This window comes from Triticum aestivum, chromosome 3B (genome assembly GCF_018294505.1).
Source record: "Triticum aestivum cultivar Chinese Spring chromosome 3B, IWGSC CS RefSeq v2.1, whole genome shotgun sequence".
In the NCBI taxonomy this organism is placed as follows: domain Eukaryota; kingdom Viridiplantae; phylum Streptophyta; class Magnoliopsida; order Poales; family Poaceae; genus Triticum; species Triticum aestivum.
In genome coordinates this window covers 579,743,838-579,888,016 of record NC_057801.1, presented here as the reverse complement: position 1 = coordinate 579,888,016, position 144,179 = coordinate 579,743,838, and the positions used below count along the sequence as shown (strand labels likewise).

Below are 144,179 nucleotides of genomic sequence, written 5' to 3'. Positions count from 1 at the left end.
TGCTGGGTACTTGGTATGGCTTGACTTGACGTAGATCTCCCCAGCAACAGCGCCAGAAATCCTTCTTGCTACCTCTTGAGCTTGCGTTGGTTTTCCCTTGAAGAGGAAAGGGTGATGCAACAAAGTAGCGAAAGTATTTCCCTCAGTTTTGAGAACCAAGGTATCAATCCAGTAGGAGATGACGCACAAGTCACCAAATACCTGCACAAACAATCAAGAACTTGCAACCAACACGATAAAGGGGTTGTCAATCACTTCACAGTTACTCGCAAAAGTGAGATCTGATAGAGATAATAAAGTAAATATTTTTGGTATTTTTGGTTTGTAGATTGGAAAGTAAATATTGCAAAATAGTAGATCGGAAACTAGCAAGATGTAAACAAGATTCAATGTAATGGAAAAGATACATGGGGGCCATAGGTTTCACTAGTGGCTTCTCTCGAGGTAACATATATTATGGTGGGTGAACAAATTATTGCCGAGCAATTGATAGACAAGCGCATAATTATGATGACATCTAAGGCAATGATCATGAACATAGGCATCACGTCCGTCTCAAGTAGACCGACTCCTGCCTGCATCTACTACTATTACTCCACACATTGACCGCTATCCAGCATGCATCTAGAGTATTAAGTTCATAAAGAACGGAGTAACGCATTAAGCAAGATGACATGATGTAGAGGAATTAACTCAAGCAATATGATGAAAACCCCATCTTTTTATCCTTGATGGCAACAATACAATACGTATCTTGTTGGCCCTACTGTCACTGGGAAAGGACACTGCAAGATTGAACCCAAAGATAAGCACTTCTCCCATGGCAAGAAAGATCAATCTAGTAGGCCAAACTAAACCGATAATTCGAAGAGACTTGCAAAGATATCAAATCATGCATTTAATAATTCAGATAAGAACCAAATAATATTCATAGATAATCTTGATCATAAATCCACAATTCACCAAATCTCGGCAAACACACCGCAAAAGAGTATTACGTCGAATAGATCTCCAAGAACATTGAGGAGAACTTTGTATTGAGACTCAAAGAGAGAGAAGAAGCCATCTAGCTAATAACTATGGACCCAAAGGTTTGTGGTAAACTACTCACGCTTCATCGGAGAGGTAATGGTGTTGATGTAGAAGCCCTCTATGATTGAATCCCGCTCCTGCAGATCGCCGGAAAAGGCCCCAAGATGGGATCTGACGGGTACAGAAGGTTGCGGCAGCGGAAAAGTGGTTTCGTGGCTCCCCTTGATGTTTTTAGGGTGTAAGAGTATATATAGGCAAAAGAACTAGGTTGGTGGAGCTACAAGGGGCCCACAAGGGTGGGGGCGCGCTTATCCCCCTGGGCGCACCCTCTTGCCTCGTGGCCTCCTCGTTACGTCTCCGACTTCATCTCCAAGTCTTCTGGTTTGCTTTTGGTCCAAGAAAGATCATCACGAAGGTTTCATTCCGTTTGGACTCCGTTTGGTATTCCTTATCTACAAAACTCTAAAATAGGCAAAAAAAACAAAAACTGGCACTCGGCCTTCGGTTAATAGGTTAGTCCCAAAAATAATATAAAAGAGCATATTAAAGCCCATTAAACATCCAAAACAGATAATATAATAGCATGGAACAATCAAAAATTATAGATACCTTGGAGAAGTATAAGACGACACTGGCCCCCTCCCTGGCCGGATCCGCGGCGGCGGTGCCCCGGTGTCTCCCCCACGCGCACGGCCCAGCCCCGCACAGATCTGATCTGGAGGAGCTGCTCCCTGATAACCCACAAGTATAGGGGATCGCAACAGTTTTCGAGGGTAGAGTATTCAACCCAAATTTATTGATTCGACACAAGGGGAGCCAAGGAATATTCTCAAGTATTAGCAGTTGAGTTGTCAATTCAACTACACCTGGAGAACTTAATATCTGCACCAAAGTATTTAGTAGCAAAGTAGTATGGAAGTAACGGTAATGGTAGCAAAAGTAACAGTAGCAGTTTTGTAGTAATTGTAACAGTGGCAACGGTAAAGTAACTAAGCAAAGAGCAATATGCGAAAAGCTCGTAGGCATTGGATCAGTGATGGATAATTATGTCGGATGCGATTCCTCATGCAACAGTTATAACATAGGGTGACACAGAACTAGCTCCAATTCATCAATGTAATGTAGGCATGTATTCCGAATATAGTCATACATGCTTATGGAAAAGAACTTGCATGACATCTTTTGTCCTACCCTTCCGTGGCAGCGGGGTCCTATTGGAAACTAAGGGATATTAAGGCCTCCTTTTAATAGAATATCGGACCAAAGCATTAACATGATACGTCTCCGTCGTATCTACTTTTCCAAATACTTTTGCCCTTGTTTTGGACTCTAACTTGCATGATTTGAATGGAACTAACCCGGAGTGACGCTATTTTCAGCAGAACTGCCATGGTGTTATTTTTGTGCAGAAATAAAAGTTCTCGGAATGACATGAAAATCCACGGAGCAATTTTTCAGAGTTAATAAAAAATACTGGCGAAAAATTAGCATCAGGGGGCCCACACCCTGTCCACGAGGGTGGGGGCGCGCCCCTCCCCTAGGGTGCTCCCCTGCCTCGTGGGCCCCCCTGGACGTCCACCGACCTCAACTCCAACTCCATATATTTTCTTTCATGGAGAAAAAAACCGGAGAGAAAGTTTCATCGTGTTTTATGATACAGAGCCGCCACCAAGCCCTAATCTCTCTTGGGAGGGCTGATCTGGAGTCCGTTCGGGGCTCCGGAGAGGGGGATTCGTCGCCGTCATCATCATCAACCATCCTCCATCACCAATTTCATGATGCTCGCCGCCATGCGTGAGTAATTCCATCATAGGCTTGCTGGACGGTGATGGGTTGGATGAGATTTACCATGTAATCAAGTTAGTTTTGTTAGGGTTTGATCCCTAGTATCCACTATGTTCTGAGATTGATGTTGCTATGACTTTGATATGCTTAATGCTTGTCACTAGGGCCCGAGTGCCATGATTTTAGATCTGAACCTATTATGTTTTCATGAATATTTGTGAGTTCTTGATCCTATCTCGCAAGTCTATAGTCACCTATTATGTGTTATGATCCAACAACCCCGAAGTGACAATAATCGGGATACTTCTCGGTGACGATCGTAGTTTGAGGAGTTCATGTATTCACTATGTGTTAATGCTTTGGTCTGGTACTCTATTAAAAGGAGGCCTTACTATCCCTTAGTTTCCACTAGGGCCCTGCTGCCACGGGAGGGTAGGATAAAAGATGTCATGCAAGTTATTTTCCATAAGCACGTATGACTATATTCGGAATAGATGCCTACATTACATTGATGAACTGGAGCTAGTTCTGTGTTACCCTATGTTATAACTATTACATGAGGAATCACACCCGACATAATTATCCATCACTGATCCAATGCCTACGAGCTTTTCACATATTGTGCTTTGCTTATTTACTTTACCGTTGATGCTGTTACAATTACTACAAAACTGCTACTATTACTTTTGCCACTGTTACCACTACTTCCATACTACTTTGCTACTAAATACTTTGCTGCAGATACTAAGTTATCCAGATGTGGTTGAATTGACAACTCAACTATTAATACTTGAGAATATTCTTTGGCTCCCCTTGTGTCGAATCAATAAATTTGGGTTGAATACTCTACCCTCGAAAACTGTTGCGATCCCCTATACTTGTGGGTTATCAAGACTATTTTCTGGCGCCGTTGTCGGGGAGCATAGCTCTATTATTTGAGTCACTTCGGATTTATATCTGCTTGTCACTATGAGGAACTTGAAAGACGAAAGAACTAAGATTTATCCCTCAACTACGAGGGGAGGTAAGGAACTGCCATCTAGCTCTACACTAGATTCTCCTTCTGTTATGAGTAAGCTTGCGACACCTAAACCTGCTTCTGCTATTAATTCTGATATGTCGCATGTTACTGATGATGCCACTTCCACTATGCATGATACTTATGACGAAACTACTTCTGTACTTGATGCTACTGTGCCATAGGTGAATATCTTGATGAACAACTTGCTAGGGTTAGAGACAATGCAATTATTGAAAATGAAATTATTGAAGATAGTGATGATGAAGGTTCTCCCCCTAAATATGAATTACCTGTTGTTCCTAAGGGTTATGTTATGGATGAAGAAACTACTAGAGATATTCTTGCTTGCAATGATAGATCTGATCTTAAGAAGTTATTAGCTAAACTGAAATAGAAATCTCTAAATGCTAGAATGAAATATGACCCTGCTTTTGCTACTTCACCTATCTTTGTTACTGATAAGGATTATGAATTCTCTGTCGATCCTGAGATAATTACTTTGGTTTAATCTGATCCTTTTTATGGCAATGAATCTAAAACTATTGTGGCACATCTTACTAAATTGAATGATATAGCGACCCTGTTCACTAATGATGAGAAATCTCGCTACTATTATATCCTTAAGATATTTCCATTCTCATTAAAGGGTGATGCTAAAACTTGGTTTGATTCTCTTGATCCTGGTTGTGTGTGTATTCCCCAGGATATGATTTATTACTTCTCTGCTAAATATTTCCCTGCTCATAAGAAACAAGCTGCCTTGAGGGAAATATATAATTTTGTGCAAATTGAAGAAGAGAGTCTCCCACAAGCTTGTGGGAGGCTTCTCCGTTACTTAATGCTTTGCCTGATCATCCTCTTAAGAAAAATGAAATACTTGATATCTTTTATAATGGACTACCTGATGCTTCCAAGGACCATTTGGATAGTTGTGCTGGTTGTGTTTTCAGGGAAAGAACAGTCGACCAAGCTGAATTGTTATTGAATAATATGTTGACTAATGAAAATAATTGGATTCTTCCTGAGCCAATTCCTGAACCAACTCCTAAACCAACTCCGAAGAAGAGGGGTGTTCTATTTCTCAGTCCTGAAGATATGCAAGTGGCAAAGAAATCTATGAAAGAAAAAGGTATTAAAGCTGAAGATGTTAAGAATTTACCTCCTGTTGAAGAAATACATGGTCTTAGTATACCAACTATTGAAGAAACACATGGTCTTGATAACCCGACACAGGTAGTGAAGGTAAATTCTCTTTATAGATATGATAAAGTTGAAATCCCGTCTACTAAGTTTCGTAGCCAATGTTTGGATGAATTTGATGACTTTATGGCTAGACATGAAAATTTCAATGCTTAAGTTGGTAGAGAATTAAAGAGTAATGCTTACTTGATTGGACGCTTGAGTGATTATATGGCTAGAGTTAAAGGTGAACTTAAACTCATTAGTAAATATGCTTCTATGGTTAGCACTCAAGCAGAACAAATACTTAAGGCTCAAAGTGATTTGCTCAACGAATTAAATAATAACCATGATTCTGTTGTTAGAGTGGCTACTAGAACTGGTAAAATGACTCAGGAACCTTTGTATCCTGAAGGCCACCCTAAGAGAATTGAGCAAGATTCTCAGAGAAATAATTTAGATGCGCCCAGTCCTTCTAAAAAGAAGAAAAAGAAAAATTATAGGACTTTGCATGCTTCTAGTGAACCTGTTGTAGACACACCTGAGAATCCCAATGATATTTCTATTTCTGATGCTGAAACACAATATGGTGATGAACATGAACCTAGTGATAATGTTAATGATAATTTTCATGTTGATGCTCAACCTAGCAATAATAATGATGTAGAGGTTGAACCTGATGTTGATCTTGATAACCCATAATCAAAGAATCAACATTATGATAAGAGAGATTTTGTTGCTAGGAAGCACGGTAAAGAAAGAGAACCATTGGTTCAGAAACCCATGCCTTTTCCTCCTAAGCCATCCAAGAAAAAGGATGATGAGGATTTTGAGCGCTTTGCTGAAATGATTAGACCTATCTTCTTACGTATGCGCTTAACTGATATGCTTAAAGTAAATCCTTATGCTAAGTACATGAAAGATATTATTAAAAATAAAAGAAAGATACAGGAAGCTGAAATTTCCACCATGCTTGCTAATTATACTTTTAAAGATGGAATACCAAAGAAACTTGGAGATCCAGGAGTACCAACTATACCATGCTCCATTAAAAGAAATTATGTTAAAACTGCTTTATGTGATCTTGGAGCCGGTGTTAGTGTTATGCCTCTCTCTTTATATCGTAGACTTGAATTGAATAAGTTGACACCTACTAAAATATCTTTGCAAATGGCTGATAAATCAACTCCTATACCTATCGGTATTTGTGAGGATGTGCCTTTGTGGTTGCAAACGTTACTATTTTAACGGACTTTGTTATTCTTGATATTCCCGAGGACGATAATATGTCGATTATCCTTGGTAGACCCTTTTTGAATACTGCAGGGGCTGTTATTGATTGCAACAAAGGCAATGTCACTTTTCATGTTAATCGTAATGAGCATACGGTACACTTTTCGAGCAAACAACCTCAAGTTCATAGCATCAATTCTATTGGAAAAATTCCAACTATCATTATTGGAGGTTTTGAATTTCCTCTCCCTACTGTCAAGAAGAAATATGATATTCTTATTATTGGGATGTTCATATCCCCGTCGAGGTAACCTAGTGTTATTCAAAATTTCTCTGGTTCCATGTTATTCGGAATGAGTTTGTTAACAAGACTTGATCAGCCTTGTTAGTGGATTCCTTTTGATGATCATGAGAAGGATGAAATTAGAAGGCACAACCTTCTGTACCCTCCTTTTACTTTCTGTTATTTAGATTAAATAAAGTAAACATAGTATTTTCTGTCTATTTTCTGAATTATCCATGCAATAAAAAATACCCCGAAAATAAAAGTTCTCCAAATGCCCTGCAAATTTAATATGATTTTTTCTGGAATATTTGAGAATATCTAGCACTGAGAACGCACCAGGGGGAGCAAGCACCTGGCCACGAGGGTCCAGGGCGCGCCCCCTGCCTCGTGGGCCCACGGTGGACCCCCTCCACTTATTCCTGCACCCACACACTTCATCTTCCTCCCAAAAAATCACCATCCAGCTCAAGCACGAGTTCTAGCTCATTTGCTGCCATTTTTGATCTCCTTGCTCAAAGCTCCATTCACAAAACTGCTTTGGGAGATTGTTCTTTGGTATGTAACTCCTCCAATGGTCCAATTAGCTTTTGTTCTAGTGCTTTATTCATTGCAAATTTTTGCTTCCTAGGTGACCCTGTTCTTGAGCTTGCATGTCAAATTTATATGGTCCCAAGTAATTTTAATGCATGATATAGGCTCTAGGCACTTGTGGGAGTAGTTGCTATCAGTTTTGTTGAGTTTGATTCACTTTTATTTTGAGTTACTAAAAATTTCAGAAATTTTCAAGAAATGATTAAGAGATTTTTGAGGGGCTCTTCTAGCCAAGGCTCTAAGGATAAACAAGCCAAGGACAATGAAAAGGCCAAGTATAAAAATCTCCCCCGTGTGGCGGAAGTACGGCCATGTGAATGGCCTTGTGATGATTTCTTGAGAGCAGTCGAGATTTATGATGACTTCTATTCTTTGGCTGATAATGCGGGCCTCACCGACTTCCTCCATGACCAGGCTGAACAGTATCTCTTAGTCACCAATAATTTCGTGCAAAACTTCTACTTTTATCCTAAGAAATCACCTCCTTCAGTAACGTTTCATTTATATGATGTGGCTAGGGAGATGTCACTATCTGAATTTTGCATAGTTTGCAAGATACCTTTCTGGGACAGCTTAGAGGAACCACATCGTAAAGATGTGGATGGATTCATTGATACTATTACTGTAGGGGAAACGAGGAAGGTTTCCGATGCAAGAATTAGTAGCATACATTTTCCTGTTTTACGCTACTTTGCGATATTTGCTAGTCGATGCTTAATTGGTCACGGAAACTGTGGAAACCTTAGTGTTCCTGATATTATTATTTTGTTCCATGCTTTATTTCGTGATAACTCTATTAGTATGGGTGCTATTATTGCTAAACGTTTAATCCTAAACCGTACAAAGGGCCCCATCTTTGGAGGTATCTATGTTGCATGCCTTGCTAGACATTTCAGGATACCTACTAGGCATTTTGAGAAAGAGGAAAAATTGCTGCCCCCTACCTTTCTAGATTATAAGAGCATGGTGGCACATGAGTTTATTGTTAATAATGATGATAAGATGCTTTTTGTATAGTTTGAGATTTAATAAGAAACACAATGATACTATTATCTTGCTTGCGCCCTCTTTGTTTGATTTAACTGCAGGTCATTACCTCGTCTTGTTGATAGCAGTTTACGCGTACCGGGCCCAGACTTCAGCCCCAGAGCCCGAGCTGGAACCACCACTTGACCCTTATCGTCCATCATCTTATCAGTGGGATCCGAAAGAGATCGCCAGCCAGTGGCGGTATGATGATACTCCTCAGTACACCGGGGAGAGTAGCCGCGATCCATGGGCATAGACCAACTTAGGCCAAAAGCCTAAGCTTGGGGGAGTACGTATTTCTCACCGACATTACATTCATGTTCACACACTCTTTCTAGTTGTTGGTGCTCATACTTTTTCATTGTACTATCCATGCTAGTTTAATTTCTTTTTCTAGCTTTCTTCTTGTGTGTTTGATAAACCTTAAGAAAAACCAAAAAAATAGTTAGTTTAATTTCCATGCTTGTAGTAATAATTAAAATAAAACCCAAAAAGATTTCTCATTGTTCTTTTGCTTGTTGGGAGTTTTCCCATGTAAATAGTTTTATTTCTTTTCTTTCCTTTGGGGGTCGAGAGGAGAAGAGCATAATGAAAATGTTTAGTGGCTCTCATATGCATGATTATTGATTTAGCCAAGATCCCATATTACTTTATCTTCTCCCTTGAATTGAATGCTTGCATATTCCAGCTTAGTCCAATGCACATACACTATTATTATTATCCACACCATTCGGTCATGCAAGTGAAAGGCAATAATGACGATATATGATGGACTGATTGAGATGAGAGAAACTGGTATGAACTCGACCTCTCTTGTTTTTGTAAATATGATTAGTTCATCATTCCTGATTCAGCCTATTATGAATAAACATGTTTGCAATGACAATTAGAGATTATAGTTGCTTATGCCATGCTTAATTAGCTAGGAGCTTATAATGGTTTACCTTGCGTGCCAACATGCTATTAAAATGGTTGTGATGTGGTATGATAGGGTGGTATCCTCCTTTGAATGATTCGAGTGACTTGACTTGGCACATGTTCACGCATGTAGTTGAAACAAAATCAACATAGGCTTCACGATATTTATGTTCATAGTGGATTATATCCTACTCATGCTTGCACTTAGTGTTGATTAATTTTAATGCATGTTCATGACTGTTGTCGCTCTCTCAGTTGGTCGCTTCCCAGTCTCTTGCTAGCCTTCACCTGTACTAAGAGGGAATACTGCTTGTGCATCCAAACTCCATAAACCCCAAAGTTATTCCATATGAGTTCAACATAGCTTCCTATATACGGTATCTACCTGCCGTTCCAAGTAAATTTGTATGTGCCAAACTCCAAACCTTCAAATGAAATTCTATTTTGTGTGCTCGAACAGCTCATGTATCAACTAGGGTTGTCTGTATCTTCCATGTTAGGTGGGTTATTCTCAAGAGGAGTGGACTCCGCTCCTCATTCACGAGAAAATGGCTGGTCACCGGGATGCCCAGTCCCATGCTCAAATCAAATTAAAATAATTAAACAAAACTCCCCTAGGATTGTTGCTAGTTGGAGGCACCCGTGGTTTCAGGCAAGCCATGGATTGATGCTTGTTGGTGGTGGGGGAGTATAAACTTTACCATTCTGTTTGGGAACCGCCTATAATGTATGTAGCATGGAAGATATCGAGATCTCATAGTTGTTATGTTGATAGTCAAAGTATACCGCTCAAAATGTTATTCATCTCTATTTTAAAATTGAGCTCTAGCACCTCTACAAATCCCTGATTCCTTCTGCGAAGGGCCTATTTGTGACACCCTTGATTCAATCATACACTAATCATACACGCAAATGTGTACGATCAAGATCAAGGACTCACGGGAAGATATCACAACACAACTCTAGACACAAATTAAAAAAAATACAAGCTTTATATTACAAGCCAAGGGCCTCGAGGGCTCGAATACATAAGCTTGAATACACAAGAGTCAGCGGAAGCAACAATATCTGAGTACAGACATAAGTTAGACAAGTTTGCCTTAAGAAGGCTAGCACAAAAGCATCTACGGTCGAAAAGGCAAGGCCTCCTGCCTGGGAGCCTCCTAACTACTCCTGGTCGTTAGCTGTCTCCACGTAGTAGTAGGCACCAGCGATGGCATCTGGCTCCTGGGCTCCGACATCTGGTTGCATCAACCGGAAAGAAAAAGAAAGGAGGAAAAGGGGGAGCAAAGCAACTGTGAGTACTCATCCAAAGTACTCGCAAGCAAGGATCTACAATATATATGCAACATTATCAAAGGAAGGCTGAATATGTGGACTGGGCTGCAGAAATGCCAGAATAGAGAGAAGGCCTGGTCCTATCAAAGACTAGCATCTTATGGAAACCACCATCTTGCAGCAAACAGGAGGGAGTAGAGTAGCATAAAGGAAAGTAGTAGTAGTGTTATCAACCTCGACCAGAGATCCTTTCTCGACTCCCTGCGAGAAAGCAATCCCAGAGGCATACTATCCAATTATCATCACAATCCAATTCTCATCACCATCCAATTCTCATCACAAGTGTCCAGTTCTAGTTGTATCGGTCGGGATACAACTCCAAGCGTCCGTTACCGTAGGACAAGCTATCGATAGATGTTTTCTTCCCTGCAGGGGTGCACCAATTTACCCACCACGCTTGATTAACTCTGGCCGGACACACTTTCCTGGGTCTTGCCCGACCTCGGCCAAACAATACACCGTAACCTGACCTAGGCTTAATAGAGAGGTCAACACGCTAGACTAAACCTATGCCCCCAGGGGTCATGGGCCATCTCCTCGGGAACTCCTGCACGTTGCATACGCAGCCGGTGAGCAGACCTAGCTACCTCCTTAAAAAATGGCAGGTGCTTACCCATCCAACCCGGCGCGCGCCGCTCAGTCGTTGATGTATATTAAGCTTCGGCTGATGCATACGACGCAGAACGCCCATACTATGCCCACTGATGGTTAGTGCTATCAGGCCAGAGGCCCCTCAGATCAAATATCCAAATCGTAGTGGATTAGGAACACGCGGTAACAAGCAGAGACTCACGAAAGATGTGACCCCGTTGCCCCGTCTCGAGGACTTGTGGCAAGGACTAGGAATGCCCGGCCATGCCTCGTAATTATCTATCGGGCACCTTCCAGGTCAACCTGTCTCCACATCACTCGCAATTATGCTCGCGCGGGTACCCCTCAGGGTCGACCCGTCTTTAGTAACATGGTTCAGTGTAACATAGTAACCATAGTAACCGTGTGTCCAAACATCAAGGGGAAAACCCGAGGAATCACCACCAGTGAATTCCACTCGATGTAATCATCAAGGTGAACGTAAGAGGAATCACCCCGAGGTTCACACTTGAGGGGTTGCACGACAGAGTCGTATCGGAAGTGGTTAAGGCGGAATCACCCTCGATGACCACGACCGAATAGCTACACTACAGGTTTAACATCAGAAGTGTTGTAGAGGTCTCACCCTCGTCACTCGATAGTAACCCAGCAGTGTCGAGCAACTAAGGGGAAAGTGATGTGCGGTGCCAGGGCCTGGTCTTCGATCCCGTTGATTGGGTCTTCAATGATGAAGCAGGGGCAACAAGGACAAGGTGGGGGTCACTGATGGATCACTAACCAACCTATACTAAGTAGTTTAGGATAAGCCGGTAAGGTAACAATAAGCAGGTTACAAAAGCAGGCTATGCATCACAATAGGAGCAAACAACAATAATAGCAAATTCTAATGCAAGCATGAGAGAATGGAATGGGCGATATCGGGATGATCAAAAGGGGGGGGGTGGCTTGCCTGGTTTCTCTGGCAAGGAGGGGTCGTCATCGATGTAGTCGATCACAGTGGCGTCGGTAGTGGTCTCGGGGTCTATTGAAGAGAAGAGGGGGAAGATAAATATGAAGCAAACAAAGCATCATCAGGCATAACATGGCAATATGTTGTGCCAGGTGTGACTTAACGTATGGCTAGACGATATAGGTGAAGGGGGGAAACCAACCGGGAATATTTTCCCGGTTCCGGACCTGTGTCAGACAGATGACCGGAGGGGGAAAGTTCCATGTTCAGATAGTTAGAGGCATCTGACAGGTAAACGGATCACGCATCCGGATTTGTTGGATTTTTCTGAGCAACTCTCATATATAAAACATTTTCATCCGAGTTATGGTTTATTTTCTATTACTTTCTAAAGTTTTAGTAATTTCTAGAATTTCTGGAATTATTTAATTTGAATTATCCAAAACAGTGCAAACCCCCTTTTATACACAGCAGTAGCTAGCCTTAGAGTATGTCAGGTGGGGCCAGGTCAACCATTGACTCAAGAGTCAATAGTTGACTAGTCAAAGGTGAACAGTTTTATGGGCCCTACATGTCATAGAGCCAGCTTTTAACTAGAGTTGAATTAAACCTTTTATATTACCTAGGGGGCCACATGTCTTGACACCGTTTTAGTAAACTTATTTCGCCACGTTTTATTAGCAGGAGGACCCACATGTAAGTGAAGGGTTAGTAAAAGGTTAAGTTAATTGAGTTAATTAGGCCCCCCTAATCTAGTTGGGTTGGCCCACTAGCAGAGGCACAACCGGCCTCCCAGGCAGGGCATGCACGAACGCACAAGGCATCGACGGCCAGAGGCCTGCTCGGGACCATGGCAGGGCGGAGCCCGGCTCGGCGCAGCCGGCCAGCAGGGTCGCGGTGGTCGATGGCGGCATGCCGGAGGCGTGGGGCGGTGGGCGCGTGCCAGAAACAGCGGCGAGCAGCGGCGACAACGTAGTCGAGCGGCCGCGGGCGATTTTGGCCACGATGCGCATGGCGCGGGTGCAGGCATGGGTAGAGGGCGGTCGGGGAGCGAAATAGGAGCGGCGATCTATGACGTATAAATGGGAGGGGGACAGGGGGAAGGACAACAAGCTCACATCGATGTGGCAGGGGAGGTCAGTGAGGTTGGGGAAGCACGAAGGCGGCGAATCGTCGCGACAGAGCTCCGGTGGCTGAAGACGGAAGAAGAGGCCAGGGCAGCGTTTGGGGGCGCCCGGCATCCTACGGCCCGTCGGGGAGGCGTGGTCAAGTGAGGCGGGTCCGATGGATGTAGCGGGGCGACGGGAGGAGCTCGCTGGACGCGCTGGACGATGCGGTGACGGTGCCGGATGCGCTCGGTTGGGAGCGGAGCAGGAGAAGGAGAGACGCGTGGGGAGGAATGGATCTGGGAGGGGGTGAGTGGGGCGTAGGGAGCCCGAGGAGTTGCGGGGTTCGGCCTTATCCTCTCGTCGGCGTGGCCGGCGATGTGGTCGGGCGGGAGCCCTGCTCTTGTAGCGACGGGGTCGGGGGCACAGAGAACCGACCGGGGAGGGGGAGTTGGGTTGGCCAGCTGGAGTAGGCCGAGGTCCAATGGGAGGCCAGGGGCTCTTTTCTCTCTCTCCCCTCTGCTTTTCCCGTTTTCCAGCAGCTTTTGCATCTTCTTTTTAGACACTAATAACTTTGTAAAATTATGCCACTGGTCAAAACAATTTCAAAGAATAATTGGGTACTGCCACAAAAAGTTTGGGGCCTTCAGGAGTTGTCCAAGCATTTTTAGAAAACGAAAAGGACATCTTAAATACTGCTAGACCAGATAATAAATTCTCAAGGGTAATTTTGGAATTCCAAAAATGTTGGATTTAACATGAAAATATCTAGGGATTATTTGCCATAGGATGAACTATTTTATTTGCATGAAAGAAGAAGCAAATATTTGACATGCAATTTGAATTTGAATTTGAAGCAGATTTTGGACAAGTGGTATTTTGGCATGATGATCATGATGACACGACCTTCATTAGAGGGAGATTACTGTAGTGTGATGCTGGGGATGTTACAAATCTCCTCCACTAAAAGAAATCTCGTCCCAAGATTTAAGTGGGGAAGTAAAGAGTAAATTCGGGTGAACTGGCCCTTATAGGGTTAATAAGCCGGTGAACAATTCAGGGAATGTGGCAGAAGTATCTCTGGAGTTGAAACTTAAGAAAACATCGAGAGCAAAATATGAAGGTACAATAGGAAGTTTCAAACGAATGGACAAACGATCGATACCTGAACAGAGTGTGAGAAAGGGGTTCAGAGCATCGGGAATAGATCATCTCCCGAAAGGTGGCTCGTGACATGATACGAAGCCAAATGCAAGAATATTTCAGAATCAAAGATATACATGAGAGTCAGGTTCCGATCCTATGGAACTGTGGGTTATGGACCCACCATTTGGGTTAAAAGTAGAAAGGGGGCTGATAGCAAGGCATGTCAGATGATAGACTGTCAGTTATGTTGCCAACAACATTGGTACCAAGGGCGAGGGACGAAGAGAACTATTTTCCTGCTCGTTGAACGAGGCGGACCAATAGGCAAAGTTCTTGTCCATCGGTGGTTACCGGAATGTTAACAACAATAATAAGAAGGTATTTCTGACAAATTTTACACCGAGGAGTTTACATAAGCAGGGAATTATTACTTCTTAGATCTCATAAACCACAAGATAGGTTAAACAAAACAATGGAAAAGAAAAGGTCATCTTTAGATTAATCAGAATATCAGAAAGGAAAATGTGTTTAAACACAAGTATTAGGAGCATATCCTCCACAAGAACAAGCAGAGCAGGATATACAAGATAGGACAGCATGCAGTTAACCACTATAGTAAAGGGGCGAGGAAATTCATGATGTTACCCATATAATGGTGTTTGGATAATCGATCATGAAACATTTAGCATTGTGCTTTGAATGCTCTTGTTGATGTTCGGAGTACCACAATCATGCTTCGGGGTAGCATTGACATGGTCATCAGGTAAAGGTCGGACCTGGGAACACAAAGGATCCATCATTAATTTTAAGAACAACTCATGCAATTTTATCAGGATAAAGATGAGGATGAGGCCGATGGGCAGCAACAATCCATTGACATGTCAAAATTGATGATTTCCAAATTTGTATGAACTAGTTTGTGTTGGGGGAAGGCAAGAATGTTTTCGATGATAACACAAATCATTGAGGGCAAGGATGGTATTTCTCATCAGGAATTCGATTGGTATCCTGAAATAGCTCAGAATGTCGATGATGATCACGACACATTTGTCGAGAGGTTTCATGAAGATGTAACCGATTGGCGATGACATGAAGTCAAAGGAATGATGAAGTGAAAGGTTATTGGAACCACGAGCACGACACAAACATGAAATCAAGCTTGTTGTTCAAGGAAAAAATGATATGACGAGGAAGATCGACGTAAGCTTAGCTCATCATTGGAAATTGTGCTCCGGGAAGAAGGACTAGGTAGCAGAATTTAAATTTAGTACGATAATGATATAGCTGATCAGACTAGGAATGACTTGAAGGATTATTAAGCTCGTAAGCAACGAAAATTACTTAGAGTTATTGAATCGGAGTGCAGAATTGATTCACTTACCGGTGTTCTCGAGTGACCAACCACTCAGAACCCGGGGATATTGGAATTGGTGATCAATAGTAGTTCGATGAAGAACTCATAAGAAGTTATGTAGTTCCTGCGATATTCCCGAGATACCAAGGGGTAACACCCGAGGGTAAATCAGAATAGAGGTTGGGCAGGCTATTGGTTTGCAGAAGACAAGTGCTTTAGCTTGTCCGCGAAATGGGATCAAAGAAGAACAACCATGGACGGGACCACGATTGCAAAGACTCAAAGAAAAATACCAGATGGATTATACAAGAGTTTATTATTATTATTTTTACGAGCAGCTTTCCATGATAAGTTTTATATCGGGTCCATGGGCATGAACGCAAAGGTTCAAGGTCGACTCCCACTTCTTCAATGAGTAACCTTTCTTTCACTTCTCGCTTTCCATGGAGTTGTAGTGTTGGAATTTATCTGGCTAAACACCAGAGGAGTATGACCCGTGAGAATTCTCGGGTTCACATGGATTATGGAAGGCATAGGTTCAACCCATCGGGGCATTTTTACGAATCTATACAACCATCAACCAAGCAAGAGATACGAGTTCGAATGCAGAGTATCAAAGTCAAACCAGGTGATACAATTTACCGAAGGTATTATGTATCGGGGAAAAACTCACAAGATTTTTGGATGTGAAGGACATTGTCGAATAACAACCCAATAATGGATCTGGCTATTCACGACAGAGTTGAGGTGAGTATCGTAATCAATCAGATGAAGAAGGGGATGCAAAGGCACCGGCTTATAGGAACGTCTGAATAATTCGATGCTTGAGTACAAAGGAGTCATGGTTTCAAGACGAAGGATCAGAAGCAGAGGCTCTGATCAAAAGATGAGTAAGTTGAATAGACTTAGAGGTGCGCTCGATCAAATCTTGATTGGGTAAGAACCAGCTCATATCTGAAACAATGTCTGAGCCAGAAAGAAAATTTCCAAGGATTAATTGATGAATGTGTGCATTCACACACATGCTGAATCATCAGGATCAGAATGTTAATCCCAAAGGATTTTAAAGAATATCGCTAGACAAAAGGAATTAACCAGAAAGCAAATATGCAAGAATTCCAAGAGCAATAGGTTGTAGAGGATTTTTGGAAGGTCAAATAGTAAGTCGAAAAAAATTGTGAATCACACGAACAACTGGGGATGAACGGATCCCCGGAATTGTGAGGAATTATTCATAAGTATGTTCAGGCGGAAAGGAACTGCAAGGCAGTAGGTTCAGAGAATTCTCAAAAGTCAGAGAATACTTTCGGGTATCTTGTAATAACAAGAAGGGATGGAAGTATGAACGACGAGGGTAGGCAGTTATCCATAAGGATTCAACGTGTTAAGGGATTACAAAAAAAAGAACACAAGTTCTCGAGAGTAGATCGGAGAGTATCTTCGAAGTCTTCTGGTGAAGCAGGCAACCATCTGGAATGAAGGGGCTCTCCGGAGAAAGTCGTTACGAGAACCTAATGTAGTTAGTAATTTCATTTAACCCGAATAGAAGAGAGAATAGAGTCCCAGAGTATAGACGAGGAATAAAAGATCCTAATACCACCCAATGGTGACGTGGGCCCGTAAGCCACACAACCAAGTTAGTAAAACTGTTTTGGACGACTAGACTGAACTTCGGCCAAGGAGTTGGAAAGGGAGCTACCTACAGGCAGTCGGCTCTGATACCAACTTGTGACACCCTCGATTCAATCGTACACTAATCATACATGCAAATGTGTACGATCAAGATTAAGAACTCACGGGAAGATATCACAACACAACTCTAGACACAAATTAAAATAATGCAAGCTTTATATTACAAGCCAGGGGCCTCAAGGGCTCGAATACATAAGCTCGAATACACAAGAGTCAGCGGAAGCAACAATATCTGAGTACAGACATAAGTTAGACAAGTTTGCCTTAAGAAGGCTAGCATAAAAGCATCTACGATTGAAAAGGCAAGGCCTCCTGCCTGGGAGCCTCCTAACTACTCCTGGTCGTCAGCGGTCTCCACGTAGTAGTAGGCACCAGTGGTAGCATCTGGCTCCTGGGCTCCGACATCTGGTTGCATCAACTGGAAAGAAAAAGAAAGGAGGAAAAGGGGGAGCAAAGCAACCGTGAGTACTCATCCAAAGTACTCGCAAGCAAGGATCTACACTATATATGCAACATTATCAAAGGAAGGCTGAATATGTGGACTGTGCTGCAGAAATGCCAGAATAGAGAGAAGGCCTGGTCCTATCGAAGACTAGCATCTTCTGGAAACCACCATCTTGCAGCAAACAGGAGGGAGTAGAGTAGCATAAAGGAAAGTAGTAGTAGTGTTATCAACCTCGGCCAGAGATCCTTTCTCTACTCCCTGCGAGAAAGCAATCCCAGAGCCATATTATCCAATTATCATCACAATCCAATTCTCATCACCATCCAATTCTCATCACAAGTATCCAGTTCTAGTTGTATCGATCGGGATACAACTCCGAGCGTCCGTTACCATAGGACAGGCTATCGATAGAAGTTTTCTACCCTGCAGGGGTGCACCAACTTACCCACCATGCTCGATTAACTCCGGCCGGACACACTTTCCTGGGCCATGCCCGGCCTCGGCCAAACAATACGCTGCAACCCGACCTAGGCTTAATAGAGAGGTCAACACGCCGGACTAAACCTATGCCCCCAGGGGTCATGGGCCATCTCCCCGGGAAGTCCTGCACGTTGCGTACGCGGCCGGTGAGCAGACATATCTACCTCCTTAAAAAAAGGCAGGTGCTTAGCAGTCCAACCCGGCGCGCGCCGCTCAGTCGCTGACGTCTATTAAGCTTCGGCTGATGCATACGACGCAGAACGCCCATATTATGCCCACGTGATGGTTAGTGCTATCAGGCCAAAGGCCCCTCGAATCAAATATCCAAATCATAGTGGATTAGGAATGCGCGGTAACAAGCAGAGACTCACGAAAGATATGACCCCGTTGCCCCGTCTCAAGGACTTGCGGCAAGGGCTAGGAATGCCCGGCCACGCCTCGTAATTATCTCTCGGGCACCTTCCAGGTCAATCCGTCTCCACATCACTCGCAATTATGCTCGCGCGGGTACCCCTCAGGGTCGACCCGTCTTTAGTAACATGGTTCAGTGTAACATAGTAACCATAGTAACCGTGTGTCCAAACATCAAGGGGAAAACCTGAGGAATCACCCCCGGTGAATTCCACTCGATGTAATCATCAAGTTGAACGTAAGAGGAATCACCCCCGAGGTTCACACTTGAGGGGTTGCATGACAGAGTCGTATCGGAAGTGGTTAAGGCGGAATCACCCTCGATGACCACGACCGAATAGCTACACTACAGGGTTAACATCAGAAGTGTTGTAGAGGTCTCACCCTCATCACTCGATAGTAACCCAGCAGTGTCGAGCAACTAAGGGGAAAGTGATGTGCGGTGCCGGGGCCTGGTCTTCAATCCCGTTGATCGGGTCTTCAATGATGAAGCAGGGGCAACAAGGACAAGGTGGGGGTCACTGATGGATCACTAACCAACCTATACTAAGCATTTTAGGATAAGCAGGTAAGGTAACAATAAGCAGGTTACAAAAGCAGGCTATGCATCAGAATAGGAGCAAACAACAATAATAGCAAAATCTAATGCAAGCATGAGAGAATGGAATGCGCGATATCGGGATGATCAAAAGGGGGGGCTTGCCTGGTTGCTCTGGCAAGGAGGGGTCGTCATTGATGTAGTCGATCATAGTGGCGTCGGCAGTGGTCTCGGGGTCTATCGGAGAGAAGAGGGGGAAGATAAATATAAAGCAAACAAAGCATCATAAGGCATAACATGGCAATATGTTGTGCCAGGTGTGACCTAACGTATGGCTACACGATATAGGTGAAGGGAGGAAACCAACCGGGAATGTTTTCCCGGTTCCGGACCTGTGTCAGACAGATGACCGGAGGGGGAAAGTTCCATGTTCAGATAGTTAGAGGCATCTGACAGGTAAACGGATCACGCATCCGGATTTGTTGGATTTTTCTGAGCAACTTTCATATATAAAACATTTTCATCCGAGTTACGGTTTATTTTCTATTACTTTCTAAAGTTTTAGTAATTTCTAGAATTTCTGGAATTATTTAATTTGAATTATCCAAAATAGTGCAAAACCCCTTTTATACGGAGAAGCAGCTAGCCTTAGAGTATGTCAGGTGGGGCCAGGTCAACCATTGACTCAAGAGTCAATAGTTGACTGGTCAAAGGTGAACAGTTTTATGGGCCCTACATGTCATAGAGCCAGCTTTTAACTAGAGTTGAATTAAACCTTTTATATTACCTAGGGGGCCACATGTCTTGACACCGTTTTAGTAAACTTATTTAGCCACATTTTATTAGCAGGAGGACCCACATGTAAGTGAAGGGTTAGTAAAAGGTTAAGTTAATTGAGTTAATTAGGCCCCCCTAATCTAGTTGGGTTGGCCCACTAGCAGAGGCACAACCGGCCTCACAGGCAGGGCACGCACAAACGCACAAGGCATCGGCGGCCAGAGGCCTGCTCGGGGCCATGGCAGGGCGGAGCCCGGCTCGGCGCAGCCTGCCAGCAGGGTTGCGGTGGTCGATGGCGGCATGCCGGAGGTGTGGGGCGGCATGCGCGTGCCAGAAACAGCGGCGAGCAGCGGTGACAATGTAGTCGAGCGGCCGTGGGCGATTTCGGCCACGGCGCGCACGACGCGGGTGCAGGCGTAGGTAGAGGGCGGTCGGGGAGCGAAACAGGAGCGGCCATTTACGACGTATAAATGGGAGGGTGATAGGGGGAAGGACAGCAAGCTCACATCGATGCGGCAGGGGAGGTCGATGAGGTTGGGTAAACACGAAGGCAGCGAATCGTCACGATAGAGCTCCGGTGGCTGAAGACGGAGGAAGAGGCAGGGGCAGCGTTCGGGGGCGCCCGGCGTCCTGCGGCCCGTTGGGGAGGCGTGGTCAAGGGAGGCGGGTCCGATGGATGTAGCAGGGTGACGGGAGGAGCTCGCCGGCCGCGCTGGACAACACGGCAACGGCGCCGGATGCGCTCGGTTGGGAGCGGAGCAGGAGAAGGAGAGACGCGTGGGGAGGAATGGATCTGGGAGGGGGGTGAGTGGGGTGTGGGAAGCCCGAGGGGTTGCGGGGTTCGGCCTTATCCTCTCGTCGGCGTGACCAGCGATGTGGTCGGGTGGGAGCCCTGCTCCTGTAGCGACGGGGTCGGGGGCACAGAGAACCGACCGGGGAGGGGGAGTTGGGCTGGCCAGCTGGAGTAGGCCGAGGCCCAATGGGAGGCCATGGGCTCTTTTCTCTCTCCCCCTCTGCTTTTCCCTTTTAATTTCTTTTCTGTTTTTCTAGCAGCTTTTGCATCTTCTTTTTAGACACTAATAACTTTGCAAAATTATGCCACTGGTCAAAACAATTTCAAAGAATAATTGGGCACTGCCACAAAAAGTTTGGGGCCTTCAGGAGCTGTCCAAGCATTTTTAGAAAATGAAAAGGACATCTTAAATACTGCTAGACCAGATAATAAATTCTCAGGGGTAATTTTGGAATTCCAAAAATGTTGGATTCAACATGAAAATATCTAGGGATTATTTGCCATAGGATGAACTATTTTTTTTGCATGAAAGAAGAAGCAAATATTTGACATGCAATTTGAATTTGAATTTGAATTTGAAGCATATTTTGGACAAGTGGTATTTTGGCATGATGACCATGATGAGACGACCTTCATTAGAGGGAGATTACTGTAGTGTGATGCTGGGGATGTTACACTATCTATTTACTTTTATATTGAGTCATCATCCTCTTATTAAAAAGCACCCGCTAGAGAGCACCGCTGTCATTTGCATGCATTACTATTTGTTTATATTGGGTATCACTTGACTGGATCTCTTTTACCATGAATTACAATGTTTAGTCAGTTCTTGATCTTTAAAGGTGCTCTGCATTTATGTTTTGCGGTCTCGAAAAGGGCTAGCGAGATACCATCTTGTTATATCATCTTATGATTGTTTTGAGAAAGTGTTGTCATCCGAGATTTATTATTATTGCTCGCTAGTCTATTATGCCATTGATATGAGTAAACCTGAGACCTAAGTAATATGGTTAGTTCATAATCTTTGTTGAAAACTTGAATGCCCGCTTTACATATTTACAACAACAAGAGCAAACCGAGTTTGTAAAAGTTTTTCTTTATCACTTTCAGTTTGTCAACTGAATTGCTTGAGGACAAGCAAAGGTTTAAGCTTGGGGGAGTTGATACGTCTCCGTCGTATCTACTTTTCCAAACACTTTTGCCCTTGTTTTGGACTCTAACTTGCATGATTTGAATGGAACTAACCCGGACTGACGCTGTTTTCAGCAGAACCGCCATGGTGTTATTTTTGTGCAGAAATAAAAGTTCTCGGAATGACCTGAAAATCCACGGAGAAAGTTTTCAGAATTAATAAAAAATACTGGCAAAAGAATTAGCATCAAGGGGCCCACACCTTGTCCACGAGGGTGGGGGGCGCCCCCCTCCCCTAGGGCGTTCCCCCTGCCTCGTGGGCCCCCTCGACGTCCACCGACCTCAACTCCAACTCCATATATTTGCTTTCGCGGAGAAAAAAATGGGAGAGAAGCTCCGGAGAGGGGGATTCGTCGCTGTCGTCATCATCAACCATCCTCCATCACCAATTTCATGATGCTCACCGCCGTGCGTGAGTAATTCCATCGTAGGCTTGCTGGACGGTGATGGCTTGGATGAGATTTACCATGTAATCAAGTTAGTTTGGTTAGGGTTTGATCCCTAGTATCCACTATGTTCTGAGATTGATATTGCTATGACTTTACTATGCTTAATGCTTGTCACCAGGGCCCGAGTGCCATGATTTCAGCTCTGAACCTATTATGTTTTCATGAATATATGTGAGTTCTTGATCCTATCTTGCAAGTCTATAGTCACCTATTATGTGTTATGATCCGACAACCCCGAAGTGACAATAATCGGGATACTTCTCGGTGATGACCGTAGTTTGAGGAGTTCATGTATTCACTATGTGTTAATGCTTTGGTCCGGTACTCTATTAAAAGGAGGCCTTAATATCCCTTAGTTTCCACTAGGACCCCGATGCCACGGGAGGGTAGGTTAATCCGATGAGATCATCGTGGAACATGTGGGAACCAACATGGGTATCCAGATCCCGTTGTTGGTTATTGGCCAGAGAGCTGTCTCGGTCATGTCTGCATGATTCCCGAACCCGTAGGGTCTACACACTTAAGGTTCGATGACTCTAGGGTTATAAAGGAAGTTTGTATGTGGTTACCGAATGTTGTTTGGAGTCCCGGATGAGATCCCGGACATCACTAGGAGTTCCGGAATGGTCCAGAGGTAAAGAATAATAAACATGAAGTGAGGTTTTGGCCACCGGAAGTATTTCGGGGGTCACTAGTAATGTACCGGGACCACCGGGAGGGTTCCGGGGGTCCACTGGGAGGGGCCACCAGCCCCGGAGGCTTGCAAGGGCCTAGAGTGGGAAGGGACCAGCCCTAGAGTGGGTGGTGCGCCTCCCACCAAGGCCCAAGGCGCAGCTATGAGGGGAGAGGGGAAACCCTAGGCGCTGATGGGCCTAAAGGCCCACCCTAGGGCGCACCCCCCTCTCTCCCCCTCTTGGCCGCCCCCTCCATCCCATCTAGGGCTGCCGCCCCCCTAGAGGTGGGAACCCTAGAGGGGGTGCTCCCTCCTCCCCTTCCCCTATATATAGTGGGGTTTTTGGGGCTGCCAACAACATGAGTTTCCATCTCTCCTGGCGCAGCCCTACCCCTTTCCCTCCTCGTCTCTCATAGTGCTTGGCGAAGCCCTGCTGGAGTGCCACGCTCCTCCATCACCAACACGCTATTGTGCTGCTGCTGGACGGAGTCTTCCCCAACCTCTCCCTCTCTTCTTGCTGGATCAAGGCACGGGAGACGTCACCGGGCTGCACGTGTGTTGAACGCGGAGGCACCGTTCTTCGGTGCTTAGATCGGATTCTGCCGTGATCTGAATCGCTTCGTGAACGACTCCACCGACCGTGTTCTTGTAACGCTTCCGCATTGCGATCTTCAAGGGTATGAAGATACACTCCCCTCTCTCTTGTTGCTACAATCTCCATAGATTGATCTTGGCAATCCAAGAGACTTGGAGTGGACGTAAAGAAAGAAACGAGGAGGCCACAAGGCAGGAGGGCGCGCCTAGGGGGTAGGCATGCCCCCCACCCTCGTTGGCCCCTCGTGGCTCCCCTGACCGACTTCTTTCGCCTATATATACTCATATACCCTGTAAACATGTGAGAGCACCACGAAACCCTATTTCCACCGCCGCAACCTTCTGTACCCGTGAGATCCCATCTTGGGGCCTTTTCTGACTCTCCGCCGGAGGGGGAATCGATCATGGAGAGCTTCTACATCAACACCATAGCCTCTCCGATGAGTTGTGAGTAGTTTACCTCAGACCTTCGGGTCCATAGTTATTAGCTAGATGGCTTCTTCTCTCTCTTTGGATCTCAATACAAAGTTCTCCTCGATCTTCTTGGAGATCTATTCGATGTAATTCTTTTTGCGGTGTGTTTGTCGAGATCCGATGAATTGTGGGTTTATGATCAAGATTATCTATGAACAATATTTGAATCTCCTCTGAATTCTTTTATGTATGATTTGTTATCTTTGCAAGTCTCTTCGAATTATCAGTTCGGTTTGTCCTACTAGATTGATCTTTCTTGCAATGGGAGAAGTGCTTAGCTTTGGGTTCAATCTTGCGGTGTCCTTTCCCAGTGATAGCAGGGGCAGCAAGGCACATATTGTATTGTTGCCATCGAGGATAAAAAGATGGGGTTTATATCATATTGCTTGAGTTTATCCCTCTACATCATGTCATCTTGCCTAATGCGTTACTCTGTTCTTATGAACTTAATACTCTAGATGCATGCTGGATAGCGGTCGATGTGTGGAGTAATAGTAGTAGATGCAGAATCGTTTCGATCTACTTGTCGCGGACGTGATGCCTATATACATGATCATGCCTAGATATTCTCATAACTATGCACTTTTCTATCAATTGCTCGACAATAATTTGTTCACCCACCGTAATACTTATGCTATCTTGAGAGAAGCCACTAGTGAAACCTATGGGCCCCGGGTCTATTTTCCATTATATAAGTTTACGATATATTTTATTTTGCAATCTTTACTTTCCAATCTATATCATAAAAGTACCAAAAATATTTATCTTATTATCTCTATCAGATCTCACTTTTCCAAGTGGCTGTGAAGGGATTGACAACCCCTTTATCGCGTTGGTTGCAAGGTTCTTATTTGTTTGTGCTGGTACGAGGGATTTGAGTGTAGCCTCCTACTGGATTGATACCTTGGTTCTCAAAAACTGAGGGAAATACTTACGCTACTTTGCTGCATCACCCTTTCCTCTTTAAGGGAAAACCAACGCATGCTCAAGCGGTAGCAAGAAGGATTTCTGGCGCCGTTGCCGGGGAGTCTACGTACAAGTCAAGACATACCAAGTACCCATCACAAACTCTTATCCCTCGCATTACACTATTTGCCATTTTCCTCTCGTTTTCCTCTCCCTCACTTCACCCTTGCCGTTTTATTCGCCCTCTTTTTCCCGTTCGCCTCTTTACCGTTTGCCTTTCCTTCGCCATGGCCAAATCGAAAAGGTCTAAGGGTTCTCTCCTAGGTTTTAGTACTTTGGATAGTCCCTCTGTCCTCTCTAAGCTCATAAATAATGATGCTATGGAAAGACCTACCGGGGTTATCAATGAGAGTTTGAATAAATTTGATGAAGATGATCCTGGATTTTTTCATTATTTACTTGATGAGTCTTTAAAAGATGCTTGGGATAGTCTATTAAGGATCCGAGCTAGCTATGTGCCACAATATCAATTTGAGATTTACCTAAAAAGCTTTTATGTTGGCTTACCCTCTTCGTTCAAGCAAGTTTTAGATTCTATTTTTGAGGAAGATTTTCTTGAGGGGGTGCTATAGATACCTATGAAAAGTTGAAAACTATATTTGGGCACCCCATGAGTGAGAAGGTTGAATCCACCTCTCTTTTATGCTTTTATCAAAACAAAATTATCAAAGAAATGAAAGCTAGCTTAGATGCAAATTTACGTAACGTGCTTAATCTTTCTTCCACCATTAATGGACATGTACTTTCTCAAAATATAAAGATAAATGCTATATATAAGAAATTTACTCTTTTCTTTCCCAATACCAAAGATGGCAATACCTAGATCTATTCTCGCTTTTATGCCTAGCTAGGGGCATGAAACGATAGCGCTTGTTGGGAGGCAACCAATTTTATTTTTGTTCTTTGCTTTTTGTTCCAATTTAGTAATAAATAATTCATCTACCCTCTGGTTAGATTTGGTTTTATGTTTTAATTAGTGTTTGTGCCAAGTAAAACCTATAGGATCATCTTGGGTGATAGTTAATTTGATCTTGCTGAAAAACAGAAACTTTTGCGCGCACGAGAATATTTTTCATAAATCACAAAAACGTGCTTTTCAGTTGATTATTTTTGAAGAAGATTAACAAACAAATTGTCTAGGACTTCCTAGTTTGGTAGAATTTTTGGGGTTCCGGAAGTATTCGAAAGTTACAGATTTCTATAGACTGTTCTGTTTTTGACAGATTCTGTTTTTCATGTGTTGTTTGCTTATTTTGATGAATCTATGGCTAGTATCGGGAGGTATGAACCATAGAGAAATTGGAATACAGTAGTTTTAACACCAATATAAATAAAGAATGAGTTCATTACAGTACCTTAAAGTGGTGGTTTGTTTTATTATGCTAACGGAGGTCATGAGATTTTCTATTGAGTTTTGTGTTGTGAAGTTTTCAAGTTTTTGGGTAAAGATTTGATGGATTATTTTTTTGACTGTACACAGTAGGGCAAAACCCCACTGCAATTTTTTATATTAATAAAGAAAGAAAAAACAAAGGTCCAACAGTACTAAGGCTTGAGGTAAGCCCTAGAAAAAAGAAAGAAAAACCAAAACAAACTTAAAAAAAATAAATAAATTACAATTTACAGAACAAGATGGTCAAGCCAATCACAGAAAGCCCTAGCATAACTCTTTTTAATCCTGAATCTGAGCAAGTTAATATCTTCAAGGAAGATTGCTTTCCACCTCTGAACTGAAGGTTGAATTGCTTGAAAGATGAGATTATTTCTTGAAATCCAGATGGCCCAAGAAGCTAGGATGATGATTTCCATGAAGAAAGGTACATGTAATTTTTGTCTGAGGTCATCAAAAGCTTCAAGCACAGAAACATGAGCTTGTCTTGTAGGGCATAATAGATCCCAGCACTGGGAGGCAAAAGGACAGGTCCAAAAGAGATGCTGCAATGTTTCCTCCTGAGGACAGTTATGGACAGCACAATTGTAGCTTTCCAAATGAAATGTTTTCCTGCGCAGAAGGTTCCTGGTATTAAGCCTATCATGAAGTAACCTCCAGAAGAACACCTTGTGTTTGGGCTGGCACGAACTATTCCAAATCCAGTTAAACTGCTGGGGCACTATTTTAACTCCCATCATTACTTTATAAGCCTGAGCAACCGAGAATTGGTCATTGCCCCAAATGTAGCTCCAGGTGTCAGTGCAATCCAGGGTGGCAGAGGTTCTTAAAGCAATACAAATGTCTTCCATATTTTCAAATTCCTGGAAGGCTTGCACAGTGAGTGGAAGGTGGAATAAATCTTCCAGGAATTCAGTATGAATAATGGTGTGCACAGTAGTGTTGTTGTTCTTCACAAAGGAGAAGAGGTGTGGGAACAAGTCTTGTAAACAAGCTGAGTGCCATAGATCAGACCAAAATAAAGCACTTTTACCATCCCCTATGTGACATCTGGCCAATGATTTAAAGTTGTCAATGAGCTTGAGGTTTGCCTTCCACCAAAAAGATCCAACCCAAGAATTGCCAGGCAACACACCATTACTATAGTAGGTTTCCCAAATCAAATTGACCCATGGGATGTTGTGCCTATTATAAAATTTGTGCAAGTTCTTGAGCAGAAGGGCTTTGTTCTGAACAAAAATATCCTTGACCCCCAAGCCTCCTTGATCCTTAGGTCTACAAACAGTACTCCAAGCAACCATAGCAGCCTGTGGTCCTCTAGATCAGGACCTCTCCATAAACAATGCCTCAAGTACTTGATAGCTTGGGTTTTAATAGTCACAGGGACATCAAGGCATCCCATAAGGTAGATCAAAAGAGAGTTTAAGACAGATTTCACTAGTAACAGTCTGCCAGCCAGTGTCATGAAGGAAGATAAGCCCACAAGCTTCTTCTGCAGTCGTGTGACAAGTGGAAAGCATTGCTCCACAGTTGGTTTATGAAGACCCAAGGGTGCTCCCAAGTACTGGATGGGAAATGATTCTCTTTTGCAGTGGAAGGTATTTGTCAAAATTTCCACCTTGTCTTCTGAAACATTAATTGGGATGAGGCTTGACTTGTTGTAGTTCACTTTCAGACCAGTAGCATCTGCAAACATATTGAGGAGTGCTTTTAGGCAATGGAGCTGCTTTGCATCAGCTTGTAGAAGAACCAGAGTGTCATCAGCATACTGGATAATAGGAAAATCAGGGCATGACTCCACTTGCAGAGGTGATGTGAGTAAACTCAAGTGCATGGCTTTATTGAGAATTGACTGGAGCAAATCAGCAGCCAACACAAATAAGAGAGGGGATAGAGGGTCTCCTTGCCTTACCCCTCTGAGACGGTAAAACTTTTTGCCTGGTACACCATTAAGCAAGATGGCAGATGATGCAAAAGTAAACAACATTTTAATCCAGTTTATCCATTTGTCTCCAAACCCTTTGGCCTTTAAGATATCCAAAATTGCCTGGTGCTCAATGGTGTCAAAAGCCTTCTCAAAATCTAGTTTGAGGACAATAACTTCTTCTCTGGATTTATGGCATTGATGAAGATACTCAAATGCCCAGCCCAAGCAGTCATGGATGGATCTTTCCTTTAAGAATCCATATTGATTGATATGCACCAGTTTGAGAATCACTTTCTGCAACCTATTGGCCAACAATTTGGTGACAAGTTTAAGACAGCAATTAAGTAGAGAGATTGGCCTGAAGTCATTTGCTGTCAGAGGAGTACTTCCTTTAGGGATCAGGGTGATGTAGGAGGTGTTTAAGCTCTCAATTGAGATTTGCCCAGCATGAAAATCCTGAATAAATCTAAACACATCCACTTTAATAATATCCCAACAGGATTTGAAAAATTCATTGTTGAAGCCATCAGGGCCTGGTGATTTGTCAAGTGGGAGATCCTTGACAACAGCATTGATTTCTTCCTCAGTGAAAGGTAGCTCCAAGTTGTCAAAAATGGCTTGGTCCTGCCTGGGGCCAAATAAGGATTCCAAATCAAAGTGCATTGTTGTTTTGTGAGATGTGCCCATTCTTTTCTTATAAGATTCCCAGAGTATTGCAGCTTTCCCAGCATGATCTGAAATTTCCACTTGGTCATCATTTTGAAGAACAGCAATATGATTGTGCCTGTGATTGATAGATGCTTTAGTATGGAAAAATTTTGTGTTCTCATCTCCAAATTTGACCCCTTTAATTTTACCCCTTTGCTTCCAGTAAATCTTTTGATTCCTCAGAAGAAGTAGCAGCTGATCTTTGAGAATGGCCCTGCAGTTCCATTCATGAATTTCCAATTCTCTAAATTCCTCAAAGAAATCCCATAGAAAGATGAGCTCATTGAGTTTAGCAATTTGAGCTCTCAAACAAGATAAAGACTTGGCCCACAACTTTAAAGCTCTCCTCAAGTTTTTAAATTTAGCATTCAAACTTTTAACTGCATCAAGATTTCCCACTGGTATGCTCCAAGCAGCAGCAACCACCTCCTTGAAGTCTGAGTGTTGCAACCAATAGTTTTCAAATCTAAAGACTCTTGCTTTTGGGATTGCAGTGCCAATTTTAATAACACAAGGCAAGTGATCAGAAATAGGTTTTGCAAGAGGGAACACAATAGTGTTAGGGAAAGAGGTCATCCAAGAGGCAGAAGTGAAAAACCAATCCAGTTTGACCAATAGAGGGTCCTGTTGCATGTTACTCCAACTGAACTTTCTTCCCTGCAAAGGTAACTCAATTAAGCCTTGATTGTTGATTGCCTCATTAAACAAAAGCATGTCATTCACATCTCCACCAGGTCTGTTTCTGTCTGAAGGTGCCCTCATAAGATTAAAGTCGCCCATAAGAATCCAGTCTACGTCTGCAGGCATATGAATGTTCAAGAACCAATTAATGAAATCCACTTTATCATGTGGGTCACAAGGACCATATATGTTAGTTAGGATCCATGACTGATTGGACTGCAAACTGGTGAACTGAACCGAGAGAGAGAATCTGTTATGTGCAATAACTTCTCCAGTAAATTGTGTACCATTCCAAGCAACAAGCAATCCCCCAGAAGCACCAACAGATGGGAGGAAAGCAAATTTATTAATTCTGTTAGGACAGAAGTTTTTAATGTAAGCTGTATCAAAAGAATCTCTTTTAGTTTCTTGAAGGCACAAAATGTTACAATTACTCTCATCAATTTTTTGCCTTAGAGCCAACCATTTGTCTTCAGAATTCATCCCTCTAATATTCCAGTTTAGGATACTCCAGTTTCTGTTTGTGTTGTTCATTAAAACAATAGCAGTTTTTGCACCAGAAATCAAGTACCAACACTTGATCAGCCAAGAGGAAGCACAAAAAGCACAGAGCCAGGAAGCAGAACACACCACAATTGCAGCACAACAGCCACAAACCACACAGCTCATAGGTCTTAATAGTAGAGTACACCATCAGATCAACAAGTTCCATATAGAGCCAAACTTCCCTCAATACATCAGAAATTAAGAAAGCCCAGTAAGAGCAACAAGGTCCAAAAGCACTGCTCCTAAAAACCCTAAGCCAGCAGATGACCACTATCATCAGGAAGTGTTGGATGGATTGTCCTCTCCCTTGGTCAGGGATACCTTGACCAGGTCTTCATCTAGCCTTCTCCTGGGCTTTTTAGCCAGCTTGTCCTCCAGTTCCCTCTCAGCAACCTTACAGAAAGAAGCAGTAAGGTTTTTAACAACTGACTTTTGAATGATTGGAGGAGCAGCATTGCAAGGCAAACAGTTATTATTTGAGCAGGAATTCCTTCTGAAACCAGCATTATCCTTTTTGATTCTATCACTTCTTCTTACCTCAGTTTCAACTAGGGGAGTCTTCCCATTCCTTCTCTTCCTCAAATTGTCAGAGCCAAAAGGATGCAGTAGGTCCTGGGATTCCACATCCTGCATATTTGGGGCCTGTCCAATATTTTCCTTGCCCTGATCATAATTAACTTGCTCATCAGTGTTAATTGCCTGACAAATAGGTGCATGAGTAGCAGGACACTTATGAGGAATGTAAAATAGAAAAGCATGATCCATGTTTTCCACTGCAGAGACAAGTTCCCACATTCCAGATTTTAACATCTTGACAGTCCAATCAAACTTATCAGGGGACAGGAGAAGGTGGACAATAAAGTTAAACCAACTTACAGGAATGTTGGCAGTGAAAGAACTCTTATTTTCCACATGCTCCTCCTGGAAGTGCTTTTTCCACAACAAAAGACCTTCTTCAGAAACAGCAAGAGCATTATTAGCAGATTCAGCCATTTGAATACATTTCAGACCAAGAAGAGAAGGTGCCATGCTGAAGTGCTCATCAATTCTGTTAACCCAGTTACCTTGGAGCCCAGGTTGAAGATCCTCCAGGTTTGCAACTGGCTCCAGGCTTCCTCTTGAAGTATTGACAGGTCCAGTGTTGCCCAACATGGCTTCAGTTGAAGAGCTTGCAGCCAAAGAGGGAATAATTCCAGAGGTCCCTGGAGCACCCTGGGGCAGAACAGGAACCAGGCCAGAATCCACTGCAGGTCCAAATTGCTGGATAATGGCAGATGATTCCAAAGCTTGAGCAACAGGTGAGAAGCTAACTGCAGCAATCTCCAAAAGGTTTGCAGCAACTTGATCATGGGGAGGTTTAGCTGGCAAAGTAGCATGCAGGTGCTATTCTTGCATCAGAGGAGGCTCTTCATCATCAGATTGGTAAGTCTAGATGATGTTCTGCAGTCCATCTGCAACCATAATGACAGGAGGTGCAACAGCTGGCTCAGCATAAATAGGTTGGGGAATCACAGCAAGTGTAGGTGGCAACAGGAAATTGGAATTGTCTCCTTCAGAAAAAGACATATCTGAAGATAAGCTACTGTTACTGACTGCAGGTAGCAGGTCTTCTCCATCAGCCCAAGCCAATTCTTCCTGCTCCACAGCATCTAAGAGGTCCTCTAGGGTAGCATTGTGGTTATCCTGCTGTGGTAAATTCCATTGTCCCCAGTCATCCTCATTCTGGTCATCCATAGGTACATTGTTAACAGCATCATTATGGAAACCATTACCTTGCTCAACATCTTCAGGAAGTGGGTGTGGGTCCACATTGTCAGGAGGAATTGGGTCCTCATCTGCTGGTCCCCCACCAAGCAACTCACTAGCCAGAATTTCAATGGAAGAAGACCAACCGTCTTCCTCAAACTCATCCCCTTCAGACCATCTCATACTCTTAGGAATAATATCCAAGTTCATGACTCTCTCTTTCACTACAATGCGGCCCATGTGGTCATCCTCCTTATCCCAAGAGATCATACGGCCAAACTTACTGACAGCACATGCAAGATCTTCAGTGTTTCAAAAATCAAAAGGCACTCCTGTGAGTAATAACCAGACAGTTCTATTGAAATGAACCCTTCTATGGTTTCTGCCTTCATCATGCTTCACAAAAGAGATGAACACATCACCAAATTCATGTGGACTGTCAAGCACCAACTTATCTCTATCTCTAACCCTCGTCAGACGCACATAAGCCTCACCAAAGGGACAGTGTTGAATGTCTCTCAACCCCAACTGCCTATGCTCAACAATAAACTCTTCAAGAACATCTCTTACATTGGGGAAAGGAGCATCAGCGGGCAGAGGATGGATTGTAGGGATTGCCCAGTCTTCGTGACGACGAGGCCGCTGAGGGAGCACCACCCGCGCCACCGCATTGTGACCAGGAACTTGCTGAATGTCAAAGCCGTGAGGCACAAAAGGCCGTGGATTAATTGGGATATTGGCCATCGGCACCGCCACACTAACTCTCAATGACGACGGTGAGCTCGAGGTACCCGGAGCAGGGTTGGTGAGCTGGAGAGGACCAGGCGAGCAGAGTGTAGAAGTTGAGGAGGCAAGGGCAATTCGGGGCTGAAAATTAGGAAAAGATCCCTTACATAGCTGACTAAAAGAGGAAACCACCGAGGGATCACGGGCCGGGCCGGAAGACTTAAACCAATCGTGGACCGCGTCCATGTCCCACGCCTCGACTGGTGGGCTGGGGAAAGTAGCGAATCGAAGGAAAGGAAAAGCCCAGGTAGATGTTGCTCACCACACTCCCTGGCAAAGTGGCCCAATTTGCCACAAGCATAGCACTATAATCTGTCATTTGAAAAGCCCTGATTCCTGCTCTGAGAAAGTGGCGCGTTAACCTCGCCTGAGGTATTAAGATCGCGCATTATGGGCTCATTATTGACAGAGACCTCATTATTGCTGGAGCACGGAATACCCGCGAGACGAGAAAAAACTGACGGCCGGAGTAGCTCGCCGGAGACATTGCCGGCAGCAGCCCGCGGGCGATAACCATTAGTAACCAAGGTCCAAGAAGCTTCCTCTTCACAATAAAAAAGCTGCTCTTCACGTAGCCAGTTTGGGCCACCAAAACCCCAAAGATTGAACACTAGCTCAAAATCCTTTTCGATCACTCGACCATGATTATAAATTTCAAAACCCACAACTTTGGAAGCAACAGAGAACTTGAAAGATATGTCCTTAAGGTGATGCACACGGAAACCCTGAGGATACCCCCCAAAACAAGATTGTAGAGTGATACTAACCGTGTGGCAATCCAAGCGAAACCTAGCCCGACAGAAGGACACCACCAAACTGAACTCACGTTGACCAAAACCCGGGGAAAACACCACTGGATGGCCAAACTTTTGTCGCATCAAATGCTGAAACTCTTTACCTCGAGCAAAGTTGAGTGAAGGAGGATCCATAGTCAGCTCCCGTGATCCGTCACATCCAGAGGATGGACAAAAAGATGAAGTGAACTAGCCACAAGGGGCCAAGGACAGAGAGGTTGTGGCCGCCGGCGCCGGAGTGGCAACCAGCATGCAGAGAAGGTGGCCGCCGGAGCCGAAGAGACCACCGGTGAGGGGAGGAGGTGGCCGCCGGGGCCGGAGTGGCCACCGGCGGGAGGCGCCGAGGAGGAGCCTAGTGGAGGAGCCTAGCGGAGGAGCCTAGCGGAGGAGCCTCATTGTGACGGATCACGGGAGCTGACTATGGATCCTCCTTCACTCAACTTTGCTCGAGGTAAAGAGTTTCAGCATTTGATGCGACAAAAGTTTGGCCATCCAGTGGTGTTTTCCCCGGGTTTTCGTCAACGTGAGTTCACTTTGGTGGTGTCCTTCTGTCGGGCTAGGTTTCGCTTGGATTGCCACACGGTTAGTATCACTCTACAATCTTGTTTTGGGGGGTATCCTCAGGGTTTCCGTGTGCATCACCTTAAGGACAGATCTTTCAAGTTCTCTGTTGCTTCCAAAGCTGTGGGTTTTGAAATTTATAATCATGGTCGAGTGACCGAAAAGGATTTTGAGCTAGTGTTCAATCTTTGGGGTTTTGGTGGCCCAAACTGGCTACGTGAAGAGCAGCTTTTTTATCGTGAAGAGGAAGCTTCTTGGACCTTGGTTACTAATGGTTATCGCCCGCGGGCTGCTGCCGGCAATGTCTCCGGCGAGCAACTCCGGCCGTCAGTTTTTTCTCGTCTCACGGGTATTCCGTGCTCCAGCAATAATGAGGTCTCTGTCAATAATGAGCCCATAATGCGCGATCTTAATACCTCAGGCGAGGTTAACGCGCCGGTTTCTCAGAGCGGGAATCAGGGCTTTTCAAATGACAGATTACAGTGCTATGCTTGCGGCAAATTGGGCCACTTTGCTAGGGAGTGTGGTGAGCAACATCTACCTGGGCTTTTTCCTTTCCTTCGATTCGCTATGGAATAAGGAGTGGCAAGAGCCTAAGCTTGGGGATGCCCAAGGCACCCCAGGGTAAAATTCAAGGAGAACAAAAAGCCTAAGTTTGGGGATGCCCCGGAAGGCATCGCCTCTTTCTTCTTCATCCATCGGTAACTTTACTAGATGCTATATTTTTATTCACCACATGATATGTGTTTTGCTTGGAGCGTCATGTATGATTTGAGTCTTTGCTATTTAGTTTACCACAATCATCCTTGTTGTACACACCTTTTGGGAGAGACACACATGAATCGGAATTTATTAGAATACTCTATGTGCTTCACTTATATCTTTTGAGCTAGATAATTTTGCTCTAGTGCTTCACTTATACCTTTTTAGAGCACGGTGGTGGTTTATTTTATAGAAATTATTGATCTCTCATGCCCCACTTATATTATTCTGAGAGTCTTTTAGAACAGCATGGTAATTTGCTTTGGTTATAAAATTAGTCCTAATATGATGGGCATCCAAGTTGGGTATAATAAAAACTTTCATATAGGGAGCATTAAATACTATGATAAATTTGATACTTGATAATTGTTTTGAGATATAAAGGTGGTAATATTAGAGTCATGCTAGTTGGGTAATTATGAAATTGATAAATACTTGTGTTAAAGTTGGCAAGTCCCATAGCATGCACATATGGTGAACGTTGTGTGACAAATTCGAAGCATGGGGTGTTCTTTGATTGCCTTCCTTATGATTGGAGGTCGAGATCGCGCGATGGTTAAATCCTACCAACCCTTCCCCTAGGAGCATGCATAGTAGTACTTTGCTTCGAGGGCTAATAAACTTTTGCAATAAGTATATGAGTTCTTTATGACTAATGTGAGTCCATGGATTATACACACTCTTACCCTTCCGCAATTTGCTAGCCTCTACGGTACCGTGCATTGCCCTTTATCACCTTGAGAGTTGGTGCAAACCTCGCCAGTGCATCCAAGCCCCGTGATACTACATGCTCTATCACACATAAACCTCCTTATATCTTCCTCAAAACAGCCACCATACCTACCTATTATGGCATTTCCATAGCCATGTCAAGATATATTGCCATGCAACTTTCCACTGTTCCGTATATTATGACACGCTCCATCATTGTCATATTGCTTTGCAAGTTGACATCGTATTTGTGGCAAAGCCACCTTTATATTTCTTTCATACATGTCGCTCTTGATTCATTGCATATCCTGGTACACCGCTGGAGGCATTCACATAGAGTCATATTTTGTCCTAAGTATTGAGTTGTAATTCTTGAGTTGTAAATAAATAGAAGTGTGATGATTTCCATTATTAGAGCCTTGTCCCATGTGAGGAAAGGATGATGGAAGTAATGATTCCCTCACAAGTTGGGATGAGTCTCCGGACTTTATGAAAAATAGAAGAGGCCAAAGAAGCCCGAATAAAAAAAGAAAAAAAGAGGCCAAAGAAGCCCAAATAAAAAAGAAAAAAATGAGAGAAAAAGAGAGAATGGACAATGTTACTATCTTTTTTCCACACTTGTGCTTCAAAATAGCACCATGATCTTCATGATATAGAGTTTCTTATTTTGTCACTTTCATATACTAGTGGGAATTTTTCATTATAGAACTTGGCTTGTATATTCCAATGATGGGCTTCCTCAAAATGCCCTAGTTCTTCATGAGCAGGCAAGTTGGATGCACACCCACTTAGTTTCTTTTTGATGAGCTTTCATACATTTATAGCTCTAGTGCATCCGTTGCATTGCAATCCCTACTCCTCGTATTGACATCAATTAATGGGCATCTCCATAGCCCGTTGATTAGCCACGTCAATGTGAGACTTTCTCCTTTTTTGTTTTCTCACATAACCCCTATCATCATACTCTACTCCACCCATAGTGCTATGTCCATGGCTTACGCTCATGTATTGCATGAGGGTTGAAAAGGCTGAAGCGCGTTAAAAAGTATGAACCAATTGCTTGGCTAAAACCGGGGTTGTGCATGATGGGAGCATTTTGTGTGACGAAAATGAAGCATGGACAAACTATATGATTTTGTAGGGATAAGCTTTCTTTGGCTATGTTATTTTCATAAGACATAAACTGCTTGGTTAGCATGCTTGAAGTATTATTATTTTTATGTCAATATTAAACCTTTATCTTGAATATTTTGGATCAGAACATTCATGTCACAATAAAGAGAATTACATTGAGAATTATGTGAGGTAGCATTCCACATCAAAAATTCTATGTTTATCATTTACCCACTCGAGGACGAGCAGGAATTAAGCTTGGGGATGCTTGATACGTCTCCAACGTATCTATAATTTTTTATTGTTCCACGCCATTATATTATCTGTTTTGGATGTTTAATGGCTTTACTATGCACTTTTATATTATTTTTGGGACTAACCTATTAACCGGAGGCCCAGACTAAATTGCTGTTTTTTTTGCCTATTTTAGTGTTTCGCAGAAAAGGAATATCAAACGGATTCCGAACGGAATGAAACCTTCGGGAGAGTCGTTTTTGGAACAAACGCAATCCAGGAGACTTGGAGTGGACGTCAAGAATGAAACGAGGAGGCCACAAGGCAGGAGGGCGCGCCCAAGGGGTAGGCGCGCCCCCCACCCTCGTGGGCCCCTCGTGGCTCCCCTGACCCACTTCTTTCGCCTATATATACTCATATACCCTGAAAACATGTGAGAGCACCACGAAACCCTATTTCCACCGCCGCAACCTTCTGTACCCGTGAGATCCCATCTTGGGGCCTTTTCCGACTCTCCGCCGGAGGGAGAATCGATCATGGAGAGCTTCTACATCAACACCATAGCCTCTCCGATGAGTTGTGAGTAGTTTACCTCAGACCTTCGGGTCCATAGTTATTAGCTAGATGACTTCTTCTCTCTCTTTGGATCTCAATACAAAGTTCTCCTCGATCTTCTTGGAGATCTATTCGATGTAATTCTTTTTGCGGTGTGTTTGTCGAGATCCGATGAATTGTGGGTTTATGATCAAGATTATCTATGAACAATATTTGAATCTCCTCTGAATTCTTTTATGTATGATTTGTTATCTTTGCAAGTCTCTTCGAATTATCAGTTCGGTTTGTCCTACTAGATTGATCTTTCTTGCAATAGGAGAAGTGCTTAGCTTTGGGTTCAATCTTGCGGTGTCCTTTCCCAGTGACCACAGGGGCAGCAAGGCACATATTGTATTGTTGCCATCGAGGATAAAAAGATGGGGTTTATATCATATTGCTTGAGTTTATCCCTCTACATCATGTCATCTTGCCTAATGCGTTACTCTGTTCTTATGAACTTAATACTCTAGATGCATGCTGGATAGCGGTCGATGTGTGGAGTAATAGTAGTAGATGCAGAATCGTTTCGATCTACTTGTCGCGGACGTGATGCCTATATACATGATCATGCCTAGGTATTCTCATAACTATGCACTTTTCTATCAATTGCTCGACAGTAATTTGTTCACCCATCGTAATACTTATGCTATCTTGAGAGAATCCACTAGTGAAACATATGGCCCCCGGGTCTATTTTCCATCATATAAGTTCCGATCTATTTTATTTTGCAATCTTTACTTTCCAATCTATATCACAAAAATACCAAAAATATTTATCTTATTATCTCTATCCGATCTCACTTTTGCAAGTGGTCGTGAAGGGATTGATAACCCCTTTATCGCGTTGGTTGCAAGGTTCTTATTTGTTTGTGCAGGTACGAGGGATTTGAGTGTAGCCTCCTACTGGATTGATATCTTGGTTCTCAAAAACTGAGGGAAATACTTACGCTACTCTGCTGCATCACCCTTTCCTCTTCAAGGGAAAACCAACGCATGCTCAAGAGGTAGCAGCAGCATCCCGGTGTTGGATCTAGAGATGTTTGATGTTTGGTCGGTTTGGCTTGCCCCTCTACTTGGGTCTGGCTTGGTGGTTTAGCTGTGGTCTTTTCTTTTGTTCGGGCTAAGCATCCTGTGTCTCTCTGCTCCGGGTCCCATGTCCACGCCTTCTCTTCGATGTGTTCGTGTTATGTGTTGTACCCTCATATGTACTTTTCTGCTTTCCTTCTATCAATGAAATGATATGCAAGCTTTGCATATTCACAAAAAAAAGTCTGTACCAAAATACATGACATGGCATTAGAATTGCTGATGTGGAAGGGCTACTGATGTGGATAGTTTGCATGTAAAGAGAAATAACACAATGAGGATGAACTATTTAGGTGTTATAGATGCGTCTGTATCCCGAGGAGTTGAGTCGAGAATTTTTCCACCATCCCTCCGCACTAAGCATGTGCACCATGAGCAACAACTGATGCAAGTAGAACTCGCCAGCTTCATGGAGACAATTGTCATGGCGTGTTGTGGGGCCATCTTCTCACATCCGAACTACAATTATCAGAATGCACTCACGAAGCACAAGTCATTGTAATATCTTACTAGAAACAAAAGCCATAAAACTATTAAGACCATCTATCTATGTTTTATTATAATCATTACCACAATTTGTTCATATACATATACATAATTAGCTAGTGTATTATTGTAAGACATAAACTTGATAAATAGCTCAATAGTTGCAAAACAATAATAATTTTTTAACCTAAATCCATTTTGTGACAAACAATTATACCATAAATTCATGATCCCAGAGGCATATAGTCAACGACATGATTTAACTTGAATTCCGACCTAATAACTGTTTAAAACAAGGAGGCAAAAGGGAAATACATATGTAGATATACATATGGTTACATGAGGTATCTTGTCCATTCAATGGCAAACGTTTGATTTGAGATCTTTAAAGAGATGTGTTAGAAAATATGGTTCTTTACCCTTTACATTTCTTAAAATCTGCAATAGTGGCATTAAGACATCACAAACTAAACATAAAACTGACAAGATGGCCACATGTACAGCGGAAATGCCATGCCGGCGGGAGAAACTTATGTGTAGCAGGAGTCCGCATACATATCCCTAAAAAAGGAGTCCGTATACATACCATAGCCTTTTTTAAATGTGGGAAATGTATTCCCGATTGCTTGTTATTGCAACTACATTAATTGGGCGTTCTGGGCGCACACCTTCCTCGCTTCTTTGTCACACTTGTTGTAAGAAAAAATTGGGCATTTAGTGCATATAGTTGAGAAGGGACTACAAGGTGACGTGAATGAGACAAAACTATGAAGCATCACCATGGAGAATATCTTGTGCACCGGTGCTTGTGGTGCTATCGGTGCACTGAACTCACGTTGCACATTTTAGAACTTTTAAAAAATTATGAAAAAACATTTACACATTCATGCAACATCAATGTTGGTTGTCATAAAATTTCAAGTCAAAATTCAAAACATAGCTCGGAAAACGAAAATGGCAAGCTCAACACGGAATAATACATAACATAAGTTGGGCTTTAGATTTGGCCCGTTATCACATCGATGTCAAAAAATTTCATTTTCGTATCTAAAGAAATGTTTCAAATTTGATATGAAGTTTTGTGACAACATAATACATTGATGTTGTGTCAATGTGCTACACTTTTTTTCCAGTTTTTTTGAAATGTTCTACGGCATTCAGTGCACCGATAGCACCACAATTGTGGGTGCATCAGATACATTCCCTATCACACCAATATTATCATAACACACATTTATTTTTGTCTTAATTTTCTAAAGCTATAAATTTTGAACCATGCGTCGAAATTATGTTTTCACCACAGGGCTCTCATGACGGACACTTCAAGACTAGATCTCATTTGCCTATGTTTCGAGGAACTTGTATTTAAAAAGCAACTTTTACTACTACAAGAAGTAACTACTTATTTTTAGGTTGCCTACCATGACTCGATTGGCCTAATGCTTTCCTAAACTAGTTACAACTACTGACGAGTTACCTACCTTGATCGGCGAGTATCGTAACTTTTCCTAAGTTATATCTAATATATATCTTAAATAATGTGATCAACTTTAGTTTCAATAGTAGGCAACTTGACAACACTAGTTGACAAAATTCACAGTACTTTAGGCAACTAAATAGCAACCACGGGCAACCGAGCATCATCAGTAGACAACTTCATAGTATTATAGGCGACTTTATTCATGTATAGGATAATTAGAAAACTTAACATTATAGGCAATTAATGACCAGTGCGAGCAATCATACATCGATGATAGGCAACTTCATAGTATTTGTAGGCAACTTAGTTTTCGTAGTAGGCAACTTACAAACAATAATAAGTGACTTTATAGTACTATTGGTAGTTAAACATCAATGGTAGGCAACTTTGAACTATTATAGGAAATTTACTTTTTCAGGTAGGACGTTGCTTCCTTTGACATTATAGCTGCTTTGGAAAACAAGTTTGTCAAAACACACCCATATGGTATCTTGTTTCAAATTGCTTGCTGTAAGACACGTTATGGCGGTAATTGCCTTCACGTTATGGTGAATACTTTTGAAACTTAGTTCAAAAGTTATAGCTTTTTGAAAAAATCCTAAAGAAATTAATTGCACGCTCACTGCATGGGAGACCACGTGGGGACTAGGGGACCAACTTTCCTTTTTTGACATGTACGTAGATATCAGACAAAATTTTACCTATTTTGGATGTGTGCTCATGAAAGCTAATCACCCAATATGCACTCACTAACTGGGTCCAAGAATATTACTTCTTCAATGTCATATTTGAGCAGCGACCAAATCTTAGCCCCTCCCTCGGATGCCAACATCTTCCCAAACATGTGCCCAAGCTCTTTGACGATTGTGTCCACTACGGTCTTACTGGCAGTAGTGACATGCTATCTTTAAAAATCATTTATAAGTAGATTATGGTCCAACAAAGGAATACCAAATATGTTAGATTTTAGTTGATGGTTGTGTTCGTATTATTTACGAATGCCATCATATCAATCTTTCACACAATGTCAATTTTGTATAGCATCCAACTTCTTAGTTTCTGCATTTTTATGTACTGATACATGCAAAGTGCATGAGTCTTTTTTCCCACACGTAATAACAATGTGTGAACAATGGTCATAGATATTCCAACATGAGCACAACATACCGAATTCGACCTCTTATGGGTCGGCCAGTACCTTTTTTTCTTTTGTGTCACTGTTACTTTTTGATCTTGCATTGGTTTTTCCATTGATGAGGAAAGGATGATGTAGCAAAGTACAGATAAGTATTTCCCTCAGTTGAGAACCAAGGTATCAATCTAGTAGGATATACAAGCAAGTCTCCAATCTATGCACATGCACAAACAACCAAACACTTGCACCCAACGCGATAAAGGGGTTGCCAATCCCTTCACGGTCACTTGCAAATGTGAGATCTGATAGAGATAGATATAAAAGACTACTGAAACGTAAAAAAGAATAAAAGTAAATAAATTGTAGCAATGTATTTTTGTTTTTTTACTTTATAGGTCTGAAAATATATGATTTAAAATAGACCCGGAGGCCATAAGTTTCACTAGAGCCTTCTCTCTTGAAGGAAAATAATACGGTGGTGAACAAATTACTGTCAAGCAATTGACAAAGAAGTGCAAAGTTATGACGATATCCAAGGCAATGATTATGAATATAGGCATCACATCCGTGTCAAGTAGACCGACTCCTGTCTGCATCTACTGCTATTACTTCACACATAGACCGCTATCCAGCATGCATCTAGAGTATTAAGTTCATAAAGAACGGACTAACGCTTAAAGTAAGATGACATGATGTAGAGGGATAAAGTCAAGCAATAGGATGAAAATCCCATCTTTTTACCCTTGATGACAACAAATACGTGTCCCGCTACCCCCTACTTTATCACTGGGTGAGATCACGCAAGATTAAACCCAAAACTAAGCACCTCTCCCATTGCAAGAAAAACCAATCTAGTTAGCCAAACCAAACAGATAATTCGAAGAGAAATACAAAGATATAAAATCATGCATATAAGAATTCAGAGAAGATTCAAATAATATTCGTAGATAATTTGATCATAAATCCACAATTCATCGGATCTTGGCAAACACACCGCAAAAGAAGATTACATCGGATAGATCTCCAAGAACATCAAGGAGAAAATTATATTGAAGATCAAAGAGAGTGAAGAAACCATCTAGCTACTAGCTATGGACTCGTAGGTTTGTGGTAAACTACTCACGCTTCATCGGAAGGGCAATATTGTTGATCTAAATGCCCTCCGTGATTGAATCCCCCTACGGCAAGATGCCAGAAAAGGCCCCAAGATGGGATCTCACAGGAACAGAAAGTTATGGTGGCGGAAAAGTATATTGGTGGATGCTTCTGTTGGTTTGGGAATATTTCTGAATTTATAGGCCAAAGATTAGGGTTGGAGGACTCCCGGGAGGCCCACAAGCCAGGGAGCGCGCCCCCTCCCTAGGGAGCTCCGTGAGGGCTTGTGGAGTCCTCGGAACTCTTCTGACTTCCTCTCCAAGTCCTGACACCAAATCTTGCCATTGCGCATGCACGATGAGAAATCCTAACCTCGTCATCCCAAGGAGATGACAAGAATTTACGTTGGAGCTCCGTCGACTATGTTAAGACAGACAAACTCGAGGAGGAACGGAGTCTGGAAGACAAACTAAAAAAAAGGAGTCGCCATCCACTCGAGCGTTATACGTGCAAGGATTAAAAAACCTAACCTAGAGTACTAGTCGGAGCTGAGGAACCGGGGTTTCCCTCCCCACGAGGACCCCCGAAGCAGCATGCAGAGTAAAAGTGAATCCACGAGCTCATCGGCGAAGTCTTTAGAGGATGGGTTTGTCCTAGTTGTCGAGGGGAAGGTGATGAAACTCTTCACGTGATACGGATCTCAGGCTATGATAACTCATGTAACTGCATGTGCATTAACAAAATCCATGTGTGTGTCAACATTTTTTCTATAAACTTCTTTTAAATGGTGCGGACACTTCTTAATGCATGAATTTAATTCTTTGAATATAGGGAAAAAGTACGTGATGAATGATTCAAATATATAGTCAAAGTTCACTAGAAGTATAAAGCACCCCAAACATAATAAAGTAATACATTGAGATACTAAGACCGCCGAACGATCACCGCTGCTAAAATGAGTCGCTGTCGCCGCTCCCCTTTCGAAGCCGGCTTGACCTTGTCGATGACAGCCGGAAAGTCTTTGTGCACGTGCCGCTAAGGAGCAATGCCCTGGAGCCACATATATCAACATACATATGTACGTACTCCACCTAGGCGAGTATGTTATTTTTTTTTCAAACTCTATGTACTTCTATAAAAAAAGATACATTTACTTTTAATAAATAAATTTGATAGTTTGAATATAGGAATATTTTTTAATGCACATTGAACATTTCATTACACATCTATGAACATATATATGTACGTACATGATCATACATCTTATATTTTGTGACAGCGATAGTACCTACCTTTTACGGATCTAGGTATAATTTTTATTATTTCTGGTGTTCATTGTACTGCCATGATCGAAGATGAATTGATTGGAAGTTTTCTCAAAAAATACATTTTATATTGACAGAGACAGTACCTACTTTTTAAAACTGGTGGTTTATAATACTCTTCAAACCTATTAAAAAGATATAATTATAAAATATGAGGAAGGATTGGGCCGTGATCTGGCGCGCCGATATAAAGGCCCAATATCCCTCCACCTAGGCGATTACTACTACTACTACTACTGAAGCTCATCAGCAACCACAAGCAACTTCGGCCCAGTCATGTAGCCAGCAACCTATTTCAAATAAGCAGGTCAAATGCCCCGGGAAATATATCTCGCTATTGCTTATAGCGAGATGGGTGCTCCTATTTGGCGCGTATGCGCCGAATAGCTGGGTATCACACGCACCCAGGCCTAGTAAATATAGCGAAGAGACTAGGCGGCGTTCAATTCTGTGATTACTTTATGGGTTTTTCCTAAGCTCTTCTTATCTCAGTTGGTTTCTTATTAAAATACTTCCGTTCAAATGTTGAACAATTCAAAATATTCTTAAGAATATACACAATTTCAAAAAATGTTCATGAATTAAAAAAATTGTGCTTTCAAAAAAATATCATTAATTCAAACAGTATTCACGAATTCATAATGTGTTTGTGATTTCAAAAATAAAGGATCCAAAAAATGTTCAAAAAACTAAAACAAGTTTCTGAATTTGGATAACATTTACGATTTTGGAAAATGTTCACAATTTCCATAGATGTTTGTGAATTCCAAAAATGTTCATGGATTCAAAAAGTAATCTTGAAAACGTATTCATGAATACGAATAATGTTCACGAATTCAAAAAGTTCTCGTGATCTAATTTTTTCCCAAAGTTTTCAAAAAAATAAAATAATGAATTCAAAAAATATTTGCCATTTCACAAAATGTCCTTGGTTTTCAAAAATGTTCATAAATTCAAAAAATGTTCACCAATTTAGAAAAACGTTTATGAATTTGAAACATACAATGAATACAAAATTTTCAGAAATTTAAATATTGTTTGTTAATTTGGATAATATGTTCACGGTCTCGAGGATGTTTGTGAATTAAAAAAATCACAAATTAAAAAAATGTTCATGGTTTCAAAAATATTCCTGAATACTAAAAATGTTCATGAATTCAAAAAGTTTTCATCATTTTAAAAAATGTCCGTGGTTCCCAAACTGTTCACGAATTCAAAAATTGTTCAATATTTCAAAAAACTGCCTTGAGTGTCTAATAATGTTCGTAAATGCAAAATATGTTCACAAATTCAAAAACTGTCAGTGATTACAAAATGAGTTTCACAAATTTAAAAAATGCTCATTAATTCAAAAACTGTTCATGGTTGCTAAAAATGTCTACGGTTTCCATAGGTCTTCATGAATTCAAAACATGTTCCTAAATTCAAAATATGTTTGTGATTTCAAAAAAAGAGTTCATGAACTGAAAAATGTTCGCGATTTCAAAAAATGCATGTGGTTTCCACCAAAGTTTGATGAATTTAGAAAATGTTTACGATTTGCAAATTTCTCCATGATTTTCAAAGATGTCGGTCCATTTAAAAGTTGTTCATGAATTCAAAACTGATCACAAATTAAAAAAAATGTACGCAATATACCTAAGTTTTCAAGAATTCAAAACATGTCAATGGATTCAAAAAATGCCATGATTTTAGAAAAATGTTCATGAGTTCAAAGTGTTCACAATTTCAAGCAATGTCTATGGTTTCCAATAACGTTTCATGATTTGAAAAACCTTTCATGAATTCAAACAAGTTCGTGATTTCAAAAAATGTCTGTGGTTTTAAAAAACTGTTCACGAACTAAAAAAATGTTGTTCATGATTTCAAAAGTGTTCATGAATTCAAAATATGCGTTTGAATTTAAAAAAATGCTCGTGGTTTCAGAAAATGTTCGTGATTTCCATAAATATTCATGAATTAAAAAAAATTCACGACAAAAAATCACGGTTTCAGCAAAAACTAATGAATTAAAAAATGTTCACAAATTCAAAAGGTGTTCACGATTTTTAAAAAAAGTTCACAAAAATGTGAATAATTATTCGCAATTCGAAAAATTCCAGAATTTGAAACTATGTTCTTGGATCCAAAAGAAATGAAAAAAGACAGATAAGAAAATAGATAGAAAAAGGCAAAAGAAAAAAAGAAAACCCAAAAAATGAAATAACCAGATAAAATCAAACAAAAAACATAGAGAAAGAAATAAAAACCTGTCCAGGAAGGTCCTAGTACCTAATAGGTATCCGTAACCCACAAACTCGGCGGATAAAAACCCTATTAGGGTAGGGGTTTGAAAAAAAATACTCATGGATTTATAAATGAAAATAAACATTTATAAATGAAAATAATTAGGGAGGCAATACCCATACCTGTGTACCCGCACACCCATGTACTAATTCCTTGTAACAGTTAGTCCCATGTATCATTGACTAAAGGATAAAAAACTAGACACTTTGCCCTAGTCTAATGCAGTCGCTAGCCTCGACCAAAAATCCCCTCCTCTTCCCCTCCCTGTGCATGATCTTATTTTAATGTGTTGATCTTGTGTTGTCAACTCATGATTTTATCTCTCATTTCTTTTTATCTTATTATGTAGTTTCCTTCACTTGATCATTTAAAAGTAGGGGCTGCAAAAGTACCTTTAATAAAAGAAAAATAGAGAAAATTGTGTCCCTCTTGCTTGTCTTGTAACTGGAAAAAACAACATGTGTGAATATTTTTTAAAAAGTTCACTTACATGCTACTCAACCATGATTGTTATTGGACAGTGTTTAGTGCCATCGAGTTCATGCTTATTACTATCCACTATTGAAAGTTAATACCATGCTTTTATTCCACTGCACATCATGTCGTGATATATATGTGCCGAATGCTAAGATATGTATATATATATATGCTGAAATGTTAAAGTATACATGCTGAAATATTGTGTATATGTATACAAAAATGTTAAAAAATACATGATGAAGTGTGAATTGGGTAAGGTGACCGAGACAGGTATTTTCACCCGCACATATTACCCGCACCCGATCAGGGTACGGGTATGAAAACAGTTTAAAAACCCGAGGTGTGGGTACGGGTTTATGCCAAGAAATGTTGAGGCAGATACGGCTTTGGGCGACCATTACCCGCACCCGAACACGGCGGGAACCAAGGTGACTCCCGAAACAGTTCAACCCAAATAAAGTGGGCCGACCTAGAAAAAGAATGGACGCGACGCTTGATGTATGCCTTTGTTGTCTATCCATCGACCTACATATTCTCAAAAGAAAAAATCCATCAACCCAAATAAATGTTGATAGCGAGATGTCTCCTCAATCGCGTGAAGTTTCCCCAGTATTGGGTCGGCCAAATTTTGTCGTCCTTCGCTCGTTCATGTTCGCTGGCTTCGTTTGCTTTGTTTTCTTTTCCTTCTTCGTTTTTCTTTTCTTCGGTTTTATTCATTTCATTTTTTGTTTATTCCTGTTTTCTTTTATTTTATCATCATCTTTGTTTCTTTATCTGTTTTCACTAGTTTTTTATTTTCTTTATTTTTCTATGTTTTTATTTGTTGCTTTTTGGTTTCTTTGTCTGTTTTAATGGTATTTTTTTCTTTTCATTCCTATTTTATTTATTTATTCTTCAGGTTCCTTTATTGGTTTTCATCGATATTCTTCGATTTCTTTGTTTCTTTCTCAGTTTCACTATTTTTTATTCTTTTGCATTGGTTATCCATGTTTTTCTTCTTTTTTTGGTTTTCATTGGTTTCTTCTCTTTTCTTTGTTTCTTTTTTTGGTGTCACCGGTCTTTCTCTTTCTCTTTTCATATAGAACATGGCCATTTTTATACGCCTTTAACATTTTATTCAAGTACATGATTAACATTTTCTGTATATATCTCAAACATTTTTGTGTACATGTTTAACATTTTTCAAATACATGATTAACATTTTACAAAACCCATGTATTTCAATGTCAAATTTGTCAATACATAATCCACATTTTTTGTATAAATTTGGAATATTTTTGTGTACACGTTTAATAATTTTCAATTACATGATTAGTATTTTCTTCAAACATATATGTTGTGATGTCTACAGTTTTGCATACACGTCGTACATATTTTCTATATATCAACAGCATTTTTATACACATATTTTAACTTTTTAAAATACAAGATTAATATTTTTTTTATGTCTACTCTTTTACATACACATTGTAAATTTTTTATACATCCAGGCTTTTTTTACATCTTTAATAATTTTTATATACATGATTCACATTTTTTATATCTATGTTTTGATTCGACTTTTTCCATACATATTGTTCATTTTTTTATCCATCAAGAACATTTTTTGTACGCCTTGAACTTTTTATATATACATGATTAACATTTTTCGTATATATGATTAACACATTATACAATTTTCGTATACATCAGAGACAATTTTCTATACACATTTAACATTTTTCAAATGTGCGGTCAACATTTTTCAGTTTTGTATGTAAACTTATTTTTACGGAAATGTTAACGCCCACACGTGTGGGCGTTAGCCATCTCAACCACACGCATCCATCGCCGTCCAGCAGTATCTGCACGAATCTTGGCACGTTCTGGCCGATTTTCTGTGCCACGTAGGACAAGGCGCGTGTGTGGTGTGTGACATAGTTCGCCCACATGCTGGTTGCCCCCCCCCTCCCCGCGGTCAGCGGTTGCCACTCGAGGGCGTGCGGTGGAACTGCTCTGCGCTCGCACGCCACGCGCCGATCGTGGTTGACGTCAAACATGTCACGCAGTCCATCCCCTCCCCCTCACGGTTCCATTTACTCCTCCCTACAGTTACTCGCATAACCCACTTCGCATTTCAGTCGATTGGAGGAGAAGACGAGAGGAGAAGGCGACGGCGGAGGCGGAAGAGTCGACGGCATTCGCGGCCGTCGGTGGTGCTCGCCGGACCGGAACATCTTAGCCAGAGCGCCTACAGATTGAAGGTAATGCTCCCTCCCACTCTCAAAATCCTTGCCTGCATTTTCTCCCCTGCCCTCCGTGTTCGATGCTTCGCTCGAGATTCATCGAGATTCAGGCGGGTTCACGATGCACCGGCATTCCCGCCGGCGGCGGGGTCGTGTGCTTGCCGTTTTCGGTGGCATTGGGAAGATTCATCGCCGCCGCGGTGGCGGTCATGCCGGTGTGGTTCGGCCTGTCCGGAGCCACATACTGGTTGTGCCTTGGGATTGGGCCGTCGTTTTTTCTGTCTGATAGTTGCGCATTGCTTCGAATTGCTATTTGCGATCAGTGCGGGGAGAATTTTGGCGATGAATTTCAAGTCATGATAGTTGCCATTGAACCCTAGATCTAGGTAGTTGTTTTTCAAATTGCAGTACGAAGGCAAACATGGTAGTTTGCGTAACTATCATGACTGTATGGCAACTAATTTCCTGATTGACTGTGATAGTTGCCACAAATATGCTTTTCATGTGGCAACTAATTTCGCGCACAGGCTGTGGCTGTTGCCACACCGTAGGCACGGTAAAGTGTAGTAAATAGGTAGTTATTGCAGTTTCAGTAACCATTTGCACTGGATGGCAACTAATCTCCACATCAACTGTGTCAGTTGCGACATCTATTCTTTCCATGTAGCAAATATTTATGTGAACACAGTATGGCTGTTGTCATGTTGTAGGCAGGATAATGTGGCAAATTCACTGTATTACATACTCAAATTTTTGTGCTTTGCCACGCTGATTTGTGGCAACTGACAGGATAATGTGGCATGGCAAAGTATATTAATTAGGTAGTCTTGTCAGTTTCAGCAACTATGTGCACTTGATGGCAACTAATTTGCACATCAACTGTGTCAGATGCCATATATATGCTTTCCATGTGGCAAGTATTTGTCTGAACACAACATGTCTGTTGCCATATTATAGGTAGGATAATATGGCAAATTCATTGTACGGCAGACCCAGTTTCGTGTTTTGCCACGCTGACTTGTGATATCTGAACATATTTGTCCGTACTAAATGACAACCCATTTTTGATATGAGGTTAGTGTGTGCGTTGCAATTTCAGGTTGTTCAGTAGATGTTTTTCATCGCTTTTTTGAATTCTGTGTTGCGTTTTAACATGGCAATTTCAACCTAGCACATTTTGCCATTAAACACATGGCAAGTCATTTTTGTATGAGGACGGGGTGTGAGCTGCCACATTTTATGTTTGTGCAGTGGAAGATTTGTGGCTTTCTTTCGTAATATCTTGTGCTAACATGGCAACTTCAACATTTTGTTTTTAAGTGCATTACGATCTGTACATTTTTTCAAATGAAACCAGTGTGCTTAATTGCCACATTTATGTTTTCGACAATCATAGGGGGGTGCGTGTGTGTTCATGTGATATTTGCATTCACTAGTTGCCATTTCAATCGAGCCCATGCGACAAGCACATTCTGTTAGGTGGCAACTGCTTACTTCCTACATTTCATTTCCACCGTGACAATTTGGTCTGTTCTTACCTCAGCAGAATGGCTCGCGGCGAACATCAAAACAATGACGATGATTTCATGGATCCACCACAGCAGAACCGGGCAACTAGATGGAGAAAAGACGACGACGAGGTAACTGTCCACACCCCTCCTCCTCCTGCATATGTTCTTGGTTGCCACCTCGAGCTTGCAGTCGTCTGTTATGAACAAATTTCATGACAGTGAAAACATGCAACAAATGATCATTTGTCTGTTTTGCAGAAGAAGAAATGTACTCGCAACAGGGCCTCGCAGGAACGACTGACTTCATTGACTGACAGATTTATCGATGATCAGAAGGGAGCTGCTGCTGAGATGGGTATGCAGGCTCTGATGGATGTCCGGTGCACGAATCTAGTCAACCCTGTATGCGACTGGCTTGGTGAGATTTACGACCCCGCCTCCAGGGAATTTGTGATTCCAGGACGTGGAAGACTGTCATTGAACGAGGAATTCGTGTTCTGCACTTTGGGTGTGCCCTGTGGAGAAATCAAAGTCCCGTATGAGGTCAATAATAAGATCGAGGAAACGTTGTTCCCCCATTTGTTTCCTGGGTTGGAATCCATGACGAACACGTCTTTCCTGGCAGATTCGCTGTAGGCCATGACAACCCATGGCGAGGTTTTTAAGATGAAACTACTCATGTACCTCATCTCGGCTGTTTTCACACCGACCACTTCTCTTTGCCCAAGCAACAAATGCTTCCCCATCCTGGTGAATGATCTATCTTTACTCCATTATTTTCCTTCAATCTTTTGGCTCCGATGTCATGTGCAAGCTAGTCACTGCCAGTTTTTTTTGATGTTTTTCCATTTGATTTCTGATGCGGAAACTCGTTGTCCTGAAAATTGTGCGGTGCAAGCGAAACTGAGAGATGTGAAGAACATGAATTGGTGTAAGTTCATTGCTGACTTACTGCATGATGCATTCTCAAGCAAGATGTACCAGAAGGGTTGTCGGTTGCATTTAATGGTATTTTTTACCAGTCCTTTCTGTGAACACTCTTTAACACCTTTATTCATGCATGGCAAACTGATCATAACGAGATGGCAACTGCCATCATGACAATATGGCAACTGCCATCATGAATACATGGCAACTGCCATCATACTATGATGGCCACTAGCACAGACAGATGGAAACTAGCACAGATAGATGTCAACTTCTTTTTTTCTTTTTTCATGCACTTCAACTTGATGATTGTAGGAACATACATTAGCCTGTTTTTGCAAAATACCATGATGGCAACTGATATTTCTTTCTTTTAAAATTTTTGTATCTCAGCTCATGTACGTCGACCGTCTTGATCTGTCCATCGTGGATTTCACTGGGACAGGAGGCCCGCCGCCTACACACAAGTTTGCTGTTTCTGCATGGACTTACGATGATGTCAAGGCTGTGCTTGTTGCAGACAGGGTAACTGATTGTGACGCCCCCGATTCAATCGTACACTAATCATGCACGCAAATGTGTACGATCAAGATCAGGGACTCACGGGAAGATATCACAACACAACTCTAAAAGTAAAATAAGTCATACAAGCATCATATTACAAGCCAGGGGCCTCGAGGGCTCGAATACAAGTGCTCGATCATATACGAGTCAGCGGAAGCAACAATATCTGAGTACAGACATAAGTTAAACAAGTTGCCATAAGATGGCTAGCACAAACTGGGATACAGATCGAAAGAGGCGCCGGCCTCCTGCCTGGGATCCTCCTAACTACTCCTGGTCGTCGTCAGCAGCCTGCACGTAGCAGTAGGCACCTCCAATGTAGTAGGAGTCGTTGTCGACGGTGGCGTCTGGCTCCCGGGCTCCAGCATCTGGTTGCGACAACCAGGTAGAAAGAAAAGGGGAAAAAGGGGAAGAAAAGCAACCGTGAGTACTCATCCAAAGTACTCGCAAGCAAGGAGCTACACTACATATGCATGGGTATATGTGTAAGGAGGCTATATCAGTGGACTGAACTGCAGAATGCCAGAATAAAAGGGGGATAGCTAGTCCTATCGAAGACTACGCTTCTGGCAGCCTCCGTCTTGCAGCATGTAGAAGAGAGTAGATTGAATTCCTCCAAGTAGCATCGCATAGCATAATCCTACCCGGCAATCCTCCCCTCGTCACCCTGTGGAAAACCGATCACTGGGTTGTCTGTGGAACTTGGAAGGGTGTGTTTTATTAAGTATCCGGTTCTAGTTGTCATAAGGTCAAGGTACAACTCCAAGTCGTCCTGTTACCGAAGATCGCGGCTATTCGAATAGATTAACTTCCCTGCAGGGGTGCACCACATAACCCAACACGCTCGATCCCATTTGGCCGCACACACTTTCCTGGGTCATGCCCAGCCTCAGAAGATCAACACGTCGCAGCCCCACCTAGGCACAACAGAGAGGTCAGCACGCCGGTCTAAATCCTATACGCGCAGGGGTCTGGGCCCATCGCCCATTGCACACCTACATGTTGCATGGGCAGCCAGAAGTAGACCTAGCAACCTCCATTACAAAGGAAGTCACGTTACGCGGTCCAATCTGGCGCGCGCCGCTCAGTCGCTGACGTCACGAAGGCTTCGGCTGATACCACGACGCCGAGTGCCCATAACTATTCCCGCGTAGTTGGTTAGTGCGTATAGGCCAGTAGCCAGACTCAGATCAAATACCAAGATCTCGTTAAGCGTGTTAAGTATCCGCGAACGCCGACCAGGGCCAGGCCCACCTGTCTCCTAGGTGGTCTCAACCTGCCCTGTCGCTCCGCCACAAAGTAACAGTCGGGGGCCGTCGGGAACCCAGGCCCACCTCTACCGGGATGGAGCCACCTGTCCTTCCAGCCCCCACATCAGAATCACGTGCGGGTACTCAACGAGCTGACCCGACTTTAGTCACCACCTGTATAGTATGTATATATGTATAGTATATACCCATGATCACCTCCCGAGTGATCACGGCCCAATAGTATAGCAAGGCAGACTACCAAGAATGTAGGGCCACAGATGATAAACTAGCATCCTATACTAAGTATTTAGGATTGCAGGTAAGGTATCAACAGATGTAGCAATAACGTCAGGCTATGCATCAGAATAGGATTAACGGAAAGCAGTAACATGCTACACTACTCTAATGTAAGTAGTATAGAGGAGAATAGGTGATATCTGGTGATCAAGGGGGGAGGGGGCTTGACTGGTTGCTCTGGCAAGGAGGGGTCATCTTCGGTGTAGTCGAACACATGGACATCGGCACCGGTCTCAGAGTCTACCGGAAAGAAGTAACGAAGGGGGAACACAATAAATAACAGAGCAATCAAATGTAACACAAAGCAAGACGCAACAATATGCGGTGCTAGGGGTGACCTAACGTAGTGGTAGGTGATATCGGCGAAGGGGGGAAACATCCGGGAAAGTATTCCCGGTGTTTCGTGTTTTCGGACAGATGAACCGGAGGGGAAAAGTTGCATGTTTGCTATGCTAGGGATGTGTGGCGGTCGAACGGGCTGCGTATCTGGAATCATCTCATCGTTCTGAGCAACTTTCATGTACAAAGTATTTTCATTCGAGCTACGGTTCATTTTATATTAATTTTCAAAGTTTTTAAATCATTTTCTAAATTTATTCAATTATTTTAAGCCAACATTATCCAGAATAGTGAACGCTGATGTCATCATGACGTCGGCAGTCAACAGAGGTGTTGACTAGTCAAACTGACATGTGGGTCCAGTGGGACCCACCTGTCATACTCTGTTTTAGGTTAATTAGGGTTTAGTTAAACTAATTACTATTTAATTAAATAACTAGTTAATTAGACTAACTAAACAGGATTAATTAACTTAATTAATTATTAATTATTAATTTTATTAAATAAATTTTCTTTTATTATTATTTTCTTTTTAAATTCCTTTTGTTAAGACCGTTCTGGGGGCTGGGCCCCATGTGTCATTTGCCCAGGGGGCCGATGCGGGCACGGGCGCTGGATGCAGGCACGTGGGTGCCCGATACGGCACCCGCCCAGGCCAACCGCGGGGGCGGGACTGGCGGGGCAGGGTGGGGTGCTGGCGACGCAGGAAGGCAGGGGGCGTGCGCTCGTGGAGCCGGGCAAGGACGGCGATGAGCGAGCACGGTGGAGGCGGGGCTGCAGTGAGTGCGGTCGAGGCACGGGCCCGGCGCGTCGAGTGCGTATGCGGGCGCAGGCTGATGGCCGCAGGGGGTAGAGGGGCTCCGGGGTGCCGGAGCACGGCAACGGGCGGGCGAGGCGGTGTGGTCTGGTGACCAAACGCGGCCACGGCGGGCGCGCGCGCAGACGATGTGGGGGTGAGGCCAGTATGGGCCGGCCGGAGCCGCGAGCGGTAGTGGGCGCGGCAACGGGAGGACGCGGACGGCAGTCACGACGATGTCCAACATGGGGAGACGGAAGTGGGAAGAGGCCGGAGCCTCACCGTGATTCATAGGGACGGGGCAGTGGGCTCGGGGAGGAGTCGGGGAGGTCCGGCGAGGCGGCACCGACGATAGAGAGGAGGAAGTCCAGCGGGATCCGGCGACGGCGCGGTCACGGACAGGGCGAGGAGGCCCTGGTCGACGACGTCGAGGTGGCGGGGCGCCGCTTCTGGGTCGGGGAGGCGACGGGCGTCGGCGGTCAGCGAGGTGGCGGGATCGGCGACGGGGACGCAGGGGCGAGCGTCGTGGTTGGCCCTGGTGCCCGATCCGATCCAGACGGAAACAGGGGAGAGAGGGGGGGAGTGGGGTAGTGGTTGGATTAGGGTTTCGGGAGTGGGGATGGCCTAAGTAGGCCAGGGGTGGGCCGGCAGGCCACTCGGCCACGCGGCCAACTGTGCCAAGGCCCAGTCAGAGGGGGGGGGGGTAAAGTTGTTTTCCTTTTATTTTATTTTTGTTTTATTTTATATTTCTGTTTTACTGTTTTTATTTTAGTTTCCTTTTGAATTTGGTTTTATAAACTACACCACTGGTTCCTAATTTAGTTTTAATAAGTATGCCACTGCCCCATAAGTTTTTGGCAATAAAACAAATAGTTTAATATTTTATCTAATTGAAAAGGGTAGTTAGTTAAATGTCTTGCTGCTGTTTTAAATATTTTAGTGCACTTAAACCTTTTATAAAATTGTGGTTTCTCCACAATAATTACCTATGCATTATTTGGCAACACCCCAACATTTTAGTTTTAATATTTGAAAATATTTTATTGTTTGCTTGATTTTGAATTTGAATTCGAACCGTTTTCGAACTAACGCGAGATTAGCAACAATAATCGAGGTGACATGGCATCATTAGCATAGGTTCACTGTAGCATAATTATCCGGGCGTCACAATTCTCCTCCACTACAAGAAATCTCATCCCGAGATTTAGGAGCGGTTATAAGGGGGAAGGGATCTGGTTACGAAATTCTAACGATTCTTCTCTGTCATAGTTGCTCTTCTCGAAGAGGTCGATCCATTACATTGATGTCTTCAGTCCTCTGCTTCAGGTCATCATGATGAAGTTGTCGTCCTTTCTTCGGGATCTCCATCGTCCTACGACTGCGACCAAGGGGAAAAACTCCGGAAGAACGCATCTCCACAAAGCTGGGCATCTGACGGTGAACTCAATGGGAAATACACAAGGTACCCCACGAGTTGTATTTTAGTGAATTCGTCGAGTGTAATATACGATGGTACCAAAGTTTCAAACGGGTAGGCAATCATTCGATGACTAGACAGAAGCTGGAATGGGGGTTTGAACAACGAGAATAACATGTTGTTTGATTCCAGGATGAATAATGGTATAGCATTCAGCTCGTGAATCACATACGAAGCCAGGTGCAAAGGATACATTAGAATCCGGGTTATAAAGAAGAGTCAGGTTTCGATCCAGTGGACCTGTGGGTTAAGGGCCCACCATGTGGATTGAAAGTAGGAAGGGTGGTGACATCTTGCACACACGCGACATGGATGCATGTCAGTGAATAGCTTGTTAGCTATGCCGACAACAATTTCAGTACCAAGGATGGGGAACGAAGAGAGCAATTTTCCTTCTTGTTGAACCAGGCGAACCAATTGGCAAAGTTATTACCCATCGGTGGTTACCGGAATGTCATCAACAATAGTAACATGGTCTTATTGATAGAGTTGTACACCGATGTGTTTACATAAGCAGGAGAATATTACTGCTTAGATCATATAGATCACAAGAAACGTTAAACCAACCAATGGAAAGGAAAATACGATTATTAGATTAAACAGAACAATGGAAAGGAAAATGTGTTTAAACACATATTTCAAGGGTATATCCTTCCCAAGGACAAGCAGAGCATGATATCCATGACAGGATATAATGGAGAAAACTCTTTAGGTAGGGGAGAGAATTTTCATGACATTACCCATACAGCGGTGTTTGGGTAATTGAGCAGGAAACATTTAGCATTGGGCTTCAAATGTTCCTGTTGAAAATCAGAGTACCATAGACATGCTCCGAGATAGCAATGATATGGTGTTTCAAGCAAGGTCAGACTTTGGATACACGAAGGATCCATCAGGAACAACTTATAAAATAAGTCTTATAATTTCCTCGAGGAAGAAAGGTTATCCTTGCAAAAGAAATTATAATGATAGGTCCTCCAGCTAGGGTGCTAGGCATGACATCATATTACCGGGTCATCAAAGGACCAACCTCATAACTCCTGGAAAGTTTTCCCAACCATCATATCTGATCGAGATTCAGATCCGATTGGTGTCATGATACCTCAGACTCAGGATGTCCAAGAAGAAAAAGTGCAACACAAATCGATGAAATGACATTACAAGATTCTCGGGAAATGAACTATGGGAGCGGGTTCCTGAAACAATAGTTCATCATTAAACCAAGGAGAGGATGAGGAGGTGGCTGATGGGCTCAGCAACAATTCATCAAGAATTCCAAACGGATGGATTTCCACAATAATGTGAACAAGAAGATGACACTTGTCAATTCAAATGATATAATGTTGTATGCTCGAGGAAAACATACACCATCAATCATTAGTTGAAAGGTGTGCCCGAAATATGACCTTAGGCAGCAAGATCAATGTTAGAGTGACGATTCAATAACCATCTAAGAACGAACTGTCGATCGTTAACTTCAAAGCAATAGGATTGCTAGAAGTACAGAACTCAAGCAACATCGTTAGCATATTGGTATCCCAATTAAAAACAACACGGGGACCAAGGAAGAATGGTGATGGTGAGAAGTACCATCATACCGAGAATTTCTAAGAGGCGGAGCAATCCCCACAACATTCTTGACATAAAAGACAGTAATACTTTAAGGCAGAACACAACACTAGCTGGAGAGCAAGTTGTATTCATAATGTGGACAAGTTCGCGATGAAAGGAAGTCAAGGGTGTTGTCAATGATAATAAAAATCATCGAGGGCAATGAGGGTATTTCTCATCATGAACACAGTTGACATCTCGGAAGAAGTCAAAGTGTTGAAGGTGATCCGACACATTTGCCGGGAGGTTTCAAGAGGATGCAATCAATCAACAACGGCAACAAGCAAGGAAATGACGAAGTGGCAAGTTATAAGATGCAAGCTCAGAACCAAAGTTGCCTTTCAAGACAAGCAACGTGATGTTGAAAGCTTGACGTAAGTCGTGCTCACACACTGAAGAATTCGTGCACCAGAGAATGATGAGGTAGCACAGTCAAAGATAGCAAAACCAGGATGTAGCCGATAGTCTAGGAACGACCAGATTGAGTTCAGAATTTCCTAGTAAAAATACTAGGGGTATTTGATTTGTAGTGTGGAATAATTTCACTAGTCGGTGTCCTCGGTTGACAATCAACCCATAACCCGTAGAGTGACTACGACAAGGAAAGACATTACTTCAACAAAGTTAGTAAGATGTGGTGCAATGGCAAGACATCTTCGAGATATCAGGGGGTAATACTCGAAGGTAGAACATGATAGAAGTAGAACCGAGTCATTGACCTATGGTAGTAGATACTTCAACCTTGCCACAAATAGACGAGGCGCTAGAATGAATTCCCATCAAATATATCAGATCAGGACAGCATGGTCGGAACCATTACTGTAGGGAATCAATTTCAAGAATACCGAAAGAATCATACAGCTGGATAATCATTTTGCAAGAAGCTTCCAAGACGGTCTACATCATTTTCATGGGCATGAACAGAAAGTTCAAGGTCGACTCCCACTTCTTTAATGCATATCATTCCATTCACCTCTCGCTTTGATAAAACTGTAGTGTTGGAAGTTTATTTGGTAGAACACCGGAAGAGTATGACTTGTGAAAACTTTTGGGTTCTCACGGATTAGGGGAAGGCATAGGTTCAACCCATCGGGCATCTTAGTAACATATACCACAAGTTTCAAAAGTAAGTACACAAGCTCGAAAGCAGATCATGGTTGGCCAAGCAGATGATACAATTTACCAAAGGCATTATGTATCAGGGGAAGGACTCACAAGGTTAATGAATACGAAGGACGGTGTCGGACAAAATCCAACAAAGGACCTGGCGGTCCCTAAGGGATTTGATGTGAGCATCAGTACTCAACCAGAAGAAGAAAGAATGCAAGGAGATCTGATTATAGAAACAACTGACTAAGTCAAGCTCAAATGCAAAAGGAATTAAGATTTCCAAACCAAGGGATCAGAAGCAAACGCTCTGATTAAGGATGGATAAGTTGAGTAGGATTAGGGGTACCTTCGACGACAACTTGATTGGTCGAGAACTAGCTCCTGTTCAAAATGATATCTGAGCGGGAATGATGAATCATAGGATCTGATTGAGGATTGCGAACATTCGCAACATATTGAATCAATGGACTCAGAATGATAATGACAAAGGATGCCAATAAGATTACCAGACTTATGGGATTAATCATAATGCTAGCAAACAAGAATTTCAAGACCAATAGGCTGCTCAGGATTTTTGGAAGATCGAATGGTATTTCGAAGTCTTTTGCAAAACACATGAACAAGTGGGAATGAACGGATACTCGAAAAATGTGAGGGCTCTGTAGGGATATTCATGCGACAAGATCTGTAAGGCGGCGACTGAAGAGATTATTAAAAGTCGAAGAATAATCCGATGCATCTTGTAATAACAAGAGCAGCTGGGACTGAAAGTAAGAATGATAGGTGTAAGTATTTATCCATAAGGATTTATTGATAGAAGGGATTGCAAGGGCGAAGGGCATAAGAGTCTCGGGAAAACATCGGAGAGTATCTTCAGAATCTTTTGGTGCAGCAGGCGATCATCTGTAATAAGGGGGCTCTCCGGCAGAAAGTATTTACGAGAACCTAGAGTTAGAGTTAGCAAAATCATTTAACCCGAATAGAAGAGAGATAAGAGTCCCAGAGTATAGACGAGGAATAAAAGATTCTAATACCACCCAATTGGCGACGTGGGCCCATGGGCCGCACAGCCAAGTTAGTAAAACAATTTTCATCGACTAGACTCAACTTCGACTAAGGAGTTGGAAAGGGGGATTCCTACAGGCAGTCGGCTCTGATACCAACTTGTGACGCCCCCGATTCAATCGTACACTAATCATGCACGCAAATGTGTACGCTCAAGATCAGGGACTCACAGGAAGATATCACAACACAACTCTAAAAGTAAAATAAGTCATACAAGCATCATATTACAAGCCAGGGGCCTCGAGGGCTCGAATACAAGTGCTCGATCATAGACGAGTTAGCGGAAGCAACAATATCTGAGTACAGACATAAGTTAAACAAGTTGCCATAAGATGGCTAGCACAAACTGGGATACAGATCGAAAGAGGCGCAGGCCTCCTGCCTGGGATCCTCCTAACTACTCCTGGTCGTCATCAGCATCCTGCACGTAGTAGTAGGCACCTCCAATGTAGTAGGAGTCGTTGTCGACGGTGGCGTCTGGCTCCTGGGCTCCAGCATATGGTTGCGACAACCAGGTAGAAAGAAAAGGGGAAAAAGGGGGAGAAAAGCAACCGTGAGTACTCATCCAAAGTACTCGCAAGCAAGGAGCTACACTACATATGCATGGGTATATGTGTAAGGAGGCTATATCAGTGGACTAAACTGCAGAATGCCAGAATAAGAGGGGGATAGCTAGTCCTATTGAAGACTACGCTTCTGGCAGCCTCCGTCTTGCAGCATGTAGAAGAGAGTAGATTGAAGTCCTCCAAGTAGCATCGCATAGCATAATCCTACCCGGCGATCCTCTCCTCGTCACCCTGTGGAAAAGCGATCACCGGGTTGTCTGTGGAACTTGGAAGGGTGTGTTTTATTAAGTATCCGGTTCTAGTTATCATAAGGTCAAGGTACAACTCCAAGTCGTCCTGTTACCGAAGATCGCGGCTATTCGAATAGATTAACTTCCCTGCAGGGGTGCACCACATAACCCAACGCTCGATCCCATTTGGCCGCACACACTTTCCTGGGTCATGCCCGGCCTCAGAAGATCAACACGTCGCAGCCCCACCTAGGCACAACAGAGAGGTCAGCACGCCGGTCTAAATCCTATACGCGCAGGGGTCTGGGCCCATCGCCCATTGCACACCTGCATGTTGCGTGGGCGGCTAGAAGCAGACCTAGCAATCTCCATTACAAAGGAAGTCACGTTACACGGTCCAATCTGGCGCGCGCCGCTCAGTCGCTGACGTCACGAAGGCTTCGGCTGATACCACGACGCCGAGTGCCCATAACTATTCCCGCGTACTTGGTTAGTGCGTATAGGCCAGTAGCCAGACTCAGATCAAATACCAAGATCTCGTTAAGCGTGTTAAGTATCCGCGAACGCCGACCAGGGCCAGGCCCACCTGTCTCCTAGGTGGTCTCAACCTGCCCTGTCGCTCCGCCACAAAGTAACAGTCGGGGGCCGTCGGGAATCCAGGCCCACCTCTACCGGGATGGAGCCACCTGTCCTTCCAGCCCCCACATCAGAATCACGTGCGGGTACTCAACGAGCTGACCCGACTTTAGTCACCACCTGTATAGTATGTATATATGTATAGTATATACCCATGATCACCTCCCGAGTGATCACGGCCCAATAGTATAGCAAGGCAGACTGCCAAGAATGTAGGGCCACAGATGATAAACTAGCATCCTATACTAAGTATTTAGGATTGCAGGTAAGGTATCAAAAGATGTAGCAACAACGTCAGGCTATGCATCAGAATAGGATTAACGGAAAGCAGTAACATGCTACACTACTCTAATGTAAGCAGTATAGAGGAGAATAGGCGATATCTGGTGATCAAGGGGGGGGGGGGGCTTTCCTGGTTGCTCTGGCAAGGAGGGGTCATCTTTGGTGTAGTCGAACACACGGACATCGGCACCGGTCTCAGAGTCTACCGGAAAGAAGTAACGAAGGGAGAACACAATAAATAACAGAGCAATCAAATGTAACACAAAGCAAGACGCGGCAATATGCAGTGCTAGGGGTGACCTAACGTAGTGGTAGGTGATATCGGCGAAGGGGGGAAACATCTGGGAAAGTATTCCCGGTGTTTCACATTTTCGGACAGATGAACCGGAGGGGAAAAGTTGCATGTTTGCTATGCTAGGGATGTGTGGCGGTTGAACCAGTTGCGTATCCAGAATCATCTTGTCATTCTGAGCAACTTTCATGTACAAAGTATTTTCATCCGAGCTATAGTTTATTTTATATTAATTTTCAAAGTTTTTAAATCATTTTCTAAATTTATTCAATTATTTTAATCCAACATTATCCAGAATAGTGCACGCTGACGTCAGCAGTCAACAGAGGTGTTGACTAGTCAAACTGACATGTGGGTCCAGTGGGACCCACCTGTCATACTCTGTTTTAGGTTAATTAGGGTTTAGTTAAACTAATTACTATTTAATTAAACTAACTAGTTAATTAGATTAACTAAACAGGATTAATTAACTTAATTAATTAATTAATTATTAATTTTATTAAATAAATTTTCTTTTATTATTATTATCTTTTTAAATTCCCTTTTTTTAAGACCGTTCTCGGGGGCTGGGCCCCACGTGTCATTTGCCCAGGGGGCCGATGCGGGCACGGACGCTGGATGCGGGCGCGTGGGTGCCCAATACGGCACCCGCCCAGGCCAACCGCAGGGGCGGGACTGGCGGGGCAGGGTGGGGTACCGGCGACGCAGGAAGGCAGGGGGTGTGCGCTCGTGGAGCCGGGCAAGGACGGCGACGAGCGGGCACGATGGAGGCGCGGCCGCAGTGAGCGCGGTCGAGGCGCGGGCTCGGCGCGTCGAGCGCGTATGCGGGCGCAGGCTGATGGCCGTAGGGGGTAGAGGGGCTCCGGGGTGCCGGAGCACGGCAACGGGCGGGCGAGGCGGTGTGGTCTGGTGACCAAACGCGGCCACGGCGGGCGCGCACGCAGAGGATGTGGGGGTGAGGCCAGTATGGGCCGGCCGGAGCCGCGAGCGGTAGTGGGAGCGGCAACGGGAGGACGCGGACGGCAGTCACGGCGACATCCAACATGAGGAGATGGGAGTGGGAAGAGGTCGGAGCCTCACCGTGATTCGTAGGGACGGGGCAGTGGGCTTCGGGAGGAGTCGGGGAGGTCCGGCGAGGCGGCACCAGCGACGGAGAGGAGGCAGTCCAGCGGGATCCGGCGACGGCGCGGTCACGGACGGGGCGACGAGGCCCTGGTCGACGACGTCGAGGTGGCGGGGCGCCGCTTCTGGGTCGGGGAGGCGACGGGCGTCGACGGTCAGCGAGGTGACGGGATCGGCGACGGGGACGCAGGGGCGAGCGTCGGGGTTGGCCCCGGTGCCCGATCCGATCCAGACGGAAATAGGGGAGAGAGGGGGGAGTGGGGTAGTGGTTGGATTAGGGTTTTCGGGAGTGGGGATGGCCTAAGTAGGCCAGGGGGTGGGCCGACAGGCCACTCGGCCACGCGGCCAACTGTGCCAAGGCCCAGTCGGAGGGGGGGGGTAAAGTTGTTTTCCTTTTATTTTATTTTTGTTTTATTTTATATTTTTGTTTTACTGTTTTTATTTTAGTTTCCTTTTGAATTTGGTTTTATAAACTACACCACTGGTTCCTAATTTAGTTTTAATAAGTATGCCACTGCCCCATAAGTTTTTGGCAATAAAACAAATAGTTTAATATTTTATCTAATTGAAAAGGGTAGTTAGTTAAATGTCTTGCTGCTGTTTTAAATATTTTAGTTCACTTAAACCTTTTATAAAATTGTGGTTTCTCCACAATAATTACCTATGCATTATTTGGCAACACCCCAACATTTTAGTTTTAATATTTGAAAATATTTTATTGTTTGCTTGATTTTGAATTTGAATTCAAACCGGTTTCGAACTAACGCGAGATTAGCAACAATAATTGAGGTGACATGACATCATTAGCATAGGTTCACTGTAGCATAATTATCCGGGCGTCACACTGATACCAAATATCGAAAACTGCAGATTAGTTCTTGTTTCTTTCTCTACACGACATTCTTACAAATTTTTGCGGCATAACACATGCAAAAAATCCTCATGTGGCAACCGTCTGTGTCTAACAAGAGATGACTACCTTGTTAGCCATGGCTGTCTGCGCATGGTATCCATGTCTCACTCCACATGGAAACTCTGTCATCTGTGCTGAAACTTATATTCTCGTCTTCTTTTATTTTGTTGTTTTTGCAATACATGAACTGTTAATCAGTGTTCGTCATTCTCTCTCTTACATCCTAGCTATTTTTTGGTTATTTTCAGCTGATGGCCAAGCATGCTATAGACTACAGCATGTTTGGGGGGCCTCAAAACTTCGGAAAGTGGATGGGTGTGCACTCAGCTCCGTCTTGCCCTACTGAGGTAATCACATATATATATATATATATATATATATATATATATATATATCTATGGTTGCCTTGGATTATTTTTGATCTCATGCAAGTGACTCTAATATGGTTGGTTATTGCCGCTTCTTGTTTCGTGCACAGGCGAGGGCATCTGTTAAGCATCTAATTGGGCAGTTTGGATCCGGAATGACCAGCTTGCTCGGGAAGTTGGTTGAGGGTTGGACGTCCCTTAATGGCTCTGACAGCGATGCGGTTGCGAGGCAGTTCATTACATTTGTCGCAGAACAGACACATCGGCCAACTGGTTGCCATGGCCGGTACGACTACAACAATTCCCAAGAGCTTGCTGACACACAAGATGAACTAGATGGAGACGCTGGTCTCAACAAGGATGATGAAGATGACATGGAGAACGTGCAACACGACACCGATGATGATGAACATGTTGAAGTTCGTGCAGGTGGTAAGAAGGGCAAGGATGCACCATATGTCCCCCCACTGAAGAAAGACAAAGAACATACAGCTGCGAGAGGCGAGGGGGTGTTGCCCTCAAAGAGGGGGAGAGCTCCAGAGGATGTTGGGCAGGGTTCTCCTGGCAAGAGGTCTAGGACCGATCCCGTAGCTGTTAGGAGGAGGTTCGACTTTTATTTTAGTGTTTTGTTTTGTCTATATTTTTTGAACAGATGGACCCCTTTTTGCATTTGTTTTGCTAAGCGCGGCAATGAGTTTGCTGTCTGACACTTGCCACCTTTTTTTTGCCTCCATCTTATACATGTAGTGAAGCGACAACTGGTGGACGAGTAGTTACGAAGAAACAGGCACCAACGCCAACCCGTGTTTCTGCTCGATTGAACAAAGGTGCCCCCATTGCTGGTGACACCCCTTCCAACAGGTCATCTCCTCGTATGACGACATCCAACATCGGGGATCCTGTCGTGTTGCCAGACATGAGAAAGCCAGCCAAGAAGTAGGTTTTCCATGCTCTTTCATTGCCATAGTGCTATATTTTTTATTTTTCAATGCATCTGTTCAGCTTGCCACATGGGCTTCTGTCATCAGTCCCACATGGCAACTGCTGCTTTTCAAATGATCTCATTCCTTTTTAACTGCATGGCAACTCCTGCTTGTTTTTGCATGGCAACTGCTATCTAGGCCAAATGGCAACTTTTTGTACCTGCATGGCAACTTCCATCTTTGCATTGGCTTGTGTGCTCATCACATACCTAGTTTTGAAATTGCATTCCTGGAAGATCAGACATTTTTATCATTCTTCAAGTTGGCTAGCATGGCAACTCTTGCTGGATTTGCATGGCAACTGCTAACTATGCCACATGGCAACTCTTATTCCACCTACATGGCAACTACCAGCTTTCCACCTACTTTTCATTTTTTAAGATTTCTACCATGTCAATTTTTTTGTTCATTTCTTATACATTTTTCATGTGCTTTTCTTTTTTGCAGGGTGAAGAAGACTACTACACGTGCGACCAAGCATATCCATAGGGACCCACTGGAACGCCTTCATTCAAAGTTGTCAACAGGTGGCAACTCAGATGTTCATGAGGCGCCAGTCGACAAAAACTGCTGCTGCACCGTCAACTGTTCCCACTAACTCTGACGCAAGTGGCCGACCATCTCCGTCGGTTGCAGATGTGCAAGCTAGAACAACAGGCATCCGTACATCAGGGAGTGATGAGTTAGTATCTGCCAGGACAACTGAAATATCGCCCACTCTTCTGGCAATGAAGGATGCTGCTGTGAGCCATGCCACCCCATCAGTAAGCGTTGAAGTGGACGCTCCCGAGACCAACCTAAGCAAGGAAGATTCCTGCTCATCTGACACTAATTCCAAGCACATGTGTGGTGGCACTCCTGTGTCCACGACAGAAGTGGCTGAGGCGGCAGTTCATAATGATATGCCATCTACAGGTGAGAGTCTTGGCACAACAGCTCCAGCTCCTGGCGGTGCAGATATTGCTAAGGCGACTGTTTCGCGTGCTGGTCTTCCACCTAGGCGTCGTAGCCCCCGCAAGCAATCAACAGACATACCCAACACACCAGCTATAGCTAGGAGTAGTAGAGATGAGTCTGGGTATGTTCCTGCGTCGACACTGTTCCCACCACCTGCCAAAAGCAATGTTATGGAGAAACCGGAAGACCGGAGTACAACTGATGCAGGTGTCAAGCCGGGCACGAGTGATGGAGGTGAACGTCCAGAGCAGACCGCGCCTTTACCCGTAGTGGAAATCCCCAGCTTAAATCTGCGCACTTCCAAGCTCCCAGTCAATGTTGGTGTCCCCTATAGCCCAAACAAGAAGATTGTCAAGAAAGCTACGGCTGATACCGCTGACAACACGCCCCACCCTACAAATAAGCCCGACGATTCTGCAGCAGCCGATTCAGATATGTTTGTTGATCTTTCACCCTTGGATTCTGCCCCGTAAGTTGTTCACGGTCCGGCCAGTAGGCATGAGAGGCACCCAATGGCCTTCACCCCACCGAGCTTTAGCCTTGGCATCAGTCAAGATCAACCAGTGGTGCAAGATCCTACGCCAGTTGCCTTTGCTTTCCTGGGAGGCATGCCCGCGATGATGGCGCAACCAATGGTCGAGGGCAGGAAGGCTGTCAAGTTCGCAGAGCCGATCGTCCAAGGTACATTTCTTCTGCATTTATCTTTTTCATGTATACACCTGTGTAGTCTGACTTTTATCCCAAGCAATTTTTTGGCGGGTTCTCACCTATGATGGCAATTGCTATGTGATGACATGGCAACCGGATTTGCTGCACCATCTTACCTACATTTTTTTTGCCATGTTGTATTTTCCATTCGGCAACCACATGGCAACTGAAGTTGATAAAACATGGCAACCGTATTTGTTCTCACATGGCAACTACAATGCTCTATACATTGCAATTGGATTTGCTGCAGTATGTCACCTATATTTTTGTTTCCATGCTGCATTTCTCATTCGGCAACCACATGGCAACTGGAGTTGACACAACATGGCAACTGCAGTTGCTTTCACATGGCAATTACAGTGTAATACACATGGCAACTGGATTTGCCTCCACATGGCAACTCCCCACTTTTTGTACCTACATTTTATATCATGCACCTTTTCTCTTTGCACTACATTTGTTTTGTTTTCCAGGTATCCTAACCCACTTTTTGATCCCTGCAGGCACCCCTGAGGATATTTCGCCATCACTTGATGAAGTTTACCGCAGGATTGAGGAGGCAGCATTGCAGAGGAGGTCCTCACGAGGTAAGGGGAAATCAAGTTCCAATGTGCCTGCAGATACGGTATCTAAGGATACCATTAGAAGTGCCACCCCTGGTTCTGTGAGGCAGCAGAGGGTAGTTCACCCACCTCCCGCGGAAGACTACGAGCCCGAAGTCAAGGCCACAAAGGAGTAGAACCAGCTGTACAATATTGTCAAGCGATTTGGAAATGCGAGGGCCAGCAGCAAGCACATGAAGGAGCTGAAAGCGTAATGACCACACGACATAATCTCTCATTTTGCTTTGCTCTTTCTACCATTCATCTTTTTTCTACTTTCTAGATATGATCCTCTTACGTTTTAGTTCTTCCTTTTTTACTTAGTAGACATGATTCTTTCATGTTATATCATTTTCATACAGCTCATGTTCGGACAGAACCAAGGTCATTCAATGCGAAGCGACGTATGTCGACCTGGGTGATCTTGCCGAGTCCTTGAGGCCACTCGGTAAAATGTCGACGAATGTAGTTGCATGTGGGATTGACTTCATCAACAAGCATATGGATATGTCTACCGACAAAACAATCATGAATTATAGTGTGACCTGCAAAATATGGGATGGTGACTTCCACCACAAAATCCTGAGGAAGCATTTTGCTGCGCACGGTGATTTCAAGCTCACAGTGAAGAAATGTGTGAGTACTCCTTTCCTGTTTGCACATTTTCCCCATGGTATGTTTTTTGCCACTAGCTTCACTCTGTTTATGTGGCAGATGTTTCATGTGGCAATAGCTGCCATGTAAACTTACTTTTTGATTTGCATCCCCATGCAAACTATGTGGCAACTTCAAAGTAAAATACAGGGCAACTTTGTTCATACATGGATGGCAATTTTCTTTTAACTACCCACTATAACTAAACATTCTACGTGATTCTACTTTGAAGTCCCCTTGCTGCTTTATGTCACTCATGTGCCTCTTACTACAACTGGTGATATCCTTAGACGTCATTTTCCCAAATACACCATTTTCTGTTCTTCATGTGAACTCTCCTTCTTATTTCCTTCATTTTACTTGCAGCTCCTGTTCCCCATGTTCCAGGAGCTTGCACCACATGACCCACACGACAAGTGTTGTCACCACTACACGATCTACCTTGACCTGAAGAACCAACATTTTGAGGTGCTTGATTCAATGCGTTCGGCAGCTGATGCAGACCTTACTACGCATGCTGAATTCTTCATCAACAACCTCAAAGAGACATGGAACCGTCACTATGAAAACTCAAAGGTCCAGATCAGACATTTTCCAATTGAGTACGTGGTGACTACGAAGCAAGGGAACACGTAATTTCCTATCTCTTTCTTCATGTGCCCTTTACACCAATCCCACCCCTCTTTTGTTACATCTGAATTGAAGTTTATCATTGCTATCTCTGTCCTTTTTGTGAGTTCACCTGATTCTTTTCTTGTGCAGGACGGACTGTGGCTTTCACACATTGGAATACCTTACAAAGTGGGAAGGTAGACTGGTTCCTGTTGTCACAGCTGCAACGGTCGTTGAGCTCCGGAAAATTTACACATGGAACTGGTTGACGAACGAAGATTTCAACAAGCGGTCCGGAGCACATGAGTTTGTAGAGGAAGCTGTCAAGAAAGTCATCAAGAAGTACAAGTGATCACGTGGCGCTCCATTACCGAACGCCTACCTTACATTCTGTTGCCGAGGAATGTAAGGTACTACCTTTGTTCTTCTCAAAACTATGTTCGTGTGCTATGTTATGACTGCAACCCCGCGTAGCCTAATATGTAGTGGTGGTGACATTTGAATATTTTCTGTAATATATGTGTGGATGTGAACCTATTTAGGCGTGACAACAGATGCATTTTATCTTTATCATTACTATTATGCTTTTCATCATTTGTAGCACCAGTTTGCTGTTTTGAATGCGTCTACAATGTTTTAAAATATGGAAAATGTAGTTCATCAGACATGGTTAGTGAAAGTTATCGTCGTTTTTCATTTGGCTGTTTGCTTCTTCTTTTTCATCGCTAACTGCACCAGCTAGCATGGTAGTTTGATCATGTAGCCGTAACCTTTTCTGCGCTTGATGCACGTTACGCTTTTTCAACTTGTTTCCCATAGATTGCACAAAACACACTATGTGTGACTAAAACACGTTGAATGAGCACGGAAATATACGCGATGCAGAGTCATTACAAATAACATGGCATATTTTAGTACAACTAACATGGCAGATTCAGTACAAACAACACGGCAGATTCAGCATAAACAACATGGCAGATCCAGTATACTTAACATGGCAGATCCACTATAATTAACATGGCAGATCCAGTATACTTACCATGGCAGATCCAGTATAAATAACATGGCAGATTTAGTATAAAATAGCATGGCAGATTAACTACACATAACATGTCAGATTAAGTACACATAACATGGCAACTGCAGTTATCCATTCAATGCATTTTCCTTCAACTTCTGATGCCCCTCAAGAGTCATTCTCCCATTTTAAAAAAATTTAGAACATCTAGATTACAAAATAAAATGTCACCAAGGACCATGTCACAGTGCCCCAATGTTGATTACGGATTGCCCGTCCCTTTTTTTGTTTTCTTGTGTTTTGCTTGAATCTCCAATCCCGATTTGTATCTTATCTCTTTTGGATGCCCCTTTGTGATGGAACGGGGCGGGTTCCTGACCTGAGTTTGTGTGCTCGCTGTTCCAGATCCTATCTCCGAGTTTTCAGATGATGGCCCCGTGGACGAAGGCACACTTGATGTGCGGGGGAACCTATGTAAGGCTTCCTCAGCTTTCCTCTTCTTGATCTCATCAAGCTCTCTTTTCAGGGCCTTCCTGTGTTTTTCTGCCACTCTTGCTGTCTCATCACTCTTGCACGCTTCATCAATTAGCTCAACATAGTTCTTTGTCAACACAACGTGCCTCACGGCTTCCACGGTCTCTCGTCATGCACAGCCAAAACTGCGTTTGTTGTCTGCGGCGCCAACGCGTCGTAAGCGTCCCAAGTCCATCGCCGCCTTATGAAATGGTGGGGCATCCGTGTCACCGCGTTCATGTCCATTACTTTTAGTATGTGACAGTACACAATGCCGTGCCATTCAAACTTGCAGCATTGGCAGTAGTATTCGCCTTGGTCTATCGAGGCTTTCACGAAGTAGTTCCTTCCTTTGTCCGGGTCTTCAGGTTCTGAATCTGACATGCCCGAAATAGAACACACCTTGAACATATGTTTGTCCACCTGGAAAGCCGTGAACATGCTGGCACACTTTATTTCTTCCTGGAATCTACAAGTTTTGTGTGTTTTTGTTAAACTATCGTGTGCTCTTTTTTGTAGCACCTTATGTTGTCGTGGCCAATAGAAGTACATTTCGTTTGAACATGGCAAATATAGTACATTGAACATGGCAAATACAGTACATTAAACATGGCAACTATAGTACATTAAAGATGGCAACTGTAGTATATTAGAGATGGCAACTGTAGTTCATTAGACATGGCAACTGCATAACATTTTCAACTGGCATTGTCATCTCCATACCAACATACCCAATGGAAGTACATTGCATTAAACATGGCAACTGCGTTTCATTAAACATGGCAACTGCAATTGCGTAAACATGGCAATTGCATTTCAGTAAACATGGCAATTGCATTTCAGTAAACATGGCAACTGCATTTCATTGAACATGGCAACTGCATAACATTTTCAATTGGCATTGGCAGTTCCATACCAACATGCCCAATGTAAGTATAGTGCATTAAACATGGCAACGGCATTTCATTGAACATGACAACTGTAGTTGAGCAAACATGGCAAACAGTAGTTCATTAAACATGGCAATTGTAGTTGAGTAAACATGGCAAACAATAATTCATTAAACATGGCATCTACATATCATGGTTACTCCGTACTCAATGACTACTTTTCAAGAAATCATCATTTTCAAATAAGCTTTTTCAACTGCATTGCATTCTATATGACACCTACTGCCTTCATGCTTGTGCAAATAAGATTGCAACACAACTGACTTACTTGTTAAATATCTTGTTGGTGTATATTTTGCTCATTTGCCTCTCCATCGGTAAATATGTTAGCAATTTTGGCTACTTTAGCATGGTGTTCGCTTCTTGCTGTAGCTCAGATCCTAGTATTTTTTGTTGCAAAGCTGTGTAATTGCTTGGCAAACTGTAGCAATGAGTTGCCAGGGCTCACGTACCGCTTCAAAACAGTATTGAACCCCTCGCTATGCTGCGTAGTCTGCAGAAACGGGAAGAAGCACTGCATGAAGTAGGCCGGCACCCAGTACATTCACTTCTCCCATAGGCTACCAAGAGTCTCGTTGTCTTGGACTTGATATGTTTCAATCATGGCCATCTAGCTCCTTTCAAACTCCTCCACCGTCAAGCTGTGGTCCAAGCACAGCTCGAATGCCTTGTGTAGCTCTGGATGGTCAGCAAAGAACGGTCCTAGCGTCTTCTCAGCCTTCTTTATAATGTGCCACCTGCAGTGCCTGTGCACTGCCAATGGAAAGACCTCCTCTATGCCTACACGCATGCTAAAATCTTGGTCTGTTATTATGTTCATCGGAGCAAGTCCATCCATGCACTCCAAGAAGTTCTTGAACAGGCAAACGTACCCATCCGTGTCTTCGTTCCAAACGAGCCCGCATCCGAACTACAACGACTGATTGTAGTTATCTATTCCTATGAATGGAGCGCATGGCATCTTGTACATATTAGTGAGATATGTCGCGTCGAATGAAATGCAATCTCGGAAATGTTTGTAGGCTCTTCTTGCAGCACCATCCACCCAATACATGTTCCTGACACGGTCCTCATCGTCCAATCTTATCCTGTAGAAGAAATCTGGATCTTCCTTCGCTTTCTCATCGAAGTAGGCCATTGTGTCCTCTATGTCAGCCAACTTGCTCTCTCTACGGTACTTTGCCTTTAGGTTTGTGACGTTAGCTGGTATGTAGGGCATGCTACTCAAAGTCCCTTTTTTGCCGTGGATGAGTGATAGTATCTGGACCATTCTTGATGGACCGACGTTACAATCATGTAGCAGTTTTATGAATTTCTTCTCGAGGGGGGTGAATCCTCTGTGGGCGGTCAGAAATTTTACCAGGTCGAACTTCTTTATGAGTTTGTGGTTGTGCTCGTCAAAATATTCAGTGACCGTCCACTATGCTCCATCTACGTTTAGCTTACACCGGACAGGGCATTCCGTCTTGAGAATGATACCTCTCTTTCGTTCCGGAACGACGGGCACAACACCTTTCCCCTTCTTGTTCCTTCGTTCCTTGTGGCACCTCATCTCACCTCTGCTGTATTCGTTAGTTTTCTTATTTTTCCTATGGTATTCGGTGTTGACCGCAAACCCATGGAACTTTGCATATGTCTGGTAGAATTCCTTTGCTTCTGCGAATGATTCAAATCTCTGCCCAACGTACAGTGGCTGAGGTACCACGATCTCTGATTGCCCACCATCTTCATCCCCTTGTGCTTCGTCATTAGTTTCATCATTCACTTTATTATTGGCGGCAGTTTCATCTACTTGAGTATTGCCAGTGCTTGTGTTCATATGGGTGCTTGCCGGCATTGCTGGAATGATTGCCATTTCTGACTCTGACTCGACATTGTTTGCGGCCTGATTGTTGGCTGGCTGGTGGAACGCGTCTTCCATGCGCTCAGAGCTCCCCGCAGTAGATGTCCCCGCGCTGCTGTTCATTATAGTTGAAGGCCCTATAATAAAAAAACAGGTACGAGCATAAGATTTTGCTTGAATGACATGTTTATCGTAATGGAGTACATCAACTTCAAGTGATTTGGCATGACACCTATCAAAAAGCAAGCCGTGAGTCTGCATGTGGACATGCATGGCAACTGTAGTTCTCCAGTCATGGCAGCTACAGTCCAACAAACATGGCAACTACTATTGCCAATGAATGGCAACCATCTCCTTTCAGTACGAAAACTTGGATTCTATATGCATGGCAGCTGCAGTCCTACATACATGGCAAATACTGCTGCCAATACATGGCAACCAGTGCGTTCTAGCATCAAAACTTTGTATTCTAGGCTTGAGCTCACTAGGAAAATACGATCAATCATTAGTGCTGCACACATGCTTTTAGCAACTAGCAATTCCCGAAGACAATATATGACTCATCGCACACAACCACTTGCTAGCGTTTTCTGTTTGATTTTTTCCACCATCACTGCTACAAATCTTCTTTTCCTCACACGCTATTCCCACAAAAACAAATAAGTGCTCTTTTGTGGTTCAAATTTCCTTACCTTGTTGTGCTGCATGTGCCCATCTTGTGTGGTCTGTCACACCAAATTGACATGCTCTATCTGCAATATGTGAAGCTTGCCATGAGACGTTTGCCGGGGTAGCACCACCGTAATAACCTGTAATCATGGTAGTAGTTGGTCAATGCATGGCAACTGCAGTTTGTCCTGGCATGGCAACTACAGTTGTCCAGGCATGGCAACTGTAGTTGTCCAGGCAATGGCAACTGTAGTTGTCCTGGCATGACAACTGCAGTTGTTCAGTCATGGCAACTGCAGTTGTCCAGGGATGGCAATTGCAGTTGTTTAGTCATGGAAATTGTAGTTGTCCAGTCATGGCAACTACAGTTGTCAACTATGCTCCTTCTGCTAATTCACCGTCCGCAACTTCACTTTTTATGAACTCACCTGTGTATGACGTCGATGGCAGGTACATGGGTGCCGCTTGATGCCACGTGCTGCATGAAGGTTCTGCATTTTTTCCCGACATAACTCATGAGTCTTTTGCCATCCTTTGCAAGTTTATTTTTCATGTCCACGCCAGTATATTTCTTTTTTGTATGCGTTACCTTGATTTGCCACATTAGGTAGTTGAAGTTGGCTGCCCGTACATTTGTCAGTGTTAGTGCCCTATGACTGAACTTGCCATGGTTCCCCCTGAGTGTGTTTTGGTCATAAGAACCTGCGAAAAATGATAGTGTAGGACATAAGTAGAATGTCATCTTCATCATCGCGAACATGGCAAATGTTATTTTCTTTGTTATCATGCATCATACCAATGCCTGTGTACTATTCTAGTAGTGGCAGCAATGGCCCTGCAGAAATGAGTTGACTGTACTCTGCTGCATCCCAAGGGGGCGTTTCTGGCCTTTGAGAAACCCAAGGATCAGCGCCATCTTCGTGATTCATTCTTTCCGCGTCTTGTTTCTGCCAATGTGTCCTCAATCACTGCATGAACGAGAATGCATCAACAATCCACAAAAAAATGTATTCTTCTGCTGCTTGCACGTAGAAGATAACACGTCAGTGTTATCACATTTTCATGCGTAGGCAACCAACACATCATGGCAAGTAGGACATGCAGACCCACTCTCTTTTTTAAAATCTGGGTGCTAGCTATCCCTTAGATTCGATGGCAACAACCACTACAATAGGATGGCAAGCAACATGTTAACATGGTGGCAGTTAACATCAACGATAGGTGGCAACTGACGTTAGACACAAGTGGCAATTAATTTTCCCACCCCCTTTATTCCAAATTTCTCATTTCTCTCCCTTTTTTTAGGGATTCCTACGCATCCATTTAGTACCAACTACTTGCACCAAGTGAACTGAGAACTTAAGCTTAACTCTAGCGTAGTACATGGCAGATCTGGTGTATTTTGCTTGGCAAATGCGAAGACACACAAAATCATGTAGTGTTTTACCCCAATAGCGTGGATCCAGTCGCCACCTTCATCGGTAAATTTGCAATTTTCTGCCCAGAAGAAGGATGCGAAGCAGTAGGAGATTGGAGATTCACCTGCTTTTAGCTAGTCGTCTTTGGAGGGCGGGGTTGGAGTGAGGGGCGGGGGGTGGGGGGAGGGTTGGGGTGTGGTTAGCGGTGGGAAGGCCCTACGGATCTGCTCTGGTTGCCATGGCAACCAGAGAAGGCCGACGATGGAGGTAGGGGTTCGAGAGGTGGGAGACGATGGCGGCAGTCGGGACTGGGGATCGATCGGAGGCCGATATGGCTGGGTCGTGCGGGCAGCGGGGTCGTCTGGCTCGGACGTGTGGGTGGGTTTGCCACACACTGGACGTGCGGACTATGCCTTTGCGCGCCCGAATGCGGTCGTGCGGGCGGGTTCCTGTCCATGCTACACGAGGCGTGCGGTACAACCACCCGATACACCACACGTGTGGCAGTTATCGGGATCCTATTTTTATTATAGAAATAGTTAGAATATTTCAGAATATATGCAAATTAAAAAAGGAAAATTGGGATACAAAATAGAAAAAAAGAGTACTGGAGCCTTTGGTTGCCGTTGGGCCGGCCCATTCTAGCACCTGCGAAGCAAGGCTGGGCCACACATGTTGCCATAAACCAGACATAGTGGCGCCCGTCAAATTCTACTCCAAAAGAAAAGTTGCGCCTGCTAAATACATCATATTTAATTTTTGTAGAAGAATTAATGTGTCATACAGAGCGCATATATGGACTACTGGTCAGTTCGTTGTACATGATGTTTGGTTTTATTGATTTATTTTCTTAGGTTTCACTCCCGTTTTTAGTCGGCTTTCCTTTTTTAGAGACTTTATTTTGGTTTAAATCAGGTTTTTAATAATCATGTAAAAAATAATTTTTAAAATGATCATTTTTAAAACACTAGTTAGCATGCACGTGCAACACACGTATTAAACAGGAAAAATTCTAACCAAGTACGGATAGATTTCTTGATTTTTTTAAAATCATACAGAGTGCATAATACCCAATTCTTGCCTCATACAAACAATTTGATTTTCGGTTTTGGGCCTTGGTGCTCTTGATGTTTACCCCAAGCTTTAGTGTTTTTTTCTTCTGTTTTTAGGTTGTCACTCGGTTTTTTCCTAATTATAACCAGAAAACGTTAGGGTTTTTTCTGGCTTCCTTTATAAACAGGATGATCTCTCTCTTCTTAATAAAATGCTGGACCCCCTGCCCTCATGATGAGGTTCTTCCCAAAAAATGATATATTAATCTTCATGAATCAACATTCTTCTACAAACAAATATCTCTTATCTAAATGCACACTTTCTCAGTGCATAGTGCGCAAATGATTATAATCTCCTGTAAATGAATTTCAGTGTGTGAAAAAAATATCCAAGCGGGCTTCGGCCCATTGCAGTATGTGTCAAACACACTACCATTTGAACTTTTTGGAAATCATATAGTTATAGTAATCCAATCAGAAATCAGAACCCCCTTGTTGGACAATGGATTATTATAAAGTTTCATCACCATTCTCCATACACAGACACATACAAGTATTGTTTAGTAAAGAACCATTTATGTATCAACAAAATTTAGTAAAGAACTATTACTAAGAGATAATCAAGTGTGGTTCACAAAAGTGAGAAGATGCCATTGTCAAAGTTCAGTGATAATTTCCTTGAGGGACTATGAAGGCTAAGGTGAAACAAGCAAAAGCTGTTGGAGGTGGACGAACAACGCTCGGGCGCGCTTGCTATCGGAATCGAGTCCGATTGTTATGTGTGGGTGATCATTGACAACTAATAAATCTGCAACATCAAACCAATAGAGCCAAGTAGCCAATGCCAACGTTGTTATCTCCTCCCTTCACCCATGTTTGGAAGTTCACATATTGGAATCGATCTGATTGTTATCTCCTCCCTTCTATTTGGCCTTCATATTGGAAACATCACAGCTGTATATAAAAATTCACATTTAGATATGCTATATAAGAAAGAACATCAAGATACAAAAGGTATGCTTGGTTTGTAAGAAACAATCCACCTTTATTTAAAATTCAGAAAATGTTGCAGTTCAAATGATTACCTTGATGCTATCTGCTCTTGCTGGCCTTCACATTCTAAATATATAGTCAATAGCATAAAGATTTAAGTTTATCTTGTTGTTAGTATATAGTAGTACCGAACTGATTATAATGTACTATTCTGCTGAAGAATAAGTGATATACATAGGTACGTAACCAAGACATCACAGGGTGGTAAATAAATTAATGAGTACGGTAATCTCCAAATTTTAGGCCTATAAGAAAGAAAAGAAGACCGGGCCTTCAGTCCCTGCGTACACTACGTAACTAATATGACTATATGACAATACAATTACCATATACAGTCCAAATGAGAACATACTAAATTGGGACATGAAAGAAAAATACCTCACTATGGCTGCCATGGCATGTCATTTCTAATCTTTTCTTCCTTATTAGGCTGCCCTGCGTCAGTGTCAACAGAATTTTGAGGACTGAACCTGCAAAGACATAAGTAATCTGCATATCAAAGGTTCCAGATATGGTAGGATATCTTCACCCATGTCTTCATAGAAAACCACCAATGCATAATATGATATCTCCTACAAAACCATATTGATTATTCGCATTACATAATTACCACGGAGTTGTCATGCAAAATTAACCAATATTTATATCCAAAGTCTCTCCCTATTTTACCTTAACCCCATCTGATGGGTAACCCCATCTGATGGGTCTTCAACTGCATTTAAGATGCACGGAACTACACTCTCATAGAGAGGTCGAATTTCTGTTTGCACGTTTTCAGCAAACTGACCAAGAGCAAATGATGCATTACCTCTGACCATCCGCTCTTGATCCTTTCAAGATTCTAAAACAATTCTGAGACATTCCTCCAATTAATTCTCAAATCGTTTCCACCATAGAAGTTAAAAATGACTGCAGAAATACAAAATTATCATGAATTGGTTTGCACCAGCCGAATTCATGACCTCCATTTGCTTTCTACCTTGTGCGACAAAGTCAGCAACAACGGCGGCAAGATAGGGCGTACCTGAACCATGCTTTGTCCGATGGCACTGCCGAGTGCCGAGCTGCGAAAGGAGTTCGTTGCCGCCCTTTGCATTCATTGTGAGTGCCGTGACCAACCCTCCATGGGCCATCTCCCATTGATGCACTCAATCACAAGGTGGTGGTGGTCTACGGCGTGTCCCCCATGTGCACGTGCTCTAGCATCACCAGATTAAAGCATTCCCGAACAAGCGGCGCTACCGGTCGTCCCGCCCTCCCCTGCTCCCGCAGCCCACTAGCCCTCCCAACCTGACTCCGCTCCTTGGCTCGGTCCCTTACCAGCCTAATCGTACACGCCAGGCGGCGCTCCTGATCCGTCCGTGAGCCATGGATCACCTAGGCCGGTGGCGGAAGGGCAACGACGCTCGCCGGCGTGCTCCCCGGTGGCGCGCGGGACGGCGGTGAGGCGAGGAGATCCGGCGGGCTCCGGATCTGGGACGCAGGCGCTCAAGCGGAAGCTCCTCTCCCTGGTGGCCAGCGACGGATGGGATCGGGTGAGCGCAGAATGGGGCTAGGTCTCCCAGCGGACGGCCTCTCACCATGGGATGTTAGCGCTAATTACGAGGTGGCATTAAGTGGATACGTAACGAACCTCTTTTTCATCCAATCATGGGACAGCAGAGTTTTCGTCCGCCTCCTCAAATTGCTAAAGGCACTTTTGGCGAGGGTTTATTGTTATTTTGACGGTTAGATCTAAATGAATGGGCTTAATCGTGTGACTCTAATTGCTACAATTGTTGTGTGTATGTTAGATGCGCTTAGGAAAGATAATGTTCGCTTGTTTAATATTTTTTTATAAGGGACCGAGCCAAGGAGCGGAGTCAAGGAGCGGTAGAGATAAACATTTTTATGATTCCAAACATTTTTTTATAGAAATGGACATTTCAAAAAACAGAAAATATTTTTGATTTTTTACAAATAATTTTTTAAATCGTAAATTTTATTAAAAAACTAGTACATGAGAAATAGAAAAAAAGGAACAAAAATCCAGTAAAACAAGTAAATAAAATAACAAAAAAAGGAAACAAACCAGACCAAACCTTCTAGAAAGTTTCCGAAACCGGATTCGTGAGGTTCGGTAGCTAGCTAAACGGCCGGCCCACTCTACTCGCTCACTCTTCTCTCTTGTGCGAATAGCCGACATTTGACGCACTATGCATCAAATATGAACATTCGTTGGACAATTAATATTTTTCTAAAGGATCGACTTGCTCGCCAAATATATAATAACATGAAAAAAAATACATCCTCAATATTTATTTCCTTCCCCACGTATCGTATTGCACAAGATCCAACTCTACCCCAACTAAGTTCTCACCCTTTTGGAAGGTAGATTGTTATCGGTCTTGTTTCCTATTAGAGAATCAAATAAGCATGGAAAGATGCTTCTAGCACACATGAGATGATAGGGTGTGATTTTTCAGTTAGAACGCGGCGTTGGAAGAATTCTATGACATGGAGATTTTATCCAACGGATGATAACGTGGGAATTATGGGCTTAACCATTTATTGTTTTTAAAAAATCCTAGAAACAAGAGACCCATATGTCACATTCATGCATGACGAGTGAGCGTGGAAAGTTTAGTCTCACGCCGATTAACGAGGGTGTATTGGACCGAAATATAAGATTGCTTGTCGAGCTTGGGAAGTGAAGATACACACATGCTCCTCCTCCCTCTTGCCTTGTACTAGTGGAAAATGAACCCAAACGGTTGTGGACTATTTCCCTTTATTTCATCTTTAATGTTTCAGTTACATTTTTGGAATCTGTCAGATGTCGTTTCATTGTGTTTGCCTCCTAGTTCCAAATTCTTGCGTCGCCTACTTTTTTCCTATCTCGCTTCCTAGCGTGCAAAACGAAGTGAGATAACAGGCCTACGAAACACCGCCTCTTGTGATCATGTGCGGGAGGGGTGATCAAATTTTTGAATAGTGTTCTCGCGTGATTGCTAGATTCTTCTCCAATATGGTGGTGCACGACTTCTTCCTGAATGATGACTACTTCCTCGATGTCGACGACCTCCTTGACATGACTCTTGAAGCAAACACCTCTTCTTCCGTTGCACTGTGTGTTATTATCCCTTCAGTTAGGATTATATTTGAACTATTGGTACTAGCAATTGATGTGAGCATGCCACTTTTATCATATCTGCATGATTACATGTCAACCACATGTAGTACTTTTGTTCGTCCAACCATCATGTTTAATATGCTCATCATGATTTATGCACCGCATCCTTAGGTTAAATTTAATGGAAAATTGATCATATATTAAACACATAATGTTCGGATTTGCCATCTCTTAATCATTAGATGGAGCATATCAAATGAATAATTTTTAAAGTTGTTGCCACACTATATAGTGGTATGAACATACTCCCTCAGTTCCTAGTGCCCCTCGTCCCATCGGGCGACTTGGTTGGCTTGCCTCCGCCATCGCTTAGGCCCCTCCTCACATCCTCTCTGATACATCTCCGTCGTATCTACTTTTCTAAACACTTTTGCCCTTATTTTGGACTCTAACTTGCATGATTTGAATGAAACTAACCCGGAATGACGCTGTTTTCAGCAGAACTGCCATGGTGTTATTTTTGTGCAAAAACAAAAGTTCTTGGAATGACCTAAAAATCCACGGAGATTATTTTTGGTATAAAAAATACTGGCGAAAGAATCAAGGCCAGGGGGCCCACACCCTATCCACGAGGGTGGGGGGTGCGCCCCTCCCCCTGGGCGCGCCCCCTTCCTTGTGGGCCCCCTGGATGTCCACCGACCTCAACTCCAACTCTATATATTCCCTTTCGCAGGGAAAAAACCGGAGAGAAATTTCCATCGCGTTTTACGATATGGAGCTGCCGCCAAGCCCTAATCTCTCTCGGGAGGGCTGATCTGGAGTCCTTTCGGGCCTCCGGAGAGGGGGATTCGTCGCCGTCGTCATCATCAACCATCCTCCATCACCAATTTCATGAAGCTCACCGCTGTGCGTGAGTAATTCCATCATAGGCTTGTTGGATGGTGATGGGTTGGATGAGATTTACCATGTAATCAAGTTAGTTTTGTTAGGGTTTGATCCCTAGTATCCACTATGTTCTGAGATTGATGTTGCTATGACATTGCTATGCTTAATGCTTGTCACTAGGGCCCGAGTTCCATGATTTCAGATCTGAACCTATTATGTTTTTATGAATATATGTGAGTTCTTGATCATATCTTGCAAGTCTATAGTCACCTATTATGTGTTATGATCCGACAACCCCGAAGTGACAATAATCGGGATACTTCTCGGTGATGATCGTAGTTTGAGGAGTTCATGTATTCACTAAGTACTAATGCTTTGGTCCAGTTCTCTATTAAAAGGAGGCCTTAATATCCCTTAGTTTCCACTAGGACCCCGCTGCCACGGGAGGGCAGGACAAAAGATGTCATGCAAGTTCTTTTCCATAAGCACGTATGACTATATTCGGAATACATGCCTATATTACATTGATAAATTGGAGCTAGTTCTGTCTCACCCTATGTTATAACTATTACATGAGGAATCGCATCCGACATAATTATTCATCATTGATCCAATGCCTACGAGATTTTCACATATTGTGCTTTGCTTATGTTACAATTACTACAAAACTGCTATCGTTAGTTTTGCTGCCGTTGCCGTTACTTCCATGCTACTTTGCTACTAAATACTTTGCTGCAGATACTAAGTTATCCAGGTGTGGTTGAATTGACAACTCAACTGCTAATACTTCCCAGTGTCGATGGCACTAGCGGGCTAGCTTCCCAGCGAACAAAGCACAGTGTTGGTGGAGCGCTCCTCCATGTCTCGTCTAGATGGTGGGTCTGAGATTGGGCGCCTATAGCCGTGCGGAGGAAGGCACGAGATGGTGGGTCTGACTCGGCTAGATCCGACCACCATGTTGGTGGGGATCGATCTCAAGTGTGGTGGTAGTTGTTGCCGTCTTGCGATGATACTTTCTCATCCTGTAGTTGACCCATCACCCATATTCATCCAATAGGTGCTCACCGCCTTCCCAAATCTGAGCATGGTGGAGGCTGTTGAGCCGACTGGACTTTCGGACGGGCATGGTATTCCCATCGTTGGTTGTTTTCCCTTGTTCGACCTTGTTCGGTCTCGTTTCTCACAAGCTCATGCAATTGAGAACCTAGGATCTTCAATCTGGCCATCGACGAGTTCTGAACTTCTCGTTCGAAAAAAAACAAGGACTGGCGCATATGGCGCTCTTTGGACACCTTGATTCGATAGGGGCCGGTCGTGCGCACTCTCAACATCAGCATAACCAGCTTCACCGGGGTAGCGCGAAGCTCTATTTTTGTTGTCACCTTGGGACATGTCTGCACAAAGATTTTCAAGAGATAAACACATGCGGAGAATGCCATGGCGTGATTGAAGGACTTGCAAGTGGTGAAGACGCGATTTTAGATGCGATGAAGACTTTGCTTCACAGGTAGTTGTTCAGACTTGGCTTGCGGGATATGTTCCCATCCAAAGTTCCAGACAGGAAATGAGTTTCAGTGGGCTTGGTGGTACGTGACTTGCGGTAATAGCCTTTGCAAGTGGGTGCGACAACATTGGACGACTTATTTGTTGGTGGTACTCCTCTGAGTACCGAGTTAGGATTTTCCGGGTGAAACCCCAAGGTCTGGCCTTTACTGGTTGTGCCTAGCAATGGCCTTGTTGAAGGCATTGTTTTGGGAACGCGATCTTTCTCGAGGGTGAAAACCTAATATCTTTGATTGGGCAACGACAACGCTTGTCTTTGTTTTCTTTCTGGAGGCGTTGCTTTTGGAGAACAACATTTGTAGTCCGGGTGCTATCTTTGGTGGTGGTTAGAGGGCTACTACTATGGGTGATTGATCACCATGGCGGGATGTTTTTCCTTATTTATTTTTCCTTCCCTTTTTATTTTCTTTTTTGGTTGTGTGCATCCTAGATGTTTTTAGGCATCTTGTTGTTGCAGATGCTGGGTAGAATTGGTATCTACTTGATATTAATATATTCCCCTTTTCCAGGAAACTCCCTCTGTTCCTTAATGTAAGACCTTTTAGAGATTTCCATATAGACTACATACGGAGTAAAATGAGTGAGTCTACACTCTAAAATATGTCTATATACATTCATATGTAGTTCGTATTCAAATATCTAAAAGGGCTTATATTTAGAAACGGAGGGAGTAATATTTTGAGTGAAACTTGTATTACTCATTCAAGCGGGTTACAATCAGCTCGACACATACTACTTCAAGCATGAATAGCACTGACCTGACAAATCCTAGCATCATCGATGCGCCACCTTCCTAGTCAGTGATGACTTTGCATCATAGAGCTTGGACCCTTCAGTGATAATATCTTCATCACATTAAATATTCATGGATGTGCTTTATTTATGTTTGGTTACCAACCATGTAATTGAAATTGAAAAACACGCGAACCTAATAAACATGTATGTGATGTCTACTACAAAACCTTCCTCTTGTAGACTCGTGTTGGGCCTCCCAAGCGCAGAGTTTTGTAGGATAGTAGCAATTTTCCCTCAAGTGGATGACCTAAGGTTTATCAATCCGTGGGAGGCGTAGGATGAAGATGGTCTCTCTCAAACAACCCTGCAACCAAATAATAAAGAGTCTCGTGTATCTCCAACACACCCAATATAATGGTAAATTGTATAGGTGCACTAGTTCGGCGAAGAGATGGTGATACAAGTGTAATATGGATGGTAGATATAGGTTTTTGTAATCTGAAAATATAAAAACAACAAGGTAACTAGTAACAAAGTGAGCAAAAATGGTATTGCAATGCTTGAAAACAAGGCCTAGGGTTCATACTTTCACTAGTGCAAAGTCTCTCAACAATAATAACATAATTAAATCATATGGCAATCCCTCAACGTGCGACAAAGAATCACTCCAAAGTTTCTATCGGAGAACGTAGGACGAAAACATGCATCAACCCCTATGCATAGATTACCCCAATGTCACCTCGGGAATCCGCAAGTTGAGTGCCAAAACATACATCAAGTGAATCAATAGAACATCCCATTGTCACCACAGGTATCCCATCGCAAGACATACATCAAGTGTTCTCAAATCCAATACTGGATCCAACATAAAGGTACCTCAAAGAGCAAGACTTAATTCATCATAAGAAGGTAGAGGGGGAGAAACACCATATGATTCAACTATAGTAACAAAGCTCGCGGTACATCAAGATTGTGTCAAATCAAGAACACGAGAGAGAGAGAGAGAGAGGGAGAGATCAAACACATAGCTACTAGTACATATCCTCAGCCCCGAGGGTGAACTACTCCCTCCTCGTCATGGAGACCACCGGGATAATGAAGATGGCCTCCAGGGATGGTTTGCCCCTCCAGCAGGGTGCTGAAACAGGCTCTGATTGGTTTTTCGTGGCTACAGAGGCATGCGGAGGCAGAACTTCCGATCTAGGGTTCTTTTTGGAGGTTTCTATATTTATAAGAATTTTTGGCATCGGAACCAAGTCATGGAGGTGCCCGAGGGGCCCACAAGCCCTCAGGGCACGCCCAGGGGGGTAGGGTGCGCCCCCTGGCTTGTGGACTCCTCGGAACTCTATTGGCTCAGCTCCGATGCTTCGGGGGTCTCTTTTGGTCCATAAAAGATCATCGTAAATTTTCAGCTCATTTGGACTCCGTTTGATATTCCTTTTATGTAGAACTCAAAAACAAGGGAAAACAGAAACTCGCACTAGGCTCTAGGTCAATTGGTTAGTCCCCAAAATAATATAAAATAGCATATTAATGCATATAAAACATCCAAAACAGATAATATAATAGCATGGAACAATAAAAAAATTATAGATACGTCAGAGACGTATCAAGCATCCCCAAGCTTAATTCCTGTCCATCCTCAAGTAGGTAAATGATAAAAACAGAATTTTTGATGTGGAATGCTACCTAACATATTTATCAATGTAATCTTCTTTATTGTGGCATGAATGTTCAAATCCATAAGATTCACAACAAAAAATTAATATTGACATAAAAACAATAATACTTCAAGCATACTAATAAAGCAATCATGTCTTGTCAAAATATCATGGCCAATGAAAGTTATCCCTACAAAATCACATAGTCTGGCTATGCTCCATCTTAATCACACAAAGCATTTCATCATGCACAACCCCAATGAAAAGCCAAGCAATTGTTTCATACTTTTAGTGTTCTCAAGCTTTTTCTACTTTCATGCAATACATGAGCATGAGCCATGGATATAGCACTATGGGTGGAATAGAATATGGTGGAGGTCGTGAGGAGAAGACAAAAAGGAGAAAGTCTCGCATCAACTAGGCAAATTAATGAGCTACGTAGATGCCCATCAATTGATATCGATGCAAGTGAGTAGGGATTGTCATGCAACAGATGCACTAGAGCTATAAGTGTATGAAAGCTCAAAAGTAAACTAAGTTGGTGTGCATCCAACCCGCTTGCTCACGAAGACCTAGAGCAATTTCAGGAAGCCCATCATTGGAAAATACAAGCCAAGTTCTACAATTAAAAATTCCCATTAGTATATGAAAGTGAAAAATAGGAGACTCTCTATCATGAAGATCATGGTGCTACTTTGAAGCATAAGTGCGGTAAAAGGATAGTAACATTGTCCCTTCTCTCTTTTTCTCTCATTTTTTTATTTTGGGCACTTTTGCAACTTTTTTTGTTTTTTTGTTTGGGCTCTTTTTGCCTTTTTTTTAAAATAACGTCTGGATCCTCATCCCAACTTGTGAGGGTATCATAGTCTCGATCATCCTTTTCCTCACATGGGACATGCTCTAATAGAGATGATCATCACATTTGTATTTACTTTACAACTACATATCGATACTAGAACAAAGATGTGACTCTATATGAATTCCTCCAGCGGTGTACCGGGATGTGCAATGATCAAGAGTGACATGTATAAAAAATATGAGCGGTGGCTTTGCCACAAATACTATGCCAACTACATGATCATGCAAAGCAACTTGACAATGATGGTATATGTCATAGTAAACGGAACGGTGGAAGTTGCATGGCAATATATCTCGGAATGACTATGGAAATGCCATAATAGGTAGGTAGGGTGGCTGTTTTGAGGAACGGTGTATGGTGGGTTTAATGCACCAGCGAAAGTTGCACGGTACTAGAGAGGCTAGCAATGTTGGAAGGGTAAGAGTGCGTATAATCCATGGACTCAACATTAGTCATAAAGAACTCACATACTTATTACAAAATATTAGCCATCTAAACAAAGTACTACATGCATGCTCCTAGGGGAATAGATTGGTAGGAAAAGACCATCGCTTTTCCCTGACCGCCACTCGTAAGTAGGACAATCAAAAAATAAATCATGCTCCGACTTCATCACATAACAGTTCACCATAGGTGCATGCTACGTGAATCACAAACTTTAACACAAATATTTCTACCAATCCACAATTACTCACTAGCATGACTCTAATATCACCATCTTTATATCTCAAAACAAATGCAATGAATCAAACTTCTCATCTATTCAATGCTCTTTATATGAAAGTTTTTATTATATCCCTCTTGGATACCCGTCATATTAGGACTAAATTCATAACCTAAGCAAATTGCCATACTATTTATAAGACTCTCAAAATAATATAAGTGAAGCACGGGAGTTCATGAAAAACTACTCTGAAAAAGATGTAAGTGAAGATCAATGAGTAACTATGTGAAGACTCTCTCCCATTTAAGAATTTCAGATCTTGAGTATTTTATTCAAACAACAAGCAAAAGAAAATAAAATTACATTCCAAGGATAGCACATATAATGTGAAGAAGCAAAAACTTAGGCTCAACCAAAACTGACCGATCATTGTTGAAGAAGAAAGGTGGGATGCCAACCGGGGCATCCCCAAGCTTACATGCTTGAGACTTCCTGAAATATTAACTAGGGATGCCTTGGTCATCCCCAAGCTTGAGCTCTTGTGTCTCCTTAATTCCTTTTATATTGTGGTTTCCCTAAATGTCAAAAACTTCATCCACACAAAACTCAACAAGAACTCGTGAGATGAGTTAGTATAAATCAAATGCAAAACCTTATCATTATCTACTATAGAAAATCACTAAAATTATAATTTAACATTGCATAATAAATTCCTCTGCATATTTAACACTCCTATCCTCAAATAGAATAATTAAACAAGCAAACATATGCAAACAATGCAAATAGAACATCAATCTGTCTAAACAGAACAGTCTGTAAAGAATGCAAGAGGAATCATACTTAACTAACTCCAGGAATTCTGAAAAATTACCACACTGTAGATTTTTTTTTACTCATTGTGTAAACATTTCAAGATTTTATCATAATCTTACTATTCACCAATATTCAGACAATGATAGAAAACTTTCTATTTTGAAAACAGCAACATATAGACTTGCAAAATAAGCATGGTAAAGGCTATACTTGACCTCTTTATTTAACTAAAAGATGAAAAACATTACTATAAATAACAGCAAGAAAATCCTAATAAAATCAAATGACGCTCCAAGCAACACTCATATCACGTGACGAATAAAAATATAGCTCCAAGTGAGGTTACCGATAATGTTGAAGACGAAAGAGGGGATGCCTTCCGGGGCATCCCCAAGCTTACTTGCTTGGACCTTCCTTTAATATTACTTTGGGGTGCTTTGGGCATCCCCAGTCTTAGGGTCTTGTCACTCCTTATTCTCTTCATATCGGTATCCCACCCAAAACTTGAAAACTTCAATCACATAAAACTTAATGGAACTTCATGACATTGGTTAGTATGATAAAGACAAATCATTTACTTTGGTACTATCAATACAAAATTCATAATTGTTTCCACATAGTTACAACTATACTCTATTATTTCCACAATTTATATTATTTAATACAAGCTATGGAAACACTGAAACAAGCAAACTATGCGTTGAAAATAGAATCTGTCAAAAACAGAATAGTTTGTAATGATCTGAACAACCACCATACTTATACAACTCCAAAACTTCTAAAAAATTAGGACAACTTGTAAAATTTGTATATAAATCATGTGTCAAAGATTTAGATCAAAATCACATTCCTGTGAATTTTGAAAATTCCTGGACAGAGCACAAAAGTTTCTGTTTTTGCACAGAATCAAGTCAACTATCATCCACACTATCCTAAAGGCTTTACTTGGCAATTTATTGAAACAAAAGCAATAAAACATGATTACTACAGTAGCTTAATCACGTGAACACATAAAAACAATAGGGTTAACTGTTGGGTTGTCTCCCAACAAGCGCTTTTCTTTAATGCCTTTTTAGCTAGGCATGATGATTTCAATGATGCTCACATAAAAGATAAGAATGGAAACATAATGGGAGAATCATGAAGCATATGACTAGCACATTTAACTATAACCCACTTCCTATGCATAGGGATTTTCTGAGAAAACAATTTATGGGAACAAGAATCAACTAGCATAGGAAGGCAAAGCAAGCAAAACTTCAAGATTTTCAACACATAGAGAGGAAAATTGATATTATTCAATTTATGTTTGGTTACCAACCATGCAATTGCAATTGAAAGACACGCGAACATAATACACATGTATGTGATGTCTACTACACAACCTTTGTCTTGTAGACTCGTGTTGCGCCTCCAAGCACAGAGTTTTGTAGGACAATAGCAATTTTCCCTCAAGTGGATGACCTAAGGTTTATCAATCTGTGGGAGGCGTAGGATGAAGATGATCTCTCTCAAACAACCTTGCAACCAAATAACAAAGAGTCTCTTGTGTCCCCAATACACCAATACAATGGTACATTTTATAGGTGCACTAGTTCGGCGAAGAAATGGTGATACAAGTGTAATATGGATGGTAGATATAGGTTTCTGTAATATGAAAATATAGAAACAACAAGGTAACTGATGTGTCTTGAACTACGTCGGTATTTCCCCAAAGAGGAAGGGATGATGTAGCACAACTATGATAGGTATTTCCCTCAGTGATGAGACCAAGGTTATCGTACTAGTAGGAGAACCACGCAGCACTATGTAAACGATACCTGCACACAAAGAACAAATACTTGCAACCCGACATGTAAGATGGGTTGTCAATCCCTCCCGGGTAAAAAGATAGATAAAATTGTAGTAGATTGGATAAGTAGATCTCGTGGGAACGTGAGATAAAATAAATAATAAATAATGCAGCAAGGTATTTTTGGGTTTTTGGATTAATAGATCTGAAAATAAAGGCGAATAAAAATAGATCTCGAAGGCAAATATGATAAAGAAGAGGCTCGGGGTCATAGATTTCACTAGTGGCTTCTCTTGAGAAAAATAGCATACGGTGGGTCAACAAATTACTTTAGGGCAATTGTGTAGCGACCACGATCCCAATGGACCAAAGTCTCTGTGCTTAAGTGTCATCCCTGGGTCGGTAATGCTGACACACATAGTACTCGAGGAATTATAGCAGAGCTCAATCACACACTTGTTACATCGAGGTCCTCATAAAGAGTATGATTACACAAATAATATGGCTGAAGGCCATCTAAACTAAATAACTGTGGAAGCTTTGAAGGTAAATGAGTCCATCAACTCCAACGGCGTAGCTGAGTGCATGACAACGACCTACTCGCACCTCGTTCATCGTCTGAGAAGTCTGCAACATGAGACGTTGCAGCCGTGTAGGTCAACACATTGAATATGCTAGCAGAGTTACACTGAAAAGCAAATGATTGCAAGAACTACATCTACATGCAATATTTGGCTGGTGGAGGCTCTAAATTTAAGATTTTGCATAAAACTAGGTTTTCTCTACAATAAAGGAATAAATTTATTTACTACTCCCAAGTTGTTCTAATATTTGAGAAGGTTCCTCCAACTCAAATCCCAATTAAACAAGTATCATCATTAGACCCAATTCAATTAATTTAAAGAGTGATGAGATCAACAATAATATCCAATTCCAGATACTCAAGATGTCCATAACCGGGGACACGGCTAACCATGATTAGTTTATATACTCTGCAGAGGTTACACACTTTTCCCCACAAGACTCAACCGCATCCATGATCGGAAGATCGAGACATAGTATTTCTGAAGCATTAACTCTCAACTCCGAGCATACCGGTACACCTACTTTCCCCTACATCTGCTAGTCCACCTCTTCGAGAGCTCACACAACTTACTCAATTACGCCAGAGCCCATAATGGCTTTTGGCTGCACACGAAAGTTTCTAGTCATGAAATATCATATGATCCCTTTGAGCCTGGGTGGCGAACCGAGGAAAAATCACATGGGTACTCCGAGATTTCCCAATGGGCAAGCACTGGATTCTCCAGGTGCCCCAACCAATCCATCCAGATGTGTATTAAAGTTGCCACCTTAATGTTATCCAAGATTAATAACTCTCACAACTTCCATGTGTATCACTATCCAATCCCTGTCTATGAGCATGGCTAAGTAATAATTGAGCATAACATATATTCCTGGGGTGATCAAATGTATTAGGTTCCTACCTCAAGTACTAGAACCAAACCACAAGTTCCCAATCCTACTCATGCAAATATTTGAGGGGCATAACTAATGCATAGTAAAAACTGGGTATAGAAGAGTATGATCAAAGTGTAACTTGCCGTGCTGATGACCTGCAAACTCTAGAGATTCGTAGTAATGCGCTTCACACTCCGGGTAATCTAGCATAGACAAACAGTAGCATCCATAAGCAATCAATCAAACGAAGCAAAGAGAAATCGAGAAAAGATCCAAATAAAACTCGAAACAAGCAAACGACTAAACTAAACAGAAAATAAAACCTAACAACATAATTTTCACATGGATTAGATCTTAACAGTAGTTACATGTGATTAGCTACAATTTGCAAAAAGAAACAACTCAAACAGAGTTACGAAACCCAAGATACAAACGAAACAAGATCGAATACTAATCTGAACTAAACTCAAATTTTAAATTGTCAAAATCATGTTCAAGTTGGTTTAATGGAAAGAGGGGATCGTTACGAAGATTTAGGCGTTGGTTTCATCTAATTTGGATAAACGAGCTAAAAGTTACGCTAGTTTTAAGATCAGGGGCTAAACCGCAAGAAAACTATTACGGATAGGTCCCTGGCCGAAAATAAACAAAAAAGGAAAAATCTATCGGACGAACGTCCGCTAACAGAACCTAACGAACGAATTCATTCGTTGAAATAAACTAACGGGTGAACATTCGCTAACTAAACTAAAATATAAAAAAACTGATCTATCCTAACTAACCGAAAAAAACAAAAAGAACCGGAGAAAACCGATCGGTTTTACCGGTTCGGCAACGGCGACGGATCGGTTCAACGGCGGCATCGGGCGAGGTGGGGCAGCGGCTCCAGTGAGGCTCGACTTCGGTGGCGGGCTCAGCGGCGGCGACGACGACTAGCGGCGGCGGCGTTGTGAGTTGGGGAGGGAGAGGCGGCGGGGCGGCCGGTATATAAGGAGGGGAGGGGCGACCGACTCGGCTTGGGGGAGGGGCGACGGAAAGGAGTCCAGACCGGACTCCGGCGGCGGCGGCGGCTGGGACTCCTCCCGAGTCGGTCGGGCAGCGAGGGAGAGCTCGGCCGGCTCGGACGAAGTTTTTTTAAATGGTGCCACGAAGAAAAGTCCTAATAAATAAAAAAATAGAAGTCCTAAAATTCCAGAAACAATTTTCGCCATCCCTACCTAATATTTGGGACAAGATGAACATTTTTCAGGACTAAATGCATTTTTAAAAAATGCATATTTTTCTCTAATTTCGACCCAATAAAATTGCAAATAAAATAATTTGACTTCAAAATTTCTTTTCCAACATTTCTCCTCTGTTTTGAAGAAGTCATTTTTATCTTCTCTCATTTAGTTTTATTGTTTGAAATAATTGGAAAGAAATTATTGAAAATCAAATTGATCCACTTTTCAAATTTGAAATAAATTCAAAAATGAAATTTAAATGAAACCTCCAACTCTCTCCTTGGGTCCTTGAGTTGCTTAAGATTTCTTGGATCACAACTAAATGCAATAAAATATGTAATGCGTATGAATTATCTATGTATAACATCCAAATTGAAAATTGGGATGTTACAAACCTACCCCCCTTAAGATGAATCTCGCCCTCGAGATTCGGGTTGGTCAGCAAAAAGGTGTGGGTGGTCCTTGCGGAGATCTTCTCGTTCCTAGGTGGCTTCCTCCTCGGTATGGTGGCTCCATTGAACTTTGCAAAACTTGATAACCTTTCTACGAGTAACTCGGCTGGAAAACTCGAGAATCTTGACTGGCTTCTCTTCATAGGTCAAATCACTATCCAACTGAATTGCTTCTAGTGGCACTTTATCTCTCAAAGGAATATCAGCCATCTCTGCGTGGCACTTCTTCAAATGGGAAATGTGAAACACATCATGAACTCCGAACAATCCTTGGGGCAATTCCAACTTGTAGGCAACTTCTCACATGCATTCCAGAACTCTGTATGGTTCCACAAAACGTGGTGCTAGCTTTCCCTTGACTCCAAAATGCTTAACTCCTCGAAGTGGGGACACAAAGATATGCTCTGTCTCTGACTTCATAGGCTACCTCCTTGCGTTTAGTATCCGCGTAACTCTTCTGCCTGGACTGGGCTACCTTGAGTCTGTCCCGTATCAACTTAACCTTCTCCTCAGAATCTCTGATTAAGTCTGGTCCTAACAACTGTCGATCTCCAACTTAATCCCATGATAATGGTGTTCTTCACCTCCTTCCGTACAAGGCTTCAAAAGGGGCCATCTTCAAACTGGCTTGATAACTATTGTTATAGGAGAACTCTGCATAGGGCAAATTATCATCCCAACTAGATCCATAATCTAGCGCACAAGCTCTCAACATGTCATCCATAATCTGATTGACTCTCTTGGTCTGTCCATCTGTCTGTGGATGAAAAGTTGTATTGAACTCTAGCCCGGTACCCAAAGTTTCATGCAACTGATTCCAAAACTTTGAAGTAAACTGCGTTCCTCTATCTGATACGATGGTCCTCGGAACTCCATGCAGACATACGATCCTGGTCATGTATATCTTTGCCAACTTAGCACTCGTATAAGTTGTCTTCATAGGGATGAAATGGGCTACTTTCGTCAAGCGATCAACTACAACCAAGATAGAGTCATAGCCTGAACGGATCCTGGGTAATCGAGTGATATAATCCATGCCAAGCTTATCCCACTTCCATTCGGGTATAGGCAAAGGCTGTAATAACCCTGCTGGCTTCTGATGCTCTGCCTTAACTCTCTGACATACATCGCATACTACTACATACTCTGCAATATCCTTCTTCATTCCTGTCCACCAGAAACTTTCCTTCAAATCCAGATACATCTTGGTGTTGCCTGGGTGAACCGAGTAAGGCGAATCATGAGCCTCCTGAAGAATCAACTTCCTGATCTCAGGGTCATTAGGCACATAAATACGATCCTCAAACCATAAAGTGTCGTGCTCATCCTCACGAAATCCTTTAGCCTTTCCTTTACTCATCCTTTTCTTTATCTCTGCAATCTCCTTGTCTGTCTTCTGGGCTTCTCTGATCTTACCCAACAAAGTGGACTGAATTTCCAATGCTGCAACATAACCTCTCGGAACTATCTCCAAGCGTAGCTCTCGAAGGTCGTCTGCTAACTCCTTAGGTAATCCTCCGGTTATGAGCGTGTTAACATAACTCTTGTGGCTCAACACATCTGCTACGACGTTGGCCCTTCCTGGATGATAATGCAATCTCATATAATAATCCTTTATGAGCTCCAACCATCTACTTTGCCTGAGGTTCAACTCCTTCTGCGTGAAGATGTACTTCAAACTCTTATGATCCGTATATACATCATAACAGTTTCTGATGAGAAAGTGTCTCCATGTCTTGAGCGCATGCACTACGGCTGCTAACTCCAAATCATGCTTAGCATAATTCAACTCATGCGGTCGAAGCTGTCGTGAGGCATATGAAACAACTCTTCCGTCCTGCATAAGCACACCTCCAAGTCCTCTACGTGAAGACACCATTTAGTGACAAATGCAACCTTGGTAGGGTCTACTGCTATTCCTTCTCCGGATATATAACTGCTACCTCTTAAGCATGCGTTGGTTTTCCCTTGAAGAGAAAAGGGTGATGCAGCAAAGTAGCGTAAGTATTTCCCTCAATTTTGAGAACCAAGGTATCAATCTAGTAGGAGGCTACACGCAAATCCCTCGTACCTGCACAAACAAATAAGAACCTTGCAACCAACGCGATAAAGGGGTTGTCAATCCCTTCACGGCCACTTGCAAAAGTGAGATCTGATAGAGATAATATTTTTTTGGTATTTTTATAATATAGATTGGATAGTAAAGATTGCAAAATAAAATAGATCATAAATTTATATGATGGAAAATAGACCCGGGGTCCATAGGTTTCACTAGTGGCTTCTCTCAAGATAGCATAAGTATTACGGTGGGTGAACAAATTACTGTCGAGCAATTGATAGAAAAGTGCATAGTTATGAGAATATCTAGGCATGATCATGTATATAGGCATCACGTCCGTGACAAATAGATTGAAACGATTCTGCATCTACTACTATTACTCCGCACATCGACCGCTATCCAGCATGCATCTAGAGTATTAAGTTCATAAGAACAGAGTAACGCATTAGGCAAGTTGACATGATCTAGAGGGATAAACTCAAGCAATATGATATAAACCCCATCTTTTTATCCTCGATGGCAACAATACAATACGTGCCTTGCTGTCCCTGCTGTCACTGGGAAAGGACACCGCAAGATTGAACCCAAAGCTAAGCACTTATCCCATTGCAAGAAAGATCAATCTAGTAGGCCAAACCAAACTGATAATTCGAAGAGACTTGCAAAGATAACCAATCATACATAAAAGAATTCAGAGGAGGTTCAAATATTGTTCATAGATAATCTTGATCATAAACCCACAATTCATCGGATCTCGACAAACAGCAAAAATAATTACATCGAATAGATCTCCAAGAAGATCAAGGAGAACTTTGTATTGAGATCCAAAGAGAGAGAAGAAGCCATCTAGCTAATAACTATGGACCCGAAGGTCTGTGCTAAACTACTCACACTTCATCGGCGAGGCTATGGTGTTGATGTAGAAGCCCTTCGTGATCGATTCCCCCTCCGGCGGAGCGCCGGAAAAGGCCCCAAGATGGGATCTCACGGGTACAGAAGGTTGCGGCGGTGGAAATTGGGTTTCGTGGTGCTCCTGGATGTTTTCAGGGTATATGAGTATATATAGGCGAAGGAAGTAGGTCAGGGGAGCCACGAAGGGCCCACAAGGGTGGGGGGCGCGCCTCGTTTCTTTCTTGACGTCCACTCCAAGTCTCCTGGATTGCGTTTGTTCCAAAAATAACTCTCCGAAGGTTTCATTCCTCCGTTTGATATTCCTTTTCCGCGAAACACTAAAATAGGCAAAAAATAGCAATTTGGGCAGGGCCTTCGATTAATAGGTTAGTCCCAAAAATAATATCAAACTACTTAGTAAAGCCCATTAAACATCCAAAACAGGTAATATAATAGCATGGAACAATCAAACATTATAGATACGTTGGAGACGTATCAAGCATCCCCAAGCTTAATTCCTGCTTGTCCTCGAGTAGGTAAATGATAAAAATAGAATTTTTGATGAGGAATGCTACCTAACATATTTCTCAATGTAATTCTCTTTATTGTGGCATGAATGTTCAGATCCAAAAGATTCAAGATAAAAGTTTAATGTTGACATAAAATAGTAATACTTCAAGCATACTAACAAAGTAATCATGTCTTATCAAAATAACATAGCCAAAGAAAGCTTATCCCTACAAAATTATATAGTTTGGCCATGCTTCATTTTCGTCACACAAAATGCTCCCATCATGCACAACCCCGGTTTCAGCCAAGCAATTGGTTCATACTTTTTAACGCGCTTCAGCTTTTTCAACCCTCACGCAATGCATGAGCGTAAGCCATGGACATAGCACTATGGGTGGAGTAGAGTATGATGATAGGGATTATGTGAGAAAACAAAGAAGGAGACAATATCACATTGACGCAGCTAATCAACGGGCTATGGAGATGCCCATCAATTGATGTCAATGCGAGGAGTAGGGATTGCCATGCAACGGATGCACTAGAGCTATAAATGTACGAAAGCTCATCAAAATAAACTAAGTGGGTGTGCATCCAACTTGTTTGCTCATGTAGACCTAGGGCATTTTGAGGAAGCCCATCATTGGAATATACAAGCCAAGTTCTATAATGAAAAAATGCCACTAGTATATGAAAGTGACAACATAGGGGACTCTCTATCATGAAGATCATGGTGCTCCTTTGAAGCACAAGAATGGAAAAAATATAGTAACATTGTCCCTTCTCTCTTTTTCTCTCATTTTATTTTTATTTTTTTATTTGGGCTTCTTTGGACTTTTTTTTCATAAAGTCCGGAGACTCATCCCGACTTGTGGGGGAAGCATTGCTTCCTTCATCCTTTCCTCACATGGGACAATGCTCTAATAATGAAGATCATCACACTTCTATTTATTTAACTCAAGAATTACAACTCAATACTTAGGACAAAATATGACTCTATGTGAATGCCTCCGGCGGTGTATCGGGATATGCAATGAATCAAGAGCAACATGTATGAAAGAATTATAAAGGTGGCTTTGCCACAAATACGATGACAACTACATGATCATGCAAAAGCAATATGACAATGATGGAGTGTGTCATAATAAACGGAATGGTGGAAAGTTGCATGACAATATATCTCGAAATGGCTATGGAAATGCCATAATAGGTAGGTATGGTGGCTGTTTTGAGGAAGATATAAGGAGGTTTATGTGTGATAGAGCGTATCATATCACGGGGTTTGGATGCACCGGTGAAGTTTGCACCAACTCTCAAGGTGAGAAAGGGCAATGCACGGTACCGTAGAGGCTAGCAAATTGTGGAAGGGTAAGAGTGCGTATAATCCATGGACTCACATTAGTCATAAAGAACTCATATACTTATTGCAAAAGTTTATTAGCCCTCTAAGAAAAGTGCTACTATGCATGCTCCTAGGGGAAGGGTTGGTAGGAGTTAACCATCGCAGGATCCCGACCTCCACTCATAAGGAAGGCAATCAAAGAACACCCCATGCTTCAATTTTGTCATACAACGTTTACCATACGTGCATGCTACGGGACTTGCCAACTTTAACACAAGTATTTCTTCATAATTACCCAACTAGCGTGACTCTAACATTACCACCTTTATATCTCAAAACAATTATCAAGTATCAAATTGATCATAGTGCTCAATACACTTTATATGATAGTTTTTATTATACCTATCTTGGATGCCCATCATGTTAAGACTAATTTTATAACCAAAGAAAATTACCATGCTGTTCTAAAAGACTCTCAAAATAATATAAGTGAAGCATGAGAGATCAATAACTTCTACTAAATAAAACCACCACCGTGCTCTAAAAAGATATAAGTGAAGCACTAGAGCAAAATTATCTAGCTCAAAATATATAAGTGAAGCACATAGAGTATTCTAATAAATTCCGATCCATATGTGTCTCTCCCAAAAGGTGTGTACTTCAAGGATGATTGTGGTAAAATAAAAAGCAAAGACTCAAATCATACAAGATGATTGATACGTCTCTAACGTATCTATAATTTATGAAGCATTCATGCTATTATATTATCTGTTCTGGATGTTTATGGGCTTTACTAAGCACTTTTATATTATTTTTGGGACTAACCTATTAACCGGAGGCCCAGCCCATATTGCTGTTTTCTTGCCTATTTTAGTGTTTCGAAGAAAAGGAATATCAAACGGAGTCCAAATGGAATGAAACTTTTGGGAAAGTTATTTTTGGAACAGAAGCAATCCAGGGGACTTGGAGTGCACGCAAGGGAAGCTTCGAGGAGGCCACGAGGCAGGGGGCGCGCCCTCCACCCTCGTGGGCCCATGGTGGCTACCTTGACCGACTTCTTTCGCCTATACAAGTCCATATACCCTAAAACCTTTGGGGAACACAATAGATCTGGAGTTCCAGCGTTGCAAGCCTCTATAGCCACCAAAAACCTCTTGGGAGCCCGTTCTGGCACCCTGCCGGAGGGGGAACCCATCACCGGTGGCCATCTTCATCATCCCGGCGCTCTCCATGACGAGGAGGGAGTAGTTCACCGTCGGGGCTGAGGGTATGTACCAGTAGCTATGTGTTTGATCTCTCTCTCTCTCTCTCTCTCTCTCTCTCTCTCGTGTTCTTAACTCCGCATGACCTTGATGTATCGCGACCTTTGCTATTATAGTTGGATCTTATGATGTTTCTCCTTCTCTACTCTCTTGTAATGATTGAGTTTTCCCTTTGAAGTTGTCTTGTCGGATTGAGTCTTTAAGGATTTGAGAACACTTGATGTATGTCTTGCCATGCTTATTTGTGGTGACAATGGGATATTCACGTGATCCACTTGATGTATGTTTTGGTGATCAACTTGCGGGTTCAATGAATCTATGCATAGGGGTTGGCACACGTTTTCGTCTTGACTCTCCGGTAGAAACTCTGGGGCACTCTTTGAAGTACTTTGTGTTGGTTGAATAGATGAATCTGAGATTGTGTGATGCATATCGTATAATCATGTCCACGGATACTTGAGGTGACATTGGAGTATCTAGGTGACATTAGGGTTTTGGTTGATTTGTGTCTTAAGGTGTTATACTAGTACGAACTCTATGATAGATTGAATGGAAAGAATATCTTCATGTTATTTTACTACGGACTCTTGAATAGATGGAACAGAAAGGATAACTTTGAGGTGGTTTCGTACCCTACCATAATCTCTTTGTTTGTTCTCCGCTATTAGTGGCTTTGGAGTGACTCTTTGTTGCATGTTGAGGGATAGTTACATGATCCAATTATGTTATTATTGTTGAGAGAACTTGCACTAGTGAAAGTATGAACCCTAGGCCTTGTTTCCTACCATTGCAATACCGTTTACGCTCATTTTTACCACTTGTTACCTTGCTGTTTTTATAATTTCAGATTACAAAAACCTATATATATTATCCATATTGCACTTGTATCACCATCTCTTCGCCGAACTAGTGCACCTATACAATTTACCATTGTATTGGGTGTGTTGGGTACACAAGAGACTCTTTGTTATTTGGTTGCAGGGTTGCTTGAGAGGGACCATCTTCATCCTACACCTCCCACGGATTGATAAACCTTAGGTCATCCACTTGAGGGAAATTTGCTACTGTCCTACAAACCTCTGCACTTGGAGGCCCAACAACGTCTACAAGAAGAAGGTTGTGTAGTAGACATCAAGCTCTTTTCTGGCGTCGTTGCCGTGGAGGTGAGTGCTTGAAGGTATATCTTTAGATCTTGCAATTGAATCTTTTTGTTTCTTGTTTTATCACTAGTTTAGTCTATAAAAGAAAACTACAAAAAAAGGAATTGAGTTTGCCTAATACGATTCACCTTTTTAATACCTTTCGTAAGTATGATGAAAAGTAAAATTGTGCTCAAGTGCTAGAATAAGAAGTCTATAAAATGTTTGGTACTAGATCTTTGAATGATGAGCATAATTGAAATGTTATTAGTATGAACTCTTTGAATATCCATAGTACTAATGATGATTGCACTTGTAATGATGATTGCACTAGTTATGATGAAAATGTCTCCTATAAGCATGTCGATTTTTGTGGAGAGCATTGGGCTTGCATACACACACCAAATAAAGAAGATAGATATTGCAAGAGGCATAAGCATTTAGAAACTAAATTGTTGCAAGAAAGGTGAAATATGAGTGCTGAAAATTTATATTTCCTTCGCCGTACTTGTGAACTTTGCAATGAAAGTGGTCATTTGCATCTCCGATGAAAATTGTTTCATGATCGAATCATTTCCAAAAATTGTGATGATTTGATTTCCCTTGCACATTATAAGTTTGCTTATGGGTTATGAAGAAATGAAACATTTAATTAAGCATCTTCCAGAATTTGCTCGTAAGAAACTCCTTGGTTTTGATCTAGAGGAAATTTATATGTATTGTGCGGTGAATTGCATTGAAAATCCATATATTGCCAATTACATGAAGAAAAGGAAGCAAATACAAGATGAATAGAATACTAAGGAAAGGGAAGAGACTTCCCAATATCCTCCTATTATTTCTTATGATGAATCATGTACCGAGGAGGAGCTTTCTATCTCATCAATAAGGAGCTCAGAGAAGAAGATTGAACCCACACATAATGTGAAGAAGAAAAAGAAAAAACCGAGAAGCAAAGGTAAAAAGGTATCCCTCCCAAATGATGTTGCTCCTACTACACATTGTGATGATGATAATTGCTATACTATTGGTGCTATCCATACTATTAATGATGAGAGTGATTATGCTTATGATAAGAAAAGGCCCAAGCTTGGGGAAGCTATGTTTGATGAGGATGAAATATTTGAGAATATATTTGCTGCAATTAATGTTTTTCCAAAGATTGGGGATGCTATGTTTAATGAAGATGATATTTTTAGCATCCCAAGTTTTGATATGCAAAGTTGTTATGATGATAGCGTGCCTCATACCTATGATGATTATATTGATGAAAGTGGGTTTGGAAGAGTGTCAACTTTAGGAAGTAATGATCCCACTATTTTGGAGGATGTTGAATCTTATAATATTTATGAAAGTGGATTTGGCAGAGTGTCAACTTTATTTAGTGATGATTCCACTATCTTGGAATAGGTTCCAATCGATTATGATGAGAACAAAGTTGCTACTTATGACGATTATTGTGATGAAACTTATGCTATAAAAAGTAGTGATGATTATACTTATAAAACTTGTCATGATTATGATTACCCTTTTTCTGAACATTACTCTTTTAATGTGGAAACAATTTATAGTATTCGAGTCTCTTATGATACTCCCACTATTCCGAATAAGAAGAAATTTGCTTATGTGGAGACTAGTAAATTTTCTATGCTTGTAGATCATAAAAACAATGATTTAGGTGCTGGTTATATTGTTGAATTCATTCATGATGCTACTGAAAATTATTATGAGGGAGGAACATATGCTTGTAGGAATTGCAATTATATCAAGTTTCCTCTCTATGTGTTGAAAATCTTGAAGTTATGCTTGTTTTGCCTTCCTATGCTAGTTGATTATTGTTCCCATAAGTTGTTTGCTCACAAAATCCCTATGCATAGGAAGTGGGTTAGACTTAAATGTGGTAGTAATATGCTTCATGATGCTCCCGTTATGTTTCAATTCTTATCTTTTATGTGAGCATCATTGTCATCATCATGCCTAGCTAGGAAGGCATTAAAGAAAAGCGATTGTTGGGAGACAACCCAATATTTACCCTTACTGTTTTTGTGTGTTCACATGATTATGCTACTGTAGTAATCATGTTTTATAGCTTTTGTTTCAATAAAGTGCCAAGTAAGACCTTTAGGATAGCTTACGGTGATAGTTGTGTTGATCCTGCTAAAAATCAGAAACTTTTTCACCCAGTAAATTAGTTTTTATAATTCACATAAACGTGATTATGATATGGTTCTTTTTGCTCTGGATTGGTACACAAATTTCTTAGGACTTCCTAATTTGGTAGGATTTTTGGAGTTCCAGAAGTATACGTTTGATACAGATTACTACAGACCGTTCTGTTTTTGACAGATTCTGTTTTCTATGTGTTGTTTGCTTATTTTGATGAATATATGAGTAGTATCGGAGGGTATGAACCATAGAGAAGTTGGAATACAGTAGATATTACACCAATATGAATTTATAATGAGTTCATTACAGTAACTAAGTGGTGGTTTTATTTTCTTATACTAACGGAGCTTACGAGTTTTCTGTTGAGTTTTGTGTTGTGAAGTTTTCAAGTTTTGGGTAAAGATTCGATGAACTATGTAATAAGGAGTGGCAAGAGCCTAATCTTGGGGATGCCCAAGGCACCCCAAGGTAATATTCAAGTACAACCAAGAGCCTAAGCTTGGGGATGCCCCGGAAGGCATCCCCTCTTTCGTCTTCGTTCATCGGTAACTTTACTTGGAGCTATATTTTTATTTACCACATGATATGTGTTTTGCTTGGAGCGTCATTTTATTTTGTTAGTTTTGCTTGCTGTTATTTATAATAATGTTTTGCATCTATATTTTCAATAAAAATGTCAAGGATAGTCTTTACCATGCTTATTTTGCAAGTATACATGTTGCTGTTTGAAAACAGAAAGTTTACCGCTGTTGCAAAAACTCCCTAGAAAAGTCAGAGAATGATATAATGTTGAATTTTTTTTAATAATGAGATCTGATAAATCTTCTATAGCGTAGTATGTTTCTCATAATTTTTGGAGTTAGGGAAGTATGATGAATCTTGCATTCTTTACAGACTATACTATTTTGGCAGATTGCTGTTATGTTTGCATTGTTTGCATATGTTTGCTTGTTTAATGATTCTATTTGAGGATAGGAGTATTAAATATGCATAGACATTTAGTATGCAATGTTCAATAATAATTTTTGTGATTTGTTACAGTAGAAAATGATAAGGTTTTTGCATTGGTTTATACTAACTTATCTCACGAGTTCTTGTTGAGTTTGGTTTGGATGAAGCTTTCAAGATTTAGGAAACCGAGATATAAAAGGAATTAAGGAGACACAAAAGGTCAAGATTGGGGATGCCCAAGGCACCCCAATATAATATTTCAAGAAGTCTCAAGCATCTAAGCTTGGGGATGCCCCGGTAGGCATCCCACCTTTCTTCTTCAACAATTATCGGTTAGTGTCAGTTGAGCCTAAGTTTTTGCTTCTTCACATGAGTCGTGCTATCCTTGCAATGCCATTTTATTTTGTTTTGCTTGCTGTTTGAATGAAATACCAAGATCCGAAATTCTTAAATGAGAGAGAGTCCTCACATAGTTAAATAATCGTTTGACTACTCATTGATCTTCACTTATATCTTTTTGGATTAGTTTGTCATTTACTCATGAGCTTCACTTATATCCTATGAGTAAATGGTTGAATGAGTTGAATGCCATAAATCTGAAATTATATATGTTTCATATGCTTACCTCACTGGGAGTAATGACTTTACATATAAGAAGTAGAGTGGTAAATTTATTGTAGGTTAGCAAATATTGTATTGGTCATTTGAACAATTCATGAAAGAATATTGAAGGAAGAGAGATTTCACATATAAATATACTATCTTAGACATCTTCTATTATTGTGAGCCCCATTAATTATTTTCAAACCTGAGCAAATTAGTTGAAGTTGGACAAGCAAGACAACATAGTGAGTTATGCTTGGGTGTATTTGTATAGAAGTTATATTGTTATGGATCCTCCAACATGTGGTGCTTGCTTTTTAGAATCCTTTGCTGGCCAAAATATCTGTACTAAGCAGGAATACTACTTGTGCATCCAAATCCCTTGAACCAAGTTTCTTCCATGAGTGTCCACCATACCTACCTATATGCGGTATTTCCCCGCCGTTCCAAGTAAATTTGCATGTGTCAAACTCTAAAAATTCAAATAATAATCTATTTTGTATGCCCGAATAGCTCATGTAGTGACTAGGGGCTATCAGTATCTTCCATGCTAGGTGGGTTATTCTCACGATGAGTGGACTCCACTCATCATTCACGAGAAAAATGGCTGGTAACCGGGATGCCCAGTCCCATGATCAAAAGATCAAAATCAAATAAAAAATAATTGCAAACAAAACACCCCCAGGATTGATGTTAGTTGGAGGCACCCGTTGCTTCGGGCAATACATGGATTGATGATTGTTGGTGGAGGGGGAGTAAAAACTTTACCATTCTATTTGGGAACCACCTATAATGTATGTAGTATGGAAGATATTGGGAACTCTTGGTTGTTATGTTGACAATGAGATCATACCTCTCAAAATTATTTATCTCTATTTCAAAATCGACCTCTGGCACATCTACAAATCCCTGCTTCCCTCTGCGAAGGGCCTATCTTTTACTTTTATGCAAGAGTCAGTAGTATTCCTTCTCATTCCTACCTACTTTTTAGTTGGCAAGCATCATGTGTTGGGGAAAGATCTAAGCATATATGGCCACGCAAATATATTTGATCATGAATTATTATTGTTGACAACTATCTATATGATAAGTGAGTTGGGAGGCGAATCACTAAGCCCCTATCTTTCGATGTGTTCGATGGATGTTATTTGTTCTAAGAATATGCTTTGAGTGGTAGCAATCATGGAAGACTATATGATAGTTGAGTATGTGGAGTTTGCTAAATCAAAGCTCTGACATAGACCCTTCCTGAAAATAAGATGAATTGAAATTGTTTGATGACTAATAATGAAGTTTGTTAGTTTTCAAGAAAGTTTATGGTCTATGCTTTAACATGTGAATGGCTTGTTACTTGATCATGAAAAGTTTTATGAGATGAACTACTGTTATGACATATAATCGTCCTAGGAAAGGTGATTGAAATTATCATTGATGAAACTTGTGCACCTGCTAGCATTCACACTTCATAAATTCTTTCTTTTATCATTTACCTACTCGAGGACGAGCAGGAATTAAGCTTGGGGATGTTGACACTACAAAAAAAAGACACATCCGTGACATTTTGGGCCGAACGATTTTTTTTCCTGTCATACATATGACACTTCTATGACGATAATTGTGACAAAACCCGGTATCATCATAGATGTGGTGGGCTCCTACTTCTATGACAAAAAATCATGATAGAAAATGGGCTTTTCGTCCTGGGCGGGCTGGAGACGCAGCTGCATGACATTCTTTGGGCCGTCCATGACGGAAAACCCGTGGTAGAAGCGAGGGGGAGGAAAATTTCGGGGAGTTCCCGGTTACGGCGGGAGGTCGAGGGCCGAGCGATGCGCATTTCTCTCATACACGTACGCGCATGTGTGCAAGGTGTTGGCTCTAACCGAACCCGAGCGAGGCGTTGGGCTCTAACTGAACCCGAGCGATTGCACCGCAGGCTAACTGAACCCGAGCAATCGATTCCTTCGCTACTACTGCTAACTGAAGCCGATCGATGCTGGCTCTCTGGATGAACAATGAGTGTTGCGGGGGGGGGGGATGAATAGTGAGCGGTGGGAGTGGATGAACAGGACCCGTGGCGTTGCCTCTGGATGAATAGGACCCTGTGGTGTGGAGGGCTGGATGAACAGTAGACGGTGGAGGGGTGGATGAATAGTAGCCCGTGGAGGGGTGGTTGAAGAGGAGCCCGTGGAGAGGGGTGGTTGAACAGTAGTAGGTGGAGTAGCGCGTGGTGGAGGCTGGATGAACAGGAGCCCGTGGATGAACAGTCGCAGGTGGAGGCTGGAGGAGGTCGACGGTGGATGAACAGTAGCCCGTGTAGGCTGGAGGAGGTTGATGGTGGAGATGAACAGTATCCTGTGTTGTCCCATTTTGCGGTACGCCGCACCCCTCCCAATGAACAGGACCCCCGTTTCAACCGTAGCGCTCCAACACAAGTCCGTTTCGTCCATTTTGCGGTATGCCACACCCCTCCCGATCAACAAGACCCCCGTTTCGACCGTAGGAGGTTCGTTTCGTCTGTTTTGCGGTACGCCACACCCCTCCCGATCAACAGGACCCCCATTTCAACTGTAGGAGGTCCATTTCCTCTGTTTTGTGGTACGCCACACCCCTCCCCATCAACAGGACCCCCGTTTCGACTATAGGAGGTCAATTTCCTCCGTTTTGCGGTACGCCAGACCCCTCCCGATGAACAGGATCCCGTTTCGAATGTGGCCGGTCGAACACAAGGCCATTTCCTCCGTTCTGCGGTATGCCAGGCCTTGTTTCCATCGCCTGTTCCGTCCAAGCCCTCCCGATGAACACGACCACGCATTCCATTCCGACCCAGCCGGTTGACTCTCCATGAACACGACGACGATGTTGTTTCTTCTTTCCGACCCAGCCAATGTACACGAGCCCTGGCCGTACATATATATGCACGAGTAGGCGTTTGAGACCCCGCCCGTATGTACACATACGTGGCCGTATTTTCTTTCTTGCACCCTGGCCGCTGTACGTACGTGTACATGCTATGTGCGCGCCTCTACATCCACCAGTATGTACGTACACGTTCGCGACCAGAATGACAACGCTACATACGCTTCGACTAGGTGGGTCCCAACTGGCACGCAATTCCTTGCGTGCGAAGATGTAGCTGGTGGGTCCCAGCAGTCAGGGGGGCGAATCGTTTTTTTTGCCCGGACGCAATTTCTTGCATGCGAAGGTGTAGCTGGTTGGTCCCATTAGTCAGCTGGCGAATCGTTTTATTGTTTTTTTGCCCGAACGCACTTCCTTGAGTGCGAAGGTGTAGCTGGTAGGTCCCAGCAGTCAGGGGGGAAACGTTTTTTCACGAAATACGGTGGCCCGTCCGGTGGGTCCCCGCTGTTAGGTGGAGGAATAATTATTTTGCGCATAATAAGGAGGCACTTCCTTGCAGCCGCCGTGGACCCAGCTGTCAGCCTCTCCACGTACAGTACTCTTCCGATGGAAGTCGGTTGTTGACCACATTGACCACGCCATGCAGAGAGTACCAGGGCGGTAGACGATGGCGAGGCCTAGGAAGGGGACAACGCAGAGCCGGGGAAGACGTGGCAGTGGATGCTCACGCGGAGAGGAGTACGACTGTACGAGGGTTTACTGGTTCTTCTTCCATCGCCGGAGAATAACAGCAGGTGTGGGTCAGTAGAGGGATGGCTAGGCCAGCGATGGGAGTACGGTGGGGGCGGTGAGGCCTGCGCGGCAGCACAGCCGACCGCGGGGAGGAGGGAGCAGGGAGTCCTGCCGGCGATTGTTTGAGCGGCTAGAGCAGGAAGAGCAGAGATTGAAGAAGCACAACGGCCGTTGGATGGACATCCAACAGTCACTGCTTGTGCGTCAACCTTCTTTTTAGGAAAGCCTCAAATCTGTGGAAAACAGCATACAACCCATCTACCATTATTTCTAATAATTTACAGTCCACTTGCTAACTCTTAAGGTTTTTTTGGAGCCCATATTCTTTTTGTTAGCATTACAGCCCATATTGTGGCCACGGTTAAAAAATTATATGAAATTTTGCATATTTCGGTGCGGTCCGAACTGTTTTTAATCCCGAAATTTCGAGTCAAATTCAAACTGATTTTAAAAATAAATGTATATCAATATAAAATCCAACAAATTCTACACGCATAAAAATTAATGTAATTTAAAATCTCGAAATAAAAAAAAGATATTTGAAACTAATTGTCAGTTTGATGTGTTTTAAAAATGTAAAAACCCATTTCTCATTACTGATGGGCCATTTTCTCAGCCAGCCGAATGAAAGCTCTCCTCGTCTTGAAAGATTTGCAGCCCAACAGGCCTGACAAAGCGACTTACATGGCAAATCACAAAAAAACTGGGTTGTGGCCGTGGACCCAGCTGTCAGCCTCTTCACGTACAATACTCTTCCGATGGAATGTCATTGACCACATTGACCACGCCGCGCCGATAGAACCAAGGCGGTGGATGACAGCGAGGCCTAGGAAGGGGACGACGCGGAGCCGGGGAAGACGCGGTAGTGGATGCCCACGCGGAGAGGACTACAACTGTATGAGGGTTTACTGGTTCGTCTGCCGTCGCCAGAGAATAACAACAGGTGTGGGTCAGTAGAGGTATGGCTAGGCCAGCGATGGGAGTACGGTGGGGCAGTGAGGCCTGCGCGGCAGCACAGCCAGCCGCGGGGAGGAGGGAGCAGGCAGTCCCGCCGGTGCTTGTTTGAGCGGCTGGAGCATGAAGAGCAAAGATTGAAGAAGCACGACAGTCGTTGGATGGACATCCAACAGTCGCTGCTCTCGTGTGTTGACTAAGTTGACAGGGCGTTGCGTGTGCGTCAACCGTTTTTTATGAAAGCATACCCGTCAACCTGTAGTAGGCGCACAAGTCGGCCTCAAATCTGTGGAAAACAGCAGACAGCCCATCTGCCATTATTTCTAATAATGTACAACACATTTGCTAATTCTTAAGAATTTTTTGGAGCCCATCTTCTTTTTGTTAGCATTACACCCCATATTGTGGCCACGGTTAAAAAGTATATGAAATTTTGCATATTTCGGTGCGGTCAACTGTTTTTAATCCAAAAATATAGATTCACATTCAAACTATTTTGAAAAATAATTTACATAAATATAAAATCCAAATAATTGTCCACGCATAAAAATCAATGGAATTTAAAATCTTGTAATGAAAAAAATTGAAACTAATTCCCGGTTTGATGTGTTTTAAAAATGTACAACCCATTTCTGGGCAAACCGAATGAAACTCTCCTCGTCTTGAAAGATTTGCAGCCTAGCAGGGCCGATAAAGCAAGTAGGCCTTGTTTGGGTATTTCTTTAAAAAAATAGAACTGGGCTAGCCATTTTCAGCAATAAAAAAACACAACTGGGCTCGTGATGTGGTAAACATAAATAAAACCCTGGCTAGACGGGCCACGACCCCCGCACAACCCCGTTGTTACCCTGATCCGTCGCTAAAACTGGTATAAATAACAACTGCTTGTTCCTCAAAAAAAACTGCATGACCTGCTGGGTCCCTGGTGTCAGCCGCTCGTAGTGTAATTCTCTCGTTTATTGACTACGTTGACAATGGCGTGAGCCCCAGATGTCCAACCATTAGGAGGAACCATATTTTTGGGCTTGTAATACAGAGGCACTTGCTTGCGTACGGCCATGACGCTGGTGGGTCCCTACTGTCATCCTCTCCATGTACAGTCATCTCCTTGTTCCTCTTGGTTGCTGACGACGTTGACAATGCAAGAGGGCGACGCACCGCGCACGGCAAGCGAACCAAGGCTGCAAGGAGGAGGACGACGACGAGGCCTCGGACGGAACGAACATGAGCCGTGGAAGATGCGCCGGTCCAGTCGCAGGCGGAGGGGAGTACGAGGGTTGACTGGTTCGGGTGCGGGTGCGTGTTGGGGCTGACGTCGCCGGAGAATAACAGGATTTGTGGGGGAATAGAGGGAGGGACTGGCCAACGTTGGAGGGTACGTACGGTAGGGCGGCGGAGGCGCAGCCAGCCATGGGATGCGGGAGCAGGCGGTGCCAACGGGTGGTTTGGTTTGGGCGGCTGGAGGAAGAAGACAAGAGATAGAAGATACACGACAAATGTTGGATGTCAATCCAACGACTGGTAGGCAGAATCATTTGTTGACTGGCTAGGCTATTTCCTCGCGGGTCCCAAATGTCAGAATCCAAATCTGTCACGGTCATGCAGCCTTTCCTATGAAAATTTACAGCCCATTTTATGTGCTAGTTCGAAATAAGTTTGTGGGTGCTGGTGGGGGCTAATCACTTGGCTTCTATAATGCACAGTGAGCTCAAGCAGCCGGCGAGAGTGATGTTATGTCCCTTGGTTGGGATTTGTTACAATATTTCACTCTAAATTAAACGAATGGCAAGCCATGCCTTGTTTCAAAGAAAATATGACAGTCACAGCCGAGTTGAAAAGGGCAGGAACATCTAACTCCAGCTTACAAACTGTACAAAAGCACGAGGGTTAATTTTTCATCACGTTTACAAAAAAACCCAGGTTGAAAAGGGCAACAACATCTAACTCCAGCACTGTTTTCGGCAGTCACAGTCAAATGGATCGGTCAGGTCCATAGAATGAACATCCTGGGTCGTAAAATTTACTGGATTATGACCACAATATGTTGTAAATAGAAGCCCGGCACGTTCAGATGCTCTTTTGCCCATCCGAAACTCCTTTTTTTGCTCTTCGACATACCCATCCGTCAAAACCATGCTGCTGATAAACTTAAGCCTGATGGACAATAGTAACCTCGCATTCAGCAGGAAGAATGTGACAAATCTAGTGTTTGCACGGTTGGCTACATATCGTTCTAGCATTATTGTCTTCAATCGAATCTCATGAGAAGTGAGAAAATCCTGATGGTTACGAATCCACCGATTGGTTATAACTTTCTTACCCCGTCCTGTTGCCTAAATAGACATGAGGATTGAAAATAGTTAAGGTCTAAAAAAAGAGTGTTGAAAGAGCAACAGCTGAACGGTTAATTCTAGTACACTATATGTGGGCTTCCAATGTGCGTGTGAAATTATCACCTTTATATACAACTTCTCCAGACATGGAAAGCATTGCAGCAAGCCAATAATCTTGTTTAGATCAAAACTAATCATTTGGATATATAAGATCTTGACAGGATCCAGCACCATTGATAGGCATATAACATAATATTAGTACAAAATGTGTACTCCAAGATGACATATAACTTATGGGCAGAAATTTAAAATGCAGCTTATGGTTACAAGTGTAGATGATAATATAAAGTACCTGAAGAACTGTGGAGCCAAACGCCATATTGAAATGAGCACAGAGATCATGTGTTACACCCAAGGTCTCCAGTTTAGGCGCATAGAGGACGGTTATTTGCAATGGTGAATAACTAGAATCAAGGATCAACCTTTGAAGTGAAGGGGCATCTTGGATGATGAGCTGCCTTCCGTCAAAAGAAATTCCAATTCTTACAAGGTTAGGCGACTTTATTTGGAGACAACCGATTCTAACTGTGAAAACAAGCACCAAGCACTCCGGGGCAGGGCAACTGGAGTGGATGATGCTATGCAATGAGGCCTCTGATATACGAACCCGCACAAGTGAAAGTTTCTTGAGAAATGGGAGTCGAAGGTTTAGTACCAGATTGTCTGGTAGGTAGCACAGCGCAAAGGTGGCGGTGTGGAGAGAGGAGGAAAACCGCGAGATGGACATCGGTGCTGAGGGCACAAGTTCATGGCGTTCGGTATGTGGTATGTGATTTCCAGGGGAATAGTAGAACTCAAGCAGCTGTAGTTCTGTGAATTCAGGGGATTTCAGCCAGGCGTCCACCGTGCAGGGCATGGTATGCTTGCTCAGGTAGCATGACGGGATGCAGAGGCTTTGAACGGAGCCCTGGTGGGAGGAGATGATGGCTCTGGGGATTTCAAAATCATTGAAGAGAGATAGCTGACGACAGTCGAGATTAAGGGGCACGGCACGCCATAGAGGGCGCCACCGAATTGAGAGGACTTGGGTGCGGCAGCAATCCTTGGTGGGGAGAAGCGAGATGATCTCCCCAAGGACGGCGTCCGGGAGATCGCTGATGCGGTCCACCCGAGATTCTATGGGTTCCTGGGATCCGGTGGGGGCGGGGTCGCCGCTTCTCCCCGCGCTGTCAGGTGCGGGATCTACAACAGGCGTCGCCGCTGGCGGGAGCCTCATCTTCTTGGAGCTGGGGTCAGCCGACTCCAGTTTCCTTGAGGGTGTCGCGTCGCGCTCACGGATTTGAGCAGAGTAACGAATGACGAGCCTAGTTGTAGTGAGAGTGAAGAAGAAGGGGAGCTGAGGTTTTTTCTGTAGTAGTGAGGAAGAAGGGGAGCTGGGGTTTTCTGTAGGAGTGAGGTGAGGAATTTGGGGGTACGAGTGGAGCGAGTTGACGTGAGGTGGGTGGGAGCGAGGAGGAAGAAGATCACCCAGGTTTTTTTGGGGGGCGGTGTGCTGGGTGTGGGTAGCGCCTCTCATTCAGTAAATATAGGGCTTTTGAATTGATTTTACTATTTACTAGTGTGGATGGGCTGTTTTGTCTTGGGCCTAGAGAAACAATTACTACTAGTACAGTGGAGACACTCTACAGCTACCCAGAAAAACAATTACTACTAGTATAGTGGAGACACTCTACCGCTTCTGGCTCCTCCTAGGTCATTGAAACATCTCCCTCTACTGAATGCCGTTATACTTTTGTTCACCGACATTCGGGCCATGCAGTGCGCGGGCCCAAATGCCATCCACCGAATTAGAAGGCAGTATGCAGGCGGAGAGTAACCCCGGTCGTAGCGCGGCAGTAACGAGCCGTCGTATCACAAACCCCCCACCCCCACCCCCCACCCCGCAGTCTAAGTTTGACGGACGAAGCAACCATCATTTCACTCTTCACTGAATCCCCTTCTCCCTCACCGTCTTCAAGAAAGGCAACACTCGCATCTGCCACTATTCTTCTCTCCCAACGAAGGGAAGGTAAGCAGATCCGTGATGTTGGTATATTTTCGTTCAGAGAAAAAAAAGAACTTTTGCAAAGCAGTAACCGATCCTCACTCTCTTTTTTGTTTCATTGTCATTGCGATTGTGTTTTCCTTTCAGTGGTCTCCTAGTATTCGTCAGTTTCATGATGGACCAAGGAGAACCAGGCAAAGATCTGCCGATATTGGAGCAGACGCGGGAGGCTGATCCCCACGAGACAGAGAGCTCCAAGAAGATGGAGGCAGCCACCGAGCCGACCCCAGATACGCTCACGGCCACTACTGAGATGGTCAACGCCCCGTTTGAGGTTACAGCCCCCGTGGCACTGCAGGAGCAGTTTTCCCCCTTCGAGGATGTGTCCCCCCCCCCCCGCTGAGCTGCCCAAGGTGATTTTCTTCTTTGCCGATCTCGATTGTGGTTTTTCATCTAAGTATGTGGTGATTAATAATGCAAAAATTTATTAGCTTCGATGCCATGCTATACATAGTGGTTTAAATAACTTGTGTTTCTTATACTGAAAAGTAATTCAGAATTTGTTTCTGTTTCAATTAGAACCCTGATGCAGACAAGGATTGTGTGGTTGTACATGTCACTCACTATGAGGCGGATGACCTGAATATACGCACTGGAAAAACAGAGTTCTTAGGCTGTTGGATCCTGGAAGCCATTTGCGGTTATACCAATGAAGAGTTGTATTCCAGCCTCACTGTTGTCAGGCGTGTTGTCCAGGGTGTACTGAAGCACAAGAAGTTCAAAGCTACTCCTTCGTTTGTGAGGCATACTGTTCTTGTCAAGCTTACGCAGGAAGATGATGTGGCATGCCTCCACAAACAAGTTTATCAGTGGCAAGGCCACAAGGTTGTCTTCATGAAGGTTCACAGGATTGAGCTGCTGCGGGACGTCCTCGATGATGTTCATGGCAAGGTCCGTCTTGTGTCCAACCCAAATTAGATCGAGGCATGAAATAGTTGCCCCAGCTAGTGTTTAATAGTAGTTTGGATTGTGTCTAATTATCCGAACCTTGCCTGTTATCGACCCCTCTGGGGCTAGTACTCTGTTTGAATCTGTCTATGGGAACTGCTGCTACTTTTGTGTGCCCGTGAATCATGTGAGAACCATCGTAATTGTTGCCGAAACAGATGCGTCCTCACTAGTTTTTTCATGAATATGGCATGGTAAGACATAAGTTGTCACGGTTTATCATACGAGCAGTGTGTGTTTTGATGAAATAGAGCACTCGTTCGAGAACTGTGCGCCGACGTATACATAAGTACTTGTAAACACTGTTGGTGCTACCCCACCTGTAAGCAGTTGTGCAAAACACGGCACATTGGCTCAGCTCGCTTCAACACTAGGCTATCGACCAGCTAACAATCAACAATCTGCTGTCTGACATATAAGCAACTATGTATCTTGTTACAGTGGTTCATGCAGTTAATTGAGGCCACAATGTAATAAATTGCAAACGTTCACATGCTAGTCCAGCGCTCATGTGGAACACTCACATTAAACTCGTCTTCATAAAAAACTTGAAAGCATAAGTTAAGCAATTTTATACATCTCAATGATTCATAGAACATAACAAACATATACTAGTTCACAGCAAAAGACAAAGTTGTGAGAAGGTTGACAAATCAGGAAAAAACAAGCAAGGCTTCTCTGAGCAAAGGGCCTCCCGGCAGGCTTAAATTTCCTGGAGTTCACTCTGGTTTTTTCTTGTTGCCACCATCCAGGGTTAGGTTCTCTCATTCCAGAATAACCAATTATAATTGTGGTCTTAGCTGGAATGCTGAACTGAACCATGCAGTGTACTGACGAGTTGAAATGCTTGTGCATTCCACTAAATTTAAGCACCGTTATTTGCAGAAATAAGCAGACCACAATGCCTCTTGTCCGCGCACCTTCCAAAAAACCGCGTGCAGCCGTGCCAGCTAGTCCTCGGTCCATGGATGAACTGGTAGAAAGTGCATTCCGGACTAGGATGCAGTTGTTTTTGCTCGTCCCTGCACTGCAATCAGGAAGTAAAACGTACGAATCAGCTTCTTTTAGATTGCGTTGGTCATTCTACCTTAGTTACTACCAATGTAGGAATACCTTGAAGACTGGAGGTTAGACGACGGCAACGAGGGATAGCCATCTCATTTTGCGCAGTTGTACTAAAACTGAGGTGTGTGCTTTTGATTGCGTGGATAGAAACGATATGGAGACAGACATCCCGAAACGATATGGAGAGAGACATCCCTGTTTGCGCAAATATGAAATATAGTTATTTAAATAGTGACAGATATTTGCAGTGGCGTATGATTAACAACAACATCTATTGTGTTATAATTGGCACTAGATTGACAGTATGAAGAGTCCTTAAGTAAGTAGCATCATATCACATCAACGATGCCACTAGATTAACATGCAGAACAATATCATTAGTATTACTGTCATGAGAGTAGCACATGGTCAGTAAATGTACAATCAAATTTGTGCAGTTCCAATGGGATGAAGCAATGTTAGCAGTGTGAGAGTTAAGTGTAACTGAAAAAACACAATTCATGGGAAATAAAGCAAGAAGGAAGCACTTCACAAAATGGTGGTGGCATTGCTTCAATTTATCAACGGCACTAGACCATTACTTATAGTGACATTAGGTGGCATTGCTTAATGCTTCATGTGATTTTACATTAACGGTAGCGATATGGGCGTAGGGACAGCATGGGCATAAAGTGGTGAGGCAGATGTGGCTGCCGAGAGCGGCAAACACTCATGCAGAATGTCTGCATTTGTCCCATTTTTTATCTCCTCGTCGACATTTTCCTATGTGAGCACAGGAAATCTAGACCTGCTCATTCTTATTTGCATTGTCCCCCAACACCTGTCACTTTCTTTCCTTTTTTCAACCAAGAGATAGGTCCACTCCCCCCCACCCTTCACCATTCACCATGTTTTCTTTGTCTTTTCAACCAAGAGATCGGTTGGGTAGCCAATATCTACTACTTTCCCCCATTTCCTCTTAGAACCAAGTCCTAGATTCATGCTACAGCTTTCCCACTTTATTCCCTGTTTGAACCAACTCTTAGAGTTGACTGTATGAACTAGCTTTACCTCTAATAATAGTAAAAGTCTAGGTGGCTTTGGAACAGCGGACGAAAGTAGAAAAAGATCCACAGGAAGGGAGCTGGGGCAGTAGAGCAAGGCATGTTTCAAAGGAATATATACCTGAGGGTCATCGTCATGTGGCAAAGACGGCGTCGGGAGGCCGCATCTTGGCCACAATACCGCAGGGAGGAAGAAGGGGTCGGAGGCCCTCCCGAGCCGGTGCTCTCTCGGAGAGAACGACACGGCCGCTGATCGGGACGCGCGGGTAGCCGTTGGTCTCCTCCCTCACCGCCGACGACAGCGTGAACGATGCACCTACACCCCTGCCCCGGTCGAGGTTGTCCGGCCGGATTTGTGACAAGTCGTGAGCTGTGAGAGAGTGTGGCCACCTATGTCTTGCTTAGATCTGGAGAGCATGAGAGAGTGAACGAGAGGAACCCTAGTAAAGCAAGCGCTAAGGCTCCTGCTTATATATATAGTGGAGTGATTTTGTTGTACCAGCTTCAAAAAAATGCGCTCCTACATGTACCAGTGAGTGGGTGTGAGAGAACTAGTGCGTGCGTGCACCGCTTCTCTTTGTGAGAGTACAATATTCTATGCCCAAAGAACGTTCGCCGAAGAGTAATAGTATAAGTGTGTGACGTGTGAGCTAAAATAAAATGTGCGCGACGTCTTTTGTTTTTTAGAAGTTCTGAGGGTAGGGTGTGAAGAGCACATATGTGCGTGACGTCTACCTGCAGATAGACGGTGGGTGCGACGTGCGAGTCTGACGAGAGGACTCGGGAGAGTCGTGACTCGTGAGGGTGCGTGTGCGTGAGAGGGAGGGGGGCACGTATCAATGCAATGCATGTGTCCGTAAATCATTATCCGACAAACATTCGCCACAAGCCTTTTCCTGACGAACGCCGTAAGAACCGTTAGATCGGCATCCGACAGTGTCAGTTTTGCCATGTCATTTAACAGAACAGCCACTCCTCCTACACACAAATCTTCCACGTGAGTGTTAGCAACTGTCGTATGCTCCCTCCATTCCGAAATGCAGTGCATATAGCTTTATTGAAAATTCAAACCTCGCAAACTTTTACCGAGTTTTGTGTACCAAATTGCACATGTAGAATACCCTGTATATATCATTTCATTCATCTTCGAGAGGTAACTATAAAGATGGGGGAGGAGTCTACAAAATAAGACCATCGTATCACCCGCATCAATTTCAACCATCCTTTGGTGTCGAGGAATATCATAGGAACTCTATATGATATGATTTTTATAGGATTTTTTCCTTTAGAGCCAATTGGTTCATAGGAATAGATTCATATACTCCACATTTCAAAGGAAATAAACATGATATCATTTCTATAGCTTTAGAGCCACTTGGTTCAAATGAATGGATTCCTATACTCCCTTAATTTCAAAGGAAAATAAACATTAGCGTATATTCAATAGAAAAGTTCCTATGATCTGAACCAAATTACATATCTTTTCTAATCCCTCCTCATAGGGATTGAGATACATGTCATCTCTAGATTCAATGGAAAAGTTCCTATGATGTGAACCAAATGACATCTCTTTTCCAATCACTACTCATAGGAATTGAGATGCTCTATGTCATCTCTTTCCCTACAAATTCCATGTATACATCTTCTATTCCTAAATAGATAGTACAACCCACTAGTAGCTTTTTTCCAAAACATGCAACTATGGCACAAGAACTATATAGTGTGCCAATAACTTTGAAAGATGGTCGCTGGATGAAGCTAATCCGACAGTGCAGAGATGGTGAATCCGAGCACTACTGGCTGTTGGATATCATCAACATTCCACCAGATCTGCCACATGTACAATTTAGAAGACTCCATGGTTGAACTTAAGCATAATGCACAAACCTCAAAACACAAGCACTTCTCCTTTGTTCTAGGATCTTCTGTATCATAATTGTTTTTTTCTAAATGAATTGCCATTATTTGTTTTTACTTTATGCTTTACAATGCACAACTCCATGAATCTTAACATTTTTATAAAACTAATTGATTTTGAATGAGATGAACTATAAGAACTAAACGAACATCTACATCATGCATATATGACTCAAAGCTTTACATGCTATAGTGTGTATTTATTCATAATCTGGTTTCAAAATCTCATGCGTTCAATGCATCATTGCCTTTCGGTCGAACCTACGTCCACAATTTTTTGTACGTACTATATCTCCACTGATCCCCGAACCCAAAATGCTGCCTCGTTCCTATAAAACCAAGCGGCCCACACATGCGTCGACTCGAACCCGTTTACTACAACATGGCCCCGCACGCCGTAGTACTCCTATAAACCCTACCGCCGCACTCATCATCGGTTTTCTTCAAGAGGACGAGGGAGAAGCCGATTTGTAGTGGAGGCGCTTTAAAAAAAGGATATGTAGTGGAGACCCCTACCCTAGGGTGCCCTAGGTAGCTGTCGCACGCATCATTGTTTTCTCTTTCCTTTATGCTCTTGCACCCTAGAGTGAAATGATGGTTGCTTCGTCCGTCCAGCTTAATGCGGGCCCTAGAGTGAAATGATGGTTGCTTCGTCCGTCCAGCTAAATGCGGGAAAGGTGGGGCTTTGTGATTTGACCCCTCGTCGCTCATTTTCTACTACTGCGGCGCTACGACCGGGGTGCCTCCAGTTCCAACCGCTGCTCCGAACTGTAATTTGGTGCATCGCACGTGGAACAAGACGGTGGATGAGCCACATGTCAGCCAAAGGGGTCCTCTTAAGTGTGTCACCATTTCATGTGCGGACTGACCCTGCTTGAGTTGCTACGCCAACACGACAGGAGCAGCCTACCACTTGGTTTTTCTCCTTGGTGAATCCCGACTATATTGATCTAAAAAGATACGTGCTGAACTACCCTCTCCATCTCGGTTTTTTATTTTTAGGTGTCTCGGTATATAGGGTGTGCACATAGTTCTAGGTCATCCATTTGACTAACTAAATATGAGTTACTAGTATGTCACAAAAAGTACTACTATATCATTGGATTCTTAAGCAGATGTAGTTGTATTTAAAAGTCGAGGGCGGGGCTTTTCCTGCGCGGTAGGCGGGGCAGTTCCGCCTAGTTGGTTCGACAGAGACGCGAGAAGACGAGGGAGTAGGCTGCTGCAAACGTAGGGCTGTGTGATTTGACAGCAAGCTACTGCTGGACAGGTGGGGGCCCGTGATTTGACTTGCCATTATCATTTTAACTGCGGCGCTATGACCGACGTGAGTCTCCTGATTTGTAACGCCCCGGTTTCGATGCGCCAGGTGTCTGCTAGTTATTTGCCATCGTTGCCATGTCATTTGCTTGCGTGTTGCAATTTATCATGTCATCATGTGCATTGCATTGCATACATATTCGTTTCATGCATCCGAGCATTTTCCCCGTTGTCCGTTTTGCAATCCGGCGCTCCTATGTCCTCCGGCGTTCCCCTTTCATCTCTCATTGTGAGCGGGTGTTAAACTTTCTCGGAATGGCCCGAGGTTTGCCAAGCGGCCTTGGTATAGCACCGGTAGACCGCCTGTCAAGTTTTGTTTCACTTGGAGGTCGTTTGATACTCCAACGGTTAACCGGGTAACCGTAAAGCCCCTCTCTCTTTGCAGCCCAACACTCCTTCCAAAGTGGCCCAAAACCCATCTAAGTCCCCTCCATGCTCTCGGTCGTTCGATCACGATCGCGTGGCCGAAAACCGCTCCTCATTTGGACTCTCCTAGCTCCCTCTACCTATATATGTGATCCCCTCCGATTTTTCGCACAGTCCAACCCTAACTTCGTCCTCCTCCCGCAGCCGGACACGTCCGGATCGGAATGAACATATCCGCCGCCTGCAGCCACCTCACTCCAACCAATAGAATCGTTCCACGTCAGCCCGCCGCCTCCCACAGCCAGTGCCGCGCGCCACCTGTCCTCCCCGCCCCCGTTCCCCACCGCGCGCCGCCGCAGGCCCGCGGGGCCCAGATCCGGCCCGCCGGGCCCGGATCCCGCACCGCGCAGGCCTGGCCGGCCGCGCCGCCCCTCCCCCGCGCCCTCCGCCTCCCGCGCCGGTCACCGCCGCCGACTGCCGCCCCGCCGCGGAGCCTCCCGGCCCGCGCGCGCCGCGCCCATCGCCGCCGCCCGCCGCCTCCTCTCGGGCGCCGCCCGTTCCCGTGACCGCGCCCGGCCGGCGCCGCCTGCTCCTCCCGGACTCCTCCCGCAGCTCCCTCCGGCGACCGCGCCCCGCCTCCGGCCGGCCCTCTCCTCAACCCTGCCGGCCCCTTCTCCTCCGGCCACATTCCGGCGAACCTCGGGTTCCGCGCCCTGGATCCAGATCTAAGCATGAGGTTGACTTTCCCCCTCTGATATTTGCCTAAGTCCCCAGATTCCAGTAATTATCATGCCATTTTCGTTGCATCGTATCTATGCATCCGTAGCTCCGTTTCGTGCGTGTAATATGTCAAATTTTTCGCCTCAACGAGCACATCATTTCAATCCATTGCATCATATTCATTTGAGGTCATATTGATGCCTGAATCATCGTTGTAAGAGTGCTTCATGATGTTTTCTGCTGTCTGTTATCAGAACGAGCTCTTTTGTCATTTTTGCCATGATTGATGTGTGCATCCTATGAGGTTGATGTCTACATGTGTTTTGAACTATGATATGTCTTCTTTACAGTGGTGTATGCCATGCATTTTTGTGATCAATGTGGTGACTAGCACAAGCATGCAAACTAGGCATCGTGATGTTGCTGATTCTAGTCCCTGTTCTGCTATTATTTTGATGCCATGTAAACTTGATGTTACAAAGAGATCCATGCATATTTTGAGATACTTTAGTAAGAATGTTTTGAACATATGGTTGTTGTCTATCCATTCATGCCTCTGTTTGTAATTATGGAGTAGTCTAGCATGTCTTTTTCGTGCTCTACTTTTGCTTCAAAATGTTTCCTGGCAGATTGTTTACATGTTATTCAATTTGGCCAAGCTTGCTATAGTTGATACTTACATGCTATGGACTTGTTCTTGCCTTGGTTTGTTACATAAACATGTCTTCTTGATGATGCTATGCTTATCTTGTCATGCAATGACTTGTGGTGAGTTTATCGAGCTTGTTAAGTAGGGTTTATGATGTTGCTGTTTTGCTAGGCTGAATCTGTTATATTGTGATGCTATATAAACACATTGCTACTAATCATTCTATGCATAATCTGGAGATGTTCTATAAACATGTTTTGATCTACATGTCATCCTCTAACCATCCATGCCCCTGGTAGCACTTATAGCTTGCTGTAGCTTGTTCATATCTTGCTCCAAAGTTGCTTCATAATGTTGCTGTCAGCCTGTTAACATTAAGTTCACTTGTTCCCATGTGTTTTGCTAGTGATCCATGCACCCTATGAACTTGCTATGGCCATGCTTAACTTCACAAATATGTCTTCTTACTGTTGGTTGCCTTGCCATGCCATGTAATGCTCTGTAATGAGTTGCACAAGATCATCTACATGCCTTCATAATTATGTTCCTGCCATGTTTGAATCTGTAATATAACTTGCCATGTTTACATGGGTGCCATCATATTTTCTGATCCTTTTTGGCTTATGGTCAGTAAAGGACATTTGATCTATGCTTTGAGTAGATTCATTCCATGCCTTTGTTTGCCATGATAAGTTCCTGTAACATGTTGTTTGATAGCTCTAAACATTGCATCGTGATGTTATTTTCTGCAAAGTCTGAAATTGTTATTACTTGCAATCTTACCATGTGTGTTTGAGCATGTTCTAGTGATTTATGGAGATAGCTCAGTGTTCATGTTTTGTTGTGCTTTACCTGTACATCATGTCCATGTCTTTTGTTTTCATGTTGAGATGCTCTAGCTTATTGTTTTGATGCTTGCAATATGCTTAGTTGCTGTTTTGGACAGCTTGTCCTTATAACTTGTATAGTGTGTGTATGTTGAACCGTTGCTCCGTTTTGAGTGTGCTCTATATGAAACTTGCTTAGAATTGCATGTAGTTTCATATTATCATGTTGCATCCTTGTTTTGAGGTGTTTGCTTGATGTTTGGGTGCATTTTGCATCAATGCCATGTTTAACTTGTTTTGCTCATATCTTCTAAGCCGTAGCTCCGAACTAAATGAACTTTATATGTAACTTGACTAGAATCTCGTGTAGATTATCTTTGTGCATCTTAACTTGCTGTTTAATAACTTGAACATAAGGTTTATTCAGATCTGGACCAATTTCGAAATATGCATATGAGGACTTATCGGAATTGTAATATGTTGTTCCCGGCCTCATTTAAACTTGCCTTGATGTGTTGCTCTTGTTTGCATCATCTCTTGCCATGAGTAGCTTCATCTAGATTTGTCATGCATCATGCTTGTTTGTGCATCATGCCTTATTCATGTGTGGTGTGTTTACCATGTTGTGTGCTTCTTCGTGTTAGTTCCTGTTTCGTTGCGATCATGAGGATTCGTTCGTCTACGGTTGGTTCGGCTTCATCCGTTCGTCTTCTTCATGGACTCGTTCTTCTTCCTTGCGGGATTTTAGGCAAGATGGCCACTACCCTGGATCTCACTACTATCATTGCTATGCTAGTTGTTTAGTTCTATCGCTATGTCGCGCTACCTATCACCTGTTTATCAAGCCATCCCAAATTCCCATGAACCTCTAACCTTTGACACCTTTCCTATGTAAACCATTGTTTGGCTATGTTACCGCTTTTGCTCAGCCCCTCTTATAGCGTTGTTAGCTGCAGGTGAAGTTGAAGATTTCTCCATGGTGGACAGGATTTTGGTTGGGATATCACAATATCTCTTATATTATTAATGCATCTATATACTTGGTAAAGGGTGGAAGACTTGGCCTTTTGCCTGGTGTTTTGTTCCACTCTTGCCGCCCTAGTTTCCGTCATACCGGTGTTATGTTCCCGGATTTTGCGTTCCTTACGCGGTCGGGTGATTTATGGGACCCCCTTGACAGTTCGCTTTGAATAAAACTCCTCCAGCAAGGCCCAACATTGGTTTTACCATTTGCCTCACCACCACCTATCCTTTCCCTTGGGTCGGCCAACCCGAGGGTCATCTTTATTTTAGCCCCCCCGGGCCAGTGCTTGTCTAAGTATTGGTCCGAACCGAGCGATGTCCGGCGCCCCCTGGGCAACCAGGGTCTATGCCAACCCGACGTCTTGCTCATCCGGTGTGCCCTGAGAACAAGATATGTGCAGCTCCTATCGGGATTTGTCGGCGCATCGGGCGGCTTTGCTGGTCTTGTTTTACCATTGTCGAAATGTCTTGTAAACCGGGATTCCGAGTCTGATCGGGTCTTCCTGGGAGAAGGTCTATTCCTTCGTTGATCGCAAGAGCTTGTCATGGGCTAAGTTGGGACACCCCTGCAGGGTATAATCTTTCGAAAGCCGTGCCTGCGGTTATAGGCAGATGGGAATTTGTTAATGTCCGGTTGTAGATAACTTGACACCAGATCCAAATTAAAACGCATCAACCCCGTGTGTAGCCGTGATGGTCTCTTTTCGGCGGAGTCCGGAAAGTGAACACGGTTTCTGAGTTATGTTTGACGTAAGTAGGAGTTCAGGATCATTTCTTGATCATTGCTAGCTGACGACCATTCCGCTTGCTCTCTTCTCGCTCTTATTTGCGTATGTTAGCCACCATATATGCTGCTGCAACCTCACCACTTTACCCCTTCCTTTCCCTTTAAGCTTTGCTAGTCTTGATACCCATGGTAATGGGATTGCTGAGTCCTCGCGGCTCACAGATTACTACAACAACAGTTGCAGGTACAGGATGTGCGATGATCATGACGCGAGAGCGATGCTTGCTTGTGTTGAGTTCTTCTTCTGCTTCTTCGATCAGGGGATAGGTTCCAGGTCGGCAGCCTGGGCTTGCAGGGTGGATGTCGTTGAGTTTCTGTTTGTGTTTCATCCGTAGTCGGATGATGCTCTAATGTATTGTGATGTTGTATTCATGTGGCATTGTATGCCTCTTGTATGTATCCCCGTCTATTATGTAATGTTGATGTAATGATATCCACCTTGCAAAAGCGTTTCAATATGCGGATCTATCCTTGGTGGGACCTTCGAGTTCCTTTTGGATAGGGTCGCATATTGGGCGTGACAAGTTGGTATCAGAGCCTCGACCGATCCTAGGAGCCCCCTTGATTGATCGTGTAGTTTGGCCGTTGTTGAGTCTAGAAGAAAACTGTTTTCGGAGTCTAGTTATATCGGAGAGTAGGAATTCTTTTTACTCCTCAGCCCCTTCATCGCTCTGGTGAGGAATCTTGACGTAGGTGTTTTGAATTACTCCTCTTCCCCTTTCAAATTTTTCTTTAGGATCACGCAGTTGGTTTTTCGATCATTGTTCCTCAGCTCTTTTCATCCGGTGCATTTCTCATCAAGTCGACTCGAGCCTCTTCATCATTGAGTTCTATCCTCAGTTGTTTTCTTTTCCCACCTGCCCACCCCTTTTCTTCTCAGAACCGGAGTCCATAATCGAGTATCCATCCTACTCCTGCGAAGCCTTTGCTTTCTTTCAACCGGTGTTTTTTTTCTCTTCAAGATATTCGTCGATTTCCCCTTCCAAATTGTCTTTGTTTTCCCGCCCTCCCACCCTTTTTCTTCCCGGAGTCTGAGTCTCTTTCGACCATTAATTTCATTCGTGCGGAGCCTCTTCAGTTTTCTCTCAATCATTTCAACCGGTGAATTCTCGTCTAGTTCGTCATTCTTCATCCCTTTTCTTTTTCCGGTGGACTCAATTCAAGTTTTCGGTAGATCATATCCTTTTTCCTCGAAGTGTTCTCCTTGCTCGTTTGCCTCTAGCCAGTTTATCCTTCCGGAGTGCTCAAGACATCTCAGAAGATTCGTCTGTGTTCCAATTAATTCGAGGTTGTCACCTCATCCAAATATTTCAATTGTTCCGGTGCATCATCTATTTTTTTCAACAGTCCTTTCCAACGGTGTTTTCTCTTCTGTGGGCCCTAACCCACAGGTCTTTTTCCAGGATCTTACCTGACTCTTCTAATTTCCCCGGAGTTATTCTCAAATTCTTTTCAGAGTCTGACGTAAGTATGAATTTCATCAGTCACATTTCTTTTCCGAGATCGATTTCAAATCATTTTCATTGTTGGCTCAACCTCTTTGCATTTCATTCTCCCGGAGTATCTCAGTTATTTTGGTGGTGTTTCTCGTCGTCATTTGAAGACCGAAGAAGAGTTTTTCCTCTAAATTTTTCCCGTTCTTCCGAAGATTCGTGGCTCCAACTTCATGTTATCCTCGTGAATTATTCCATTTGTCAGATATTCCTTTTCTCCACCATCCGGAGTTTGTCAGGAGTTGTTTTCCCATTTCTTTTCACCGGAGGCCATCATTCCAGTTATCGTTCTCTATTTATTCCGGTGCTTCGTTCAAGTGTTCTGTAATCAGCTCATGATCTCCTTGTTCTTTTGCATCTAAATCCCCTCGAGCATATTGGTTCTTCTAATTCTTCCCGGTGATTCATTCTCTGTCGTCATTCAATTTTCAAATTCTTACGGTGGTTCCTTCAGATTCCTTTTTCCTTGTTCATCATATTAATCCATTCGTTCTTTTCTATCCTACCGGTTGTTCACGAAGACTTCTCAAGTTTGTGATATGTCACTCCTCCTTCCTTTTTCAAGAAGAATAAGTAGTATGCAAATCCATTGCTTGTCATCAATTTAATTTGATTAAGGATAAGCATACAATAAATCTTATTTTTATTTCCTCAAGGTGATTAATCCTTTCCTTCGGAGTTTGTTCTTGATGAATAAATTCTAGTCCCAAGTGTTTTCATCTATTCTTTTCTGGAGTTCAAATTTCCTCGGTCATTTCGCCGGAACCTCCATCTAAATCATCGCAAGGCTGTTGTCTTATTTCTTTTTCATCCTTCAATTTTATCTCGTCATCCTTTTGTTACTTGAGCTCTTCATGGTGGTTCTTTATGATTTAATTCATTATTTCAAGAGTTCATCAAGATTTTGTTGGTGGAGTTCAATTATCTTTTCTTCTCGCGTCTTGAAGTGCAATTAATTCTCCGTATTATTTTGAATTGGAGTTTTGCATTTCTTCGTTCTTCTCAGATATTCAAATCCGTTCAATCCTTCCTTCTAAGTTCTTTTCATTCAATTCTTTTAATTCTTCCGGAGGCTTAGCGTTGTTCATCTCGTCAAGTGTCATCCCATCTTGTGAAGCTCGTGTTCTATTCCTCCATGTTATAACCGGAGTGCTACCTAAATCCTTTCAGTCTTATTCCTTTCTCATATTGTTCTAACCAGAGGGCTTTCATAGTCTATCTGAGTCCGCGAGCTTTCAATTCTCGTCATTCTCGTCGTTCCTCTCTTTTTCTCGAATGCTCTCGATTCTTTGCATCTTCTCTTGAGTTCTTGCTTCACCTCATCCCTTTTTCCCTTCCGTCTTGGTCCTAAGATCTCGGGACAAGATCTCTTGTTAGTGGAGGAGTGTTGTAATGCCCCGGTTTCGATGCGCCAGGTGTCTGCTAGTTATTTGCCGTCGTTGCCATGTCATTTGCTTGCGTGTTGCATTTTATCATGTCATCATGTGCATTGCATTGCATACGTGTTCGTTTCATGCATCCGAGCATTTTCCCCGTTGTCTGTTTTGCAATCCGGCGCTCCTATGTCCTCCGGCGTTCCCCTTTCGTCTCTCATTGTGAGCGGGTGTTAAACTTTCTCAGAATGGCCTGAGGTTTGCCAAGCGGCCTTGGTATAGCACCGGTAGACCGCCTGTCAAGTTTCGTGTCATTTGGAGGTCGTTTGATACTCTAACGGTTAACCGGGTAACCGTAAAGCCCCTCTCTCTTTGCAGCCCAACACCCCTTCCAAAGTGGCCCAAAACCCATCTAAGTCCCCTCCATGCTCTCGGTCGTTCGATCACGATCGCGTGGCTGAAAACCGCTCCTCATTTGGACTCTCCTAGCTCCCTCTACCTATATATATGTGATCCCCTCCGATTTTTCGCGCAGTCCAACCCTAACTTCGTCCTCCTCCTGCAGCAGGACACGTCCGGATCGGAATGGACATGTCCGCCGCCCGCAGCCACCTCACTCCAACCAATAGAATCGTGCCAGGTCAGCCCGCCGCCTCCCACAGCCAGTGGCGCGCCGCCACCTGTCCTCCCCGCCGCCGTTCCCCACCACGCGCCGCCGCAGGCCCACGGGGCCCAGATCCGGCCCGCCCGGGCCCGGATCCCGCGCCGTGCAAGCCCGGCCAGCCGCCGCCGCGCCTGCTCGCCCGCGCCCTCCGCCTCCCGCGCCGGTCGCCGCCGCCGACTGCCGCCCCGCTGCGGAGCCTCCCGGCCCCGCGCGCCCGCGCACATCATCGCCGCCCGCCGCCTCCTCTCGGGCGCCGCACGTCCCCGTGACCGCGCCCGGCCAGCGCCGCCTGCTCCTCCCGCAGCTCCCTCCGGCGACTGCGCCCTGCCTCCGGCCGGCCCTCTCCTCAACCCTGCCGGCCCCTTCTCCTCCGGCCACATTCCGGCAAACCTCGGGTTCCGCGCCCTGGATCCAGATCTAAGCATGAGGTTGACTTTCCCCCCTCATATTTGCCCAAGTCCCCAGATTCCAGTAATTATCATGCCATGTTCGTTGCATCGTATCTCGGCATCCGTAGCTCCGTTTCGTGTGTGTAATATGCCAAATTATTCGCCTCAACGAGTACATCATTTCATTCCATTGCATCATATTCATTTGAGGTCATATTTATGCCTGAATCATCGTTGTAAGAGTGCTTCATGATGTTTTCTGCTGTCTGTTATCAGAACGAGCTCTTTTGTCATTTTTGCCATGATTGATGTGTGCATCCTATGAGGTTGATGTCTACATGTGTTTTGAACTATGATATGTCTTATTTACAATGGTGTATGCCATGCATTTTTGTGATCAATGTGGTGACTAGCACAAGCATGCAAACTAGGCATCGTGATGTTGCTGATTCTAGTCCCTGTTCTGCTGTTATTTTGATGCCATGTAAACTTGATGTTACAGAGAGATCCATGCATATTTTGAGATACTTCAGTAAGGATGTTTTGAACATATGGTTGTTTTCTATCCAGTCATGCCTCTGTTTGTAATTATCGAGTAGTCTAGCATGTCTTTTTCGTGCTCTATGTTTGCTTCAAAATGTTTCCTGGCAGATTGTTTACATGTTATTCAATTTGGCCAAGCTTGCTATAGTTGATCCTTACATGCTATGGACTTGTTATTGCCTTGGTTTGTTACATAAACATGTCTTCTTGATGATGCTATGCTTATCTTGTCATGCAATGACTTGTGGTGAGTGTATCGAGCTTGTTAAGTAGGGTTCATGATGTTGTTGTTTTGCTAGGCTGAATCTGTTATTTCGTGATGCTATATAAACACGTTGCTACTAATCATTCTATGCATAATCTGGAGATGTTCTATAAACATGTTTTGATATACATGTCATCCTATATCCATCCATGCCCCTGGTAGCATTTATAGCTTGCTGTAGCTTGTTCATATCTTGCTCCAAAGTTGCTTCATAATGTTGCTATCAGCTTGTTAACATTAAGTTCACTTGTTCCCATGAGTTTTGCTAGTGATCCGTGCACCCTATGAACTTGCTATTGCCATGCTTAACTTCAAGAATATGTCTTCTTACTGTTGGTTGCCTTGCCATGCCATGTAATGCTCTGTAATGAGTTGCACAAGCTCATCTACATGCCTTCATAATTATGTTCCTGCCATGTTTGAATCTGTAATATAACTTGCCATGTTTACATGGGTGCCATCATATTTTCTGATCCTTTTTGGCTTATGGTCAGTAAAGGACATTTGATCTATGCTTTGAGTAGATTTATGCCATGCCCTTTTTTGCCATGATAAGTTCCTGTAACATGTTGTTTGATAGCTCTAAACATTGCATCGTGATGTTATTTTCTGCAAAGTCTGAAATTGTTATTACTTGCAATCTTACCATGTGTGTTTGAGCATGTTCTAGTGATTTATGGAGATAGCTCAGTGTTCATGTTTTGTTGTGCTTTACCTGTACATCATGCCCATATCTTTTGTTTTCATGTTGAGATGCTCTAGCTTATTGTTTTGATGCTTGCAATATGCCTAGTTGCTGTTTTGGACAGCTTGTCCTTATAACTTGTATAGTGTGTGTATGTTGAACCATTGCTCCGTTTTGAGTGTGCTCTATATGAAACTTGCTTAGAATTGCATGTAGTTTCATATTATCATGTTGCATCCTTGTTTTGAGGTGTTTGCTTGATGTTTGGGTGCATTTTGCATCAATGCCATGTTTAACTTGTTTTGCTCATATCTTCTAAGCCGTAGCTCCGAACTAAATGAACTTTATATGTAACTTGACTATAATCTCGTGTAGATCATCTTTGTGCATCTTAAATTGCTGTTTAATAACTTGAACATAAGGTTTATTCAGATCTGGACCAATTTCGAAATATGCATATGAGGACTTACCGGAATTGTAATATGTTGTTCCCGGCCTCATCTAAACTTGCCTTGATGTGTTGCTCTTGTTTGCATCATCTCTTGCCATGAGTAGCTTCATCTAGATTTGTCATGCATCATGCTTGTTTGTGCATCATGCCTTGTTCATGTGTGGTGTGTTTACCATGTTGTGTGCTTCTTCTTGTTAGTTCCTGTTTCGTTGCGATCGTGAGGATTCGTTCGTCTACGGTTGGTTTGGCTTCATCCGTTCGTCTTATTCATGGACTCGTTCTTCTTCCTTGCGGGATTTCAGGCAATATGATCACTACCCTGGATCTCACTACTATCATTGCTATGCTAGTTGTTTCGTTCTATCGCTATGCCGCGCTACCTATCACCTGTTTATCAAGCCATCCCAAATTGCCATGAACCTCTAACCTTTGACACCTTTCCTATGTAAACCATTGTTTGGCTATGTTACCGCTTTTGCTCAGCCCCTCTTATAGCGTTGTTAGCTGCAGGTGAAGTTGAAGATTTCTCCATGGTGGACAGGATTTTGGTTGGGATATCACAATATCTCTTATATTATTAATGCATCTATATACTTGGTAAAGGGTGGAAGACTTGGCCTTTTGCCTGGTGTTTTGTTCCACTCTTGCCGCCCTAGTTTCCGTCATACCGGTGTTATGTTCCCGGATTTTGCGTTCCTTACGCGGTCGGGTGATTTATGGGACCCCCTTGACAGTTTGCTTTGAATAAAACTCCTCCAGCAAGGCCCAACATTGGTTTTACCATTTGCCTCACCACCACCTATCCTTTCCCTTGGGTCGGCCAACCCGAGGGTCATCTTTATTTTAGCCCCCCCGGGCCAGTGCTTGTCTAAGTATTGGTCCGAACCGAGCGATGTCCGGCGCCCCCTGGGCAACCAGGGTCTATGCCAACCCGACGTCTTGCTCATCCGGTGTGCCCTGAGAACAAGATATGTGCAGCTCCTATCGGGATTTGTCGGTGCATCGGGCGGCTTTGCTGGTCTTGTTTTACCATTGTTGAAATGTCTTGTAAACCGGGATTCCGAGTCTGATCGGGTCTTCCTGGGAGAAGGCCTATTCCTTCGTTGATCGCAAGAGCTTGTCATGGGCTAAGTTGGGACACCCCTGCAGGGTATAATCTTTTGAAAGCCGTGCCTGCGGTTATAGGTAGATGGGAATTTGTTAATGTCCGGTTGTAGATAACTTGACACCAGATCTGAATTAAAACGCATCAACCGCGTGTGCAGCCGTGATGGTCTCTTTTCGGCGGAGTCCGGAAAGTGAACATGGATTCTGGGTTATGTTTGACGTAAGTAGGAGTTCAGGATCACTTCTTGATCATTGCTAGCTGACGACCATTTCGCTTGCTCTCTTCTCGCTCTTATTTGCGTATGTTAGCCACCATATATGCTTAGTCGCTGCTGCAACCTCACCACTTTACCCCTTCCTTTACCTTTAAGCTTTGCTAGTCTTGATACCCATGGTAATGGGATTGCTGAGTCCTCGTGGCTCACAGATTACTACAACAACAGTTGCAGGTACAGGTTGTGCGATGATCATGACGCGAGAACGGTGCTTGCTTGCGTTGAGTTCTTCTTGGGTGGATGTCGTTGAGTTTCTGTTTGTGTTTCATCCGTAGTCGGATGATGCTCTAATGTATTGTGATGTTGTATTCATGTGGCATTGTATGCCTCTTGTATGTATCCCCATCTATTATGTAATGTTGATGTAATGATATCCACCTTGCAAAAGCGTTTCAATATGCGGGTCTATCCTTGGTGGGACCTTCGAGTTCCTTTTGGATAGGGTCGCATATTGGGCGTTACATGATTCTTGACCACCTCCATACAGGTGCCTCTCCCAATGCTCCACCATGTTGTTGAGGCTGTCTCTTGCATGAGAGCCCACTTCTCCACTTTTTCCTTGCCTCTTTCCTCCACACATGCAAAAATGCCATGTAAAGAGGGCTTATAGCCCACTATTGTAGTACTTACTTACTCCTACAGGTGCTAAGCTTGCCACATCGGCATAAAGTCTGATGTGGCAAGTTTGGTGACCCAAGGAAGAAACGGTGCTAAGCGTGTGTACCTAGGTGAAAAGACAATTTTGAGTCTATAGCTAATTAAATGAAGCAAACTTAGCAACGCCATTTCATTGGAAGAGGTCACTCCTTGGCAAATGCAATAAATACTAGTACTCCCTGTGTCCTAGTGTCAAAAAAGTTCTTATATTATGGGATGGAGGGAGTACGAAGAAAGAGATAGAGAGGAGTAAAAAAATACACTTATAGCCAACCTTATAGCTAACCTTGTTGTAGTATGAGTGACTAAGTGATGACTATGTATGACATGCCAACATCAGATAGCCTAACGCACTGTGTTAAATCTCCAAGGGCGCGACCGCGCGAACGACGCGACAGTCATGGTAGGCGCGACCATGATACGGGATGCTGGCAGCCCTTGGATCTGAGATCAAAGGGTCGCATGCTAAGTTGCTGAAAAATTGCAGAATAACCCTCCAGGATAGGATATTCACCCATAGGTCTAGAATCACGCCATGCAACCGTTCGATCTCAGATCCAAGGGCTCTCGGAAGCCCGTATCATGGGAGAATGGAAATCCACTACCCTGCCGTTCGCACACTGGCAGTTCGCTCCTACTCATCCCCGCACATCCTTCAATACTACGTCGGTTCGCTCCTAGTCGTCCCGTCCATCCACATTACGGCAGTTCCACTAATCCTAACCCTCCTCCCAAATCCATGGCGTCCCAAATCTCCACGATCGGCGGTGAGTACAAGGTTAGAACCATCACCGGCGATGAGTTCGACATCATCTACACCCGTTCTTCCGCGACGGTGAAAGGATGCCTTTCTCGCTTCAGACGCATGTTCGAAGACTCAGATGATGAGCGGGTCGCTGGGCTAGATGTTGAGTACACCACAGTCCTGGGACGAGAGAAGGATCTAAAGGACGAAGAGAGGAAGAAGCCCGCCGTGATCCAGGTTTGCGTGCATGACTTATGCTTGGTCTACCACATATGCCATGCCAACATTGAATGCCTAGATTTTAAGGACTTCCTCGAGAGCAACCTAGTCAAATTCGTTACTGTAGACTTTGGTAACAAAAAAGAAGTCCTGGGTCGGATAGGCCTCGTTGTAGGCAACACCTTTGACCTCCAGAAGAATCGGCTGGTGTCCTCTCGTCAACCTTTAATGCTGACCCTGGCAGGAGCCATGGTTCATCCTTCGTACGTTAAACTGGAGAAACCTCATTACACATTTCATCGTTATGCATGGCAGCGAAATGTACTAGATATAGACCACATCCACTACACTGCAATGGATGGCTACCTTTGTTTCAATATCTACACGGGTTGGATGAAGAGCAAGAGCCAAGTGTGCGGTTCAAGCAAAGAAGTATCGGCCAAGAGGAAGAGGGACAAGGACGAAGTCGAGGACGTGGACGAGGACTCCTCCGAGTGAGTAAGGTGTCAGTATTGTTGCTCATGGTGGTTCTAATGCAGTGTCTATCGGATTAGTTGCATAGTTTAATTTTAGGTGTGCTTAGTTCAATTTGAGGGGTGTGTTGTGCTGAGCCTCAGCAGAACTATGTTATGTTTCTTCTCGTTACTTTAACTCCTCAGTATGATACATACTACTAGTATTTCTTTAATAGAATTTAGCACCCCAATTAAGCACGTATTAGCTTTTTTAATAGTACTATATGCATAATTTGGTGACGAGCGCTCTCTATATGTACCACCTTTTTTTAATTTCAATTTTTGCTCCACGGCGTAATCCATCGATAGTACTACTGTACAAAAGTATACATTTTTTAGAAGGCTGGAGTACTGTTCATCACATATATAGCCAGTTAAATTCTCAACCTAGAATGACGTGCATGCCATGTAGTAAACTGATACAGAGGAAGTATAGTAAAAATGAGGTGATTTTACCGAGCGATCGGCGGGGGAGCATGGCCTGTCATGCGGTCCCACGTGTCATGATGTACCAAGGTGATGCGCGTGTCCCTCTTGAGGCAGAAGCAATACTACGTGGTTTGAGATGATGGCGAACCGAAGTGTGAAATAATGGTTGCTTCGTTCGTCTGGGAAGGTGCGGCATTGTGATTTGACGTCGCATTGCTCATTACTACTACTGGCCTGGTACGAGTGGGGTGTGTCCCCCCTGCTATTTTGCACTGTTATTTGGTGCTTGACACGTCGACCTAGTTGCTATATGTCCCACATGTCGGCGATAGGAAGTACAGAATTCATTAAAGGGAGCGTCGACGGAGGAGTATACTACAGAATTCATGAAAGGGAGCGACTTAGTTTTGGAAAAATCTGTTTTTACGGAGTACGTACCCACTAGGGTTTATAGGGCTCATCTAAAAAACATTCGTTTTTCCGTTTGATAGGTCTCAATTCTACGAGTACTATACTAGTAGTAGTACCATTACATGTTGGATTTCGAGGTGCGTTAGATCACCCGACGCAAGCAGTGTCAAGAGGAAACCAACCAATGCATGTACAAGTTCATGGAAATTTAGTGGTCATTCATGCATTCGTTCTAATTAATGCCTCAGTAAACATAACTTCTTGAGAAAAACGAGCATACTAATTACTTGTGCAAACAACGAAATTAATTCGACCACTCACCGTCTACCTTGGTTGGAGAGATTTTGAAATTTAGCCATAAACTGGAAAGGAGGGAGTAGTAACTTTTGTCTCGATTACTATTTGTGGCCTTGTATAGATGCAAAATGTATTTTTTATAGTGGCCTTGTATAAGTAAATGGATGGAGTACTAACCAAGGTACATAGTAGGGACGAGGAGTAAACGGAGGGAGTAGTACTCCCACCGTCTAGGTGTGTGGTCGTCTTACGAAAACCAAATAATCCCAAAACACTTAGGCGCGGTGCATTAAATTCTACCTTGTTCTTGTTTCTCGACATATCAACCAATAAGAGACGTGGGTGTGCATGCTTTTAATGACTTGAGACTACCAAACACGACATGAAGTGGTTAGTTCATTGCATGCAATGCTATTAATTAGCAAATGAACATTAAGTTCTCTTGTTTTCTCCTCCTCCTTGGTCATGGTGCACAACCTAAGATGACTTACTCACCTAGACGGAGGGAGTAAAATTTTCTCCTCGTGCCGCGAGCCACCGCCCGCGTGGGCGAGGGAGCGGGCGTAAGGTGTACAGTAGTAGGAGTACTACTACTACTACTCGTAAGCAAGCTTCGCCTCATCTTGCGAGCCACCGCGCCCGTGGGCGGGGGAGACGGCGTACTTAGCAAGCTTCTCCTCGTTCTGCAAGTTGACGAGACACATCAAAAGTACTCCAGTGTATAGAGCCTTGCCTCTAAGGTAGGCCCACATGGTTTGTCTCTTTTTTTAACATAACACATCAAGTCACAATTTGTTTGTTCACCCGTGGTAGACGATCCTCCATCCACCAAGTGGATAACCAGTACACGTGCCAAATTACCATGTGGGCTGCCTTTTTTGTACAGAAATGAGCTCCACCGTGTACCCGCGCGGGTGTGGTTGGGAAAGAGACGGGAGTACGTGCGCCGTGCGTGCACCTCTTCTCTTCGTGCACGTCCCCCACCTATGTAGTGTGTGTGAGAGAGATACAAACCTAGACATAATGCGCCGTCCATCGCCATGCCTCTGCCCAGTCTGACCACCAGTCACCACCACGCCCCACTCCTCCTCACCTTATCTCTCATCTTTATACCTCCATTTTTATATACAAGGGGCCACTATCAAAATTACAATTTGTAGGTATACAAGGCCACTAACACTAATCAATGCAATATTAATGGTGTTTGCCTCGTGGTACTAGCAAAGGAGGACATTAATTATCCCTTGCATGCATGCGGGAGTTTGTAAAAAAATGCATCTTGATGTTCCATGCAATGCACGGGCATCTTGCTAGTCCATGAAAACAACACATGGCAAAATTCCACAGTGAACGAGGGATTTGAATCTGTTGGGAGGGGTTGTTTGGATCTTGCCCGGGGTAGCCAAAATATTGGCGACCCTTTTGTCCACCGGTGCCTTTGCCACCGATGAACGAGGAATGGCTCGGGTGCTCATGCTGTCATGCATCCTCCAGCGTGCACGTTGGAGACGAGCTCGCACGAGCTGTGTTTTTTTATCCCACGACGCTGCCCGAGCCGCCCGCAGACCGGCCGGTGACCCGCAAATTACGACATCCAACCGGACGAAATTCACGCAAACACGTAGACAAACTGATATTTCATATAAACAATGACAGAAATCATATAAAATACTGGATTTTCATACAAACATGATGGATTTCATTACATTCAAATGAACTACGCGGTGCTAGTTCTGGACAACACAGGTATATAATACCTGGCCTAAATGGTCGTCCGCCGATCGATTTGTGTTCCTCATGTCCGGCAGCACGATCACCGGATTGCCAGCAGCCCCGAAGGTATATGCTTCAGCGCAAAGGACGGCTCGCTTCCCCACTGCCCAACTGATATCATTGGCTGGTGCCGAAGATGATGGTGGCCGGCGCCGGTTCGAGTTCATCACCGACCACTACTTCGCCATGGCCGGCACTGGCTTGAGTTCATCCTAACATTCCCCTCTTCCGTGGAGCCCATGTGGGGTCGATGAAGGTCCTCGCAACAAAAGGATCCGGCAAGACACCTGTTGTGTACACCGGCGTCGCCTCCACAGTGACCTTCATGGGACCCAAGTGGCGGCGGCCTCCCGTGTTCTACTTCTCCTCGATGATGGCGGCGGACGCGGAGGCGCTGGCCACCGACTCGTCACTCTCCGTGCACCCGGCTTCTGTCGCTGCTTGCATGGCGCGGCCGCCGGCATGGGAGTCTCGGCCACAGAAACGGGAGACGCGGTATGAGGCGGCGGCGTGGACGACAGCAATGATGCCCGTGCGCCGCTCCTCGTCGAGCTGGCCTGGAGCGGCAAGTTGCTGAAGCGCGCACCGGCTTGAGGCGGCAACTGGCTCCGTCGGGCGAGGGGAGGGAGGTGGATTAGCGGGCTGCATATATCGTATCCGGCGGGCTACCCAGCCGGCTTGGATGCGGAATAACTACTCTTAGTAAGCCATTGTAAGAGTGGACAAATGGTGGAGGAGATAGGGGAGCGGCGGAGGTGTGTGATTCTTGGCCGGCGTTTGGCCTCATTTAAATAGGAGATTAAATAGACGGCGGATGGGAGGAGCTCGGCCGGCGTTGCGTTTAACGCCGGCCCGGTCATGAACGGACGTGTGTCCAGAGTGGGTTTCTCGGCTTCCACACGGGTGGGTTTCATGGAGGCGTTTGAATGTGGCACGGAGGCGTGTTCAGCCGGGCGTGCAGCGAGTGGCGCCCTCGACTCTGACCTAGGACACCGCGCCATTCTTCCACTGACGTGTGGGCTCTTTGGGTGCATGGGCTGCATGTCAGTGACCCAACGCAGGTAGCGCATAGCAGAGGAACTTTTGGTGGGCCAGGGCGGTCAGAAGCGGGCATTTCATAAACCGATGATTGTTCATTGAGTGTGATGTCATCTTTTTCATGTAGATAATCCTACTATGTTGATTGCCCGTTTGATTCATTGTGATTCATAAAGACCGCTGCAAACATCAATGTTCTGCTTATCACAGATAAGATTGATTAATACCCGTAACAATCCATGTCCTTAACAAAGGGTGCATGCACGTATAGGTTGAGCGTGTGTCTTGCGTCGTGTTCTGTGTGCATGCAGGTGTGCGAGTGTTGCGTGCGTGCATGGGTACGTTTCAGTGTTGCATGCAAGGGTGCATACGTGCGTGTGTTTGTGAGTGCATGTGTACGTGTCAGTGTTGCACGCCAGCATGTGTGCGTGTGTACGTGTCAGTGTTGCACGCCTGCATGCATGTGTGTCTTGTGTCTGTGCATGTGTACGTTATGTGTACATGTCAGTGTTGCACGCCTGCATGTGTGCGTGTCTTGTGTGCGTGCATGTGTATGTGCGGGGTGAGGCTACACGTCAGTCGACTGACTTTTTCATCTCTGGTCATTAGATTTTCCAGCCGTTGGATACGAAAGTTTATCATCAAACTCCACCCCCCTGAGCCGCCAGCCCTCGCCACCCGCGGCCGGCCCGCCCTCCCCAAAACCACTCCCCACCACCGGTCCGCCACCGCACCAGCTATCACTCTAGCAGCCCCCCCACCCGTGCCAAGCTTTTTCTCTGGCGATCCCCACCCACCGCCCAATGAACGCCCCCCAACCACCAGTGACTGCCAACCAGAGGTCTCACGACTTCGAATACCCACCGACCACTAATTTATTACCGTTTCTGTCCTTCATATACTCGCTGACGGGTAGGCCCTATGGTAATGTGCGCTGCTGAACATGGACGGTTTGACTGGTTAATTGATCGTGTTATCAACAAATTATGAAGTTGTATGGTGAGCCAGTGACCGTATGATCACCCTAAAATGTACTCTTATTTTATTAACACAGTACAGACTCAAACTACCATTTCTTTCTTTCATATACGGGCTGACACGTGGGCCCCACGGTTACGCGCCCCGATGGTGCAACACTAGTTGTGCCGCGTGGAACGTTTGACTGGTCAATTGATTGTGTCATCAACAAAATACGGAGTTGTACGAGTGAGCCAGTGACCATATAATCATGACATGTATTTGTTTAACACGGTACAGACGCAAGGGCTCATATATACGCGCAAGCACTCACCGCTATAAGCGCACACACGCGAACCATACCCCTATGAGCACCTTCGAGAGAGTGGGCTAGCATATATGATGTTGAGATTTTAGGAAGTCACCATAGGTGCCTCGTAGTCGAGTGGAACGTCTCCTCCCACTGAATGTGCATCGCCAGAAAAGACTGAAATTAACACAAGATAAATGCGAGCACCAGGACTTTAACCTTGGTGGGCTCGAGAAACCACTGTCCTCCTAACCATCCAACCACATGTTGGTTAGCACGACAAAATGTATGTGGTAACCGTGATGAGCTTATTCTGAAGTCCAGTGACCATATCGTGCTTTCGCTTCAAATACAATGACCATAAGTGTCGTCAACAAAATACGGAGCACGCATCAAATGCAAAGTCCATCAGTGTCATCAACAAAATATGGAGACGTATCGTGAGCTAGATACCATTGTACTATTGTATATGCTTATTTTCTTAGTGGCAGATTACGTGTGTGGTGTGGTGGGCACATCATTTCTAGTTGTGGTGGGTCAACATGAAGACTCATGGGTCGGTTCCATCCTGCGCCACATATAGGTTGGACCGAGACGTGTTATACGAAGACCCATGTGGAGGACTCGGCGTACAACACGAAGCTACCAGAATCATGGAGGATTCTATCCCCACTGGTGATAAGCCGACTATGTATGATTTGTAACCCTAGGCCCTTAGTATGTTATACAAGCTTGGGGGCTAGTTCGTCGATAGTATACACACACGCACAATGTCTGGTATTCATGTGTACTTTGTACACACCCATATCACTAATATACAGTAACAGGAGTAGGCTCTTTCTTCAACTGCAAGGGTCCGATCCGAACTAGGGTAAAACTTTGCCTCGTATTACCATCCAGCCTAACAGCCAGGGATATCCTTCCGAATGATATGATGAAATCATATCTGCCAACTACTAAGAGAGAGGTGTGTCGGGGGGGGGGGGGTAATGTGTGCGAGAGAGGCCTAAAGATAATGTGCATGCGGGAGACACGTAGGCACATATATGTGCGTATAGAGGGCTAGTAGAGACCGTGCGTGTGTATATATGCATGCGAGAAAAATAGTGTTTTCCAATTGAGATTAGTGAAAAGAGTGGTACATAGTAGTCAGAAAGAGAGAGAGAGAAACAGAGAGAGCATGTGTGTGAGACACCTTGACACCCTGAGAGAGATTGTGAGCATGTGTGAAAGAGAAATGCCGATGCATATAAAGTGTGTGCACTTATGCCTTAGATAGAGAGATATATAACACGTTTGTGATAACGGGGCGAGGCATAGTGCATCTACGTGTAAAAGGCGGTTCTATGCATTAAATTAAAATATAAATGACGTTATTATTTTTGGATGAGATCATGAATTTTGCAAATTGCATATGGACGAAAATCGGTCTATCAGACACCCATACTCTATTGAATTCTAGCATGTGCATGTGTTTATTTCATATTATCGATCCATAGAGTGAGAGCGGTTTGAAATACAGGCAATGGATGCTTTTGCAATTCATATATAAACATTAATTAGCGCACTCCATGTTGTTAGTGTGAAGCACTTTATACATTTGTCACTTGCATGGATACATTCCAAATTGCTAGCTACGAAATAGAATACATGTAGAATTCAACATAAAGGGGGTTTCGAAGATTCGAATTCATAGGAAGTGCATTCATCTATTTGAACTAGAGATAATGGCATTTGTAAATCAGATGTAAAAGGGGGCATCAATCTTTGTTGTGAGTTTGAACATGCTATATATATTCATACACATATCTAACTTTTTATTTTCTGCAACCAAGGAGATTATATCTGGAACCATGCATGAACTGAGGTAAGTTGCATATTTTTTAATATATACTCGTGTACAATGTATATTCAAATGTACCCCTCCATTTCAAAATAATCGTAGCTTTAGGATTTTCAAGAGTAAAGATTTGTGAAGTTTGACAAATCCTGAAAGTTCAATTCAAGAGAACCGAAAAAGTTAATGCTTCTTCTCCCAAATATTGAAGGAAGCGCCAAATAGGCCTCTGGCCACCCGAAACCACGTGAGACTAATGTTTGGTGGTAGGAAATTACTGTCCTTACTCTGGCCCGTGTAGCCTATCGGCCCGATGTCCAAAGGTCTAAACCGGGGTAGGTTTGTAACTTCACCAAGACGCTAGTCTCAGCCGCCTCCGAGAAGCATTCATACGCCGTGGGCGCCTAAACACCCATGCGCTCGGCCGAAATCTATCCCGCCCACATTTGGGACACCTGACATGACTGTCCTACCCCCAACCCGCAATATGTCCGAAATTTTAGATGGGGGCAAAGTTTGTAACTTTCCCCAAATTTCAAACAAGCGCCTCTCAAACCGAAACATTGTTCCCCCTTAGTTCCCCGCCTCCCTCCATTTCCCCATTCATACTCCGTGGGCGCGAAAACGCCCTCTCCACCAGCCGCGAAACCCCAGCCTCCTCCGTCCTCCACCCCGTAGCGTCCAATCCACCACCGCCCTCCTCCATCACGCCGGAGCCGGTACCCCGACGTTGTTGTCCAATGCAACCGCAACCGCAACGCCCTCAAGGACTTAGCAGCTGCAGCCGAGGTAGAGCTGCCTCCATGAGGCCGACGCCGAGTGCGCTGTACCAGAACCACTCCGACCACGCCGTCCTGCGCCTCACTGCTGCGGCTCCACTGTCACAACCGTCCACCGCATCGGAGTTGTTCCCGCTACGCCGTCGTTCGCCGCCTCGGATCTGCTTCCCCGCCACCGACAGACGGCCACCGCACCACACTCAACAACTTGGCCATGGGTTCATCCAAGGCTGCACCGTCCTCCACAACTTCTGGTTTTCGGCGGACAACAAGAAGATTGTCGGAAAAATAGAAGGAGGACATAGCACTGCCAGCAGAAAGAGGTACTCCTCTTCCCTTATTCGTGCAAATCTTACGTCTCCGCTCACACCATATTCATCTCACGAAAGAAACTAGTTGAGCGCTTCTTACTGCATCTTCTTCATGATACTAAATGCACAAGGTTTCCTCCCTTTTACTATTTCACCTTTGCTAGAGGTCAGTAGCCCGCCTGGATTTCAATTGAGGGTCGGTCGAACCGCAATTAAAAGAAGCAGCACTCGCTTAGGCGCGCGGAGCACCTAGTTCGCCTGTTCCCCGGGGAAGCGGCGCATCGGTGTCTATCATAGGGGTGTGGGGCGCAAGAGCTGCTTGCGCCCAATCTGGAGGTCGGCGGGGCTTGAATGGATGGCCGGGGGGCGGTGCCAAGCACGGCGGTGCGGTGATGTCGAGGGGAGGGCGCAAGCAGGGGAGGAATACTGGGCCGGTGGTCGCTGGCGTTTCGAGGAATATCGTCAACACTGACTGGCTGGAGGTAGATGAAGGCGATCTGCCCGTTCTTTGTACATCGGACGGTGCAGAAAAAATGGACTGACCTATTTGCTTTCAGTCGACTATTATTTTCATAGAATCCTGTAGTAATTTAGTGTGCCGTGCATGTTGTAGAGATATCATATGTCTCCTGTCATTTATTTCTCGCCGACCTGCTATCTGCTACCTTTACATTGTACTAATTGTGCACACACTTCACCCATGCTCACACTATTGTTTTTTTATGCATGGGTATTTCAGACTCTGACGCAGTGTTTATGAATGCAGAAAAGAAAAGACAGAAGTCGCTCCAGTGTAATTCGAAGATAAGCACTAAGCGTTTCAGCGCTCTAATGGGTGCAGTGTCAGCAGTTGGAGAGAGTAAACGTAGCTCTGCAGTTGATGATCTCAATTGCCACACACAACCATCCTAGGTGCTTGCTTTAACTTCGCGCTGTCAAATGTGGTTGCATGTTGCATATGTGTCTAGCTTGTATTGCTTCCAATTTGGTTAAATTGCATCTGCTTACTTTACACATTATACCTTTCATAATGACATGCCTTCATGTTTTTGATACATACTACATATGTCTATTAACCATGTTCGTACATCAAACTAATGCTCTTTTGTATCCCTCGTCAATCACTTATGATGAGACAGTCACCCGGGTGGATTACTGTGAGACGCCCTACTCGTTTAAAGAGTGCACTGTCATCCTCCCCACATGATTCTCATGAAACAGCAAGTCTAAATGAAGATAGTCAACGTAGCTCTCTAGTTGATCACCGCAATTCCCCCACACCACCATCGCAGGTGCTTGCTCTTACTTGGCAGTGTGATATGTGGTTGCATGTTGCATATGGTGTCTACCTTGTAATGCTTCTAATTATGGTAAATTGCATCTGCTTAGTTAACACATTATACATGTGAATATGACATGCCTTCCTGTTTTCGGTACATACCACGTCTTTCTATTAACCATGTTCTTACATCAATCTACTTTTCTTGTGTATCCCTCATCAATGCTCCTAATTTGTTTTTTTTACAGAGAAGGACAGTGGGAGATGCTCCCACTGACTTTTGTATTTACTCACAAATAGATGTTACATGGTTACATTTGGGGGTTTTGCAGGGCTCCCCTCAATCCTATTCACAAAAAGATGAAAAACCCCGCTGTCTACAAGTTTTGAGTATAAGAGTCTAAGAAGGGATGAAGCTCTTCTTTACAATTATGAGCAAGGAGGCCCAACAGATGCTTGAATCTATCAAGCCATGCAATGAAGGAGTGGGGCACTCCTCTGAAGAATTCATTGTTCCTCTCCTTCCAAATGCTCCAAGCGGCCAGCAAGAAGATGTCCATGAACAATGGTTGCCTCTAATGGGTTTTACCTTCATGCAGAAGGGAAATCCTATTGCCGTCATGCGTCCATCTCAGGCCTACCTTGTCCCAACATCGTTGGCTAAAGGGGCACAATAAAAAGAGATGTTCAACTGTTTCCTCAAGAGTATTCTGGCAGAGCATACACGCATAGTTATTGTCTACCATAGCATAATGCCTACGTTTCAACATGTTTCGCGTGTTTAGGCAGTCAACTAGCAGCAGCCAACCAAACATTTTGAATTTGATGGGGCTCTTGGCCTTCCAGAGCCTGAGAAAGGCATCATCAGCGATCGTCTCCCTGAAATAGTGGTTTTAATAGTTTTTGGCCGAGAATTTTCCATTGAGGGTACTAACCCAAGTATCTGCAATACCCCTCTCTGGAATGACATGCATCGAGCCCCTCTGAATCTCTCTGACTTCCTCTCTTGCTTGTGCGGATAGTGGCAGATGGAAAAGCATGGCTGGGTCCGTTGCTTGCAAAGCATTGCAGACAGACACATCCTCATTTGTGGCAAATGAGAAGGCTCTGGGATAGATCTCGGAGAGCTGGGTTTCCTGATCGTGCACAAACCATATGTCCTACCAGAACAGCACTGAAGTCCCATCACCAACTGTAACCTTGGAGATCCCTCAAAAATATGGCCGAGCTGCATGATATCGCGCCACTAGAAGGACCCAATCGGATCAACTGTATGCGGTACCGTGTTCACATAGTATGTGTCCCAGATCAATGTCACCCACGGTACATCCAGACGGTTATAGAATTTATAAAGGTGTTTGAGGAGCAGTGCCACATTTTGAGTTTTGTTGTCGATCACCCCAAGACCACCTTTGCGCTTTGGCCTACAAACCAGCTCCCAAGCGGCCAAAGAATTATGTTTGACGCCTGCCTCAGTGTTTTTGTCCCACAAATAGTATCTATGCAACTTGTCAATGTGCTCAATCACCTTTGGATGTAGTTTTAGTGTGCACATATAATAGATCAACATGGATGTGATGGTGGAGTTGACCAACGTGAGTTTGGTGCCAGCTGAAAGCAAGGATAGGCCAGTGGACAGCTTCCTCTCAATCCCACACACCAACGACATGAGTTCAAGCAGCGTTGGTTTTGTCGTTCCCATGGGAAGTCCCAAGTATGTAAATGGAAGCGATCCAACATTGCATCCAAAGATTTGAGCCAAGACAGAAGCTCGCTGCAGGTCAAGATTGATGGGAATCAGTGTTGACTTGTGGAAGTTTATATCAGACCAACAAACTCAGCATAATCTACCAGAATGGACTTCATGCGGGCGGCTTGATCTGGGCAAGCAGGCATGACCAGGATCGTGTCATCGGCGTACTGAATCACCGGATAATCACCCCTCCGATTG

The 144,179-nt window shown here is 43.5% G+C and overlaps 1 long non-coding RNA gene across 1 annotated transcript; it reads right to left on the bottom strand.

Moving 5' to 3' along the window:
* Positions 1–77,058: 77,058 nt before the first annotated feature.
* LOC123065784 (uncharacterized) lies at positions 77,059–79,211 on the bottom strand. Its single transcript, XR_006431140.1, has 3 exons — positions 78,604–79,211; positions 77,958–78,488; positions 77,059–77,480 (listed from the first exon to the last, which is right to left on the bottom strand). It is a non-coding gene; the product is annotated as an uncharacterized lncRNA (long non-coding RNA).
* Positions 79,212–144,179: the final 64,968 nt, after the last annotated feature.